Below are 143,867 nucleotides of genomic sequence, written 5' to 3' on the forward strand. Positions count from 1 at the left end.
AATGTTCCACTTTTTGAGGTGGAGTATGTGAAGTATTAGTAGTGTCTTACCTGCAGTAATAGCTGTCAGCATGCTCTCAGTTTGAAATATCACAGAGAAATTCTGACAGGGGAGCTAAGCTAACAGCTACTCAGTGTGGGCCCCGCAGGAGTGCCGTCTAAAACAACTAAAACCTCAAAAATTTCAAAGCAGTTTTGAGAAAATTCTGTACTGTGGATTTTTCTATACTTCATCACTTTGTATCAGACATTTATTTGCTTTGACGCTTCGTTTTCTCAATGCAGGACGCCATTTGCAACACAGCCGTGGTCTGTGTAATGGGCCGTGTGTTATGACCCAGTCCGTTAATGCCTGATGCAAATGTGTTCAGAGTTGTTGGGAATTGTTTGAATGTTTTCAATTCCAATTTTTCTCATTGATTTGGATTCTGAATTGCGTCCTGTTTTTTTTTTTTTTATTCCAAAATGGCAAAAAAAATGTTTCGAAAACAAAAAAAATCTTTATTCTAAACATCCATCCATCCATTTTCTATGCCAGCTTAATCCAACTGTCGGGTGTCAGGGGGGCTGGAGTCTATCCCAGCGGTCATCGGGCGAGAGGCGGGGTTCACCCTGGACAGGTCGCCAGTCCATCACAGGGCCACACAGAGACAAACGGAACAAACAACCACACATGCGCTCACACTCACTCCTGGGGACATTTTAAAGACACCAATTAACCTAACATGCATGTTTTTGGACGGTGGGAGGAAGCCGGAGTACCCGGAAATAACCCACGCATACACAGGGAGAACATGCAAACTCCACACAGAAAGGCCCCAGGTGGGGTTATTCTAAATATTCAAACAAATTATTAATTTTTGTATTAATCCTCTCTATTAATTAGATGTTTTTGTTTATGTTTAATACGATCACTTGCACAGGTCCTGACAGAGAGGTTTCAGCCTATCCAGTTGGGGATGCCAGGGCCAGGATCACACCGGGAGTGTTGTGTGTGAGTGGGTGTGCTCTGCTGAACGGCTGCATCTTGGCTGCACGTTTGCATACATACCAGCAACCTTTCTGCTTCGCTGCAGCAGAGATGAGGCAGTTTTTTGTTTTTTTTTAAACAGAGATGCCTCTGATAATGACCATAAATATGCAAAGTGTATACACAAGGTGTTGTGTAATCCATGGTTTATATGACTGGAAAAGTGAAGGTTGCCCAGCAGTGAGTCAAGATCAGAATTATGCAGCAGCTGAAATGAACTGAAAATCAGAGAGGATTTTCACTTCATAACAGTAATACATCTTACTTGTTATGATCATCATCATAACAAGTAGGTATGTATTTTTAATGTTTTTGACTTGTTGCCAACACAGTGAAATTCTAGTAAAATGATGTATCGTTGCTGATATGAAAACAACATGATGACCAAAAAATGTTTTTACAGTATATTTCTGCTTCCCTTAGGCCTACCTCGTGCCTGAAACCACGCAGGAACTCTGGATGCCTTATGAAGTGGGTGAGGATGCCCTAGTCTGTTAACTTGTCATGTCTGTGAATTATATAAATTAAATAAAACAGCATGTGCCATGCTGTAAGTTTGGCACACTCAAGGCTCCTAGTGTGGAAACCGGCATAGAGCCTACTCGGCTCACTTCCAGGACATCTCTGTGGGTTCAGTCAGGAATCGGGTGTGTTCGGATGCGCCTTCAGCTGCTGTCTGTGGCTAACTTAATGTGCTGAAGATAACTCCTGGCCACATAAGAGACGGAGTGTAAAACGGCTGCAGTGATGTTGTATGCATGCTGCTCACAACAGCAGCTGTAGCCTTAGATTCAATCTGAAGACTCCCCTACATCAACTGCAGCCTAAATCTAAATTAAAAAAGGCCCAGGCTGATTTTTATTTTTTTTTTCTACATTTGATTTCACTACTTTCTCAAAACAGCCCAACTCATTCAGGGAGATGAAAAAACACATTTCTGGCTTTTATGAAGCTGCCTCTGTGAATAAATTGTTTTGAAATAGTAATTAAGCCATGGGATTGTCACGATGTGTGGGTGAGTAGGATCCAAAAGCGACAGGAAACTCCTCGTTGTGGAAAAGGAATGTATTTTATTGATAATAATCCAAGGGAAAGGGAGCAAACACACACCGAACTGAAGCACAGACATACAATAATCCGACAGGGAACAAGGGACGGAACTGAACTTAAATACACACGAGGGTAATCAAGGGAACTCAAAACACCTGGGGCAAATTAACCAGGGAAAACCAAAAACACAGGAGAGAAGAAGGTGACCAAAACACAGATCATGACAGGGATGTTTCACATCAAAAGGTTTAAAAGCAACACACGGTAAGTTTTAAATCCTTTTCTGCTGAACTGATGATAAGCATGGATGTCAGACATCATCTTAAAATGAGTCTTTAGTTTCTGATTGAATAGATTCACCGAGCGTTCAAGTTCTAATTAAGTGAATAACTTTTTTTTAGGTAGTTTAAGAAGCAACTTGGAATAGATTTTTCCTGTTCAGTTGGTAAGGGGGAAAAAATTAGCTGTAAAGTCCAAGTCGTGCATGATTCATGCAGGTTAGTTACAAAGAAAATCCCGTTGCAAATCTATCCCAAAAGATTTTTTGGGAAATTTCAGACGGAAAATTAAACCAGAGGTGGTCATTATATTTATAATTGCCGCCACCTTTTAAATTTTATCACTTCATTCCTCGCTCTAGATACAAGACAACCACAGAAGATAACTGGCTAGAGGATCCAAGAATAAAAATGCGTCATAATGTGAGTGAATCCTTCAGCCAATCCAGGCGGGGTTGTGTTGATGCGAAGGTGGATTGCGGTCAACTGAGAGCAGCTGGTGGAGAGCCTTACCTGAGCCACCTGTAGCCGCAGGTGTCACATCAAGATGACGTTCTCCCACAGCAGCAAAAGTCAGAGAAGATTGTTTTCAGTTTAAGCACTGCTTAAACTGAAGTGCACTTATTGATAAGACAAATTTGAACTAGTTTTTCTCTTTGGGTACCTGGGTATCTTTTCTTATCGATTCCTATTTGGAATTGAATTTTGATTCCTAACTCTAAACGTGATGTGGTGTAAAAATCCACAGTAGAGCGTTCACACAAACCACCATGAAATATTTTCGAGGTTTTAGTTGTTAAATTTTTCTAAAGTGGGTCAGCCCAGCTAGATTATAAGTAGGAGACGCAGCCCCTCGTAAAAACAGAATATCCCTTTGAAAGATATGTTTCAGTAGGCTGAAAAGAAGGAAAACAGCCTGCCGGGATCTGTTCACCACAGATGGAAATCACTGAAAGGAACCCGAAGGTTCTGACACGTTCTTTTTAGTTTGCATGATGCAAACAAAAACAAAAAAACTTCAACTTATGGTGTGACTGGTGGTGCCGCATCTTACTGGGCTGGATGAAAAGACTCCAGGAAATGCCTGCATCCGGTCAAGAAACAAGAGTATAAATGAGCAAAACAGCATGTGTGGTGCTGTAAATGCCACTGAAAGTCACACACAGTGCATTTGTACAGCCAAAGAACTTTAAAAAGAAATTTCCCTCTTGTATGATGATATGTGAGACATTATGTGGGCGACGCAACACTCGTACAGGTTTTTAGCCTTTTTTGTTGTTCTCTTTTTAATAGGGCTCAGGTCCACAAAAAGTGCACCACTGTGCTGCAGGACTTTCAAGGGATTTCCCAGCATCCAGCATTCCACTGGTAAGCATATTTAAACCTCAATCAAAAGACACAAGCACATCACGTCTTTGCATGTTGACATACGTGCATGCCCACAAACTCACGCTGCCTCTGCTTCATCCCTGATAAAGGCTTAATTTGTGTAATACAGTCTCATATCATTAAGTAATGAACACATTCACACAGCTTAATCCTGCTGGTGAGCTTGCACCTGAAAGCCTATGACCTACATAGGGACATGTGTCAAACGCATCCCACTTTTCTGCTTGACGGTGCATCATTAACCCACTTCTGCCTCTTCAGAATTATGGTCCCAGCTCACCTGAGGTTGCGTTGCCGCTCATGCAGAGCTTAAAGAAAAAGGTGCTCACTGAGCCACACACAAAAACATAGAACTCTGGCTACTATTTGATAGTTTGTTTCTTCCTCTTCTGCTTTGACTTTCCATCGACCCATGATTACACGCATACACACCTGTGCACCCACTCTCAGAGCGCGTGATGTCTTCCTGGATCAGAATGGTTTCCAGGGGTACAGAAGTGCACAGTGTCTACCATTTTAGCCACAGTGTTACTTCAGCCTCTGACACACACACAGCCCCTCCTTCTGTCCCCCTCGGACACACACTGGCTGTTTTCTGCACTCAGTCTCCTCTCCATCTCTCTCATATTCCCTCTTCCCACTCTGTTTTTGCCTATCCTCTTCTTCCTCTCACACATGCAGATGCACGCACACACACAGCCTCTCCTTCTCCCTCCTCCTCGCCTCATATCCAGTGGCAACTGCGCTGAGCAGGCAGCCTCACCAAGCCTGTGGATCCCGTCACTTGACTAATTAGCCTTGAAGTGCTGTTGAGGATCATCATATTTAGCTTAGCGACCTAGCGGCAGAGAGCAGACAGAGATAGACTAGTCTGGCTGGAGGCTGGGTGCCTGTTAGTGGACGAGCTCTCTATCTCTCTTTATTCACACTCAGTGCCGAAGGCTTTTGAGTGGCAGAGCAGCGGAAGTGGAGGCGGTTTTGCTTTGAAAGAAAAGAGAAGAGAAGGGAAGAAGAGAAAGAAGCGGCGCTGAGATCACAACCAAGCCACAGAATGGGACTTTGCTGCAGGAACAAATCCTCCTAGACTTCCAACCAGCGGTCACTGTGCATCAGCACTGCGTCCAGCACACAGAGATTTGAGGTGAGAAATTTTCAAACCCTTACTGGCCTGTTTTTTATTTTCATTATTTTTTTATCTCTGGTAATTTTTTTAAAACAGTGTGTATGTGTGTGTATGTATGTGTGTGTGTGTGTGTGTTTGAAAGAGACAGGTGAGAAGGGGAAGGAGAAAGACATCCCACTAAAGAATTCCTACTGTGCCACTCCGCAGGTTCAACAATGTGGGTCACAGTGATGCACAGCTGCACTCCCACCCACACATACACACACACATGTACGCACACACACACGCACACTTACACACACATATCTGCTGTATTGCATCACTCATTGGACTGAGATTCATATGCAGTGAATACTGAAATAATAGTCACTTCTGCAGTATATATGTTTGTATGTGTGCATACATTTGTGTATACATAAATGTACATAAATGTGTGTGTGTGTGTGCGGGTGCACCTGTGGATGTTGTGTTGCCGTGGTGCCAGTGCAAGGCTTAAGGATGCATATCATAGTGAGCAACATGGATAGCAACACAAGAGAAAATCAGTCATGGCAGCCTTAGGCTTGATTGCTTCACACTGCTTTGGACCATGAACACATTGAAGAAAACCTAAATACCTAAAAACCTAAACAGCTTCCTGAGTGTGTGTGTGGGGGGGTATGCTTGTGTATCTATTTATGAATAGAAACAATCCTTCTATCTCCTGCCATAAATTGTACAATGTGCTCCGTTTGTATTGAGTGTCTTGCATTTCCTTTCCCTTTAAAAACGCCTAACGCTGGGAAGTAGAGGCTTAGACTCAAATTGGAATACTGCGGTCATAGTAGGATTGTGTTTCCCCTGAGGCAGACGTAAACCATGGCATGGATATGTGACATAATTTTGTGTGTGTGCACATGTCACTAAACAAAGCACCTACCTGTGACACAGACTGTAGTGAGATTTTTTTTTTAAGGAAATCTATTGAAATATTGACAATTGTGTCCATAAACCCCATTGAAGTGTCATTGAAGGCACGGTGATGAAATGATGAAGCAGACCCAAATCTGCCAAGATTTATAAATGAATGATACATTTTTGTGGATGCCGTGGCAAAAATATTTGTGTGGTTTTTTTTTTCCTTCTTTCCACTAAGGATCTCTAAATCCCGCATGTTTGAATTGAAGTTGAAGGGATTACTCGGAAGCTTTGTGTGACTTTACAAACAGCTTCGCATCCTTCTGGAAGAATTTGACACATTTTTTTTTGCAGGAAATCTAACTTGCCGGTTCAGAATTCTCCCCAAGTTTGATTAAATGTAGTCAGCTAGAAATTTTCTGTTACATTAAACTGCTCCAGATGAGCGGAGATCTAAGTGAATTGGAATTTCTGAGAGTGTTTCATCATTAATTCTTTCTTTATTAATGCATATACTGTAATGCTCTCTTAAACATATTCCAGCAATATTCAACAGATGCCCCCCCCCCCATCATGCATTTCCACTTGGTGTAGTTATAATACAGGTGTTTTCAGTGTCTGTGGAAACAGAAATGAAGCATTCACCTGCTTCTTACTCTAATTTTATTCTATTTTTCCACAACATGGCTGATAGGTACTCAATAAAGGCACACATTGGACAATCCAACCTTGTGAAGTGGAGTCCTCCATTTCACCCATAACAACCATTGATCGAGGAACGGGCTGACAAGGCACCATCGGCCTTAAAGTCTGGGACATAATTGTTGTCAAGGAGATGAGGAATAGGTGCGATATCTGAGAGGAAAACCCACTCGCCCCCACACATGAGTGAATAAGTTATATTGAAGAAAGCTGAGGGCTTTTGCTTCCTGAGCGATAACATCAAGCCTTAAAGAAAAATGTATTTCCTATTTTAAGCATAATGGAAAAGCACCATGGTCTTTTGAGGCTGTTTAAACCTAAAAGAGCAGAGGCAGACATCATTTAGCGTCATTGCAGTCATTTGCATGTCAGACACCCCTGAGTGTCTCATAAGCTGCCCTTCTTACTCTAACTTTCCTCTTGCTCTCTCCTCCTCTTTGGGTTCTGAGGCTGTTTTTCATCAACTTCTACCTATGACACCCCCCATCATAATTATTTTCCGTTGCTGAGTCTGCTAGCTTTCACCCCTCCCTCCTCACATCTGAACGGCCTCCGAACGTCTGCATCATGACTTTATCTCTCTCTTATCCCTCTCCGTCAGGCTTTTGTTTTTGATCATCACTCCTCTGTTTCCACTCTAGTTCTCCTCCTTTCAGCCTCATTTCCCCCTCCATTCTTTTGATTGCCTGCCCGTGCCGGTTCGTGCTGTGTTTCTGTGCGTATACCTGCGTGTGTTTCTTTTTATGTATCATGCAGAGGGTATCTTTGTAGGCATCTCTGCATATTTGTGAGTGTGTTTGGTGTATGTGTACAAGTGTAGGTGTGCATAAAATCCTTTTTTATTATCATTATTATTATTTTCTCATCACATAAAACAAAAGGAATCCCTCTTTAAGTTTGTGCTGGGTTTTGTGTAGAAATATGGATCACAGAGGCCATCAACAGTGTTGAAAGTCTTCAGTATATCAATCGGTGGGTGTATCGCATAATATGCGTCAGGCTCAAAGTGTCCTCATTATGCTTTAAGAACTTGATCAGTCTGACACATGGTGCTACTGACTTTGAAGCTTAGATCCTGTGTAAGTGGTGCAACATTTTTGAATTTCTCCGGTATAATTTTTGAGCCGACACAGTGGAAGCAGGCGAAGCTTTGTTTTCAACCAGTTGGTAAAACAGTTTGATTACAAGATGGAGGTGTGACAACTAGGTAAAACCGTTGTTCAACTGTGTTTTACAAATTTTCAACATAATTTTCGACATCAATTATTCAAAGAGGAAATGCTGAGGCAGCAAAGCGTTTCAGATAACCTAATGTCTGAAAAGGGAAAGTGCTTTCAGGCTTTCTGTGAAGGACTTTTGATTGGACTTGTGCTTAAAAAGTGCTAAATCAAAGAGGACGGGTTCAGTTGGGTTTACTTTTTTTTGCACTTTATATATTTGTGTAGATTAATACCAAAATGATGCACTGATCATCCCTAACATTGTGACCACTGCAACCTGGCATCGAGCATAATGTATGAGGCAAAGCAAAGTATGGCCTATGTGGTCCTATCTAATAGAAGAGCAACTATGAATTGGTAAAAATCTTAACGCTGGTTCCAATACAGAGATGTACGATAGGCACGTCAGCATCAGAACTGGGAAATGGAATGGCAGTGCATTAGATAAAGGCTGCCAGGTCTGAGGAATCATTTTTCCATGTGCTTTTTTTTTTTTTTTTTTAGCTGAGGAATATATGGAACTAGGATACACTACGAGCAAAAGGAAAACAAGCAGTGGCCAGGGAATGCTTTGGGTAGTGTTCTGCTCAGAAAGTGGTCCTATTGTTTATTTGAATGCCCCTTTGACAAACACCACCTTGCTAAACATTGTACCAAGTACACCCACTCCCTGTGCATGCATGAGTTCTCTCTGGATACTCCGGCTTCTTCCCACCATCCAAAAACCTGTCGGGTTAATTGGTGATTCTGTATTGACCCTGGGAGTGAGTGGGAGCGTGCATGGCAGTTTATCCCGTTTGTCTCTGTGTAGTCCTGTGATGGACTGGCGACCTGTCCAGGCTGTACCCTGCCTCTCGCCCAATGAAGGGCTCCAGCCTCCCCGCGACCCCTAACTGGATTAAGCAGGTATAGAAAATGGATGTATGGATGGAATAGTTTGAAGAACACAACAAAAAGAGCAGCATCACTATTAACACGTGTCTGGCTTGATGCCAGATGCCATAGCATACCTTCAGAGGTCCAGTAGAGTCCACAGGTCAGGGCTATTGTGGAGGAAAAGGACAACCTACATGGTATAAGCTGGGTTGTCATAATATTATGTCATAATTTATCACTTGATTGTACTCTGTCTTAGGAATCGGAATCTCTTAGTAGCCACAAAATCAGCAAGTCCCAAGTGAGCATTTGAAGAACTACCAGGTTCCTGCATATCTGTTCCAACTTCAGTTTTCAGCTCAGGGGTTGCTGCTTGGGCAAACAAGGCCTTGGAGAAGCTTTATATATGTTCCTCTTTAGCTAGTATCACTGCACTTTACGCCAACCATATCAGCTCTGCTCAAACACAAGAGATGTAGTGAATGGATGCTTAACATTGACTTTTGTCTCCCACAGATGATTGATGGTCGGCTGTCGGCACAGAGGAGGCCAATGAGGAGCCTCCCTGAAGACGGAGGCCAGCAGAAAACCAGCACCTACATCGTGCCCTGCTTCCTCTTTGTCGAAGTGAGTTTGACCATTCACAACTCATTCAGATGAACAAATGTTCATCCTCTTTTGTGCTCAACCCACCTCACAACATCTGAGCCTATTTTTGTCTCTTTTTGTCTCTATAACTACGGAGCAAAATTGTGTGCAATGTAGGAGCAGCTGTGCACTTGTTGGAGATTTCCGAAAGAATTTTTATCACGCAAACTGATGGACACATGGAAGCACACTTTACAGCTTGTGAATGATATTTTCTTTTTCCTGCATGCCTTTCTTTTATCCTTTCATATGTTTCTCACGGCAGATTAACAACAATGAATGTCAGTTGCGTAACTGCACAAATTGGCAGCCTCTGTTCTGAATTTAGTGGCTCCCAAAGGGAGTGACTGATTTGGCTGAACTGTCACAAATAGGTAATTATCCCCAGTCCATGAATCACTCAGTGATAACATTCAGCAGGAGATTGAAAAGTGACCTTTTTGCTGATAAGCTTCTACTCCTCTCTGTCTTCCTGCAACTCCTCTTCCAGCCATGTAATCATGAAATGACCTGGTGGAGCGCCGATGGCCTCAGCTGCATTTCCAAATTAATTGCCCTAATTAAGAACGGAAGCCCAGGTAGCCCATGCCACTGCTAACACACGCCAAGTGTGCAAGTCCTCTGAGTTACAGCAGCGACAGCAGAATGAGCTGAATTGGCTTTTTCTTTTTTAAAGGAGGGAGGTGGGTGTAAAAGTAGTCCTTGCTTTTGAATGCTTTTGAAATCTTGATGAGGCTCTCTACAGGCAATTGAAATATTAAAGTTTAATTGTAGAGAAAATGGTGCCACAGAATTGCAAAACATCTGAAATGTAGGTTTTGCGATGGAGCATAAAGCTGTGGGGCCAACAAAAGCGCTGACGATACATGTGGAATTTTTTTCCTTTGTTGATACAATTTTAGGTAAACACTGATCTTGTGAAATTTGGTCTCATTCTTTACATACTTTTTTGTGCAAACTGCATTCTTCTTTGGTGCAGCTGCAGTGGTAAAACTAACTTCTTTCAACCTTACTCTAAGTGTCTTTGTGTTCATTTACAACATCCTCTTGAGATCATACTGTTGCTTCTTCATGCTTCATCCAACATGTGAATCGGACACTCTTACCACATAAACATTCTCTTCCCCGCACATCTGTTGCCTCTGCATCACTTTAAAGCACAATATCCCACAATCCCTGTAGGTTTACTCACAGCTTTGAACATACTTTTATTTAATTTTTTACATAGTGCTTCTTAACATCCTCTTGAGGACTTATTATAATGACTTCCCTGCTTTCTAATTTTCCATAGAGTGTGTATAGCATCTTTAGGCTAGTATCTGTCAGAGGTGTTCCTCCCCTCCTATAGTATTCTCTTTGATGGTCTCATGAGTACTGCCCAGCCACTCTTTTCGCACACGTTCTCAGTCTATTTTTCTTTAGCACTTATTCACTTGGGCAATAACATAATTTGCACCTTGAATCTTCCCATTATTCCCCCTTATTTCACATAAGGGGAAATATTTTACATAACCTCATGTCCTCCTCCCATCCGAAAGCCTGTCTCATTTCTGCTCAGCTTTTATCCAGCCTCATGTTTCCCCATTTTAAGTTTCTTTCCTTGTTTATGTTAGTTCAACTCGTATCACAAGCTGGAGGGTGACATGAACCTGGGATGGGAATTTCTTTGTCATCTTAATGACATCATATCTTAAGGCTTTGGTTTATGTTTGTATTACCTCAAACATGACCAGAGGTGGGATGATGTGGATCTGCTTTGACTTTAATCACTGCATATCCACCTGAATGAATCTGCATGCATTGCAGTAGTTTAATAAAGAGCATTTTCAAATTAAATTCCCCCTTCACTGCCGCTTGCTGTAGCATAGCTCCCCCCGGAGGGCTCTCTATCCTTTGTTGTTACATTAGCATCTCATTATGCATTTCTTTTCTTTTTAAATGCCTCATCTTATTCCTCTTCCTGTCTTGTGATCTTGTTGCTGATTCCCTTTCTCATACCTTTGTTGTCCTTACAGTGAGGCTCTATATTACTGTGTGCAACTCACTCTCTTTGGTCATTTTATCTGCTCGACAAAGGCCCTTTTTCTATCCCTCTACCTTTTCGTCCCTCAGTTCTCCACTCCTTTGATGCTGGCTTGTTTGCAATATCTGTATTAACCCATTTCACACTCTATTCAGTCTTTCTATGCTTAATTATTGTTTTTATTCCTCTACTAGATCAAAATGCCATTTTTAAATGTTAGAAGTGTACAAGTTTGCTTTTTTAACTGTGTGGGATAAAAACAGCATAATGGAGAACATAGAAGTCGTCCTCCCTCTCCTTCTCAGTGACTTTAACTGCCCTGCCGCTGTCACTCACTACTACAAAGCCACATAAGTGGCTGAGGATGTGTCTGACAGAGGAGCTGCCTCAAAGAATCCTATTTATCAAAGGTGACATATTCTGCCTTTTTATGCCCTTTTCAACAATTTGACACAATTTTCTGAGGTCTTATTGAGATGTAAAAGACACATTGGCTCTTGTCTCAGTCCTGTTTTTCACAGCTGTCCGTCAAGAGTCTGTTTCCGAGGGGTGGAGACTTAGCAAGTGCTCAACTCCGCCCACACTCCACCCTTCTGGTGAGGTCTGCGGCTTCACATTTCCGTGAGAAGCTGGATGCGAGCGGGCGGGGCTCAGACGTAGAGGCTTAGAAGATAAGGTGGAGTGAACTTGGCGAGTGACATAATTTTGAAATGAAAAAATCAGACTGGATCGTTGAATGAAGAACTTTCCATTTAACAGGAACTTAGAAAGAAATGGTTGTGTTTTTGGAGAGTTTTACACTTGCGGATCACCGCAAAACTTCGGTCTCTTCGGACACCCAAATATGTTTCTCCCAAGAACAGAAAAACGTAATTTGTCTATAATAGGTCATCTATATAATGAGTCATTCTAATTTGAATAGTTTCTGACTTGCTTAGAAACTTGCTTATAGGATGGAACGGTGAACTGTGTTTGCTGACAGCGATCCCATACCCCATTCAGTGATTTCCGTAACAGAATCCTGCCTGATTTTAATGCAGTGCCACCTGAGGTCCCGAAGATCACGGGCATCCAATATGGATTTTCATTCATGCTCCTTGTGGAATCTTTTGATGACATTTTGTACTGTAGATAATATAATATTTAAGTCTCTTTCCATTACTTCTGAGAGACTCTGCCTCTCTAAGATGCTCTTTTTACCCAGACACGTTACTGACCTGTTGCCAATTGACCTAATTAGTTGCAACATATTCCAGCTGTTCTTTTTTAGTACCGCTTACGTCTCCATCCATGGTAAATGGACTGTACTTGTATAGCGCTTTTCTAGTCTACCTGACCACTCAAAGCGCTTCTAACACTACATGCTAAATTCACCCATTCATACACACTCATGCAGCACGTCTACATCTATACACACTACGTGCTTTTATAATCATTCACACAAACATTCATACACCGACGGATTTATCGGTAGGCAACGTGGGGTTCAGTGTCTTGCCCAAGGACACTACAACATGTTGCCCATGGAAGCCGGAGTCGAACCACCGACCTGCCGATTGTTGGGCGACCGCTATTCCTCACCCGTCCATGTGTTGCCTCGTTAAGCAGTCACAAGTGGATCTTTGAATTTGCGTGGATCTCTTTTAGCTAAGTGTTTGCAACCACTATGTTTTACTGTGGTATCAGATGTAGCAGCATTAAGATATTAGAATTCTTACTATAAACCCTTAATGATTACAATGCAGCCACTAGGTTATGGCACAGAGCCTTGGCAGCGTATATGTGGGCTTTCCAGCTTCACTGCTCAGTCTCTCCTCTGCCAGCTCAAACAAGCTGAGCCTCCTCCTCTTCGTTCCTTCCTCCTGCCTCTTTGGCTGCTTCCTCCCTCTTTGGCTGAGCAAGTTCTGTAAAGTAAACAGACGGCTGAGCAGCAGACCGAATGATACTTCAGGTCTGCAGCTTATGCCGTCTCTGATGATACTCTCTGGCAGCTCATGAATACTTGCATCTATCATTTTCCCAACCTTCCAGAAGATATTTAGTCAATGTTTTTCTCATTAGCACTTCAACAAGTGTACTTATATCTTTCAAGACTTTAAGACTATGCATGTGCTTTTTAATTTGTGAATACTTTTAATTCTGCCACAACCAGGTCAGGTTTGTCATTACACAAAGTGATATTATTAATTGTAGCTTGCACGTTGGAACACGTAGATTCTGAATACAACTTTAAAACATTCACAGACATTTGTCTTTTCTTTGAAGCTCAATATTTGCTTCTTGCTATTCATGTAGGACTGTAGAAGTTTTTAGGTTTCAGTTCTTGTTTGGTTAGACTGTTCTTACAGTCTTTCAGAGTTTGTTTACGGGTGTTGCAATATTTAAGAAGTTGGATAAACTGATTCTCAAATCGGTAAGCTCTTTACTAGAAATAAAAATGGCATATTCAATATAAGCCATCTGCCATATTTCAAAAATCAGAAAAAAATGCTGAACCTGACCAGCATTCTAACTATGCAACTGCTGTACTTGAGATATTTACAGGCAGAGGGATTTCCACCACTTCATTCGTATTTTCCACAACAAATTGACACACAATATCCCAAAATGGCAAAGCCAAATAATAGTTTTGGAGAGTTGACTCCAGGACTACTTGTGGAGTTTTCCTCAAGTCAGTCCTCTTTTTTTTTTCTTGACACTATGCATCTGTTTCTTGTCATTTTGTAATGTAAATGCCTGAGATCCTGAGGAATCTGGAGCTTTTTAATCAGCTTTGCCCAATATTTCCTTGAATTTTTCTTCCCCTCTATCCTAACGATTCTCGCAGTAGTTATGCCAAAAAATATCCCTACACAATAATGTTTTCATCTCTATAGCCCCTTTCACACTGAGGAAGAACCCGCGTTTAATTCGCAAATTTAGTGTGTCCGCTGTTCCTTTCACACTGACGATCCGGGCTGGGGTGTCAACTCGATTCGCCATTCGACCCACGTCGGACCCTAGTCTTTTTGCCGAGCCAAATTTGATGTGAAAGCAATTGACGCGAGATGGACGTGGGCGTGGCGTGACGTGAGGAGTTTAAAAGACAGAATGGACAGCTGATCAGAACAACAGCGACAGGTGAGGACAAGTTTCACTTCAAGTTCTACTCTACAAGTTCGAGACATTTTGCAAGATGGCCAACTGGGGAGACAAGGAGGTCCGCGAGCTCCTCAGCCTCCGAGCACAGGACGTTATTTACCGCCACATGTAACATCTCCATGAACTGCATATACACTTGCGTGACCGAACAAACAGCCAGCAACAAAAACAAGTCCTCAAGGTGTCCCGCCATCGTTGGTTTGAAAAATTTGATGCAGACAGGTGTATTCATGCCTACCTCCGACGCATGGGTTGTGCCTACGTCATTGTACACGCCCAGCATTTTATGTGTTTCGTGTGACGCTCTGCCACTAGGCAACGCCCCCGGAACTCTGCTTCAGGCGGCACGGATCACCTAATACGCCAAGCTGTCACATTGCTCGACGCGGGATGAAGTGGCAATTTGGACCTGCGATGGTAGCGGATCTCAGTGTGAAAACAGCTTATGTTTGACTAAGGAGGTGGCATTCATGACTTGATTTCCATTGCCAGGTTTACCCCATAGATGTCTGGAACTGTGGCACTATAGTTAATGTTTGTTTCATCAGACCACTGGACTATGATTCTGATGCCTTAAGAGTCATTCAGGGGCATTTTGGCACTCTCAGCATGTCATGTGCCTTGTATTGCGTATTTGGACTCAGCCTTACTATTCTACCGTAAACGCCTTGTATTTAAAGTGTTGTACTGATTGTGTTGTCTTTCTTCCATTGTTCCATTAACACAAAAGAAACCTGGATCTCATTTATGCTAATCACCGGTTGCTTGGTTACCTGTCTGACCAAGACCTTTTGTCCTCTGAGCTCAGTTTGATTATTGATGACAGTTTTCATTTCAGAGGAAGGTTGCTATTCTTTTGGGTACTTTCAAGACTGCAGAAGTTTTCTTGTATCCTTCTCCAGATCTGTGCCTCAAAGTAATCCTGTCTCACAGGTTTACAGACGAACCTCATGGCTTGATTATTACTTTGCTACACATCATGCAGTCTGAGACCTTTTCATAGGTGTGTACTCACATAGTTGAGATCACTGTAATTAACTAGGAACCGGTGGACTGAAACAATTCGAAGACTATTGAGAGAAGAGGGAACCACCAGAAATCAATTGCTAGCCTCTTAACAAAAGGTATACTTATTTATACTTATTTAAAATGTTTGTAGACTGAAAAGAAGGAAATTAGAATAATCAATCTATTTTAAAGCAACACCAGAGAAATTTGTGAACCTTAAAACTATGAACCTCTGACTCATTTTGAAGTACACTTACCTTTTTTATGCACATTCCCTGGCCTGAAACTGTCCTCGGGGCCGAGATACCACAATTCCCGACTTTGGTTTCCAGCCCTGCACCACGCTGTTTTGTTTTACGACTGCTTGACGTTTTTGTGGCCTCTTCAACATGACAACAAATTCATGTGTATGGCTGTACATGCGGGCTGCATGGTGGAGTGGTGGTTAGCACCGTCGCCTCACGAGAGGCAAGAGGGGTTCCTGGTTCAAATCCTGGCTGCGGCCTTTACTCTCCCCGTGTATGCGTGGGTTCTCTCCGAGTACTCCGGCTTCCTCCCACCGCCCAAAAACATGCATGTTAAGTTAATTGGTTACTCTAAATTGACCCTAGGAGTGTGTGTCAGTGGATGGTTGTTTTGTCTCTGTGTGGCCCTGTGATGGACTGGTGAATTGTCCAGGGTGAACCCTGCCTCTCACCCAATGACAGCTGGGATAGGCTCCACCCCCTCGCGACCCTGAGTTGGATTAAGTGGGTATAGAAAATGGATGGATGGCTGTACATGCGCAGGGCTCACTTGGAGATTTGTTTATATATATCACAGTGGTGTTGCATTACACAGCTGTTTGGGTAGCTGAAGAGTAAAACAAATTCTCTAGAGATGCTTTAAGGTGAGATAAGCAAGAAATATAACACAATTTGGAAAGGTGTGGGGAAATTCTCAACATAAGAAATAAATATCATTTTTAGAGGGGATGGTTGTTCTTACTCTCGCAGAGTTCTCTACAACAAAGGCCCTTCTTTTCTGCATGGACCCGTTTTATCCAGATTTCCCTACTGGATTTGACTCAGCCTCAGTACATCTTTTGCCCTCAGGCAACACATTTGTTGGATTTGTTCAATCTTTTTTTATTTTCTTTTTATCCAAACAACTTTATTTGCACCAAGATGCTCCACCCAAATGGTGCTCACAGTTTCTCTGGGTTAGAAGCAACAGGCATTTAGTCTTCATTCTCTTACATGCCTTGCTGCACCTCCATATATATTTAAAGTAACATGTACCCCTTGCTGTATCTTGATGGAGAAGCAGCTCTCATCAACACATAGGAAAGCCAGCAAAGGTGCATTTAAAATAATTCAGTTTCCACGTTTCTGATTACCGCTTAATAGAATATCGCACCGATACATTCTTTGGCATCAGCTTTTGTGTTCACTTCATAAAAAAATGCTTTCACTGATTCCTTTTGTTTCCGTTGCTCCTTAAGACACAACCCCAACAAGACAGTAACAATTCATTTTCTCATTATTGTCTTCCCTAGTTTCCTCCTCATTATCTCTCAGACTCCATGAAGAGCACCTGCCTGCTTCTCTGCTGCACTGGGATCTCTCAATATTATGGGAAGATGTTTGAAACCTTTGTTAGATGCACTGCTTCCAAACGTACATCTCGCTTAAGGGAAGGAGGACATGGATGGAAATACTACAGTTTCTTAAAATACTACAGTTTCATATCTTCTGAAAGTATTAAATAGAGCATCTGCATGTATCTGAGCAGTAGTGTCAAGGACAGATTATCTTAGCAGAATAAGAAACATATGTTCCTCTCTAAGATAAAATAGCTTATCTGCGATTTAATCTTCCCTCTCTGTTGCTTCTTTCTGAGCTACATGCAATTATATGGTTGAGAACTGCAATCTAATTATATGAGCTGGCCATGCTGAATCATAATTCAGAATAAGGCCAGCTAAATGCTTTAATTTTATGCTTCTCCTGCTTAAGGATGTCATTTGAAAAGAGGCAATCCCTTAGAAAATAGGAATATATATCAAACACTTGTTTATTTAAAAATAATTAATAGATTCTAGTATATGTTTATATTCATGAGCAGAGAGCTTTGGAATAAACACCATTAATTGCACGGTAGGGTTTTATTCTTAGTTCTTGCTTGTGTGTGTTAGCCCGCAACTGCTTTTATTCCTCCCTGTTTAAAAGATGTGGGGGCATGTGTGCTTGAGGACTGAGAATGTTGTAGAACTGGCTGATTGTTCTTTGGTGTGTAGCATTTAATTGTTCCATACGGACATGTAATTCTCTGACACAAGGAATTCTGCATGCATCTGTTTGCTTTAAAAGGAAGGGAGAGGTGAAAGGATAAAATAATGGGTGAGGGGAGTCGGGGGCTGACACAGATGCTAAAGATCCACAGAGACTAAATGTGGACGGGGGAGAAAAATTAGAGACACGTGACAAGTGGAGACGGTGAAGTGACAATGAGGAGAAGATGCAGAGCGTGGGTTTGAAAGTGACTGAGGAAAGATCATTTTCTCAGATAATTAATAAACAAAAAAAAAGAATAAACATGGCAGGGTGATCAAATAAACCCACGAGATGGGCAAACAAAGGAAGCTGAGAGAGAATCTTAGGAAACAAGGGAGTCCATGTTGGCTGACACGAGTATGGATTTGATCCCCTCCACCACTTAAACGCACACACACACACACACACACTCCCCACCCCCTTCCTTTGCCCCCCACAATTTGTGTGTTACTTTTCCCTCCACCTCACCCTCTTAACGTCTCATACATCCTCATTTGCTCTCCTGTACTTCCTATCAGCCAGTTCTTTCCTTCGCTCTTTGTTTTATTTCCCAGTTGCACTCTCAGCTTTGCCCTCCATGTTCTGTCATATAATCATGTCTCATTAGCTGTTTTATCCGCCTGTTTATCTTCTATCGCTTTCCCTCTGCTACCTCTCCCAGTACTCTCTTTAAGGCTCTACCCCTCTGGCTTGTTCACTGTTTTCTGTCGAATCAATCTCCTCTTGCTCAGTGCGTTGTAATGCAATGCAGTGACACCAGGCGGCAGCCAAGCCTATTCATTTGCCATTCATCCATGTTGATTCAATGGTGTTCAGTGAGAATTTCGCCTTTGCAGACTAAAGCAGTTATTTGTGATTCATTGGGATGAATATGTGGGGAGAGACTATAATGCCAATGATTTTGTTCCTCAACACCAAGCAGGTTTTGTTACTGTGATAGCAAAATATTAAGAAAAATAAATAAATCAGACCCCTATTAAACCATCTGCTGACAATCTGTGGGATACAATCTTGGCTGTGGTGAAATATTTAGATGCTATAATCACTTGAAATTATGAGCTCATCCAGAAACCCAATTAGACAAAAAGAAGAAGAGTTGCAGCCTCATCTCGGGTTATATCGGGATTTTTTTTTAAATTTTTTAGTGCTAAACATAGTGAGGGTAGTGTTTGTGAAAAACACGTGAAACCAGACACCAATAATGAAAGCTGATGCCAGTTTGTTTGACAGATTTGTGAAGATTCATAGTAGCATTCACTTTGAAGCTGTTGCTGATACATTAAAACCACATTAGCTTGATGAGTTTTTTAGTCTTGCATTCAGAAATGAAAGTGGGATTTTAAGAGTGATTTTTGGGATTTTTTTTTTTTGTTTGTTTTGTTTTGTTATTCTTCCCATTCATAAGCTTTGGGTTTGCAGACTAACAGAGGAAACCCTGACTTCAGTGCAGTCCTAATACAAGATTTAATTCTGTGTCAACAAATATTGAACACAGGCAGCATGGAGGAAGACATTATTGCATAATATCAATCAGTCAATCAATCAAACTTTATTTATATAGCCCTTTACAATAGCCAACTGGTACTCAAAGTGCTTTACAACAGGATAAAAACAACAATACCTAAAACAAAACATAAAACACGATTCAGAAATGGTAAAAGTGCTAAAAATGCTGCAGGGCATTAAACGCCTTCCACAAGTGCAATAAAATGAATTGAATAAAATTTGTATAAAATTAAGATAATTAAAAAAGAGCAGATAGAATGGATGCATAGTGGCCCTAATCAGAGTTCGAACGCCAGTCTAAAAAGGTGGGTCTTAAGCTTTGATTTAAAAAGGCCGAGATCAATGATGGTGCGGATATCAGGGGGCAGTTTGTTCCACAGTCTGGGAGCAGCAATGGCAAAGGAATGATCACCCCACTGCTTAGATCTCACAAATATTCCTTTATTTTCCATGCATGCTTCATTCTGTTCTGATTTGCAGAGGGGCTTTTATCAGACGAGGCAGATACACTTTGGATAGATCACCAGTGCATTAATGAGTCAATTTAGAATGATCAACTAACCTCAGATGAATGCTACGTGGGCGGAAGCTAGAGTACCTGAAGAAAATCCCTTTAGAGAGGCCCCAGTCAAGACTCAAACTGAGTAACTGATATGGGTAAAGCTTTAAATCAATCTCCCTATATCATTTATCTCTTCCCATTAAATGTATCGGACATTTTAGAAGCAAAATGAAGCAGCCTGAGCGGTGTGACATTCCTGGTCTGCCAGCAGGGTGCTGTCATCTCAACACCAGCCTCCATCCACGCATTCTCACCCTCTGTAAACATGTTTGACTTTATCAGTTGACTTTTCTGCCATCTGGCTGCTCCACACAGTCCAAGGGTGGACATGCACCACTTATGTACAAGCTCAGAGTTTTGCCTCAGGAGAGATTAGTGATGCCCACTTTATTTTCACCTCCCTGTATACCCATAAGTCTCTCTTATTGTCACATTTTATCGTCCTCAAAATCGTTTTTGTGTCGAAGATTTTACTCAGTTTCTGCCACACGAGTCCCATGTTGGTCTCTTTGATTTCTTGCTTTTGCTACCTTTGAACCTCAGAGGTATAAACTTTAAGTCTCCATTACATGGTTCGATGAGTGCTTTTAGTTGGAAGTGGGACATTTTCTTTAATCTTTGTTACGCTAGAGACTTTGGTTTAATCCTGTGGCTAAATCTATGCTGACAGTAAATTAGAGTTTGATCAAAATGGGTTTTATCCCGCATTTGTCACCCCTGCTGGTAAAATTACCCCACATCCTCAAGCGAAAAGATGCCAACACTAAATCTATGCTAAAGCCATGCTGTGATATTTGCTGCTTGATATATATGCAATTCTTGTCCCCCGAGACTATGTTTAGGCCCTGATTCCTGCAGTGGGCAGAATAAAGACCCTGGTTCCTGCGGTCAGAATGCAGCTTATTTTATAAAGCTCCCCCATTCCTAACAGTGCACCTATTTATCTGAGACCAAACTCTTTCCTAAGACTAGTTTTCGTTTCTTTAAAAATTACTTATGCTTTTTGTGGATGAAAAACTATGATGTTGTCCAGATGTGAGTGCCATCAAACACTGTTTCGTTCCAGAGAGCTCTCACATTCTGCACGTTTTCTCATTTAGTTCAATCAATTCCAACAAATGTGTTGATTTTTGATCAGAGTTTCTTTTGTTTTAAAGTCTGTCCCGCAAGCCAGATCTCCCAAATAGTCCTAAGATTTGGACTGAGCTGCAAGTTAACTTGGAGTCAATCTGGACCAGACGGAGCAGGTCAAATCTGGTCTAAATGTTGGCATTATAGAATAAATATGTTTTGATACTCACTTACCGGTACAGCAGAAAAGGTAATTGAATTAATATTGTGAAATAGGCTCCTCTTGAATTGAACAGAACATCTTCTCTTTTTCGTTTTGCATTAGCACCTGAATGTGGCCTTTTACTGGCCTCAGATGGTGCACATTTTGATGGAAAAGTAAAGCTGAAATCAATTTCCAGTGGCTGTGGGAACATGTGTTTGTGTGACAATCAAAAAGAAAGTATCTGGAGTATCTGAGAACACTGCAGACAAACAGAAGGGGCTTGTAATGTAAATGAGTTCTCATCTGTGTGAAAGATGCTTTCATTTTATGTAAATTAATATATTCCAAGGTGACTTGTGCTGCAGTGCCTTGATGATGATTAGAAAACGATGAACTTGAAGTTGCTTTGACCTCTGTGGATGTTTAGAAACGGGCTAAAGTTTGACATTTCAAGCCTGCAATGAGTAAGGAAGCAGATTTATTTCCTGTTTTTATCAATTAAAAAGGTAAATAACTCTAAACACTCAACTAAAAACGTTGTGTTTTTGTGGAACTGAAAGATATCATGGTGGTTATCTAACATACAGTGTTATATTAAATCTTCCTGGAATGTGTTTCTTTAAATGTTTGTTGAAACTTCAATGGGTGTTTGTAGCTGCACCATCGTTCTCTTCCTCCCACCTCTCTGCACCTCCCTCCCTCGAGCCTTCTGTAGCTCAGGCAGAAGAGAAAACTGGATGGTGGAGAGAAACGTTCACCACAGCATGCCTGTGTCAGAGTTCCTCATCGGATATGGGAACGCACCCACATGCCTACAAACATACTCAAACGCGCTGCACATGGAAACACACCTACGCGCTTAAAAACAGAAAAGCAAAGCTCGTGCAAAGGAGCGAAAACTGGATTTTGCTTGAAGGGCCTGATATGTTGTCACTGGCTTTACTGTCCCACCAGTGCGATGCTGACTTTTCTGTGGACCTTTAGTGTAACGATGAATCCCGTAAACAGACACCTGTAGATACATTTGGGCCATTTCCATTGAGAGGGAACAGTTTAATCACTCACTGAATTTCAGAAACTACGAAGCAAAGGCAGTGAGCCAGTCTTCTAATGAAAAAAGCCTAAAATATGTCACCCTTTTTTTACAGTGTTCACGATCTCTTTTCGCGGTGTAATGGAGCTGGAAAGTGTTACACGGAGCGTGTTCACCCCTTCTTCTCGTTATAGCATTTATTCATGTTGGTATGTTGCCACTTTATTGAAGGGGATTTTTTTTGTGTGATTTTGCAACCTTTCAGCCATCTGTTACTGTGAAACCTCTACTGTTTGGTGCTGTAAAACCCACTGATTAATCCTTTTCGCATCCATTTTATTCAAATAAATGAATTAAAATCAATAGGAACAGATGATAACCAGCCACGGACAGAACGCTAAACTGCATACACTGTTGGCTGCTATTTCGCAGGTTTTGGATTCAACTTAAACACCTTTGGATTTGGATGTAGTTTAAATGATATAAAACACAAAAAGAAAGTAATGAATAGCTTTGGGAAACATCCTTATTAGTGTAGTTGCTGACATTGTAGACCGCAGGAAGCCCCTGCATCTTGCAGCTGGGGCCTTATTGTTGAATGTCATGCAGAAGATCCAAGATCGACTACCTGACTCAGGATTCGTCGATCCCGGTTACACGAATACGTTTTGTTGTTTCTCTTTGAACCCACTCGAACATTTGATTTGTATAGCTGGTTTATGAATAGGATTTATACGTCATCGTTGAAAACCATCATCAGGATGTCTAAGACTGGAGGCATAAAGAAAAAGGAAGCTGGGGAACCATCGGAAATAAATGCTTTCATGGTGGATTTCCTGATATAATGCAGCCAAAATCTGTTATTGAACCCTGTTTACAGCGAATAAACCAGCTCATGGATAAATTTGCTTCCTGTATCAACCAGTCTAAATACAGTTTAGAACAAATCTAGGCTTGTGCCAAATCAATTATTTAATCCTGCTAAAAATAACTACCGCTCCACTTATAACACCAAGATTTTGTGAGAACACAAATCATTCAGCCTGAATTATCATATGTCAGTTGTTTCAATCAAAATATAAAAAGATATATTTTGTCTCTGATTTAGAAAACTGTCTTGAAGTAAACAGTCGCGTTGGTCTAATGAAGCTACGCTTACCATGGTGTACCCATATCTGTGTTTTGATATTAACAAAAAAAGGTACTTAAATCAGTATAGTTGACAGAGCAAAGCGTTTCCACACAACAGAAGTGATCCACTGACAAACCTCTGCAATGATCTGCTTGAGAAGTGACCTGAACTCAGCTTGCATGCATTTAATGATTCAATCGGGTATTTTAAACCAACCCACGGCATGATGTTTTTCTTAAACTTCAGCAGGTCTGGTCCCCAAAACGAACCAAAAAGTAACTGACGAAGAAAGATCAAACACAAAAGCTACACAAAAGTGTGACAGTACCAGTGGTGTAAAGCAGAAATTCCCAGCCTTTTTCACTAGCATTGTATCTGTGAAACAAAAAAGCTTGAACCCCTTCCAGCCACAAATCCTGCACATGCATGTGCTCAGGCATGGTGCACTCACGCTCCAGACTGCACACCTTTCCAGAACAGTCACATTTTTTTTTTCATGACAAAACTAATGGCCACCTTGAGCTTGTATAACTCTGGCCATAGATGAAATGTCAGGTGTTGTGTTTGGGAAAGCCTGTTATGGACTTTTTTTCCTTTCTTTTTAGTGACAAGGTGCTCCGACAGGTATTTACAGAGTGTGGGTATCTAGTGATGAATAGTTGAATAACCTGAAACAGTTTGTTTGGCCAGTGTAGGTACAAGTATCAAAAACCTCTGGCATATGTTCTTCTGGAAACATGTCTTTGATGTTTACCCAGCTTGAAGCTTAGTGCCACATCACAGTTGAAGTACTCAGTGTCCTCAAGGCTAGAAATGTAGAGGTCTAACACTCGTAATTCCTTTGATAAATCGCCAACGTCAACATCAGCGAAATAAGACTGCCAAGCAAATTGTTGACGAGTTGGTATGTGTAGATGCACGCACTGAGCCAGTGGAAGTCGTTGTAGCTCCCAGTGTGACGTCTTTTCAACTCTCCAATTAGTGCATGCAGAGCATCGTTTCACCGCATGTTGTTTGATTCGAGGCCCAGCATCAGCTCGTTGGTCTCATTGTAGCGGGTGAATATGCCTGCTTTATGCCATTTTAAAATCCATCAGTCAGCAAGGCTGCATAGTTGTAGATTGCACTATTTCAACAACTTTTTTTCCTGCAACTTCAAAAAATACACTAGTGCTCGTACATGCAATAACAACAGTGTTTGAAGTGGTTCATGCTCACGCAGGCGTTTGACGAAGCAGGAAAATACGCAAGTTTTATTTATTTTTTTCATGTGTAAATCTAATGTTGCAACCTAGTTAAAACTACGCGGACCCCCTGTGATCTTGTGCACCACCCTTAGGGGGGCACGGACCCCTGGTTGGGATGCTCTGTTACAAACGATACAAACGTATGTGTTTTATTCTATAAAAGCCCTTCCAGCTACCAGATTGGTTGTTTTTATATTAATGTATATGCTAATGTATATGACAACAATGCACGTTAAAAAGTATTAATACATAGTTTTCTTGGTTTAGTTGATATCTCTGCTATACAATATGTACATTTTTTTACCGTTACATTCAGTATTGGGTAATGTTACTGTTGAATTTAATTAGTTACGCTGCAGGATTACCACTATCAAAAATTAAAGTGCTATTAAGCTTCAAGATGACTTAAAGTACTTTTGCTTTTCCAAATATAAACATGAAAATGAATGCTTTGCCCCATCAGCCTGTCATCAAGTTCTGCTAAAGCCTTGTCAAATGAATTTATTTGAATAGGGTGTGTTGAGGAGGGGAAACATCTAAAACATGCTTGGCAGTGAGTCTGGAGGACCAGGTTGGTTGATCACTGGTCTATCTGAAGCTCTTTGGGCACATAACAGGAATGACAGCAACGATATCCCTTTTACAAAACTTAATTAAAGAATATGTTTACAAATAAACATCCTTACATGGACTTGTTGGTTATATAACTATGTCTACTCACTTGCTCATTCACCGTCACCGTGAATGTTTGTGTGAGTTGTATTAGAATGCTTGCGGAAACGATCAAAATGTCGGTCTTTACCCGCAGAGACCAGACACTGCTTCTGCATGTTTTGTATTTGACAGATGCTGCATGCTGTTAGGAATAATGTGCTCATCTCTCCCTTCCCGCTAAGACAATCTAGTAATTTCCATGTTTTGCTTACTGACTCATTTTAACTATTTTGGATGCTCACGGCTGAGCTTTTACAGGAGCTTTTGTTTCACATTTAGAGACCTTATTCACAGCAGATGAGCTACCAGAGCAGGAAAACACTGGAAGGGGGCATCACACCAATTTAAAAAAAGTTATCAGTTATAGTTTTCAATTCAACCCCTAACATGAGATCTGCTTTGGTCATAGGAGAAACGAGTGAATAGCCACTTTTTTCATTTGACAGAAGTCGTTGTAATGTTGTAACTGATATGTCTCAGATATAGGCAATGAAATAACATTTCACTGAGCTATAATAAAGCATGCATTTAATGCAACCTTTTTAGGTCAAATAGATGTTGAATATCAGTCGCCAAACTGCAATTTCATCCCCGTCTCGCTGTCCCTGCAACTGTCGACCTGCCATCAGAGGCTCCTCATGTTTTGCCACTGATAAATGTGTCCTTCACATACAATGGAAGTTCATGTGGTAAACATTCAGGCTGCAGATTATGATTAAACTAATCAGCCGCTTGCTATATTTAAACTGGCTTTCCTTTTCTTTTTTTTTTTATTCGTAATTTTAGTCCACTCTCAGGGGACAAATGGAGGTTGCTCAAACCTCCAGTTTTTGGCTACAGATTAAGAGAAGCTTACATTATGGTTGTTTGCTTTTCTCTACAGAACCAGGCAAAGACATCAGTGGGCTGTTTAATAGAGTAGAAATGAATAATTAGTACTCATGCATCTGTTTCGTCTGTGCAGAATAGCGTGATTTTTTTAAAATACTTTTGATTCTTACCATCCCCTCCTCCCCTCTCTCACACATACAAACTCATGAATTGCTAATGCTATTATTTATTTTTGAACCGTTATGAGGATCATATTTTATGCTTCATGGCTTGTGCTTTTCATACAGCAGAAATTTTATAAATGTCAGAACAGCCCTGACGTAAGTTATGCATAGATCCACACAGACAAATATAATTCCTCTTGTCTTATTCCATCTGCTCTTCGATGGTCTTTTTTTCCTCTTTCTCTCATCTTACCCATCTGTGCCCCCCCCCATCCTTTTTCAGTTCCCGTTCTGTTCCTCCTCAAAGAATTAATTCTTTTTTTTTGGCTCCATTTGTTTCTCTCTCCTCCTACTGAATACTTGACACTGCTGAAGGGAACCTATCAGTCTGCTTTCGTATCTCCTCTGTAGCTTTCTCCTTGTTTGTTTCCCTCCGTCTATCCTCTCCTCCCTCCCTCCCCAATTCCCTGCCTCTCACTCTCAGACTCTTCCCTCACCATCTCTCCATGCACAAATGGCTCACTTTACACATTATGGGAGCATCCATCCTTTTTCTCTGTGACTATTTCCAATTTTTTTTTCTTTTAAACTGTGTTCATCTCTCTCTTGGTTTTCTTTTCCCCGCTGCCTTTTCTTTCCAACTCCTGTGGATCCGATCCTAAAGCTGCAACCAATATGTTTTATTTCCAGCTGGTCATCATGGCAGGGACCGTTCTGTTGGCATATTACTTTGAGTACACGGACACGTTCCCCGTGCACATCCAGGGCTTCTTCTGTTTTGACAAAGCCTACTCCAAGCCGTACCCAGGACCAGAGGACAACAGCAAAGCGGCGCCTGTTCTTGTCTACTCCCTCGTCACCGCCATCCCCACTGTGACGGTGAGTCTGTGTGCAACTTCCACAGGTGCTCATCACACACTCACACACAGACGCACATCTGTGTTCATGCTTGCACACGTGAGACATGCACTCACGGGTAGATTATTCTCATCTGTGGATTGAATGAGAGGAGATGTGTGTAGGTGTGCGTCCTCGTGGTCTCGCGGCTCTGTTTGTGTGGATGCCTTCTCTGTAATAACCATGGCAACGGGCACTATATTTGTCCTCCATAAAGCAGTCGGTGATAGCTACAGCACTCAGAGAGTCTGTCCTTATTTCAAAATGCACGCTGTAAGCACAGAATAAAACATCACTTCTGAATGGCTTGCATGTTCTTGCAGACGAGGCACAGTTTCATTATTTTCCCCACACTTGAGACTTAAAAATGCACAGGAAGTGTCTTTAAAAATTAAACATCTATGCAGAATTGTGAAATGTAGGTCACAATGCAGGGGATTTTACATTAATATTTAACCGTTTTAATTTATGCATTTTTTTTAACGTCACTAAATCACTTTCCGATGAGAATGACTGTTGTTATTACGCTGAAAACACTGAATTCCATCAGAGAAGCGGCCCCGACTCATCAGTACAGCAGGATGTTGCTAATAATGAAACATAGCTTCATGTCATCATCAAAGCTCTGCTTCCATGACTTCTCCCTTGACCCCCGGGGCTTGTTTCTTTGATGTCATACAGTTAAGTAGCATTACAACATGTCTGCCCTTGAGACACACATTTGGGCAGCACCATGTATCACAAGCACACTCACATAACCTCACATACAGGCAGTCCTGGGTTACTTGCTGCTGTGGCAGTTTCTAATTGCTGCAAAAACGCCTGTTTTACTCACGTATGTGCAAAGATTTTCAATAGCTGTAGAAAAACTATATTAACGTGTGTGCATTTTGTCCATTCTTTAAGTTGCACATAGTTTTGAACACACACATGACAGATGCACATGTGTATGTCATACTGGTTTATGTGTGTGTGTGTGTGGGGGGGGTATTTTTGGAGTGCAGCATGCGCTCAAATGGTTGGAGTTGGTGGGAGCTGCGCAAAGTAGGATCCGACTAGTGCGATTTTGCCTGTAGGGTTAACCCAATTTCTTTTTTAAGTCGGAGCATCTGTGTTCTCTCTTGCTCCAAAATGCTGCTTCGTCCCATGAGTCTTTGTTCAGACAGAACAAAAAGGCAGATATTTCGTGAACATTTCTTCCAGTTTTGACTCAAGACTTGAAACCGCAGTCAGAAAATCGGTGAGCTCTTGAACTGATGGCACATCTCCCGTTGTGGCAGCTTGAGCTGATTTTTAAACTTATCAGAAACTCAGGAGGTTTTTTATCTTTTTCCATTTCTTTTATCTTAGTAATAAACCCTCTCTGTTTTGCTGTCATTTGTATGATGATGGAAGGCATAGATATTTAGCAATAAACTAATATACAAGCTGTAGACTACTTTTTCTCAATTGTATATGGGTTTTTATTTTTTTTTCATTTGGTTGGTCAGTTTACGTCAAGCTGATGCAACTTACCCTCCAACTTTTGCCCAACACTGGGCAAATTTAGCCAGAGGAACAGAAAAAACCTTCTGAAGTGCTTTTGTGTAAATGCTTTAATTTCTGCCTTATTTTCCTTTGAGTCAAAGAATTAAAAGGGCCACATTTTTGCCCACTCCTACGATGCAACTCCTCACCTTAGGGGATTTGAATGAATCTAGTTGTATAACTGTTTACGCATGAAGAACCATGCGCAAGGTGCACTGTTAAACAAGCTTTATCATTTGCTTTTAATTCTGTATTCATCTTCCTGTCTTATTTTATTGCAGTTTTTATCTTTATGCAGCTGTTTGAATTTATTTCAAGCTTGGCGATTGAATTATGCTTTGGATACACTTGTTACCGTATATTAAACACGAACCCATACTAGTGTCACATGACGGTACCTGGAGAATGTTATAGAGTTTGAATCGAGCCCTTTTTTACAGTGGTCTGAAACGTGCAAACACTTGCTAACATTTGGCTCTCCAGTGCAGTGAGAAAGTGTTTTAATCGGAGTTCAGTCGGGCGTCTGTCGTGTTCATTCGTCTGAAAGAGGAAATACAAACTCCAAGTCTGACTCAGAATTTATTAAAGGGTTTGAGGTTAAAGTTACACAGCGCTGTGAACCTCTCTCTGCTTATGCAGTGTATCAACACTGCATAAGCACAATGCATAAATATGTACAATAAAAGGTAATATTAAACCCCTCAACACATCAGACAACTCTGCCGTAGACTTGGCTTTTGATCGGGAACACAAGGGTGTACGTTATAATATTCACCGAAGATGCTGTGGCAGAAAAAATAGGCACTGCTTACATTGTCGTTACAGAAACACGTCACATGCGACACGTTAGCATGTAACTGAAACTGATGCAACAACTCGTGGACAAAAAAGGCGATGAGATTTGGCCTGCACAGCACTGATGGTAAACCCACGACTGCATGTAGTATTAAAGACTTTAATCAACTTGTTGTAATGGGTGCTACTGTTTAAAAAAAACATTTCAAACATGCTACTTTTGGTGTGAAAACAGTTGTAAACTGAGTCTAAGGCTACGGCTACACGGAAACGAAACAAGGTTTTTTTTAAAAACGGGTACGAAAATTCTTGCAACCACACGGCAACGCTGCTGTATGAGGTATCAGGTCCAGACGAAAACGATGAAACGATGCAGTACACACGCCACTGTGTCACGCCACGCTGTGAGACAATAGAGAAGTCTCACAGCGTCAACGTTTGACTGACGCAAAAACGTTTTCGCTGTAATAATGGAAACGAAACGACCTCGTTTTCAAACTTTCCCACTCTGGAACCCGTTCTCAAAAACTATCGTTTTGGGGTAGTGGGAACGCCGGCTCCGTGTGGCCGCGACAGCGAAACAATAAGAAAAAGTATCGTTTACAGTGAAAAACGTTTTCGTGTAGCCGCAGCCTAAGTCTGAACTCTAAGACGAAGGACCCTGAGGTGGGAAACTGAGTCTTCAGTTTAAGAACAACAGAGCAGAGTTAGTTTAATCAACTGTAAGTATGTTCACTCAAAGTTAGATATGTGACGATGAAAAAAAACCTGGCAATGGGAAAACAAAGAGTGGTTTTTAATTTAGTGGGGCTAGAAACGGGGAGTCATCAAGTTGGTGAGATGATCCAATTTCTTAAGCATAGTCCACTCAGTCATTTACTGGACTTAAATTTTCCTTTGGGGACAATAAAGCTGGAATAACTTGAGGTCTTAATGAAATTTCGGGGACATGTTGTTGGTTAAACTAATGCAGAGACAGAACAGCAGCTGCTTTTTTTTAACCATGAATTTACAAGGGGAGTGAAGATGTGTGGAGTGACCCACTAAACTCGATTCCATTCCTCCACAGGGTCTTCCTCTTTTGGAGTTGGTAGTACTCAAAGAGCCTTGAAGCGCATTTTTACTGTATGATGGAGCATACATTGGATAACTTGAGAGCTCACACAAGCACACACAGCAAACCGAGCTCAGACTAACAGAAACCATACTGATGAAACAATGTTTGCCGGGCTATTAGATTTTCAAACACTTATATTTCCCTCACTTGCTAGTCCAGTTCAAGGCACAATCTTGTTGCGAGTCATGGCCGAGATTGTTAAAAAACGGTTGGTTAATTGGCCACTTAATTCCTTGTTTGCATACAGGCTCCATAAACGCTGAGCTTTACTGTCGGTGTGTCTGATGAGAATTTTCTGGTATTTGCAGCCGTTAATTCTTTAAGTACATTCTGAAGTTGAAGTTGGATAGACTTAATGATGAGGAGGCTGCATATTTGTAGGGAGTGTGATCCTATGTTAAAGTGTTAAGATGTTAAAGTGTTAAAGTAACAACATCACCCTGACATCGTTAACAGCATCGTTATCTGTAATACTGAAGATAAGATGAGATAAGATGCAGAGGGTAGGTAGGTTATAAGAGTTGTAAGGCAGTTATTAAAGTGATAAAACTGAAGTTACTGATCACAGTATATGGGATGTATACATAGATAAATCTGATATATGTTAATTTGTTTGAAAATATATTCCATGATATAAACATAGATATGACACATGGTATCAAACATGTTACATGATGTAAAAAAGCTAAGATACATAACTCAGATTATACACGTCTATATGACTTTAAGTATATGATGTATATCGTATGGATGGTTTTAAAAGAATAAAACAAAAATCTAACCTGGTTTTTATATAAACTTCTGCACTTCGAAATTGTATGAAAGAGGAAAGGGAAACAGCTACCCCAAGCTCTGCAGGAGGAGAGGAGTCACAGAGAAACTTGTTGAAGAAAACTTGCTGGCAAAGTCGGTTGGGTTCTGAGTCAGTTGCCACGGTAACCAACTATGTTACCGACTGAACTGACTTTGTTACAGTGGTTACCGTGAGTTTAGGTTTCCTCTCCTTCTGGAACACATGACACAGAGGTTTTTCTCAGGGCTTTAAGAATGGCTTTCTGTTTGTGTGTGTGTGTGTGTGTGTGTGTGTGTTTTTACATATCAAGTCCTCCTCATAGGACTGCATAAGATTTCAGTTTCATGCGTCATAGTGCGTATGCATGTGTGCTGCTCGACAGTGCTGGATGCTAAAGAGCACTGAGCAGAGCGGAAGCGAGAGGGTTGGGTGAAGTTGAGGCACTTGTGTGCTACTTGGCAAAAAATGCTGTAGGTTTCAGAGTATCGGTGAAGGTAAGCGTGTGGGTGGATGATAGCGCACATCCTCTCCTCCAATGCTACTGAAAATTGTTCCTGTGTGTGTGCAGATGGCAGCTGATGTTTGTGTGTATGTGTGCTAGATCTAGGATTTGAGGACTAGTCAGAGTAGCTGCAGGCAATCTCTATGATTCTCCACAACTGTATCAAATTCCATTTGCTGTCACACACAAACACAGAGAATGCAGTGCGTCTATGAACAATACATGCACCAGCTGTGTGTATATATATATATATATATATATATATATATATATATATATATATATATATATACCAGCTGTGCAGCGCAGGTGACATTTCAGCACTCCAATTATCATCAAGCTGACCACGAGAGCGGAATAAAGTGCTATTTGAACCATGTGATGATTATTTGTGCATGTTAATTTTAAGGCATGCATTATGTATTGTAGATTATATCTGATTGCACACTACAATCCACCTTTCAGGCAGCACACTTTAGCTGTGACCAATCAGAGGATCAAATGGTAATTGTAGGGTTAGGATGCTTGTGGCACAGTGTGAGCCTTCACAGCTCATGGAGACTAACAAACACACACGTAAATTCAAGCAACAGGATATGGTGCAGCGAGTGAGTAAAGTTTTGAATGTATGGGTTCATTTCTCCTCCTTTCCTTTTTTTTAAAGAGAGTCGGAAGCATAATGCTAAATACTGTTGCCAATGAGAGCTCCATTCTAATTCTTCTAAACATAAGCCTCTCAAACAGTGTGAGAGGCAAAGCGAGGGCGCTCTTTGAGAGGAGAGACTGTCAGAGCTTAGAATGCAGCAAATACAACAAAATATGAGAGAAAGAGGAGAACTGGAAACGGAGGTAGAACACAGAAGAAAACAAACATCGGAGTGAAGAGGCAGCCAAAGGATGGGGTTAGTGAGGAAGATGAAATGAGAAGCTGTGTTTGATGCCCTCCAGTGCAGTGACTGCTCGCTATTCCAAGTTTGTTTGCAGTCATCTGTTAAACCTTCATGCATAAAGCAGCTCCATGTGACTAAAAGATGGGGACTGGGGAAAACCATGAAGGATGGACCACATTACCCAGTCACGCCAGAGTATACAAAGCGAGAGCTCCTGATCTGAGAAAATCTCCATTGTGCTGTAGTCATATTTTTCAAAAACCGTATGAAGAGATGAAGATGAACGGTAGTTAGAGTTGAAGAAAATGGCTGGCTTAAGTAAATCGCATTTAAGGAACTGCCGGATGCTAAGAGAGACAGCACTCTTGCCTTTTTTAGACAAGAAGTATTTTGATTGTCGTGCAACAACTGACAATGGAACTTCAAAACTGGTCCTAAAGAATTACTGTACAACACAGCCACTTCAAATGAAACTAAACGGCTGCAAAAGAAATGAAGTCAAAGAAATAAACAAAACTAAAGGGCTGTCAACACCAAAATAAATTAATAAAACAAAAAACTATAGCTATAAATAAATAGTTGCCAATAAAAATTGTTCAAATTCCACCCCAGAAGTATAACCACCACAAAACTGCCAAACGATATCACTGGGATCACTTTCCAAGTGAGGTGATGAATGATAAAAACATTGTCAGTCAAACAAAACTCGTAGTTTTTGATAGTGATGGAATCTGTGACACTTTGGTGGTGCCCTCTGTGATGACTGCCAGGAAATCATCCAACTGCTGTGTATCGGAGAGTGTGAATCAATTTAGGATTCAAAAGATGGCCTCTATCTTGACGTAGGGGCAGAATCTTCTAACTTCTTTTGTCTTTGTAGAATATTGTGAAAACCTTTTGGATTTCTTTCTCTTCTTTTGTGCAACACATGCCAAAATCCATTTTGGGGCCTCGAAAGAGTTTAAGTGCACAGTGTACATTTGGTGTCGCAGTTTACAGAATGTTATGGCTCGACCGTGTGGAGGCTCACGTCATTTTTGCTCTTATTTGTTCTTGGTGTGGATGGTTCAATTAAAGGAGACATATTATGCCCAACTCAAGGTTTTTTTGGGGTAAAAGTACAGTACTGTGCTCAAGTCGCTCCTAATTTCATTATATGTTGTCACGAAAAGGAGAAACGGGTGTAGCGAATTTATAGAAAAATTTGCAGACACTGTACACTGTATAAGGCAGAAAAATTTTGTATAATTCTAACAAGTTTTAAAGTCAATATTTGGCATGAACATCTTTAGACTTCAGCACAGCCTGAACCCTCTTAGACATGTTTTCTTGTAGTTTCTCTATGTAGTCTACAAGAATAGTTCTTCAGGCTCCTTAAATTACATCCCAAAGCTCTTCTTTGGATGTTTTGGATGTTGAGGCTTTCTTTTGCTGCACTCTCTGTCTACATGATCCCATGCTGCTTCAATTATGTTGGGATCTGAACTCTTTATCATGCCAGAAAACCTGTTGCCACAGATTTGTAGTCCAATTCTTGTGTCATTTGGTATACCTCAGACTTTTCTTCCCTGTTTTCCCTTATTCTAGAATGGTGCCGCACTCGTGGCAACCTGCTGCAGTAGCTCTGGACATATTGTGTCTTTGTTGCGTCTTCTGTGGAAACACAGATTTTTGAATAGCTTTCCTTTGGATGCTGTGGTGCTGGAGAGATTGCATCTAATTCTGGCACTCTTTCTTTTCTTTTTTTTTACACCTGTAATGATGCATAACCATGGCAATGGGAAAGTTGTTTACATGTGGGAGTAGCTGATTGAGCTTTCCAAACCACAATGAATGCCTGGAACAAGACCCTAAATCCAAATTAGTTGAGGAGGAGATGTCTAGGATGCAGAGCAGGAACAAAATGGAGTAAAAGGAGGAGAAAGTTTAAACAACTTCTTCTGTTGATCATCATGGGAAATGTGAGATCACTAATGGATAAAATGGATAAGCCTGGAGCCCTGGTAATGATGTTGCAGGGATATTGTAAAGGCAGTATTTTTTTTTTCCTCTGAGACTTGGCTGCAGGAACAACTCTTAACACCTCTCGACCCAACTTTCTCCTCCACTTTCTGAGGAGAACAGTAAATGGATCAACTGAAGGTCCAGATAAATCTCTCAGGTCCTGTATCAGATCTTTTCTGGATGTTTTCCTTATTTCTTAAAGAAATCACTTGCAGATATTGTTCATCTATAATGTATTTTTTAAGCCCTGACAGCTTCTTTCTTTTTTCCTTCACTTTTTAAGGGCACACTGCCCACCATGCAAACTTGTGTCAAGTTCTCAGCTAATTCCTCTTTTGGAATCACCTTGTTGGTGCAAAAATACCATTATATGTCTGTCAAACTGTTATCTTTGGCATTTTTAATAGAAACTCATTAAGTGTAAGTGCAACATGCTGAAAGTATCTACAAAATACCTAAAGATACAATTCAAAATGGGTTCTTTGGTTCTTTTCTCTGTTATATGTAGACACAAAACTGGTCAATGCATTGAGTTAGGTTCCTTTTATGCTTTGATTTCTACATAGGTCAGTATTCAGTGGCTTAACCAACAAGACAACGCATTCCTCTGAAAATGATATGATATAAGGACTGGACTGAAAATAAGGGAAAAAGCAGCCAATGTCCAAAGAAAAACTTGTTGTTCAACACCACTTTTGCCCCTTGGGAACAAAATATAAAGAAATCAATAGTAGTTGAATCTTTTGCACATCACTGCAAGTACAATTAATCATGAATTGCTCATTTATGTTCAAAAGTCTACAGATATGCTGTCACCCTGCTCTAACCGTGACCAAAAAGTATTCCAGAGACACATAAGTAACCACCAAACTGACCTGCCCGCTGCGGTTATGTGCAGCAGAAACAGCCGATCCACTCGTCTCGATCAGACCTCAGAAACAGGATGGAAATGTCAGCCCAGCCTGTAGCCGGAAACACCCTTCTTTCTGTGTTATAAACAGTTGTGGATGTTGAAATTGGTTTCCCACTCTACTATGAAGACAGTAGCACAAAGATGCAGATTTAAATAGTGGGTGGCTGTACAGTAGGTGAGCGCTCATGTACTGAACTGGCTCTCATCGTGCTCCCTGACAGCACCATTGTTATGGTAATGTTAACAAATTATGTTGTTCAGAAAAATCCAGGCTTTTTCCTGTTCTCATTTAATGCCTTTCTCTACTCTAAATTTACCTTCTTTTGTTATTGTAATCAGAATTGTCATCCATGACAACCAGCACAAAAGACATCTTTCATGCACACACGCGCACGAACATTTCTAATCACACACTGTAAAGTAATGCTACAGTAGCGTCCTCATATATAGTGACAAGCTGGAACTCGGATGCATCTTCCTACACTGACATTTTGAGTTGACTGCAATTATTATCTGTATTCTATCAAACACCCTTGAAAAGTGCATACACGTGCTTAAAGCGATACAATGTAACTTCTCAAAAAGCCCACTCTGGAGCTCCCCCTACAGGCTTGGAGGTAATGTACGGTTACACTGTCGTAAATACAACACCCTTTCACTTTCACTTTTCACGTTTGTTGACGAACCGGCGAGGAGTCAGAAGGTGCAAGCTATGTCGACCGAGAAGGTAAGAATAATCAAATGTACCTGGGAGCGTGAGAGGGGTCTATTTGTTTTTGCGGTGGGTGTGCCAGAAAGCAAGTCAAAGTACTTCCGCTCAGCTCCCGGGCCGCTACCGGGCCGCTCCAGCAAAGTTACAAAGCGCAGTTTTTCCAACTCAGACCCCCGAAGGGCATAGGAGACAGGCCAATCGTAATATTAAAACTCATTCTAGCCGCACAATTTTTTTCAAGCTGTTATTTTAAGGTAGAAATGTTACATAGTATTGCTTTAAATAGAAACTCAGACCCCTACACAGACATCTGCGTATGCCTATATGCAAATGAATCAGAAGTTTGCATGTAGCTGAGCCTCAGAACAATCCATCGTAAATATTGGAGGCACACACAGCAGAGAGCATTGAGAGGAGCAGGGGGAAAAGATCTAAGAGTCGCATTAAAACTCCTCCATCATTTTCTTTCCCAAACAAAGGATTGCAAGAGGATCAGAGTCTTTGGGAATTGCTCTTGAGGAAGAATGTTGAGGAGAGGAAGAAGCCAAAAGTGATTTAGATGTGAACTGAATGGTGATGTGTAAACTCCCTTATTGTAGATGACATTCTCTCTCCCCCAATTTTCAGCAAGTTCCTGGCACTCATAGACAGGTTCTAAATGGCACCCCGTCCATCTAAGAGGACTTAGCTTCTCAAATGAAAGGGGCATAAACAAGCACGAACAAGGCAAACGCAATCAGTGTTCGCTTTGTGTCTCTCATAGTTTTTACATCACTTTTTTTATTTATTTGTTGCCACTGTTTGTCTCTTCATAGTCAGTTTGTGTCCCAGGTTTGATTTATTTACTTTCGTTATATTTCGTAAATGACTGTTTTATATTTTCTGTCAGTTTTTTTTTTGTCTCACTGTCTCAATTTCGCGTGTCTTTGTAGTCATTTTGCTTCTCTTCGTGATTTGTTTCTCTCATATTTTGGTCGTTCTGCTTTTTACACATTTGCTTTGTATGTTCTTTGCCTTTTGTTACTTTGTGGTCATATAAAATGTGACTAAACAACCAGTTCTGAGCCCAACTCCATCGATGACAACGATGGGAAAAAATGCTAAAAAAGTGGGCAAGGGACTGAGAAGGGTGGGAGGAGGGGGGTGGGTTGGGCTGACGATGGCGTGTGGGCTTGGATATGTGAGGCTCTATTTGCTCACTGACATGATCCCCACGCAGCAGAAAGATGGAACGGGAAAACAGTCAAGATATCTATGCCACAAATGTCTATTTTGAGGTGGAATACTTTTCCCCTCCAGAATGGCTTCTGGTTTAAAGCCTCAGTGTCCTGACAAACAAAATTCACATTCACAGTAACAAAAGCACCATGCACATGGTTCTGTTGCATCTCAGCGGGAAAACTTTCTATCACTGTCACAAGGATCTCTGATCTGCGTGCACACTGACAGCAGAGGGACAAGAATTGTGAGTTTTGAATCCTCGAGCATGATGTGATTCTGTCGGTTAACATAGATTTGATGCGTTTGGACAAGTTTTTTTATTTTTAACCCGGTACTGCTTCAGTAAATAGTATAGTGGTGGAGGACCATGGTAGTCCTCAGCCCTGTTGTTTTTTTGCTTTTTTTGAAGTTCATGACATTTGGAAATTCAAAAAATATCTTCTCTGTGTCAGCGCTGAGCCTTTAGGGTGATTAGACGACTAAACAATACACGGTATCTTGAGTGATTTCCAACCAATGAATAGTGAATTAAAAATTTTACAGCCTCAAAAATATGTTGAAGTTGGAATCTCTAACATTTCTTCATATGCATCTCTTTTGCATCTCAGTTTGCTTGTTTTTTATACGCAGACTACAGTATGTTGTATTTGTTGGACTATAGGAGGCCCCCTTTACTCCTTGGGCCCTGTGCATGTTCTCAGGATGCCAGTTTAGTAGTCTTCCTGTAAAACATTATAGTAATGACAAAAAGAACAAAACATTTATTTCAAACAGGTGATGTCAAGATGTAAATGTAATCATGATTTGTTACAAATGTAGACTCTGCTAAATTTTGTGTTTTAAAGGGGTGAAGTTGGTGGAAAAAATTCAGTTTAACGAAAAATGTGAGAGAAAATCTGTATTTTTTCAATACAAAGTTCCTTAAAGAAAGATTGGAAGGAATTTGTATAATTCTCCCTATATGATGATAGATTCATGATAGATTATTCAAGGAATTTAGAAATGACTCATTAAAGTCTTTGTTGCACTTTCAAAAACTTTAAAAATGGACAGTTACATTGAGCTGAAACTCAGGTCAGAGTCAGGTTGGATTACAATGAAACTTACTGAGTCCAGGCAAGTACACTATAGATATAAGCAATAATGAGGTCAGTAGCTGTGGGAAATGGGTTGCACACTTTGGGAGCTCAGCAGAAGCATGAGGGCCAGGTGCACTGTTGGCAGGTAGAGACTGAAAAGACAGAAGGAAGAGGTGGGAGCGTTGCTCAAGGGTTAGGAGGTGCCAGGGTCTGGCTTTGCAGGGATGACAAGAAAATAAGTTAATGACATTAACTTTTGCCTGTTTTGAAGTCAATATGAAAAAAAATTCATTTCCAACAAAGCCAACTATATTTAAACTAATTTTGTTGACCCGCTCTCACGAAAATCCTCCACAAAAATGTATGGGCTACAGGTATAATTTGTCCAGTTAGAAGCCATCACATTATCAGGCCCCCACTCTCTGTTTGTATATTTCTGTCTCTGTTTCTTCTTTAATGTCATGTTTCAAAATAAAGACTGAGATAATCAGATATCCAGAAGGAGGCAGACGGGCGGATCAGTACTTCAGCAAACGTGATGCTTATGAGACGAAGCTGTAAAAAGAGGGACAGGGATAATAAGGGATAATCACAGCTTTACCCTGTCGCTGCCAGTCACGCTGCGTAGAGGACAGAGATGAAGACAGCAGGGCTCGCAGCCCCATGTTGATACCACTGACCAGCTATCTTTTCCCACTGTGATAGTCTGTAAAGATATGCTCTAACCCATAGATGAGAACCCTAATCCTGCTATACACTCACACTGTGGAAGATTAGCTGACTGATCTCCTCCCACACTGATCCAGGATCCCTCAGATGGAAAGAAACACAGCTTATAATGAGAAATAATACATAAGGAGGCGGTGATGGTGACAAATGGAGTATAAGTAGGATAAGGACAGAGAGGGTACTGCTTGAGTATGGGGAGGAAAATGCGAAGAGACAAGAAAAGAAATGAGGAAAGAAGAATATTGGGGTCACACCTCAAACTGTAGATAAAACCATACTGAGTGTAACAGGATTTGAACTGTGAAAAATTATTCCAGATAGCAGGGAAGAGAGGCAAGAGAGGACGGTTTATATTTGTATGAGAGAAGGAGAATGTAAAAAAGGAAGGAGATGTTATTCTAGCCCAGTTTCTGCTCTACAAAGAGCAGGGAAAGCTGCCCTACAAAACGGAGCAAAAGCAGGGTGAGAGTGTGGAGGAGATGGATGGAAAGAGTGTGGGTGATGTTGAAGCTGAAGCAGTTACATTGTCATGGTTACCACCACGAGAGTATATGGAGGCTGCCTGTGTATGTTTGTGTGTGTGTTCAAAGTAGAACACTGGGCTTCCAGAGTCAACAGATGTCATGTGATATTTGCAGAAGCTTTATGCAGATTCAGTGAAATCCGCCGGAAGCTTTCCTCCATTTCTTTTCACAATAGCTACTTAGGGCTGCCTTCAGCATTACATCATTTCTAGTAGGTGGTTAAGTGAAAATAATTTCCACTAAAACACATATTATATCTGTGCAGACCAAAAACCTATTAGGAATTTAACACTTTACCAGATTCGATTTACCATAAATGCATAGCTAAATGAACTCTTCTCTCACAATATCCCCAGAAGCAAACGATGAAAAATCTGCAACAGAAAATAAGGAAAAGAACAGCTACGCTAACCTGCATTTCCACACCCATAAGATTAACTTGCTTTTTATAATCTGTGATGTCAAACCGGCTTTTAATGCCACACCGTTTGATCATGATTGCTCGTATTACTCATAGTTCATTGATGTGTATTTTTGTGCTTTACAAAGACAGAGTGAAAGAGGGGATCTCTTTGTTTTATATGAATGCCTGTTTGTCACTGTACATTTCTGCATGTGTGTGATCTATCTTTGTGTCAGAGCTGCAAATTGAAAGCAACAGCTCACTGAACATCCAGGTACGTTGATTGTTAAAAGAAAATCTGTTTTCAGTTCCTCTCTGAATGTTTGAAGCTCATCATTAGTTCCCTGTTGACTGCTCTGTTCTCACTATAGTACACAGGCATACTGACAGTAACTCTTACTTTTTATTTTCACTTTTTCTTCTGTTTTCTTTTCTTTTTGATCCCAGCCCTCCACACAACCTCCTTACTAACTGTTTGGAGTAAAGCTCAAAGGCAAAAGCACATCCTACAATGAACTGTCATTGTGTCACGAAAGGTAGAAAATCAAAGAGAGCCAATTAAGACCCACGGAACCTCCTGTGCAACCTGTTTCCCCCGAATGTCCTTTCAACTTATCTATATACTTGTCAGAGATGAGCGGTTGCGCTTAAAAGATTCCAGGGCTGCTCCTATACTGACAAAAACTCTTACTATCAGCTTCTACTGTTCAGCACACACACACTCACGTTTGTAATTTGAATGATAATGACAATAATTGTAACAACAGAGCAAATAGTCAATTTAGATGTGGTTAGATGTGAGGAAAGAAGCAATTGAGGGATAAAAATAATCTCCCACACTGCCACACAAGCTGCTTGTTGTGATATCAAGCTGACAGCGAAACGTTGTGCTGATAACAGGATGCACCAGTGCAATTTACTCATTAACAGTGGATGTTAAAGTATTTTACATTTACATACATTTACGCACCAAATGCCTATTATTGTGTAGATCTGACCAGTCAAGGACCTCTCAGGGTATCCCGGAGTATCTGGGGTGAAGACGTTGTACCCTGTGGTGTTGTGTGATGGGGTCTTTGTGGACTGAGCTCACCTCCCACAGATGTCATCAGATCCCATCAGACTGGTACATGGGAGTTTTGAGGCCAGGTGGAATCCGTTCTTTGATCCCTTCTGGGGGATTCTGCCACCGTGAGGGACTTTTGTTGCCATATGAGAAGGGGGTGACTGGTCTGTAGAAAGTTCAGGTGTGGGACGAGAGTGGAAGTAAATCTGTGAATGCCAGGATGCAGGTTTTCCCAGCAGAACATTGTGTTGTAAGAATTCGAGCCATGTCACTCACTTTACCTGTCAGCAGTATTCATTTTATGGTTGATCAGTGTAGGATTTGTTGATGAGAAACAATCTTTCTGAACATTTTGAACCAAAACAAACAACAAAACAAGACCGTGTCGCCTTTTACAGTGTAAGTGTGAACCATTCACTCTCAAATTAGTCCACTGTCCTCGTCTCCATTATAGCCTTTCTGAATGCTGTTCTGTCCCATGCTCATATACAAACCTGAGACTTGTTTTCCAATCTCAGTGTCCTGCTGTCAAATCTGTACGTGTGCCTTAGCTTTTTTTCGCACTTACAGCCAAACTCACCCACATGCTGCTTATTTATTTCTGTTTAGCCTTCTTTTCATTTTAAGAAGATTATACCGTACGACCTTTAAGGCAGGCCTCTCTTTGCGTTGTGTTGGCGTATCGTTTGGCGGCTGTGAATTTGAGTATCCTCTCTTTTCTTTGTTCTTTAGTTTTACTTGCTTGTCTTTGTTTCTTTTTAGTCATGTATTTATTGTTTGAAACAATGACTTAAAAAAAAAAAAGATAATGCAATCTGTTGCTGTTAAAGAGTTCATGTTGGAATGAAAGCAGGTGCACAGAGGGCTCCAATGCTCACTGGTGAGCGTCAGGTTTCATTTTAAAGCATATTTTTTTCTCTGCATAATCAATAATTTGATCTCATTCCAGGTCAGAATTCAAAGTAAATTTTTATTACCACACTTACACATCACTTCTGAACAGTTGCATGTTACCATAAACTCTCAGACCTAGAGTTGAGTTAACATGTTTGGTCTAAAGGCTGTAAGTAATAAGAAACATGTACGTTTAGTGATAAACTTCTTATTTCCTTTTTAAGTAGACTATTTAGCTGCTAGATAAAAAGGATCATTGGCATTTGTTTGAAGAAATTACTGTAAATCCACAATTCCCTCTTGCTTAGCTGTGGTTTAGTCTCCACTAATTACTGAGGAAAAAGTTTGGCTCTTTAGCTGCTAAATGCTCAGTTTTATTTAACAGTATTGTTTTTGATTTCATATTCAAAAACCTTCAAAGCGGTTACATCAAAAGACTTTCACCGAGAAGGATTCTGTCCCATGTGGTACACTAAATTTTTAGACTTAAGCTGCTTTCACACATAGACTGCTGTAAAAATGCAAATGTTCGCATCATTTGCTCTGGACTTCTGGTGCAGATTTTCCACAATTGTTCCCAATAAAATCTCAGGAAGAACCAGTCAACCAGCAGTTAAAGTTCTGGAGAAATCCTGTTAGTGTGGGTGGTGGTAAGAGCTGCTACTTCCTTCTCTTATCTGCTGACTTGTATCCAGCAAAAGTCGTCAACGAGTCTCATGTACCACTTATGGCATCAATGTTACTTTTGGAGTTAATGTGAGTGGCCATTGTACAATTTTCTGTTGCTTGTGAGGTACCACAGTCTGAGCAGAGCTCTCCAGACTTCCTTCCACCCAGCCACCTCCCCATCTCTACTGGGGTGTTCCCAGAGAGGTAATCTCTCTCCTGCCTGTCCTGATTCACCCCTAAGCCTCCTCCCTTTATGACATGACCGAAACACCTCAGCCGACTCCTTATGATGCGGACTCTGTTCTGAGCACTCACTGGATGACAGAGTTCCTTATCTTATCTCTAAGGGTGTCGCCAGCCATTAATTCAGAAGCAGCTCATTTCTGTCACGAGCATTCGTAATCTCGTTCCTTCTGTCACCACCTACAGCTCATGACCATAGGGGGGACTAAAATGTAGATCATCTGGTGAATTGACAGTTTCCCCTTTCAGGGCAGCTCTCTTCACCATGACACACCGGTACAGCGTCCGCATCCCTGCAGACACTGCCCCTGTCTGCCTGTTCTCCCCCTTGTGAACAAGACCCAGAGATGCCTTACCTCCCTGGCTTGAGGCAACAACTCACTTGCACAAACATTGAGGCAATTAGTTTAGAGCAAATGGTTGGTACCAGTTGCAGAAAATATATGCTGGCATATTACAGATTTGCGATGAAAGCTTTCACTCAATATCTGCTTGCCTTGTAAACACGGAGAGTAAGATCATTTTGTGTATTCATTGGATGAATAACCAACTACTGTACAGAAACTTCAGGGAGAATTAACTGTAACTTCATTTCATTTCTTTTCCAAACCTTTTATTGGGATTAAAGTGGCTGCTCTGGGAATCATCAGGAAATGTATGACAATTCTGCTGGATAACCACTGAATGTTGACGTGAACTGTTAGCTCGAGGGTAGCTTGGCTGAGGAATGTAGCGATAAAGGAGTGGACATGACAGCCTGTTCAGTAATGATGGTGAGAAACAGGGAGAGATCAAGGCAGGAAAAAAAAACAAAAAAAACCGTTTAGTTACCGGGAGCCACTCCATTATATGATTCAACACACTTTCTGAAGCAATGAACTGCGCTGAAGTGGCTGTCACACCATAAAATTAATAATGTAAACCTCAAATCCATGTTTTAACAAGCCTTTGACACCAGCAGCTTCTATTTTATTCACAGACGCGTGCAGACATGCACATCACAAATGCCCGTCCCACTGTCTTCCTTCATGCCGTTTAGGCCCTCTGAATTAGAGTCTTTTGTAAATGTTGCATTCAAGGAATCGTGAAGAATTACTGGCTCCATGGTGTTTAATCATAGTATGATGTGACAGATTGCTCTTTCCTCAGAGATTCTTTTCATCGGGTCTGTGGCCGCAGCAGTCATGCTGGTTACACGCCCATTCCTCTTAGAAGTTATGCTTTAGAGCAGGGGTCTTCTACTATTTATATGGCATACAATTGTGTTTTATATTTAACGGGGCGTAGTGCCGTGTATAAACATAGCTACTCTGTTATTGTACATTCAATACTAAGCTATTCAAATAATACACTGGTTAATATATAAATTTTTTTATATTAAACGTGTGCAAGGTACAGGGTGGCCGTGCCACTGCCATTTATAAACAAACATCTTGCATACAACACTGAGCTATTCAAATAATCCACAGATTTTAACTTTAAACATGCATGTAGATGGGACAATGAATCCTCAAACCATCTGTGGATGGCACACATTTGTACACAATTTGTGAGAAGAAACTGTTTGAAAAAAAAAAATAATAATAAAAATCTTCTAATCAAACAAAGATTTCGCGACCCCCCTGCAGTACCTCCGTGGACTCCCTGTTGAAGACCTCTGCTTTAGAGGTCTTGCATTGTATGAATTTTTCTTGATTTTTATTTTTATTTTTTATTTAAAACACTAATGTAGGAAGAATTCCATGAGTTGCTCTCATAAAAAAAAATCTATTTCATTGTTTTGTGCGTGTGTGTGAGTGTGTTCTCACTTAATAGACAAGTTCTGGGGCTGTCTTGGCAAGTTTAACATGAGGCACTGTTAGTTTAATCATTTTGTGACACATCTTTTTTTTTTTTTCTTTAATCTGTAATTTCAGTGTCACAGTAAATGTCATCAACACTGTCCAAGTCTTTGTGTCTTTTTGGCTGCCAGCTACTGTCCTCATCATCAGTGCTGCTGTCTGCTGCATTTCGTTTTCCTCCCTATTCTCTCCGTCCTCATTTCACACAAGTAACTCCTGAGACATTCAAGAGGGTTATAACATGCACGTGACCGGCGTCTCTTCATCAGGCTTTCCTTCATATTGTTGTATGTCTGTTTACTTTCCTCCTCCAGCTTGACCCCTGATGTTGCCTCATGCACTCTCACTGGCTGAAGTTCCTCTCTGATGGCTCACCACCGTCTGCTCCGCAATATCAAGCTAGATGTTCAGTGGGCGGTCGGGACGTGTCTTTTGAGCTTTCACACATAGCGATCAATGGCCGCCATTTAAACCGCCGATTTAACCGTAGAATTTTGTCTACCACCTCCAACATTTGTCTGGGACATTAAAATCGGGCTTGAACTCTTGTGGTGTGAACAAGGTTTAAGAGTGTACTTTGTTTTTTGTCACACTTCTTCTACATTTTAGTTTAGTTTTTATTATCTAGATAATGATAGTGTCATACGTCATATGTTGTTGTTCATCTGTGAAAGAACATTTCAAAAGTTTACTGCAAATTCCATCAGATGTTGAGCTACCACTGAAAGAAAATTTCCACGTAAGTGGCGGCTTCTTCATCATTGCATCTGGACGGCAGCCAATGTTATATCATCTTCTGGGGGGGTGTTATTGCTGTCAGGCTATCGGCAGTTGTTCTAAACATTAGGACTGCTGGGAAAAATGAATGAGAAGTGAAATCAGCGAAGAGAACACATTATCTATGAGGATTTGTTTCATGAAGGTCTGAGGACTGTAACCTTGTGAATCATGTTATCATGAGTCATGATTAAGGTTTCTCAATTGCAAGAATTCAATAGTGTGATCCTGAAATAAATACAGTTCTGCAGATACATCAGATCTGTGAGTGGCATTATTAGAAATCCCCAAACCACTCTGCCTGATACAAAAAAAACCCTCAGCGTCGTATATCACTGAGGTCACATCAGAAACACCAAAGACATAAGTTTAGCTGACACCCGTGCACCAAGACTCCAAATGAACCCTCCACTGATGGCTCTTAGTTCATGGTATCAGTGCCTGTGTTGCCTTCATCTGACACACTGAGGACGAGGAGCTGTGCGGCATTAGCATCATCCCACTCATTACTCTGAGCCATGCATATTTGATGAACATGTAACCTACATTTATCCATGCTTCTGTCAGCCTGGGACCCCCGATGAGACAAATTCCACAAGCCAACAGTCATGCTGTCCAGGTACACGTAGTATGGTCCTCAGTCAATTTATTCCCCTGTCAAAAGAAATCAGGGTCGAATTCCTCAGACTGAGCATAGGCTTTGATTGTATAAATATTGAGGTATTATGAGTGTGATAACAGTGAGCTAAAACTTTAAACATTTCAAATATTTAATCAAAATAGTAGAAGATGTGTTTGATGTTAACTTGGGGAACCAAATGCTTATTGTTGAGGTCATTAACTTGCTTCACATGACTGAGCATAACTGAGGTTTTATGGAGCTGCAGTACAATTCTTACAAAAAAGAAGGTAAAGTGGAAAGATCAGAGGTCTCTGAGACATCCAGGTAAAAAAAAAGTCCCACTGGTTTCATAAAGCAGCATAAAATCAAGCGAGTGGTGGGGGAAATTGCAATCACTGCCCGGCTGAGGGAGGAACACATGAATAATTTTGCTGTGCGCCATATTTAACTGGCAGAATATTCATTGAAGCTGATCAGCCCTTATCCATGCAGTTTCAGCTCTCTGTTTGACAAAAATGTTTGTGTCTCTCTTTCGTCTCTTTGTGTATCGCCAGATACTGATCGGGGAAGTGACCAGTTTCTTTGTGAAGACAGAAGGAGCTCAGGAGAAGACCATAGTGACCGCTGACTGCTGTTATTTCAACCCTCTCCTCCGTAGGATCGTACGTTTTCTGGGTCAGTCATAGTGCTGAAGATCAGAAGTTCTTCAGCTTTGACTTATGAGAGCCTCTGTACTCTGGGTCCAAGGCTCATTAAGACTTACAGCACCACTCCTCTGTCACAGAGTATGTGGGCTACACAAAAGGAGCCCTTATCCTCAGAGTGGGTCTCCTGTGGACCAATTTTCATTGCTCTTCTTTTAATGTTGACACAGTGTAATCTTTTTTAGCATCTCAGTGTAGTAGAGTGAATTCACAATGCCTAAAAGCAGAGCTGTGCCCGTCTGGCCTTTAAATACCACACAGATAACACTCATGAATAACAAATGAATTCCACTATAAATAAATAAGTGTATCTTGAGTTTACTCTTTACTCATGCCCTCTTTTTTTTTTTTCACTCAGGTGTCTACTCCTTTGGTCTCTTCACTACCACTATTTTTGCCAATGCCGGACAAGTGGTGACAGGAAACCAGACGCCTCACTTCCTGTCCACATGCAAGCCAAATTACACAGCTTTGGGCTGCCATTCTCCTCTGCAGTACATCACAGAGCACCGAGCCTGCACGGGACACCCGTACCTGGTGGTGTCCGCCCGCAAATCCTTCCCCTCCAAAGATGCGGCACTCAGTTTTTATTCAGCTGTCTACACAGTGGTAGGAAGATCTTTTGACGTGGGAATGGGCGAAGGGAGACCCGTGTGCACATTGTGTATGTTGACGCTCGACCGTTTCATTGGTCAAGCCAAACTGGAACGTGTGAAACTACTTTTTCGTAAGAATATTTGATATAAACATAAAATAATTAGTTGGGAAAGTCGGGATTATTTACAAGCGTTTTATGGACCAGTTTTATTTACAAAGAATAAAACTTGAGTTGCCAATTTTGTGAGAAACGTGGTTGGTGGGAATACTATACATAACCCAACCTATAAAAGATGAATCGGGCAGTTACATTTTATCAAGCCATATTGGATCATCAAAGGACAAGAGGACAGAAAATAAAAACAAAAATCAAAGTAGATTCTCACATCAAGGAGGGAACTTCTCTATCTTTCAACTTGTTTTTACACCTGGCTGATTTCTGAGTGTCTGAATAGTAGATTTATTTTCAATTTATTTTGTTTAAGGGGGACCTACAATATTATTACTTGTTTCTGTCATATATATATTACACATTACAAGGTTGAATGTTTATATTAATGAGTCCAAAGTCCCAAATGATGAGATCCACATGTTTAAAGTAATAGATTGTCTTTATTGTCAGTGGAAAAGTTGAATATACTCAAGCAATAAATGCAGTAATCATCAGTGCTTGGACATGCTATCCAATATATATATATATAATATATATGATGATATTATACCAACTATGTCCTCTTTAGTATTTTCTGACAGCAGATTAGCTGCTTACTGTAAACTCAATTCAAAACGCAGATAATGAGTGTGATATTTACCTGACATGTCCGGCAGATGTTTGTTACGTCATCCCTCCCATTCTGAATCACGTTTAAGATCAAAAATAAGAAATCTTCTTAATCAGTGTTGTACAGTTTGCTTTTAGAGCCTCCTCACTGTTTTACAAGCATTGTGTGCTGCCCCCCAGCTTCAACAATGCCAGCCAATCATAAAAGAATGACCAGCTTTTTGAGATGTTTCAGTAAAAAGAGACAAGAGCCAGAGCCGTGGGGCTGCACAAGGAGCCAGTACGGTGGGCTATACACTCTCTGAGGTCTAAGTTTAAATAGTGATTAGTTCATTTTTTCAATTCCTTTAAAATGCTAAATCTATTCGAGGAGTTTTTAAAGAAATGGAAATAATTTGTTTAATCACATAGTGTAATAGATGCTCAGTAGTAGTAATCAGTTTTTCCCACAATACATAGATTAACCATAATCTGGGGGCTGTCAGTACAGTAAAGCAGTCTTTTAAGAATTGTGCTCACTCTAAAATACATATTCAAACACACAAACACTCGATTGCATTTCAGATAATTCCCCTCAGAATTATTTCACATTTGATGATGCATATACACACACCTGCAGTAATAATAATTATCACCTGATCTTAACACAAACCCTCTGCGGAGTTTTAGGCCTTCACCTGTTTTTGGCTTTACCTCCAGTTGGCAAAACTTTTCATTCCCAGAGGGACGACATATGTTCAGGCGCGTGCAAAGTAATTGGGTTTCACATTAATGTAAAAGGAAAAAAAACTGACAACACAAACATTTCATTGTGATTGAAGTGCAGCTGAAGCCTGTGTTCTAGTAAAGTACGGCGCTTCACCACCTTTTTGCTTAAGCGTTCGGCTGCTGTGAAATCGCTGCAGAGTGCGGCCTCTTGTGGCTGGATAAAGATGTTCAAACTATGATGCCTGTCAGGCCGTAGCACACTTTGTACTGTCCAAGGTGGCTGAATGGACCCATTCGGGTCCGCCTCATTGTTTTTGGGTTTTTTTTGTTTGTTAATTATTTTTCTTGAATACATTTATTTCACATATGTTTGTGTCTTTCAGATGTATGTGACCTTGGTGTTCCGGACCAAAGGAACCCGTCTGATGAAGCCCACCATATGCCTGGTGCTGCTGTCTCTGGCTGTGCTGGTGGGAATAGTGAGGGTGACTGAACACAGGAACCACTGGAACGACATCGTGGCTGGCTTTATCACGGGAGGGGCCATCGCTGCGTTCCTGGTAATAGGAAGCAAAGAGAGGGTGACGAGGGGAAGGAGAGTGCATAGGATAATGCATGAAATGCATGACACATGAAACTACAGAGCCCTTCAGTTAACCCCCCCCCCCCCCGTCTCTGAAATTCACCTCACTTTAATCTGTTTGGCAGGCCAGAGGAAGACGTTATCAGAACATTGATTTTCAAGGCAAATTATTCTTAATTTACAGGAGAAAGTCTAAGACAACCTGGTATTGCCAACTAAGATGATAGGAATATTTTTTTTTTTAACTTTATTCAGCTTTTTTTAAACACTGCTATGTGTTTAAGACGATGCAAGACTGATGATATGAGAACGAGGGCCTCCCAACACCTGCAGTTTTAACTGGAATTTCATCATCTGCCTTTTTTACCTGCATTGTCTCTGAAACTTTGGCATCATCCACAGCTGCACTCAGACACGGATTTGAATTCACATGCCTTCATTTTCTGGAATAGCAGCTTTTTAAAGAACATTTTGGAGCAGGGAGTTGTGATAGCTGGCTCAGAAGTCAATTAGTTCTTGAAATCTGTATACTGGTCTGATCACTCACAATACACACACAAAAGGTTTTACAGGTTATTTGAATAAGCCACACTTTTTTAAAAGTCGGCGCCCCTGAATGAACTGCATTTTTTGCATTTGTAGGACATGGGCCTCAAGCAGCATACCACATCTAAAAAAAAAATGTATAAAAGCTTCCTTTGACATTAAAAGGATCTTATCTGTCACCAAATCTGGTTATGAAGTCAGTGATATTGTGCCAGTATGTAAGAATGTTGTAACTCAGAACTTTTATGCATATGTGCATGAACTTTATGAACTGTGTGTGGAATAAATCACCAGACCGAAGGGGTGATATTTTGAAATTTTTTCTTTTTACCCCTCATCATTTAACCACAGTCATAGTTGGACCATTTCTTTTTAAATTTGAATGAAATTTTCTAGTCTAAGAATATTTTCATTTGATAGATACTGTGTGAGGGAAGAATGCAAAAAAGAGAGCTCGGTTGATGTCATTTGGGTAAAGGAGTCTTTATTAAGACTAGAAGGAAGGATGTAATGGAGGACACACTTTGGTCTCAAAGCCCTTCACGCAAATCTCTCCTTTCTTTTTTCTTCGCCCCTTCTTGTCTGCTCTCCATCAGGTGTCATGTGTGATCAACAACTTCAACCCAACCCAGATAGCAGTCCCTCATCCTCCTCCTCCTCATCCTCAGCGTTCAGAGCCCTCCGTTGGGCTGCCTCTCCTCAGCCTGCCCCGTGTAGAGAGTCCACTTGAAAAGTTAAGTGGCCTCCAGGTAAGGGTTTGGGGTTAGGAATGTATTTGCATTTGGGTTTAGGTGAGACAAATGCTTACATTTTGTGATTTAAGTGTTGTCTTTTGCTTTTTACTTGTTCTCACTGATAACGTTGGTTGTCTGTCTGCATCTACTTTTAATGGAAATGTCTGATTTCTCAGTCCTGTCTGGATCATCAGCACGTTGAATCTTTTATACCTGAACTTCCAAACTGTTTTGAGAGGTTTTATACCGCTATGTTCCTCTCCCCATCTCCCCTCTCTTTATTTCCTCCTACTTTTAGGCTCCAGGGCTACCGTATTCTGAGATCACATGACCATCAGCCAACCTTGTCCCCCGTCCCTCCAGATGTGCTCCTCCCACCAAGACATTGCCTCACCAGCGCAGTCTAGACCTGCCCACTGAATGCCCCCCGCCCTGCCTTGCCCACCCTGAAGGACGACAACCTCTGCGACGAGTCAAATCCACCCAGGTGTGAAGGTTCACCCGTCGCAGAGGAAAACAGCTTGGCTGAGTTTTGTCATCTGCTAAGGACCAGCAGGAAACAGAGACCTCCATCCCTTCCCTTCGCTGTCCTGTTTGTTCTTCAAGATGGCCTCCCTTTCCCTTTGGGTGTAGAAGACCCCACGTAAAGCCTCGTTAAAAGCCAGAGCTGTTAAAGCAATACTGTGTCCTGTTACCTTGTGCGCTTTTCCACAGGGACTCAACAGTGACTAAAGACTGTTGGCTGGTGATGACTTGATATTTCCAATCAAAAAAGAAAAAAAACAAACACTCAGCTGAGCTGAGGGTCACAAGTGGATTTTCCTAAAGACCATTTCGTAATACTCAGGACAATAAATGGAAACGAGCACAGGACACAATTAACAAATAAAGACCTTTGTGTCATTAGAATGCAGGGAAAGTTGAGTATTGTGGTACAGATTTGCCGTCTCAGAGGGGAGCACTTCTGTAAATTATAGCACAGGTGAACTGATTCAGTGTTCAGTAAACTGTGTTGTATCCTTCTGTTTTGCTTTTGATTGTGTGACGTGATAGAGGAGAGATTTTATACCCACTAGAGCTGTGCTTGTGATACCACATTTATTTTGGGTCATCGGTTTCTTATCCCAAAAATGTACTACTTACTGTTCAGTGTTCTTATTGGTTAGTTGTCTCATATTTATTTATTTTTTTCTTATAAGATATATGTATTAATATATATATATATATCAAGATGCAGGACACAAATATGATGTTTCTTTCACTCATTTCAGGTGGTGTTTCCAAAACAAATGTGTCAAAAGAGCTGATCTGTCTGATCAGTTGTTCCCGGTGTCTCCCTGATTCTGTCCATCATTACCTCCTCGTGCCGACTGTATAAAAGCAATGTCAAAGAGCGGTGGGTAACACAGATGGATGAATTCAGAGTTTTGTACAGCTTTGTACAGTGCTTAGGTTTCTTTATAGAGTATATACAACACTATCATTCTGTTTAAAGTGTGTGAACAGTGTGAAGCCACCTGAGGCTGTGGTGTAGGAACATGAGTAGTAGCGGGATCTAAAGTAAAGCAGGAATGTAGCGCTGTGCAGATGTGTGGGAAGCCATGTTCTTGCATACATCCTGCGTGCACACAACCTGCTCGTTTTCTGCTCGGTTCCAAAGGACACTGCAGGTCATACTAGTTCTTGGAGTGGGTTATATAAAGAAGACGCTATAATGTTTTTTATTCAGCGTGTGTGTTTGTGTGCGTGAGTGTGTGTGTGTGTGTGTGTGTGTGTACGTGTGCTTATTGGGATTTGTGTGTATATTTATAATGAGCACATTGTATGGCAGCACAACTGTTAATTTGGCGATCTGTTTTCTTGAGATAAACTGTCAAAAATTAGATGCTATACTTTCACACTTGTGCGTGTGTGTGAGTGCAGGCCTCTAAAGGACCCCTGCCAAGGTGTCCTAACAATGCCTGTTATAGCACAAGGTGCTGGTTTTAGTTCTGAGATGACAAACATTTTTTTCAGTCTGATTTTTTTTTTCTGTAAACAACTGAAGAGATTGAGCACATCTTATCTGTTAATTTCATGTTCTAAGTCTGTGTTTTGTATTTTATTTACCTAAATAAATTACAGTTATCACACTCTCGTGAATCCGTTAATAGGATGTATCATTGATGTTACATTGGAAGCCCCAAAGTCTCTGAGAAAGTGTATGGTGACTACTTGCTTTGAATTAGCCTTCAGTATCTGTCAGACATTTTGATTGAAGGTGTAATTCCCATTTCTTCCAAACAGGTCCCCTGCAGCATGCTTGCACCACTGAAACGGAGGAGACTGAATGGAATTGAGGCTCACCCGTCATTTTTTATTTCTGTGTCTGATGCTATCAGTCCCATTTCAGACTTTCATCCACTCTTCTGTACGATGTTGCTTCAGTTCATTGAGGATTTCAGGCGTTTGTTTATGCACAGCTCTCTTTAGGTCCCACCACAGCATTTCAGTCAGGTTGAGCTCTGGACTTTGACTGCACCATTGCACCACCTGGATTCTATTCTTTTTCAGTCACTCTGTTGCACATTTGCTGCTGTGTTTGGGATCAATGGGCCTCATGCAAGAACCGTTCGTACGCACAGATTTGTTCTTAAGTCGTGCGTACGAGTGATTTAAGAGAATTTGCGCATTCACCAATCTTTTTGTATTTTACGTTTTCTTTCAGGTACGAACAGGAGCGAGGAAGCACAGCCTTATATGGTATAATTTTGGGCGTGGAGTATGCAAATTGACTATCCTCGTGCACGTGCCCTTACATACGCACAGGTGGGATTCATCATTTACGCAGGTCGTTTACACACTTTTTCCGAAGTTAAGAGCGTGGCGTGTTCGTATGAGACCTTCGTACGAAAAAAGTGAGAGAAATTTAGAATAAAAATACGAAGATGTTCTTGCATGAGGCCCATTGTCCTGTTGCATGACCCAGTTTCAGCCAAGTCGTAGCTGTTAGACGGATGGCCTCACATTTGACTCTAGAATATTATATAATAATCTTTATATACACTACAGATGAGTTCATGATTAACTCATTGACTGCTAGGTGTCCCGTACCTGTTGCTGCAAAACGAGCCTAAATCGTCATCACTCCGTCCCTGTGCTTGACAGTTGGTATGAGATGTTTTCATGTTGACATGGCGCTGTTTATTATGACCAAACATCTCCACTTTGGTGGAACCTGTCAAAAAACATTGGACCTCATGCAAGAACATTTTCGTAATTTTATTCTAAATTTCTCTCACTTTTTTCGTACGAAGGTCTCGTAAGAACACGCCACGTCAGATTCAACAAACGCTCTTAACTTCGGAAAAAGTGTGTAAACGACCTGCGTAAATGATGAATCCCACCCGTGCCTATGTAAGGGGCACGTGCACGAGGATAGTAGATTTGCATACTTCACGCCCAAAATTATACCATAAGGCTGTGCTTCCTCTCTCCTGTGCCAGGAAGTGTTGAGTGTTTAGTCATGAAAACGGCATCAAGGCGCAAAAATAACAACTTTAGGGGCTCTGAGACTGAAGTTCTGCTTTCAGAGATCCAAAAAGGAAAATCTGTAATTTTTTAGCAGTGTCAGCAGTGGAATTACGGGACCTGCTAAAGCAAAGAAATGGGAAGCAATTAGAAGTGCTGTTAATTCAATGTCACCTGTGGTTCGTAATGTCACCGAAATAAAAAAGAAATGGTTTGATATGAAAATGGCTTAAAAAAAAATAAAAAACCTCTCGCTATGGCCAGGCGCTCGATGACTGCAACTAAAGCCGTGCAATCAGTTGTTGCCTCATCATGATGGCTCTTTGATGGGACGGTCCATGAGGGGGGTCTTCTGGCACCACAGCTTCTTGTCTGCCTGGGCTGGTTCAGGTGGAGACCCTCGTTCATGGCAATATTGTGCAAATCTGGCATGCCTTCTCTGGGCTATAGAGCAGTTTGCCCCCCGCTGTATTGAGACACCCCCACCTGGCCTTCAGCTCAGTGCGCTCCACGACAGCACGGGTGCTTTGATGCGTATATGTGTCTCGTGCTCCAATTATGATTGGCAGTCCAGCCACGGCATGACAGTCCCTCTTAATTTGTACTTGTTGGACAGCGGTGTATGGGAATTTGATGTACCATGGGTGATAAACTGATGAGAGCTTTGATGACCAAGGGGAGCGCACGACCCACAGAGGACTGGGACACCCCCGATCTGTCTCCAATCTCCCTCTGAAAGGTTCCAGTGGCCAAAAATCCAAGAGTGGTGAGGACCTGGGCGTGTGTGGAATTGGGTTTGATCGGCGTGTTTCTCTCTGGAGTTGTGGCTCTAGCAAGCTGCATATTTGTAGCAGCACAGTCCTTGGCAATCTAAATCGCGATGTCTGCCATTCGTCTGTCTCCACACGGTCTCTTCCAAGAGCCTGACACGCTAAGGCATCCAAAAGCAGAACTTCAGCCGCTACACTTCCCATTGACCTTGTTCTATACAGATTCAAATTAACCTTCAATCAGTGCATAATTTAAGTCGAACAGAATAATGTCAGCATCATTATGGGGTATAATGTATATATTTATCTATGTTTGCTTCAAAGTAATTAAATATAAAATCCATTATTCAAGCAAATGGAATAACAGCGGACTATTTTACGAAACTCCTATGACGGGTTAGCCTGGGACTTCCCATGCTGCTTTGTGTGCGATTTCATTCACACTGCAAAGGCAGCCTGGAAACCACCGCCCTTATTTTTGCCTGAGTTAGGGAACCAATCACAGAACAGGGGGGGGGGGGCAGCAAGACGATGACGACGTCTATGCGCGACACCGAAGCTTGTAGAGTGTTAATCCAACATGGCAGCGGACACAACGTTACCGTTCGATACAGCCTTAGAAAGTGTTTTAAGTAGCTTAGAACGCAAGTTTACTTTTAAAAAAGAGTAACGTTTGGCGTTGAAAGATTTCATTGCCTTCTTCCTCGTCGAATTTCTGTCGCTCTACATACGTAATCTGGTATAAGTGATACAATTGGCTATGAATCGTGCGCAAAGCAGCATGGGAAGAACCAGACGCCATTTGATAGACATTCGTAGCGCCCAATAAACGGCTCTAGGCATTCGTAAACCACGCCTCAAATACGAGAAAATGCACACCTAGTTCCCAGACCACCATCTCATCGAGATGTGGACGCGTCAGCCAGGCTAACGACACGTCTGGATCACTCGTAAATTCTGTTCGTACCTGAAAGAAAACGTAAAATACGAAAAGATTGGTGAATGCGCAAATTCTCTTAAATCACTCGTACGCACGACTTAAGAACAAATCTGTGCGTACGAACGGTTCTTGCATGAGGCCCATTGTTCTAGAAGTGTTGTGGTTTGTTCACTGTTTTCTCTCTCCTGGCAACCCTTCCAAACAAGCCAAACTTGTTCAGTCTTTCTCTACTTGTACTGTTATGAACTTTATCATTTAACCATCTAACTGAGGCCTGTAGAGTCTGAGATGTCGCTCTTGGGGTTTTTTGTAGTTTTTGTAATTTGTTTAATTTACTTGTTTTTTCACACATTGCTTTTGGATTTTGTAGCATCCTCCCATTTTTCATACCCATTTTATCCGATTTGGGGACGCAGAGAACTGGAGCATATTCGAGCTGCCACCACGCAAGAGGGAGTGTGACGTAAAGGTCACAAGTGTTTATCTCGGGGCCAAAACAGAGACATATGAGGCAAAGAACTGTGCATGCTCACACTCGCTCCTACTGTCAACTTAGAATCGCCAATTAACACATAAGGTTTGCTTTTCGACTGTGGGAGAAAGCCGGACTGCCAGGAGAGGAGCTGCACATGCAAAAGGAGAAACAATCAAGCTTCACACAGAGAGATCCCTGCCGAGATTCAAACCAGGGAACCTAATCTATTTATCTGTTGTGTTTCCTTCATTTTCTGACAGGTCCAAATGCATGTTTATAAGGGAAAACTATAATTTAATGTCCTACAAGTAAAACAACTCTAGTATTTTGACAGAGGATGTGCGCCATTCAAAATCAATGAGATTGTCAATGCTTCAAAAAGAAGGTAACACTTTTTACATTTTCTGGTCATTATTATCTTGAACTTTATCTGAAGCTACCATCAGTTAAGTGTAACATCCTTGTAGCTGAAAGTTGCTCATCTATGATGCATTCTGACAGGGATACTTCATCTGAACAGTTCCCCGGTGAGCACCTCGGTGTGAAGTTAGTGTGTTAATGGGACAACACTGCCCCTCTGTGGCCTTTAGATGGTTCTCTCCTCAAGATTAAAACTGAAGGTGAAATGTACGTCATTAGAATTATAATGTGTAATTTGTTCAGAGTTTTTCCAGTTTATTATCAAGGAAAACAAATGGCGTTGAAAAGATGCATGAAATTATTATTACAATAAAATCCTGAATCCAGATCAAACTTGCTAAGTTAATCACTCCTCAGCTGCATGTGCTACCTCTGGTAAAAAGTTTAATGTCTGTTTAAATTTGTCTGTGTTTTGAGCAATCATGGTGACAAACAGACGAACAGACTGTACAGACCACCAAGTTTCATTGGTGGATGAATAGATTGCTGTGTGACCCAATTAGTCCAAGGTGTTGTAGTTGCCAGCTGTGGACAGAAGATGGCCCTGTGTACCGTGCTTACTGGAAGAGGGAACCGTTCAGAGGAATTCACGAGATCTGTGACATCAAATGGCAAATAAGGAAGGTAAGAATGTGCAAAAACAAATAAAAAAATTTCAATCTTTTCGTTTCAGACCTCTGATGGCCCACGGCGGGCGTCACTCATCAAGCCAATAAATGTAATGTAGTGTCACAATTACTCTGAAATATAGACACATACAATTTCTCTCTTTGTCCGTTTCTCTAAATTGCACCAATCTCTTCCCGCCTCCTCTTCGTGCTCCTTTGAATTTGTGGTTGTCAGCCTTGTTAACGTCAAGACGCACACACATACACACAACTCTCTGGACTCTCAACAACATTATCTTTTCCGGAAATTGCCCAAGCACAGCCAGAGACCCATTAGAAAAGAAGAGCTCTATGCTGTAACCTTTTTAAAAAGCCATTAGTGATGCACCTGCCTGCCTCTTTCTCTCTCTCTCCATTCCTATTTGTGTGTCCCATTTGTCTCTCTTGTTAACACTGACGCACACACATACACACACAGCTTTTCCATCCTGATTGCCAGCATCCCCATTTCCAATCCTACAAACCAACTGCTGAGCATAATAAACACACTTCCACTCCAATTAGAGGATGAACCTCTTGCATCTTTAAGTTCTGCCTCAGTGTGCAGAAGCACTGAATTGAATTATTTACGTATGTTATTCGAATGGCTCATGAGCATGTTTGGGACATGAAAAATTTTTTTTTCTGAGCTTAAGAAAACAACAGAGTTAGAGACATTCATCTTTATTGGAGGGGATTAAGATCCAAAATAAGAAATATTCAGAAGTTCTTCATGATATATGGATGTTTTTTAAGGGGCTCAGATTTAATTGGATTGTTGTCTGAAAAAGCTGCTTCATGGACAGGTATAGGCTATTTCTTTATCAATTCCTCATGACTTCAGCAGGTAAAGGATCTCAAGTTTATTCCAAGAATAATGTTTTCATTGAGAAGCTGTTAAGCTCTCAATGAAAATTAAACTGGGGATTGTACGGCTGCAAAACTAAAACAAATCCATCAGAGAGATGGAGAGAATGTAAGAAGTGGCCAAATAAACAATTTGGTACATTCAGAGGAAGAAGAAAAGCACTAATGAGCTCTGCAACATAAAAGAGTCGCCCACAGAGGACAACAGAGCTGGATGAGCGCGTGTTTTACTCCATGGTAAAGAAAAACCTTCACAACATCAATCCAGATGAAAAACACTCTCCAGGAGGCAGAGATGTCATTATCGAGGCTGTCATGGAGAGAGGACTTCACGCGAGCAAATACAGAAGGTTCACCACAAGGTGCAAACCATTCATAAACCTCAAGAGCAGACAGGCCAGATTAGACTTTGGCAGAGAAAAAAAAAAACATTGTATAAAGCCAGAAGAGCTCTAAAATTGACTTCTTAGGACAGGTGAAGCTAAGATCAACCTACATCAGAAAGATAGGAAGGAAAAAGGATAGATACGTGTCAGAATGGCTCATTCTTTTAAGGTAAAGCAGTGGAATATTCTGCACCGACCGACTCAATCGCCTGATCTCAACCGGACTGAGCTGCATTGCACCCGCTCAAGATGAAATTAAAGCAAAAAAAGAACCGTTGAACAAAACGCAGCAGAGGACAGCTCCAGGAAAGCATCAAAATGTGGATAATGCTTTTTTTTTGGTGGGGTCCATTGGTTCAAGACCTGTAAAAAGATTTTTCACAAAGTTTTGAAAAGCAGAACCATTTATTTATGGTTATGCTAATTTGTCCTATTACATTTAAGCCTCTGAATCACAGTTTCCTCCAGTTTAGATGTGAATATCCTCAAATTAAAGTTGAGAGTCTGCATTTTTTGGCCCATTTTTCATTCTATAACTCTCACTTTGGCAGGTTTTGTTTGGCAGCATAAATAATAAGAATAATTAAAAAAAAACTGTGTGAGGACTCACTTGAATACCAAAGCCACCTGGCAGTGGTCAGGCTGCACTGTGGCAAAGGCAAGTTTGACAAGGAAGATGCATTTAGGAAAAAAGAGGATACTTGGATTTGCTACATTGATTTGATTCCAGCCATTATGGAGTAAAATATAATCTATTTAATGAGAAAAACTATTTTACAAAATGGCACTAAAGATCAATTCTGAATCTAACCCCAAACCAAACCGTGCCAAGACGTTTTAATCATATGTTACTGGGTCTGTATGAGTAATTGTGTGTGTGTGTGTGTGTGTGTGTGTTTGCTTGAGAGCACGCATGCATGCGTCCCTTTGTGTTTGTGTGTGAACTGCAGCCGTGATTTCCTGTGATGAGATGAACTTTGCTCCCTGACTCAGCATCTGTCTGTTTGGCGTAATGCTTCTGACCCCCAGGTCACACAGAGTCTGGGGCTGAACTGCCTTGTGTTTGTGTGTGTGTGTGTGTGTGTGTGTGTGAGAGAGAGAGAGAGAGAGAGAGAGAGAGAGAGAGAGAGAGAGAGAGAGAGAGAGAGAGAGAGAGAGAGAGAGAGAGAGAGAGAGAGAGAGAGAGAGAGAGAGAGAGAGAGAGAGAGAGAGAGAGAGAGAGAGAGAGAGAGGGAAAGAAAGAGAGTGCAAGTGAAATAAGAGATTAAAAAGAATGTGGAAGAGTGCAGTTTATCACATCCCAAAACAAATCAGAGGCTTTTGGGTAATAAAAAAGTACTATCTGTCACAGTAAATTACAAATGGAGGTCTTTGCCTTGCTGCAGTCTCCTGATTATGCTCAGTGGTCTGCCTCTGACAATTATGAAGCCATTAACACAGTGTGTGAATGTGTGCACTTCTGTGTGTGCGTGTGTGTGTGCGTGTGTGTGTGCGTGTGCGTTTGTGTCAGACACAGAACGTAAAAGACGGCGAGGCTCCAGAGCTGCCGATTTGAGGAAATGTTGTCATTTATTTTATGGCCCCAAGGCTCCAGTGCATGTTTTACTCCAGTGAGCTCTACAACATAAAACTAACCTGCCCACCACCTGTCTGCTCCTCTGTCATTTGTAAGAGCAGAGAGAGAATGAAATGAACAAAAGTATCTGGAGCTAGTTTAGCGCATGCATGGGTTGTTACTGAGCTTTCAGAACTCTCTCTCTCTCTCTCTCTCACACACACACACACACACACACACACACACACACACACACACACACACACACACACACACACACGTTTCAAGTTTTGAGGGGCAGATCCATTACAGACCACCAGATGAGGAGAGAATTATAAAAGGCTTAACCACCGATCCCATACAGCATGTCTGCTAAAGAGGACCATCAACTGAATGCAAAAGTCCCATTAGAAGCAAGAATATGTGTAGGAACACACACACTTGTTTTTCTATCTTTGTGGTAATTCATAAATTGCACAATGCATTTCCCAGTCCCTTACTCCTAACCCTTGCCCTAAACTTTACCATAACACAATTGTAACCCGGACCATAAAACCCATAAAATACCTTTCAAACATGTGGGACCCACCATTTGGTCCCAACAAAACATATCGGACCTCACAAGTATAGTTGTCCCTTTTGTTTTTAGGACCTTATGAAATTAGAACAACAAATACACACTTACACAGATGTACACAACAAGTAATAGGGAAAGCTTTGCTGAGATCCTGCAGAAACATACTTAAAGAAATGGCTATTAAGATTTAAGCATTACTATTTCTAACAGCAGCAGAAGAAGAAGGGGATGGAGAGGAAGAAAACATAAGCAACGACAGATAATAGAAATAAGAGCGTTAATCAAACTTAGCACAATATAGAAATGCTAATTAATCATTAAAACTCCAAAAATTATTTTTGACATTTATCTTATTGCCGAGCTCATTACTATTGTTACCATTACCTCTCATTGCCATTGGTTAATTCACTAATATACATCCATTCAGGTAAATCAGGCCAGCTGCACACATGGGCGGGTGGCGGTTAAGGAGATTTCTTTAAAAAAACGCAACTAAGAACGTTATTTCAAATACTTGATGTCAACAGGTGGTTGTATTGATGATTTGGTACAAACGCAGCAAAGATGAGCAGAGGATGTCCAGTTTGTCAATAAAGGCATCAGAAAATGATTCACTTTGACTTTTAAAAACAATGTTCCTAAAAGAAAGATTAGAATGGATTTGCATATTTCCCCCTCTCCAGTGCACATTATTGTTCAACTATTCATGGGATCGGGAGGAACTTCAGGCATAAGAAGTAAGGGCCTCTGATCTCTCACAGCATCAAGACCATCAACATCAACAGCTGACAAATCCACATTAGGAGAATGCTGAAGGACCCCTTTTCTAGCACAACAATATGGAAATACTTTCACAAATGCCCCTTTAACTGTTACCGTGTGAAAATGATGCCTCTTGTTAACCTTGTTCTTGGGCTCTGGGACATCTGGGATGGACTGTCACACATGTGCTTTTTCAGTATTCCAGATCTCTTTTTTTCTTTCTTTCAGCAAATAGAATCTGGGTTCTCTGGACCAAAGACAGAAAGATTCCAGACTGTTATCAGGAACAAGTCCAAACGCCAGGCTCTGTGATGGTATGGGCCTGTATCAGTCAGCACAAACGTTCAGTGAGATTTCAGAGTAACATATGCTCACAAACTCACACTTTTCCAGGAATGTCCATCTATTTTTCAAAAAGACAATCCAAAACAAAATATTGCATGAATTACTAAGATGTAGCTGGGGAAGAAGCAGGTTCAGGCAATGAACTGGCCTGTTTTCAATAGAGAATGAGTAGAGACAACAACCGTGTACTGTTGCACACCTTAAGACTGGAAGAATTGGGCAAAATAACAACTGAAACTCGCTCCGTTCCCTCGGTGACAGAAAGTCTTGTAAGTGATGTAAGAAGGAATGGCACCATAACAAAACACTGTGTCAGCTTTTTTTTTTTCAGAGAGGGTTGCAGGCAGGCCTAAAGCGCAGGGGTGCATGTTAACAAATGAAATGCAGCTCACAAGACAAGACACACAACGTCTTGGGTTCTTAGTGTCGGCAATGGAATAAAAGTCCATGTAAGTATAAGAACCACTGTGTTACTTTCTGTTTTTTTTAATGAAGAAAAACATGAGAAACAGCACGTTTTGCCAAATGGAAAGCACTGTAAAAAAAAAAACAATGTACATTCAGAATTTATGACAGACAGCTGAAATGCATACTCCATAACTGACATCCCTATATGGCCCTACAAACTACCATCTAATTCTTCTATTGATTTGTCCACCTCAGATTAACTGGGACTGCCAGATAATCTGTTTTGCATGACACTGCAAACTTATTCTGAGAACAATTAAAGTCAACGGCGAAACAAACTGTTGTTATATCTTTCTTCTCTACATTAAATTGGCTGAATGTAGTTGTTGAGCAGGGTTGCGTTGCATTGTATTGCACAGGTCTGTTCAGCCAATCACTCTAAGACTGCAGGCGTCAGAAAGCACCACAAAGTAAAACGACATAAATGAGACGAGAACGTCAAAAAAAAAGACCCCCCCCCCCCCCCCCCCCAAAAAAAAAAAGAATAAATAAAAAAATCTGACACTGTGTGCGGCCAGTGAGACAAATGAATCCCCCATTCTTAGTCGTGCGTTCATTGTGTTAACCCTAAACTCTGTTTCCATTGGGCCTACCGGTGGTCCATCATGACTTCCAAGTCCCCGGACACCAGAGTAGGAGCTGCTGCACTTATAGAGCATGCTCTCCGGCGGAGAAAGAGAGAGGAGGAGAAAATGATAAGAGGAGGAGAGGAGAGGTGAGAGGTGGCAGATGAGTTACATGGTAAGGGATGCTGCTGCTGCTGCCGCTGCTGCTGCTGCTGCACAGGCTCCGCCGCTCCAGCCCTCCCTCGGAGAAAATGGAAAAAACAAGGAGTGGTTATGTGATTCCCCACGAGCGGGAGGAGAAGCGCACGGCGGAGAAAGGAATAACGGGGAGGGGGTCGGAGGGGGCGTTTCCCTGCACAGCATAACCTATTCTCACACTTCAGTGTGGATACAATGTATGGCATATGGAACGGTTTCTGCGTGGCAGCCGCATAAAGCGTGCACAGAGCGGTAAGTGAAATGTTCCTTTTCTTCTTCAGTAATTTCACATTAAAAACGCTTTGATCACTGTGCGCGGCGTTGATCGGGGTCCTGTCACTTTGGGCTGATCAGATCATTACAGATAGCCTCTTTGTTTATAATCCCTAAAGTGACGAAAACAAGACTTTGTGGGTTTCAGCTGAGACGGTTTGTAACAGCCGTGACATGAGATGAACGCCCGATCAGTTTCCCGTTGGCACGCTTTATGATTTGATAACTAAACAGGTTGGTCCCAGCAGCATCCCTGCCAAGTGCCTGTCAGATGACTTGATGAGAAATGCACCTGCACGCAGCTCAGTATTTCACCGCCGCAGCATGCCAACGTGTCTTCCGCCTGTGCAGCCTGTTGGATGAAAGAAAAGATGGTTCAAATCTCTTTCACACTCCCTTAAAAAAAGGCTCAAAATTCAAACCACGCTTGCCATTCTGAACTGGGTTCTCCTTGTCAGTGGGAGCGGATGTATTTACAGACAAAGAAAGCTTGATATCCAAGCCTGTCACGTAGAGAACAGGTGCTGGCTACACTTTTACAGTGTGTGGCTGTGTGGTTATCTGGGCCAGTAGGCCAACTGGAGCCCTGTGCATCAGGGCCCTGCAAAGATTAAGGAAACCAAAGTGTCTATGTTAAGTTTGTCACAGAAAGTTTGCCAAATGCAGGGAGTTCTGTTTTCTTTTACACTCTGGGCTGGATTGGATGCAAAATAGCCATCACTGGTTCATTTTTTTATTTTTTTGTGTGGCTATTAGAAATGACTGGAAAGGTTTGCTGTTGCAGACATAAGCATAAACATCCTCATAACAGGGCCTTTAGTTCCAAACAATTAAGCAATAATGTGCAAGCAGCAGCCCAGCATCCGCTCGGTTTCTGTCTCCATCACAAGCCTGTCTTGTCTTTGCCTCTGGCACAGCCACTTGTAATTCTGCATCCTATTCGAAATACCAGGTACATGAAAGGATTGATAAGTCTGTTTGTCTCAGGCGTAGATATGAAACACAGACCGATTTTCTTTCATTAGGCCCTCCAGCTGGAGCCAGTTCACTTTCAATCAAGTCAATTCAGGAAATTTGATTTTCTTATAAATGCAAACCAGATGTCTTTTGGCATCAAATAAAGTTCTTACCAGTCTATGTAGCCGTTATTTGGAACAAAATTTCTAATCATAAATAAATGGATCCGGCATCAGTTTGCATGGATGTGACATAATAAAAAAAAGAGGCCCGCTTGTCCATATGCTCAGAATTGCTGCTGCAGGCACACCCATATGAGTGTCATGATATCACAGCTTAACCTCGACGTCTACAGTGAACACACCGAAGCGTGTCTCCAGATCAGACGGCGGCGCTCTGGTGACACCGAGCAGACACGGGCTGGTCCTGTGTGGCGAGTGGGGCAACAGCAGGGTGTATTTTTACACCGGATCTCTGACACCTTCGTACATCTCTTCACAGCTCACAGTGAGAACAGAAGACACGTCCAATTGGGTTGTCATCATCAGCAGGCCAGACGGGGACAGTTGGGATGGAGGAAGAGGCAAGAGGCGAGTGGGAGGGAGAGGGAGAGGAGGAGAGGGGACGAGAGGAGTTTGGTTAATGAGGGAGACGTCAAGATCTTCTCAACTTGCCTGGCGGTGACAGCAGGTTAAGACTCTCACCGAAGTGCGAGAGGGGAGAGGACTGCCTGTGGCAAATGGGAATTTTCTAGGAGTGTCAGGTTTCATGGTGTGCAGCTTTGATAGCTGAAGGGATACAGGCGATGGTGTATGATTCATGTGCTGCAACGACTAAACAAACGGATCTGGGCATGAGAGAAATGGGCAGACGGGGATAAAAGGGCAAACAGGGAGCAGGAGTGGAAAAAGGCGGCAGAGGGATCACAGTGATTAGAGGGGAAAGGTTAAGAGGAAGAGTGAGAAGAGGGGGAGAAAAACAGAGAGAGGGGGGGAGACAGTCAAGTCTTGTTTGTAAACCGGCTTGAGTTTTCCAGGAGGAGCTGTCTGTGGTGCTGATGCAACACCAAACTCCACCGCCCCTCTTTTCTTTTCTTTTTTTCCCCCCAATGACTCTACCCTTCTTTCCTTCTCTCCTCATCAGCTGACAGCTACTGTGTCTCTAATTGGCAAGTTGGGATTGGGAAGAGTCTGTTTTTTTTTTCCTCCTGGGGACACAGCGAGCAGAACTGAGCGTGTGTTTTCACGGGAAGGAGGTGGGAAACAACAGTTGGGATGGTCAAAAAGGAGTGAGAAAGTGGGAGGAGGGAAGACGATAGGTGAGGAGGAGGGGATGGAGGTGAGGGCTAAACATCTGTCTGGTAATCGCTCTCCTCCCCTCAGTGTAGAGTAACACATACTGACACCTATTTGATAATTGCTGAGCATGCCCTCTCCCTGAGCGCTTGGCTCGCTTGATACCAGGGAAGAGCTGCTGGCAGTGTAATCTGTTTATTTTCAGCAGATCAGGCAAAGATGCAAAGCTACCTGAGTTTCTGTGTGTGTGTTGCTATTATAAAGCATTCAATCAAGTTATTAGTCTGGCTGTTAATCCAAGATGTGACTGCGTGCGGAGGATGTGTCAAGGCAAAGCCGCTGCATTGCCATTCAAGGATAAATACAATCTCTTTTGTCTGCTTTATCATAGGTGCTGTCCTTAAAGAATCGCCTCCACACACAGACCTCCTCCTTCTACGCTGCAATCTTATTCAGGGTGCAGATCTCGGAAAAAGGAGGGTTGTTCTGCGGAGTCCAGAGGAGAGATGAAGCGGTGGGCGGCACCTTTGCTCCGGTCTCGACCACGGGTATTCTTGGGTTGATAATACAGATGTGGATGTTATTGCTTGAGAATACGCGTAGTCGACTGGAAGCTACATCATCAACAATGGATCAAAAGCAGGGTGCTGTTTGATATGCAACAGTGGCAGAGCCTGGACAGACACATGTAAATGTATGGTCAGTCTGAGGGGTTTTTAATGAAGCACCCAGAAGCGATTTTTTGATTCTTTCAGTCTCTTTTTTGTTCAGTTGAAAAGGTTTTTTTTTTTTAATAGAATGCAATCAGGGGAAGCCAGGAACCCTAATGAAATCCAGGCACTGACAAGGTTTAGAAATCGTAGGTCTGTCAGCCATGTCCCTCTGTACACCTGTGGAGCAGATGAGTTTCATTCCTCAGCCAGACTTTGCCTCTCCTGCAGAGGCGCTGGCGGGGAAGTCTTGCACCATGCCACTAAGCTAAGCCTCGGGGCGTTAGTTCAGCAGGCTTAACCAAAAAGTCTTCAGACTCAGACGCTAATTCCAAGTTCTTGATTGCATACCCTTTTCTTTCACAAGTGATCCTATAATCTTAACGGTTAATGGGTGTCTTCCGCAGCTCTTCACACGCTACATTCACTATCTTACCCAGACTGAACAGCAACCGCACAATACGGTTCTCAGGCTGTTTGTGGGTTTCTGAACACAAGTGCCGAGGTTTCTGTGCTTAACCGTCACCCCTCTCTTGCATTCCCATTTGTGACTCTCCAGCTCATAGCTAACAATTTGTAAGTTTGATACCCGTAGCTGCAACAAGAGACGGTAACACACGAGGACACGTAAAAGGCTTGCACCTATGGCTGACATTTAAGCATTTGCCTCAGCTGACTGGCTCTCACATTGGACACTCAGACCCACACATACAAACACAAAACTGCACGAGGGTTCACATAATCCACATGCCAGCAGGGAGACGAGTTTGACAGATCTCATGAAAACAGGCACATCATGAACATTTGAATGCACACACACAATGCAGCGCAAAGGTTCACTGGGTCCATGTGCCAGTGGGGAAATAAGGGATTGACTGCTTTTATGGCTAACTATTTTTGGTCAGAATGATGGATGTTTATGTCTTTTATTGATCAAGTTGAAGAATGGGTTTGAAGAATTCGTGGACGTTCGAGCATGCTGATTAATCAGGTAGCAAAGGTGGTGGAATAAAACATCCTAAATTACATTTTTGGTACATTAGCATTATTGCCAGGTATTATAAATTAGAAAATCAACCTCTTTTTGCAAAGTCAGCGATGTATTAGCATTTAGTCACCCCCCACCCCCAAGATAAATTACACTCTTATCATTTACACTTCTGTGATTTCCTACCACTGCGTAAGCAAATCTGTGACAGTATGTAATTCTAATTAATCCGAATTTCACTCTGACGTCGTGTGAACTTGTTGATTGGGCAAAAGCCATTTCTGTGGTTATGTGTGTATTTATATGAGCGTGTGCGCGTGTGTGTGTGTGTGCATGCGTGTGTGCTTCTAAGCAACAAAATGACTATTGTGAGCACAGCTCCAGGTGCCTAGCAACCAAAATCGCTCTGTTTCCCTGGCAACAGTTGCCTCGCACTCTCTGTGTGGGTGATTGGCAGCCTTGACAACGGAGACGGAGTGACACTTGACCTCGCGTGCTGAATGGGAGAGGAGAAAGAGGAAGAGAGAAATAGAAGGCAGGGGGAGGGAGTGGACAGGCAGAGACAGAGGAGAGACTAAGTGATAATCATTCTCCATTGTAATCATCCTCCAGCATGTTTCATAAGGCGTCGTCAATACCTCTCCAGCTGGGGTCCATCATCAAATACAATACAAAGTGCAGCGCGCACATGCAGGGACACACTCCTCCTGGGTGGAGAGCCCAGGCAGGCACTCCACATCCCATCTATTATCACTCATCCCTGTCTGGTGCACAGCCTCGCTACACTGTCTTCTTTCATTTGTGCTCTGCTAAATTCTGTGCTCTGAGGGGATGAATGGATACTGGACTTCTAAAAATGTGCCATGCTCACAGATGCCACAGGACAGTAGTTTGACAGCCGCACACACAGAAACTGCGCTCAGCCCCGTTAAATATAATTGCCGTAATTATTAAAATGTGCTTTATGGGCTTTCAGTCTGTCCCATTTGCGAGATGAGGGGGTTCCATTGTACATGCTTTTCCTGTTCATTAAAAAGAAAAAAAAAAGAGCATGTTTTTTCGTGGCTGACAACCCTGTTTATGAAAAGAAATCAAAACCGGAACATAAAATCAATAAAAAAAAAAGAGCCCATTTTAAGTGAAACCCTGAGATGTTATTATATGTGAACTGTATAATCCAAATCAAACACAATGTTGTCTGCTGTTGTGTTGCAGCCATCAAATTAAAAAATAAATAATACTAGTAAAATGCCCCCCCCCCCACAATACATTTTAAATGTTCAGTTGGGAATAAAATGATAGTTAACATGATTTGTAAATCATTGAATTCTGATTTTTATTTACATTTTACACAGTATTCCAACTTTTTAAATTGGGGTTGTAGGTATGAAAAGGGTTCCTGGTTCGAATCCCAGCTGGGCTTTTCTGTGTGGAGTTTGCATGTTCTCTCCATGTATATCTGGGTACTTATCTCCGGCCTCCCATCATCCAAAAACATGCATGTCAGGTTAATTGGTGACTCTAAATTGTCCCTAGGAGTGAATATGAGCATGGGTGGCTGTTTGTCTACGTGTGGCCCTGTGATGGACTGGCAATCTGTCCAGGGTGTACCCCACCTCTCCCCCAAGTGACAGCTGGAACTTTTGAGGCCAGTCAAAATATATCTGCTCTTCTCAAAAAAAATTAAAAATAAATTTGCTGACCACATTTGAACGCGACAATTACGGAAAATGCATTGTTTCCATTTCACTACGCAAAGTATACACATGAAACGAGACCAAATGATTAAGTCAAATTTATTCATGATTTTCTGGACCACACATTAAATGTAAAAAAAACAAAAAAACAAAAACAGAGCTATTCTTGGCCTAAAGTATTGCTGTGTAGCATCAGAAAATGATCGCTCAGCTTTACAGATTGATTTCAAGGAGAAAGAAAACAAAATTTCTGCTCCAATGCACACAGACGATTTATTCCTCTTGAAAAAAGTTATTTCATTTAGTGAGCCGAAAACATTCAGTTAACTGCAACCTGAGTTGATTATGAACAATTAAAGAACCAATGAAACGAGCAGCTAAGTAGAAATGCGATGCATTTTGTTGCCTTCTATAATAGGATGACCCAACGCTGTGACACAAGAGTCTATGAGTGGCTTTAGCTATAATTACTATGAGGGGAGGAGAAAAAAAAAAAAAAAACAGCAACACCATGCCTAACAGAGCGAATAATATGGATTATTTCACACATACATAAGAGACTTGGATGAAATAAAGTACTCAAATGAGGCGCAATACTAATTGCAAAATGTGACATCATCCAGCTTAGGTGTTGACATGAAATACATTAACATCCAGCTCCAGCCCAGACTTTGTAAGGTCTGACTGCGAAGGCTTTGAGAGAAATGTTCTCTCAAAGCAGACGTTGCACTCGGTGTCCTTGTTGGATCCAGACTCGATGTGCAGGAAACTGGATGTTTTCAACTTTTAAATACACAAATACTGTATTAATTTGCCTTTCTCATTCTGCTAACCTGTTTGTACTTTCTCTGGATTCACAATAAAAAGCCGACTCTTTCTTTGACTTTGCCGCTCTCTTGTGTAAATTTTACATTTGTTCAGCTAACTATATCTGGCGGGTAGAAGCAAACTATCTACAACTAAATATCATGTTAATAACTTGCATTTGAATGATCCGAGAGCCATCTTAAAACAGATATTCCTGCTGAATGTGTGAGGAGAAATCATGGTGCCCTGCACAGAACGACTGATGCAACACCCGACAAGTGTCACTACTAGGTTTGTGGGCTGAAACATTACACAGGAAGGAAAAAAACTCAGGATGAAAGAAATGCTTCTGAGCAGGTTTTCGCCGACACCTCATTAGCTGGACTGCCGTTCACAGGGACCAAACGAAACTTGTCGATAATACTACTGAAAGTTTCTACCGTGCCCTTTGACCCTCTTGATCCAAATGGGCATATTCCACCAGCCACATGCTCATCATATCCAAATTCCTGAGATACTTCGGTGTCCACGAGGACTACTGATTGGCTGCTTCACAGGCATCTATCCAGTCACTGTACACATCAACTGGCTCTGAGAGATCTGATAAGTAGTGGATTAAGGAAAAAAAAAAAAAAAAAAAGAGACATTTATAGCACAGAATAAGAGCTTACATTATAATTAGATGAAACCAATACATGAGGGGGGGGCAGCAATCCAGCTGTCATATTGTGAATGTAGTTATGTAAAAAAAAGTAGGTAGACCCCTCTTTCAATTCTAAGTTTAAAGAACGTTTAATTTTTAAATTCTGATGTTTAACAGATCTTCATATGGAGTCAATGCAACCTGAGAAACTCAGCAACACGTGACATAACACACTGTGCTATCATTTATCAAACATATAACACAGTCAAAGCGCTTCAGAGGCAGTGTGTGGAAAAGCTAAATGCAGCATAGATCAATACGGCAGCTTGTAGAAGCTCGTATAGCTGCAATAATTTTAACGTAATCCTTTTTCTGTATGAGGGTATGTCAATGCAGAGGGATTTTAGACCACTCTTCTTCACAAAGCTGCTTCAGTTCACTGAGGTTTAGAGGCATTCGTTTACGCGCAGCTCTTAAGTTACCACAACAGCAGTTCAGTCAAATTTGTGCCAATATGCTGTGGTACTGTACTGCGATGTGGTCGGGTTTCACCAAATATACGGCGCGTTATGACATCATGACCAAAATATCGCCACTTTGGTCTCATCTGTCCAAAGGACATTTTTCCAGAAGTCTTGTGGTTTGTTGAGACGTAACTTAAACTGAGCTGTCATGTCATGGCTTTTTAGATGAGACTTTCCCCTGAAGCCCTCCCAAACGAGCCACACCAGTTCAGCGTTTTTTTCCAAATTGTGCTGTCATGAACTTTAACATTTAACACGCCAACTGAAGCCTGTAGAGTCTGAGATGTAGCTCATGGAACTTTTGCGGTTGCTCTGAGCATTGCACAGTCTGATCTTGGGCTGAACTTGCTGGGCAGCATTACGTTAACTCACACCTGGATGTTCCAGACCAGCGAAGTGCCTAAACCTCTGCTGTTACACAAACGCTCACACCTGCTGATTTGATTGCAGTTGATTGGCTGCACCTGGCTGCTGTTAACACTCTTAATTCCTATGCAAGCGGCGGGGGGGGGGGGACTTTTCACGATGAGTTAACATGAAATGTTTGCTATGTTTGAACTCATTTGCCAAACTTGTTTCCATCTTCTCTTGTGGGCATAAACTTATTTAACAAAGGCAAAACCTTTCTAAGCAAACAAAAGAGATTTGTGACAGACTGTTTTTTTCTTCTAATTTCCACTTTAACTGACAACCATGAGACAAAAGCAGCAGCGCTTGCTGGTAGTTATGAGAGCTGACGGAAAACAGGGAAAGACTGCAATGTTGTCCTCATCGCTGACATTGTTTTTGATCGTCCTGAATTGTTGAGACACATTAATTTGATTCAACACACAAAAAAGTAGCAGTTGCATTTTTACTGTCGCTCTACAATCGGAGCTGCGGAACACAAGAAGAGAGGAAGCAGCTCTGACTTGCTGATCTGACTTTGTCCGATTTTCCATTGTGTTTTTAAAAAACGTCATGGAGGTCAATCGAGCTCAATGCGAGGTCCTCCTGCCAGTTAAGACACGAGGACGTATGCAAACATCAGAGGACAAGTTCAATCAGTTTTCTTCGCACCATGTGAGCCTAAATCTGAATGATTCAAATGCAGGTACCGACGCCATTACACACAGCTCTCTGAACTCCAAAAACATGCACGCGCATCTGTCTTTCTAGAGCAGCCCACAGCTGACAAGAACCGTGACTGAGCAAACACGGCCGTCACGGTGTGAACATTTCTGCAGGCTGAGCACAGAGGAGATGCGGCAGTGTAGTTGTGCTGTTAGACCAACTGGATTAGATTACCACGGCGTGATATTGATTCATTTTACAATTGAAACAAAAATGTTTCTGCCTGCGACAGCTTGATGTCGGTAACAGTTTGACGTGGCGGCTTCTCGTGGGTCAGGTTGGTTTGGCAACTGTACGGAAGCAGGCGTGAAAGAAATTCACGGTAAAGGCCTCGGTGTGCTTTTCCGTCGCTATCCGTCAAAGGCCGTTAAACCTTTCGAAGTTCTCAGTCGCGACGACTATGGTGAGAGTCGTTGATTGATTGTTTACCTTCCGGCTCCGTTCCACTCCTCACAGTGAACGATGGCGACCGAGAGAGAAAGACTGTTGTTGGAGTTGGAGCTTGTTGATATTGAAATGCAAATAATTTTGACCAAATGTTGACCGGCACACAGTAAACTCTTTCAAAAATGGCGGTTGTTGTTGTTCTGAGAGGAAGGAGCTAAACCGGAAAAGTGATTCCGGAAATTATGTTGTTAGCCGACCAATCACAAGCCTTGCGGTCTCCGCGAGTCTCCGTCTCCTCGACGGATAGATAGATAGGAAATTTGGCCGACGCATGCAAGCAACGAAGAGCGTCTCCGTCGACGGAGACGCTCTTCGTGGATCTCCGTAGACGACCATAAATCAGGCTTAAAGGAGAAGTTCACTATTTAAGACCTTGAGTCCCAGTTCCAGCTTGTTTATCAAGAATAAGAAATGAGGAGACCATTTTCACAACAATAGCTCATTTCTATCCATTTTGGCTGTTTTCGCTGGTCCATCCTGCTGCTACAGACAGGGTTCCATTGGGCACTCTGTTCAATGTCCTTAAAACAATACTAATGTTAATTTTAAAGAAAAGGTCAACTCACCGGGTGGTTCGTGGATGTTCCTGTGTGTCCCAAAAAAAATTGCGTTGCGAAATAAAAGTTATTTCTTGCTTTATTTAGCATTTTGTAATCCAATTGTATTCCGTTTGGAAGACCTTTCACTTTCACTGTCAGATCACTGCGCCAGGGTGAAACTCCCATCTGGTGGCCGGGAGTGGGCTAGAGCCTCAGACTCAAATATAGAGCGGATGTTTACGTGCGTCGTGATTTAGCATGAAAAATAGTTCCTGAACAGCAAAGAACACGGATTACACGGATGGAAAACCATAAAATGCGCCGACATTTTTTTTTTTAATACCACTAACCACCCGGTGAGTTGACCTTTTCTTTAAAATTAACATTAGTATTGTTTTAAGGACATTGAACAGAGTGCCCAATGGAACCCTGTCTGTAGCAGCAGGATGGACCAGCGAAAACAGCCAAAATGGATAGAAATGAGCTATTGTTGTGAAAATGGTCTCCTCATTTCTTATTCTTGATAAACAAGCTGGAACTGGGACTCAAGGTCTTAAATAGTGAACTTCTCCTTTAAGAGCTACTTCCCCCAGTTCTGCTGTCAGCAGCTCCCGCCGACACGCAACATTGAAAATGTGATACGAAGATCTCTCGTATGCAACACAATCAGTAGATCAAAACACCTCAGAAGAATTAAAAGTGTGACCAAGTAACGAGACACAACGATCATGGCAGTGATGAGGACAACACCACGGCCTCCAGCAGTTGGTGTGACCCTCTGACACGTTCAGCCAACGGTCACAAGCTAAATAAGAAACGAGTAGATCCGTAGCACAGGGCTTAAAAAGTTGAATTACCTACAGTGCTTTCACAGTTTCAGTTTAACTTCATTTGATAAAATCTTAACAGCTACTATGACAACTGAGAGACCGGAAGAAAGTGTTTGGAATTCCCTGAAGAACCATGAGTTGACACCGTTTTGTCATAATTCTGCCTCATCAAAAGTGAACTTTCATGTTCAAAACTGATGTTAAAAAAAATTGCCTGAAATAATGTTCTAGCTCATCACTTCCTTTCTGTATGGGAAGAAAATATCACTTGTGGTGTGAACAGGTGTGAAAAAGGATACAGGTAATGGGAGTCTGGAACTCCTCCAAACAGACTGTACATGATATTATTCCAGTATTTCTGCTTCGCTCCCTGTGGTGACAAAAGATAGACAAAGATGAGTTGTCAAGCCATTCAACGTAAACGACAAACTTGTGAATTATGTTTAGAGGGACATCATTAGTGACTTACATTTTGACGTCACATGACTTCTCGTGGTTGCAAAAGGGGCAGGTGAACTGGCTGTCCAGATCCCCGGTCATCTTCTTCTTGGGGGGAGGCTTTCTTTTCGACTTGCGGCGGCCCATTTTACGTGAACTCTGAAAAGTCTGAGTGAACGAGACAAAACAAAACAAAACAAAACAACAACAGACAGCTTAAACAAAGCCAGCAAGTGCGTTCGGTGAATATCACGAAGTATGTGAGAATATCTGACCCGATTCAAGTTTGCAGTTGTTACACCATACTATTGGTAAGTTAGCAGGCTAACGTTAGCATTTTTTGCTGTTTATCTTCTGAACAACTTGAATCGCCTCACGACAAAAATACAAATCGAAATGGCCTCTGCTAAGAACTCGTCTTTGTCTTATGACTCGACGAGCCTCAACCATTAAACAGAACGAAACTGTTAAACGTTAAGTAGGAAAAGTTTAAGCTTGTTTACCTTTCCGTTTTTTTTAAATACACGTTGCAGTACTTAGCAAACGGATTCCTCCCTAAGTCCTGGCCCCCCGGCAACCGTTCGATCAAAATGATTGGAGAGAGTGTGCGCTCCGTGGCCAGCCATTGGCTGTCTGACACGTCACTCAACTTGACCGGCAGTGACGAAACGGTCTGACTGACATAGCGTATTCCCGCGTGGTGGCGACAGAAGCACAGTAAGGTGTGTTGTTCTGGAAATACTAGTGATGGCAAAACGAGGCTTTTTGAAGCATTGAATCATTTTGAACCATTGTGTCATAAAGTGGTTCACTACTCGAAGCTTCATTCAATTCCCTTGGGTGACATCTACTGGCGTAGCGATTGTTGCACCATAAGAAGTCCTGCGAATGTGATGCATAGGCTATAATAACACGATAATAACACGTATGTATGTGTGTTGTACATATGGGTTTGTAGTACCTCATTAAAGATTGATTAATTTACCCATGGAATAATAATTTGCCCTCTCCGGGTCAGGAATGAGATCCTTCCCCAAGTGGAGGAGTTCAAGTATCTCGGGGTCTTGTGAGGGACAAATGGAGCGGGAGGTTGACAGGTGGATCGGTGCGCCATCAGCTGAGCCAGAAGGAGAAGCTCTCGATTTACCAATCAATCTGTGTTCCTACCCTCACGTATGGTCACGAGCTGTGGGTAGTGACCGAAAGAATGAGATCGCCAATACAAGCGGCCGAAATGAATTTCCTCCGCAGGGTGTCTGGGCTCTCCCTTAGAGATAGGGTGAGAAGCTCGGTCATCCGGGAGGGGCCCGGAGTAGAACCGCTGCTCCTCCGCATCGAGAGGAGTCAGATGAGGTGGCTCGGGCATCTGGTTAGGATGCCTCCTGGACGCCTGGTGAGACGCGTCCCACTGGGAGGAGACCCCGGAGAAGACCCCGGACACGTTGGATCTCTGGCAGGGGAACGCCTCGGGGTCCCCCCAGAAGAGCTGGAGGAAGTGGCCGGGGACAGGGACGTCTGGGTTTCTCTGCTTAAGCTGCTGCCCCCGCGACCCGATCCCCGGACCAGCGGAAGATAATGGATGGATGGATGGAATAATAATTTAAAAACAATGTGAAAAGTTTTGGTTTGTCATTCATATTTTCTTTGGGAGTGTGCTTGGTGTAATAAAGAGAGTGCTTGTGTTAGGTGTTTTTATTCAAGAAAAGTAGTTTTTGCATAGTAGAAGGGCTCAAACGGTTTCTTTTTTTTTTCTCCAGCTTTGGAAAATATTCTTTCACAGGGAACAGAGGAGGCTGGTGTGACCAAGAACTGTTTGGGTCGAAATATTCCCACACTTTAGAACGCTTCCTCGATGGTTGCTCCATGAGAGAATAATCCAAAACTCCGAATATCAAAAAACGTGAGCTGTTCGTAACGTATAATACGTGTAGAACGGGGACATGAACCGGGGCTTCAGCCATCTTGAATACACTGAATCGCGGAAAATGTTCAAAGCTCCGCACATCAACTCGAAGCAGTCAGCTGACTCGGTCTGAATGAAGCAGTGAAGTGGTTCAAACGTCATCAGTGACGTCACATGAAGCGAGCTCCGGCCCACTGCTTCACTAAGCGTGCTTCGGAGCTTCGGTGTTGGAGGTAACATCACTACATGACACAAATAATATGCAGCGCTAAAGCTTTCTACATATATGAAATACAGTGGAATACAATGTGTTATATGAATTTAATTTGCAACGCCCTCTTCCTGCTACTACCTTAAGCTGCTGCTGAAACTCAAACCACCGGGGAAGTAGAAAATTTAGGCCGTCTTTGTTATCGCGCCATATTTACTACGAGCTGCATCCGAAACTTCTCGCTATACGCCTCAGCTCATGTGACCGTTAACGTGCTGCGGATAATGTGCAACACCACACAGACAACTTCATTTAAGTTTGTGATTTGAGTTAAACACTACCAACGTGTGTTTCACGTTGTGTGGCGCGACAAGTGCTAATACACTGGACTGGCGGCTGTGCACCGCTTTGCTGCATCAACGATGCGTTCACTGCGCGGCATCGTGCACAAGGCTTTACAGACCCAGAAGAGTTTCAGCAGTCTTTTGCTGCTACCTGTTGCAAGGTGGATTTAAACCATACAACTCCGCCCACATACAAGTCATTTCTCATGTTACTTTAGAAACCACACCCACAAATCGTAATACCTCGACACTAAAGGCTGATTCTTAAGGCTCTAGCATGGTTGCCGCATCTGCTCGCGCGAGCGGTGTTGATGACGTCACGAGTTCGTGCCCGCCATAGGACCCTATATAGTGGCGCAAGTCGTTGCGCGCCAGTAGTTGCAATTTTCTCCGTCACAGAGGTGGCGCTGCTACGTGAAGGTTACCGCTACTCTACAACCACGAAAGTGGAGAAGAAAACAATGCCGCTGTCAAGAGCAAGAATACTGTAATTAATGATACTGCTGCAGTTTTCGGATCATTTTAATTTTTTAATTCAGTTAAAAGAGGTGAAGGTTTGAAGCCCCCGGCATCAACAGAGTCTCTGCCCTCTTCTTTCCTTCACGTATCTGTCCCGTAGCTTCTTTCACACATTCTTACAGAACTCTCCCTCTTTCCCCAAAGTTCTGCCAATCTCTGTGCACCAGTTTTGGGAGTTTACGTCCTCCCTGTGCTGTTTCACTGCAGTTTCGTACAGCTGCCTGTACAAACGCACCTCCTCACTGAGCCGGTCTCACATCGGTCCATCCGGTTCGTTGTGGTCGGCGCCGCCAAGTTACAAAAATCGACTGGTGCACGACAACGCGCTGCGCCGTCTTTTCAAGGCAAGCGCCAGGCCTGAAACGTCATTTTGACGTCACGGTCCACCACCGCCGTGACAGACGCGGCAACCATGCTACCGCCTTTACTCGGCGCAACCTCGCTCATACTAGCTGGTCGCAAATGGCGCAAACGGTCACGTGACCCAAAATTCCGCCACGCCCCCCTTCGCAAGCTAGAAAATCCTCGCGCGCACACAACTTTTTTTCTGACTTCGCACGCCCTCCACCGGAAACAGCTGACCAAGAAAAAGAAAAAATGAACACTGCAGAGACCGCGGTGACCGAGAGGGTGTGCCTCTACAAACATCTGTACGACACGTCTATGAAGTTACACTGGGACAACGTTTGACAAAGTTCGTCTTGTTGCAAAGGACGAACAATCCACCATCTCTTCTGTTTTTGCCGCAGCCGCTTAGCTCTGAGATGCATATACAGTTCTACACCCAGAGTAAATTCATTCCGCATCAGATGTGCCAGCCTCTGCTGACGTGACACCACAGGTGGCATTGTGTATGCCTTCTTCGTATGCTTTTCAGCTTGTTTCCTCAACAGTGACGCCCGCTGGTCTGGAGAGAACTGCAAATGTAACGCATTCTCGGCGCAAACTGCGCTTATGAGCTGAAGGAACTGTGAAGGGGCTGGCGCTTTCGATGACGTCATTAATGGTTCTCGAGCCAGAACAGTTGCGCGTTTGCGCCGAGTATGAATCAGCCTTTACTAGCTGGTCGCAAATGGCGCAAACGGTCACGTGACCCAAAATTCCGCCACGCCCCCCGTCGCAAGCTAAAAAATCCTAGCGCGTCGCAAGGGCGTGCACACAACGTTTTTTCTGACTTGCGTGAGCTCAACCGGAAACAGCTGACCAAGAGAAAGGAAAAATGAACACTGACGAGACCGCGGTGACCGAGAGGGTGCGCCTCTACAAACATCTGTACGACACGTCTATGAAGTTACACTGGGACAACGTTTGACAAAGTTCGTCTTGTTGCAAAGGACGAACATTCCACCTTCTCTTGTGTTTTTGCCGCAGCCGCTTAGCTCTGAGATACATATACAGTTCTACACCCAGAGTAAATTCATTCCGCATCCGCATCAGATGTGCCAGCCTCTGCTGACGTGACACCACAGGTGGCATTGTGTATGCTTTTCTTCGTCCGGTTCTTCAGCTTGTTTCCTCAACAGTGACGCCCGCTGGTCTGGAGAGAACTGCAAATGTGAAGGAACTGTGAAGGGGCTGGCGCTTTCGATGACGTCATTAATGGTTCTCGAGCCAGAACAGTTGCGCGGTTGCGCCGAGTAAGAATCAGGCTAAAAAGTTGTGTGCGCGACGATTTTTTAGCTTGCGACGGGGGGCGTGGCGGAATTTTGGGTCACGTGACCGTTTGCGCCATTTGCGACCAGCTAGTAAGAATGGGTCAAAGCGAGGTTGCGCCGAGTAAGAATCAGGCTTAACGCCTACATGTTGTAGCTTTTTGCTGCCACTTGGGGGCAGTGCCATAAATCTGTGAGACGGTCTGAGCTGTGAGCTCATTCCTGCTGTCCTCGTTCCTTTTGCTTTGCTTTGCCGTGGAAAAGAGAGAAGTCAAAGTGGACAAAGATCTGATTTGTGATGAAGTCAAACTAAGCGTTCAAATAAAGACGATTGTCCAGAGAAGTTTTTGTCTGAGCTGTTCACCCGTTCTTCTTTGCTTTGTATGGTTTTTGGCGCTCCGTAATCTTTGTTGTGAAATCAATTGCTGTCCGCCCCTTCCAGCTCTAGGTGGTGTGAGCTAACTTTCAACTTAGGCTGGGAATAGACTTACTTTTAATTGTGGATATGCATGTTTATCATGGTTGCCCAGCGTATCCCAGGTTTGTTTGGAGTGTAGTGTGTGCTAGGGCTGAACGATATGGACAAAATTTCATATCTCGATATTCATGCCAGATATCTCGATATCGATACGATACGATATGACTACAGGTTTGATGAAAACCAAGCATTTTTCAGAAAAATAAAAACATCATAAAACAAAAGAGTGCACTTTTATTGATTAATTTTCGCCAAGCACGACCTGCACAACACCTCGCTCTGGTCGACATCATTCTTTCTAAATCCAAAATACCTCCAAATAATGGAGGATGATTTATGTTTTGGCACAAAATTAGATTCTGCACTGCCACCGGCCGAATTATCTTCCGCGCTCATGTCACTTTTCTTTCGTTTCTTTCGTTTTGATTTCGCCGTGAATTCCCCGTGAATGTGTGTGGCTGTGTGCGTCTCAGTCTACTTCTCCCTCACTCCCACCCTCCTATGTTTGTCATTGGTTGGCTTCAGCTGTCGATCCACAGCAAGCGTGAAATAAGCTTTGTGGTTGGCTGGCGGTGGGGTGCGTTCAAGCGCAATCTTAAAAGTAATGTTTATGGTGACTGCCGGAGCTGTATAAGCAAGGCGAGCGCGGGGGAAATATATCGTTTATATCGTTGCTTTTTCGAAATTACTTTCTTGAATGTTCATATCTCGATATAGATACGATAACGATATATCGTTCAGCCCTAGTGTGTGCATATCCTGAAAAATGAATGCTGCGCTTTCGTAAGCTCCAAATATGTAGGCGACTGGTCGGATGTAGGGTCATAGGGTCAGCAGAGGTAAAAATGGCGGGAAGTTTTGAAGGTAAACTTGTAGAGAAAGTCCACAGTTATCTGTATATTTACGATGTTTGTCAAAATTGCTGATTAGAGATCAGTGCCAATTTTGGAAACATGCATGCATTGAGAAAAATGTTGGAGAAATGGGGAGGGAGCAGTGCCTATGGCGTATTTTTTTTCCAGCATGAGTCATCTGGTGTGGCCCCTGATGGAATCATTGTACACAAATAGGTATGTAAAGAATTACGCCCACAATGGATGAAGTGTGATTAAAAAGAATGTATATTCGGGCCTTAAAAGTGTTTGCTCAGCACAGCATCATCTCTGGAGCCTGTACATTGATAGCTTTGTGGAGCAATGAAAGTATGTCCGTCTGTATTAGAAAAAACGGACGCAGATGGATATTTCCATGTAGGTATGAAATCAGCCTTTAGCATAACCAGTCAAATTCATGTGGGCAAAGTTTGATGATCCAAATGGATTCACAGCTTGACATACTTTTAGAGGTAACTTCAGCTTGCATTTTGAATGAAATTTCATTGTTGAATATATTGCATTGGTAAAGAAAAATTTGTGTCCCGATAACTATTATTTCAAATGATCCCACTCTGTCTACTAGTCCTGTACGAGTATTTACTGGGTGACAGCTGATCAATAGTGGGGCCCCAGTGAAAAGGGACTGGCAACGCTTACTACTGTAATACAAATTGGAAACTTTAACTATGTATCCCCAAATTTTGTGATTGATCTCTTTCTGATCAGCTGACAGATTAAAGGCTTCTTCATGTGTTTAGAACGTTGTCCGACTGCTTGAAATAATATAAACAATTTAAAGAGAAACTATGATCTTTTAGAAAATGACACACCGCTGTTGATGAAACTTCCCCCGGGTTGCTGAAATTAGTTTGACCTTCAACAGGTAGAGATGTGAAATTCAGCGTGGACACTGTGCAGTAGTGGTTATAGTCCCTGGAACATCACCAGCGAGAGTTAAGTTTCCTGCAGAATAAATAGTTTTCATGATGTTATAGATGTCAGTATTGTGGTGAAGGGCTTTTACAGTCTCCCACAGTGGCAATAGACTGCAGCAAAGACGTGTTCAATTTAATCGACTGTAAGATCTTTTTGAAAATGTCAATAATCAAGTAAGAGAAGAGTCATGTCCTCATAACCCTTGGTTGGTTACCCTAAGTACTTGAATACAAGGCAACTGGACTTAATTAAATCTTTGAATGTTGTGTGGTAGATGTCAATAATGGTGACCATGAAGGTGGTTGGTCTGGGGATGGTGGCCCTCACTCTCAGTCTGGAGCTGCTCGGCTGGTTCTTCAATCGCCTCAGGCCGAGAAGAACCCTCAATGAGGTCCTGTTCTTCCCCTCAAAGGTGGCCTGTGTGGAGCACATTTTTACTCCCACTTCACCTCGGTAAGTGAAATGTAAAATGACTTCATGGAATACAGCTATTTGTGGTTTTCGTCATGTCATCGTTGGGACTTTTTTGATAATGTATTTAAATTTTTCAATGTGAATCAGAAACTATTTAGCAGTTTACTGTGAAGACACAGCTTGACTTTTGCTTAGTGGCACTCCACGACTTTCTACTGTATTTCAGTGGGAGTTGTCTTTCGTGCCCGAAGCATATTTTGTGTGTTTTCCAGAGACCGAAAGACCAAAGAAGAATAGAAGAGAATAGAATAGAAGAAACTTAGGCAAACTTAGGGGTCTTGCTTTAAGTGACCATTAGGCGTAAGAATTGGCACACAGCTAACCAACTTTTTTTCCTGGTTTCTGCCCCTCCAGTATCTGTTTCTGCTCGTTACCTCATGGCACAGACACCTCTTTTTCCCGTCTTCTCCGCCGCCTCCTGTCTGCTTCCAGCACTCTGGACTTGTGTGTTTTTTCCTTTTCCAACATGGATCTGAGCAGGGCTGTACTGCTGCTACACAGCAAGGGCGTGACCATCCGAGTCCTTACTGACAAGGACTACTCGGCCATCACTGGCTCTCAGATAGGGGTCCTCCGCAAGGCTGGTAAGGGACACATATTTGTCTGTTTTATTTTAATCATAATAAAATACATATTCCTTCAAGTTGTATGATAATGTAGCAGTGTGGCCTAACCCAACGAGACATATATAGCACTTTTAGAGATACTATTAGTTTGAAAAGAAAAAAGTCTCTTTGACACCTTTATTATAGACACATTTCCTTGAGATACGGGAAGTATGATGGTGGTCTTTGTCAACAACTGGAGCTCACTCCATGTTCTCGAAATTCAAGCATCATTGTCAGGAAGCCCCAGGTGATTTCTCAGTGGTGAACACTGAGAAGATGGAGTGTCAGGGTGAGTGGAGGGTTGTTGCCTCCACAAGCCCTGGAGTGAGTCAGAGAAATGGGGCTCTGAAAGTGTCTGACTCATGCTGTCTCACTTTGTCTCGCAGCCCGCTCTGCAATTTAGTAAATCACCGCTACTGCGTGTGGTTAGGTAAGAATTAAGTAAGTACCAAACTGGCAACCAGACAGCAAACGTTATTAGGCAAAGTGTTTCTGTATGTGTGTGTGTTTTAGTGAATGGTGACTGCAAACCTCATGACAAAACTCTTTGGCTCAAGGAACAATAAACTCTTCCTCTCATACTATATTTTCTGATTATCTTGCAGAAACATTTTTATTCTTGCTGAGCGTAAATGCCTCCAGCATGCCGTAGCTGAGCTTGCTGCCACTGGTCGAGGTACAGGGATTATTCCCCTTTTGTGCACAGGCTCTTAAAAGGATCTTAAAGGAACATCTTCCACACTGCCGGTGTCCTGGGGGGAAAATTGGAAAGGTGGGGATCTTTTATTGCTGGTTCCATTTGCCCTTGCCCATCATTTTTGTCTGTCTTCACCTGGCGAAAAAGAAAAGAAGCAAAAAAGCCATTAACACAGAGGGATCAGAGGACCTGGGAGGTGTTTTCTTGGAAGAGGAATGCTCAGAAAATGACTTCAAAACCCAGTTCTGGTAATTACAACAGCAGGCCCAAATTATGGAATCCCCACGCTTTGCTTTTTTTTATTTTGTACTAAACAGATGTGAAACAAAACAGTTGCATTTAACAGCTGGACCTTCTGGCTTAAAAAAAAAAGCAAAGAACACCTTTTGTCAACTTCATCAGACGAAGTAGAGAAAATAACTATGGAATCACGCAACTGTGAGGAAAGAATAGTGAAATCGTGAACCCAAAACTAAATAAAATAAAATAGCAGTCAGTGTTTTGTTTTTAATAACAGCTTAAATTCTCTGAGGCATCGACTTCCCTCACCAGTGAAAAGCAATGGTCTCCATCCACCATGTTCCAAAGTTTGGATACTCCATACAGGTTGTATTTATCATGCTGAAAGAAGACCGCAGCATCACCGAACCTCCTTTTGATTGATGATGTGAGAAAAGTGGCCTAAATGTCAACATCCACTTGGGAATGTGCTTGTTTTTCTTCAAACATCACGTTTTATTGGACCTGCCCAATGCAGATTAGTGATTCAGCACTGAATACCTCTTTCATGCATACATCCACAGTCCACGCCTGCTTTTCTTTAGCTCGCTGTAACCTTATTTTCTTCTCTTTAGGTGTTAGTGATAATTTACCTTAAGCTTTTCAGAGTGTGACTCCCATTTCCTTCAGCCTGTTTCCTTACCAATGCTGACTCTTGTTTCTACACATTTGCCTTTAATTTCTTTTGTTATACAGTTTCTATTTTCAGGCACATCGCTTTGAGTTTTCTGTCATGACTCTTTGATGTTTTCCTTGGTCCGTACCTGTATGTTTCTCTTTTACAACCTTACCATTTTGCTTATACTTGCTCCACATTTAGACGCAGCTAATTGGGAACACCAACCTCTTGCTACACCTTTCTGAATGAGTTTTTATAATCCCTTCCTTTGTTTCAACTGACAGCTCTCGTGCTGGGGCCATTTTTCCTGCCAATCAGCTTGTTAAGCCCTACAGCTGCTCTCTGTTAACTGCAGACTCATTAGCATATTTGTTTTAGAAATGTAAATTACAAGGTGACTGGCAACCTGTCCAGGATGTACCCCGCCTCTCGAACATTGACGACTGAGATAGGCTCCAGCCCCACCACGACCCTGAGTTGGATTAGGCGGGTATAGAAAATGGATTTTTAAGTATATTTAACAAAGCTAGAATATTAAGCTTTTAAATAAGACTATATCCACAGGTTTTACAAGTTGCACTTCGAAGCCAAAGCTTTGAGAGCACATCTAGCTCTAAGAGGAAGTGACCATAAAAGTATACGCCAGAGTTGTTCAAATGAGGTTAGAGAGCTATGACTGTGTTTACCGCAGACATCATTTTGTGCTGTATTTCACAGCTCCAGCTTTGGTTATTGGTGCTGGCACTACTTATTTAGAAATCCTTTTTAGTCTCGTTGTTTTTCAGTCTTAAAAGAGCAGCTTGATTAATCACTCATGATTGTAAAAGTAAAAGACAATACTGTAGAAAAGTCCTCAGCCAACCCCCGTCTCTTTATTTCCAAAGCGCCAAACTGTCTTGTGATCTTTAAAGTGGTCTTGAGCAATAGTTCCACAAGCTATCTGAAGGTCCTTCGGGCATTGGCTGCTTTTTCCTCTCATTTTCAATCCAGTCCTTGTACCAAACCATTTTCAGAGGAATGTTATTTTATTTTTTTCTAAGCAACTTAACACTGACCTATGAATCATTCAAGCATAAAATGAGATCACATTCAAAGAATGAACCGGTCTTATATATTCACATAATAGAGAACTTAGCATAGAACCCACTCCAAATCGTTCCTTTAGGCACTTTATACGTGCAGTGCAGTCTGTTGCAGAGATGCATTGTTTATCCTCATTTCTTTAGTTTTATCTATGAGAAATGCCTAAGAGAACACGGTACACAGACATAAAATCAAGAAGCTGTTTTTAAAGGAATAGTTTGCCTCTTTTGACATGACACTGTATGACATCCCATACTAGCAATATCATTTATGAACATTTTCTTACCCCCTGCTGCGAACTGTGAGCCGAGTTCCAGCCTCGTTTTAAAAAATAAAGCGTTCAAAAGAGTAATACATTTGCGTCACAAAATCGTTCATCCAGAAAAAGTCAGACCTCACAATTGCTTGGCGCTATTTTCTCTCTCCCTTATCACTGCCTGCTGTGTAAACTGTGCAGACCGAAGTGCAGACCGACCAGTCCCCTGCTTCTGAGCAGCAAACACTGTAACAGGTGCGGCTGTCGGCAGGCGGCAGCAGGCAGTGATATGAAGGGAGAGAAAATAGCGCCAAGCGATTGTGAGGACTGACTTTTTCTGTTGAACGATTTTGTGATGCAAATGTATTACTCTGTTGAACGCATATTATTCTGAGAAGCAAAACGCTTTATTTTTTAAACCCCAGCCAACTAGCCGGACTACCTTCGTCAACGCCAAAACGAGGCTGGAACTCGGCTCACAGGACGCAGTGGGGGGTAAGTCAAATTTAATAAATTTTATTGCTAATATGGAATGTCATACAGCTTCATGTCAAAAGAGGCGAACTATCCCTTTAAGGAAGGGAAATGGGGAGAAAAGGCTGAGCTGTGCCAAATGTGACAAGAAGTGGGCTGAAAATCAGTGGCAGCAGGTCTGATGGAGGGATGAATCCTCCCCAGAGTCCGGACCTCAACATTACTGAAGCAGTGTGGGATCATGTTGGCAGAGAACGGAACAAAAGGCAGCCCACATCCAAAGAAGAGCTTTGGGATGTCCTTCAAGAAGCCTGGAGAACTATTCCTGAAGACTCCTTAAAGAAAGGACAGAAAGCTCGTCTAAGAGTGTCCAGCTGTGTTAAAGAATAAAGGTGCTCAGACCAAATATTGACTTCAGAGCTTGGTAGAATTGTACGAGCTTTATTTTTGAGTAATATACTGTATTCCGTTCATGTTGGTATGTGTTTCAATAGATCACTGCACCTTCTTTCCATTTTCCTAACGGCACATAAAAATTGAGGGATCGCTCGAGATGTTTGCACAGCAGCATAGCTGAACGTTAGCATCAGCAGAAAATGGTTTACTCATAAACAGCTCACCTGCTTGCCAGCAGCCAGTTGTTTGGATAAATACAAAAACTGTACACTGCAAAGGGATGTAATGGTTTCACCCCACTCTCTCCCTCCTCTCCACAGGGATCTGTGTGCGCTGCGATGCGGCCTCTGTACACATGCATCACAAGTTTGCGGTGTTGGACGGCCGGCTGCTCATCACCGGCTCCCTTAACTGGACGCTGACAGCAGTGCAGAGCAACAAGGAGAACGTCCTCATCACCGAGGAGCCGGACCTGGTGAAACCCTTCATCAAGGAGTTCCACCGGATATGGGCGCTCAATGATCCAGCCCGAAACCACCAGAACCAAAAGCCAAGCAGCGATGACACACTGAGTCAGAGCGCAGGGAGCTTTGGCATTAGCGCTGACGTTAAATGTCTTCAGGCAGCTCGGCCACAAACGCCTCCAGGATCGATCTGCCCTTGACACGAAGAGACTGGGTTGACTTTAAGTTTAGGAGGACTTGGTCATGTCCACGTGACTGTTACTCTAAAAGATGATGGGAGTTTTATGACGTTATTTGTTGTTGTGAATAATCGGGCCAAGTCTGCAGTTAAGAGTTCTTGGTTTTTACACGTTTTGTTTTGGTCACGCTTACATTTTTTCCCCCGTTCAAAAGCTGTGCCTTTTACGTCGACCTGTGGCAGAGCTCCTGCACTTCAGAGTCAGATGGTGTTCATGTTCTGCTGGATGAGAAAAATCGTTCATTTACTTTCTTTTAAATTTACATTATGTCACGTCACAGGTTGCTTTTCTTTTTAAAACATTGTAAATTGGTCCAAAAATAAATGTAACATGGTTAAAGATTGATTTGATGTTTTTTTTAATTAAAATCAGTTGTAAAAAACTAAATTTGTGTTGTGTTTATCGTGGCACTCGCTTTAGAAGTCCAGCTTATCAGGGTTTTTTTTTGTTGTTGTTTTGGTTTCTGGCTGCAGTCTCAGTGACCATGTTAGAAAAGCTCAAATAAATCCCCTCCAATAGCAGGTCTATTGCACCATTTCCCCTCAGGTGTTGTTTTTTTTCTGCTCTGACATGATTCACTTTGTTCCAAATAGTTTCAAAGTATCATGACTTGTTGTTTCCCAACAAGCGGAGCTGATCGGGTTGGAACATGATGCTGAATGTGCCCATTCACTATTCCTGTTCACTCTCAGGCTGATGCTAAAAGACACAAGTTGTCGGTCCTGCATGTAACATTTAAACAGTTTCTGACACTGGTACAGTGAATGGATAGGGAATGTTAGACCTCACACACCAGCTGCTAATTTTTTCTTATCCAAGGTCTAAGTAACCAACTCAGCAGAGAGTCCATGAGTTTTGGATGCTCAGCCGTTTAAGGTCTGCGCCAACAAACACATCAATGGACTGAAGTTTATTAGGGAAAGTGCATCAAGTAAGAAGAGACTCAACTTCAAAACTCTGGAAATAGAGCTACTCAGCCTTCAAAATAAATGTCAAATTAGTTGAGGGGGGGTTCCTAATAAGTTTGATGAAATCTGATTTTTTTCCTTTCTTTCTTCTAAGGTAATTGTGGATTGGGTATATCTGGATTGTGTACAGATGGTCAGTCAAAAGAAGTAGTGTGATATTGCTGTCTATAGGCTGTCTCCTGTAAGGTGCCATGAGCAGCATCTACCTGCGAGTTATCAGGCTGCTGCACTAAAGGGCACCTTAAACACTCAAAATTACTTAGAAATGCACACGTACACATGCTCTTGCACCACAAACTGCTTTTCGAAAATACTCCTTTCGATCATTCGACTTCTACATCATGTTATTTCTTTCTTTTCTTCTGTTTCGTTTGTTGTTTTTTTTGTTGTTTTTTCTCTCCCCACAATGAATTAAGAGCAGTATTCATTTTCTACTATTTGTTTGTAGTGTGTCAAGGGGGCTCTGAAATCAAGACTTGAATTACTTTTAATGATGCTCCATTTTTTTACATTTGACACTGTTCACCATCTTCCACCATCTGTCCTTTTATAAATGGGCATAAAAGAAGGAATCACACCAGCTACTCTTAAACTGATAACATTGTACCAAATGCGATGTTAAAACAAACAAGTCCAAATGCCATGTGTTTATTTTTGTTTGGGGGGGAGGGGGGATTCCACTTTTGAGCGTTTGTTTTATTTCTAAAGTTCCTACCGGAAGCGCTCCTTTGACTTCCTGGCTGACTTGACGGGTTCCGCGGCAGATGTCCCAGCGTTGGGCGCCGTGAGGAGATCCGGGAGCGGAGCACCTGAACAGGAGCGGCCGACACCAGCACACGCCCTTCGACTTTTTGGCTGAGGTGGACGGCTGCGGGAAGGACGGCTAAGAGAGACTCGCAGTAAACGACTTCTGAGGTAATTTGCGTGCAAGGGAGCCTGTTGAAGTGTGTCCAACCAGTTTTTAGCAGTTACCGTATGGTGGATCTGCGTTGCCAGATTGGGTGAACTGTTAGTGCGACGTCAGCTTCGACACCAGAATATTAACTTTTATGTTCGTGGATTATCAGGCTTATTTTTTCTTTTCTTTTCCACATATGCAATAGGATTAAATTCAACAAGTGGGATGGGATATCCTCATTAAGATAATGTTCTGATCTGGTCTGGAATCATTCACATATACTAACTGAGTCTAATGTGGCGCGGTTGCTTATATTCAGAAAGACATGTTTCCTTTCCCAAAAGTGACTGCAAAAAAAAAAACACCTCAACAGTTTGGGGCTAGTTTCTTGCTGATGAGAAGGCGCATGCGCGGTATTTTGCTGAGTGTGTGCAACAGCACGCCGACCATGTCCCCTCCTTTATGATCTTGGAACTGGGTAATGCTGAGCTGGTCTCCGGAGGCATCTCATCAGCAGCAGCCAAGGAGGAGTATTACTCTGCTATTCCTCAGGGGGGAGGGGGCGTTGAGGGAGTGGATGTGCGCATGCATGAATGGATGGTTCAGGGAAGGGAGGAGAGAGTGTGGAGAGGGGAGGGGGTGAGATATGGATGGCTTATGACAGGGAGGATGCATAGATGGATGGATACAGGCAAGTTAAGGGAGATAGATGAGCGTGGGTGTGTGTGTTTAAGTGGGAGTGCCAGTGGGTGGATTAATGGTCAGGAAGGTGATGGATGAAATGCGCTGGGAGGTTAAGAGAAGCTACTGCCCTCAGCACACCACTCAGTTTTTTTTTTTCTTGATGCTATAAGTTTCTGTCATGACTTCATTTGACAAACAGCCGTAGGGAGCGGTAGGTGACAGTTAATGGGAGAAACAGTGGAAGGAGCACGTTGTGGCAGTGATTTACCGCACAGTGATGAGCTCTAAGAGGGGTAAGGCAGGGAGACAGAGAGGCGTTTATCCCCACCAGTTGGATCAGGCCAGCTTGAGTCAGGAAGGTGATGCAGCCAACTCATTCACATTACTCACTTCCTAAAAAGATTTTCAGGCAGAGCAATTCTTAAACGTGCAGTTTTTACTAGTTGAGGGATACAGAAAGCTCTTTTAAATGTTTTTTTTTTTTTATCAAGGCCTCCATTTATTATATTCACTTTGATAAACGAGACCGTGTTCTGTGTCTGCATTACCTGCTCATGTAACAACGACGTCCTCGGGACTTTCCGTTATTTCAGAAATGAATGGCAGCACTCAGTAGAATTTATAAATCTTGTGTCTGACTTCCCCCACATCTCTTTTCTCTTTGTGTAACGTCATCAGTGACGAGGCAGGCCTGTCCTTTAAGTTGCTTACAGTTGTTTCCTGCCTGCTTAAGCCCACGTGCAGTGTTGCATTTAGCAAAACCCAAACTTGTACGTACACTTGTTCTTCACTTTGCATTCATTTACCTGTGGTTTTGTTGTTGTTTTTGTTTTTAGCACGGTGCTACATACTGAATTAGCATTTTCATTTTGATACATGATTATTTGTCAAACAAAACATTAGCTTTTTTAATAAATACTTTTATGCTGGTCTTATGCTAAAAGCCTGCTAATGATAACTTATAGCAACATAGTGATCAAACAACACAGTGTCTTCAGACAGAGGGTTCTTCAGACAGAGGGTTCTTCAGCTCCACTGTTATAGGGACTATTTCATTTTCCTACATACTGCACAATGATGGAAGTGCACGTAAAACATTTGCTAATGCCACAAAGTAAAAGGTGAAGTTTAACCAATGACGTCATCTTTTCCTAAACCTAGCAGCCGAAAACAGAGGTTGTATAGGGAATATAAAAACAACACGCGTCCCACTTAGGAAGACAGTAGTCCCACGCAGGACTGGACCTCTCATCTCCTCTTGTCCCACTTCATTTGACAGATGGCATTGGCCAGAGATCCAGGGGAGGTCCAGGAGCAGAGAGATGCAGCCGACCAGAACTTTGACTACATGTTCAAGCTGCTGATCATCGGCAACAGCAGCGTGGGAAAGACCTCCTTCCTGTTCCGCTTTGCAGATGACTCATTCACCTCAGCGTTCGTCAGCACCGTGGGCATCGATTTTAAAGTCAAGACCATCTACAGGAATGACAAGAGGGTCAAGCTACAGATCTGGGTGAGATGATGAAAAACACTGAGGGAACATCACTTATCTCTGAATGAACTCATACACGAGCCCCTGAAAACTGCTTTCACATTTGGGCCGCTTGTGATGAGCGTGCCGTTCACGTTTTAAGTTAATGAGGTTTTCTTGTGTGAGATAAAACCTCCCTGCCACTTTACCTCAAACCGGCCACACTCAGTTTTTAAGAAGGTATCGCAAAAGAACCTTCTCAACTTATAGACTGTGTTTCTTGTCAAATATTCTTCTGCATTCACCATTTCTTTCATTTTATCTCCGCTTTATCAGCTTTCTGAAATGTGTAAACCGGGCAGGAGCAGCCATAGCTAAGATGCTCTGGAGCACAAACAGCAGCTCTGGGTGCCAAGCCTTTGTTATTAGCAGACCTTTATTTAAGATTCTCAAAGTTTTTAATATGATTTTGATTTGTGGTATTTTCCTTCGCTGCCTTACCTGTGTGTTGATATGCTAGGCAACTGGAAACCCAATTCTTTCTTTATGGAGCTCTATAATCCGGGAAAGTGTGCATTACTTCGCTTTCATCTTCCTCGATCCTCACCCGCCGGGCTGTGACCAGTATTCCGGGCCCACTTTTATTTGTCTGTGCCAATGTAAGAGGCCCGGCTTTTTAACTGAGTCCCACCTCTTATTTGAGAAAATTACGACAGTCGACCCCATAAAACATGCAATCTGTGGCTCTCTTTTTTTTTTTTTTAATGTGGAATATGAAGAATATATTCAGTTTCTTTTTGTTAGCTGAAGAAAAAGTTCAGTTTTCAAAACCTGCATTTTGACTAAAAGTACATGAAACTTTTAGAACTTTTAATACTCGGGGATTTTCTTGAAGGAGCTGAAATAATAATTCAGGACCAGAACTTACATTTGCACTGAGTTCTAAGACACAGGTTAGAATAGGCAAATGGAAGTTCATTGAGGTGTGAAACGTCTCTCTTCGCTGGAGTGGCCAGCAGCATTGCCTCCACAGAGCAGTCAAACCAGGAAGTGCACCTCAGAATCTGTTAATTTGACACATTTCTAGAATACTGTGGGTGTTTATGTTTTGCCTTGGAACATAACCACTGTGAAACATTTGGCCATTAGCATTTATTGCTGTGATTCACAGCTTTGTTCTCACAGTCGCTGATTTCGCTCTTCCACGGTAGACAAGTATTATGAGCTGCCGCTGAGCTCCAATCACTCAAAATATGCTCACACGGTGCTCTCACATTTCTACAGAGATGTGTTTTTTCTGTTGTTTTGTGGCTTGGAATGTAGCTGCTTTGAAAAAAAATCAATGACTAAGGTTTTATTCGCTGCTTCCTTGTCACTCTTTAAATGAAGCTGGTATGAATGACTGAGCGAGGATGTTGTTTTTTTTAAAAAAAAAAACATTTTCCTGGGATACACCTTAAAGTTACCTTAAAGTGAACAGATTATAAGTTATGCTTTAGAAGAAATGTGAGATCCCTGGGACAGAAAGTCAGAAACAAAACACTGGGAACAATTGTTTAATTTGTTTAATGTTCAGCACCGCAGGCCCCAGCCTGATTTTATTTTCCCAGTGTTTTGGCCCTGACTCCTGCTGTGGAAACAGAGGTGGGGTTAGGACAGGACCTGCCAAATAAACCTATTTTCTGGAACAAGTTCCAGTGGTAGAAGTGCAGCTAAGCTGTCAATCATCACACACACACATTCTGGATTCTTCTGATTCTGATAAAGGCCAGAACACACTTGACTGTTTCATCATTGAGAAGCGTGTTCATCTTTTTAGAGTCGTGTTTTTTGGCCTCTGTTAGCATGTTAATACCAGAAGGACTGAACAGGCATGGCTTGTTTGGTAGGGTTGCCGGGAGAAAGGCTTAAAACGAACATGAGAGTAGGTTTGTTAAGTTGCATGTGAACAAACCAAGAGACCAGGGGCCTCATGTACAAAGGGTGTGTACGCACAAAACCGGGCGTACGCACCTTTTCACGTCAACGATCAGATGTATCAAGAGCGAAAAGACCGTGGAAATGTGCGGTGCCTCACGGCAGCTTCAGGGCTGGCGTACGCACGTTTCTGCAGCTGTTGATTCTTTGGCGACACCTAAGGTGATGTTGGGAAACTGTTATAATAAATAAATGTGAAAACAATTAGTCCTCAGACAGTGATGTGCACATTTCAGATAGATGAACAATTAATACTGATAAACAATTAATACACCCATGTGTCTGCAATTACACGAGTGGATATAAAAGCATGCGCATAGTGGTGCAACGCATGCCATTAAAAACAATGGCTGCTTTAGCAGTATTAGAAGACTTTGCAAATGGTGCAATTCGAAGAGAGCATGTGTTCAGAGACAGAGAGGATTTACTGGCACATGATGGCGACTGACTCATTAGCCGTTTTGAGGGAAATCCTTCTGGAACTTTGCGCAGAGCAGCGGCCGGCGTTGGAGCGCAACACAGCGAGGAGCCATGCGCTGCCGGTGCTCACAGGTGATGTGCACACTGGGGTTCCAACCGGGGCATTCCAGAGGGAGCTGGCCAACCGATTGGGACTGTGCCAGCCTACCCTGAGCCGAGCCATGCCGAACACATTTTTGCGGGCCTCCACTTCAGAAAGTAGCTCCGACATCTCGCTTTCCGTAAAGTTCTCATTTTTTCCCATCTTATTCATTCTTTTTTCTGTATTTTCTGATCGTGCAGCGAGGGGAATCGCAGGTGCAGGGCTCATTTAAATATGATTTGCATATTTAAGTAGGGGCGTGGACAGGGAGGAGTCGGGTGTTCCGACATGTGCGCTCAATTCCACGTTGATTGGGATGTACAAACGAAATGTGCTTGGATTGATGCGTGCGCACAGATTCATACATCTGACGTTGGAGGGCATTTGGGTTTGAGCGTACGCCATGTTTCAGTAGGAAATCCACGCAAGTCTTTGTACATGAGGCCCCTGGAGATGTTTGGCCATAATGCAAAGCACCTTGTTTGATGAAAACTAAACACAGCATATCAACTGTCAAGCACAGTGGTGGAGGGCTGATGATTTGGGCTTGTTTGGCTGCCACGGGACCTGGGCACCTTTCGCATTCTGTTTTGTGTCATTGTTCACCCGTACCGCGAGGCGCCATTTTCAGTTTTGCTTCATTCATCCATGCGCAGGCAATATATCTCTTATATGTAAATGTATTTTATTTATACAGCCCTTTACAGACAATCCTTACAATGTACCAAAGTGCTTTACAGCAGGTAATAAATTAAGAGAAGAATAAGTAAAAACAAATAAAAACAATAAAAGAACAGTGAAAGCAATAAAATACAACAAAATCAAATAAGATAAAATAAGATAAAAGTGTCATCATACTACTGGGTATTAAAAGCCATCCTAAATAAGTTTTTTTTAGTTCAGAGAACTAAAGGCTAAGGTTTTTAGCCTAGATTTGAAGAGGCCCAGGTCAGAAATAAGACGCAGCTCAACGGGGAGCTCATTCCAGAGCCTGGGGGCAGCGACAGAAAAATGCGACAGATTGTTATTATTATTATTATATGCAAGAGTTCATCAAACTGCTTCTGTCATATCATCTATTAACACAAGCCATTACACTGCCACCGTGTATTTAGCAGTCGATGGCGTATGCTACAGCTCATGAGTTGATTCTAAAACTTTTCCACACTTATTTCTTCCTAATTCCTTAACTTCCTTGAGTTTAGATTTGAGTTTTTTCAAATGAAGCTGAGAGTCTGCCCTTTCACCCTGTAGTCATTTTCATTATAACCCAAAACAATTTTAGATCTAAAACAACCAAAATTGTGTGAGTGTGAAGGTAATTATGGACCCAGCTTCGTCTGTAAACAGAAACTTTGAGTAATTGCCTGGTTCATTTAAGTTGAATAACTAGAGTAATGTATTCACATCAGCCGTGGGAATAATTGCATGTTTTTACATGGAATAAACTCTGGTCAGGCTCCCGAAAGCACAAAGTGTGTTAAGAGCCTGGTTAACCGACAAATCGAGCTGTGACGATCGCATCACGGTGGTCTGAAAAAGCTAATCATTTCTGTCAGAATGCTCTGGAAGCTTTTTCATTTCCTTTACAAGATAAAAGAAGAAATTACTATACAGAGAGAACAGGTCTGACAGACACTGTATCAACAGAAAGAAGTATAAAAACGCCCCAGTGTCAGTAATGTCAGAGCTCTAATTTTCTGTAATTTACTTGAGGTGATTAATGGCACTTACCTGTGGTTGAGTGGATTCAAAATTCATCTTCAACCCAAAGCAGTGTGAGTGCAGCTTTTCATTCATTACACAACAGTTTGTCCTCACCCCGTGATTTCCCTCTCACAAGCTGCTGCCTGTCATGAATTTCAACTAATTTCTCACACTCCGGAGTTAATGACAGTTGATGTTTAACATTGTCCCCCGACGGCAGGCTTCATGAAAGATGCATGGGCTGGAGCTGCTGGAGCCGAACATGCTGACTGTGCACACTGACACCGGGGACGGATCTATTACTGAATGTTAGTGGAAGGCGAGGACTCACCCTCGGTTCTCCTGGCAGATTAAAGCACACCATAGTTGTTTTCTTTTTGTTTTTCTAAGAGTAGCATGCTTTCTCTGACACGATGAAGATGCAGGGGGAGTAAAAACCCCGCAGATACCCCTGTAACATGTGCTGCAGTTGTTGGGGTTTGAACCGTGAAAATGTGGAACCTCAGAAACCGTCTGTTTGCAGGACACGGCGGGGCAGGAGCGGTACCGGACCATCACCACAGCTTACTACAGGGGAGCCATGGGATTCCTGCTCATGTATGACATCACGAGCCAGGAGTCATTCTGTGCTGTTCAGGACTGGTACGTAGAGCTGTAGAAATACAACCTCAAACAGGCTGGGATGATGTAAGTAAAAGACAAAGTTTTTGTAATTATTTGAAGGCTATATCTGATTAAAAGTACTACAAACGACAATAGAAGCAAAGAATTCAACAGATGTCTGGGATTCTGGGTGGTAGGCAGGACAGTTTAGCAGCCAGACTCTTCTACTGCACAGCCATCCCGTTAATATGCAAAATGTTGTTGATATTTTAATGCTGACCTTCCCAGAATGCAGCCCCGTGCCAGTACTGATGGCTTGTGATAACAAGTCCCTCTCCTCTTTAGCTCAGGGGACTTAAACTTTGAAATTTAGGTTTTGTCAGTCCACAGAATGGTTTTCAACTCTTCCTTAGTCCGTCTAGAATGAGCTCAGACTCACAGAGAGCAGCTGTCTCTCTGTAACTTGTTCATATGCATTTCATTCTTTGAACCGGCCGTGTTCACAGACCCGTTAATTGTAAATTCTCAGATTTGCTTCTTCATCTTTCAATGCGGTTGTAAAAACGATGGAAAAGTTTTTGGATAAGTATGGAAACACATTTGTATTTCCTGGATATTTCTCCTGTGTTTTTTTTTTTTTGGGGGGGGGGGGTTTATACGAAAAGATGAAAAAAATCAGCCTTTCTAAACCCACACCCAGCTACTATGATATCACCTTTTGGGTGTATTACCATCTTAAAGCCTTGAGTAAAGGCTTCTTGAGCATTTGAGGCTTTTTACTCATTGCCCCTTTGTCCTTATGGGCTGTAAGGGTGGCTGTGCCTCGGGTGGCTGTGCCTCGGGTGGCTGTGCCTCGGGTGGCTGTGCCTCGGGTGGCTGTGCCTCGGGTGGCTGTGCCTCGGGTGGCTGTGCCTCGGGTGGAGGAACGGCTTGCCGCCTCATCAGAGGGTTTGCTGCTAAGTCCACAGCCTCCACACTAAGCCCTGCTTTACCCACAACTGCAACTGCAACGTGCACGTCAGCTGTGTGTGAATGAGATGCCTTAAAAAACCTTTTTAAACTCACATAAAGTGCCATGTATTAGCCAAGCCTTAAAACATACCCTGCTTCCTTGTCCATAGTTTTACTGAATGAACAACATGTTGTAGCGAAGTCGACGTGAAGGAGACAATGAACGTACAAGGAAAGACGGCCATCAAATCGATTTAAAAAGGAATTTAAGTCATTTTTGCACTGGCTTCACTTTTCCAGGAAGCTCTATCCATCTTTTATCTACAGTTCGTGTTTTTCATCGTGTTTTAAAGCAGACAGCCAGTGAAGCCTCACCCCTCTGTGAGACAGGGTGAGTGAGGGCGAGTTTGATGTCATCCACCTCACAGTCAAATACTACATAACAACAGATACAGTGAAACACATAACGAAGCTGAGCAAAGCTCTAATACTTCCTTTTTTATCATTGAAAAAATAACTCCATGAAGCAGAAATGAAATTCTGGGTAATTATTATGTCGAGGGGAGGCAACAGAATAGATGGTACATAGCTGCCTCCCTCTGTTGCTCAATAACTGTTTATGTTTGAGGGTCTGTCTTTAAAAAGACAGAACTTAGAGGAATTGAGCCATCGCAGCTGTAATAGAACATGCATACCTCTAACTGTGACTTATTATTTCTTAGGTGGTATTTTATTTGATTTTTTTACAAATGTATTTCTCTTTATTGCCTTTTAGATAAATATGTTGTGGAATACTACAATGTTTTCCTCTAGAATTTTGAGTAAGTCAAATGTTTTTTAGCTTTAATGGTTAGTTGGAAGTATTTGATGGTTATCTTCCACGTCTGTCTTTAAAACAAGGCCAACTTGCTGTGGGCATGTACAGAGAGCAGCTTCTCTTCAGCGCTCAGGAGAGACAGATTGTCTGTTGGATCAGCGGCTGTGAAAACGTTGTGTTGCTGTTTCCCAGGGCAACCCAAATCAAGACTTACTCCTGGGACAATGCTCAGGTGGTGCTGGTGGGCAACAAGTTGGACTTGGAAGAGGACAGACAAGTCCCAACAGAGGACGCCCAAAGAGTGGCCACAGAGCTCGGTGAGTACCCAAACTTGCTTTATAGTGCCCGCGGGGACTTTTCATCGACTCGCTGCATTCCCCAGTTCCTCACCTGAAAAAGGAATATTACAACTGAAGGCCTAACCCCAGCTCTAACCCTAAACTTAACCATAACCGTAGCTAATTCAAATGAAATGCAAATAATGATAAGAAAAATTAAATCAAATAAATGAGGAGAGGTACAAAGAAAAAAAAGTGAAAATACCAAGATAATAGTTAAGGAACTTTATTTTGTGTTTTTTGTCACTTTTTTTTATGTAGATCTTTTTTTTCATCTTTTTATTTCAAAATGAATATCTTTATTTTTGTATGCAAATTACTCTATTCTAAATTTTTGCACCTCTTTTAATGTCATTGATCTTTTGTTATTGCTTTATTTTAGAATAAAAGCAATATTTAGAATAATATCAAATAAAAAAGGATTTTTTTATTTTTTTTATTTTTTTGACCTAAACGATTGGAATGTATTCTGAATATAATTCAAATGCCTGATTTAGTTGTTTTGTCTTATTTACTTTTTGTTTGTTTATGTATTATTAGTATGCCTTTCCTCATTCTTTTTCTTCACGTTTTTCACATTTATTCTCCCGTGGCACCCCGATCGTTCCACGCATCACTTGGTAGTTATTTCTGACCTTGTTTTGTTCTCCAACCTCCCTCCACAGGCTTCCAGTTCTTCGAGGCCAGCGCCAAAGACAACATCAACGTGAAGCAAGTCTTTGACAAGCTGGTGGACGTCATCTGCGAGAAGATGAACGAGACCGTCAACGGTGACGGCAGTCCGTCAGCCACTCAGAGGGAGGACGGCCTGAAGGATCGACCCCTCACGGGTCAGGGTGGCTGTGCATGCTGAAAGCCGCGCCTCTTAAATTGGATCTGTGTCTCACACCAAAACAGATTACCTAAATTGCCAAAAATCTGTCATGCTACTGGAATACTGGATGCTTAGCTCCCTCTCCATTTTCCTCCCGTGACCTTTTCCTCAACTCAGTGTTGAGTCGAGCACTCCCTCATAATTGCAATGTGACATTTAAACCTGAGATGCCAAAGAGCTGCGGTTGTGCCTTTTTCCTGTTTACACAGTGTAGTGGGTGAGCAGCACCTGTGGCAGGTGAGGATACTGAGTAGAAGAAATAAAAAATAAAAAAATAAAAAAGCATGAACCAGATCAGCACAGGGATTCACGTGCGATGTACTTGTGTCATACTGCTCCCTTGTGGCCGTTGTGTGAAAACGCACCATTAACGCCTTTGCCAATCGATAAAGTCGAACACACCAGAACGATGAGGCCACAAGCATGTGAGGGCTGTGTCACTCCAGATGTGTGTGTATTACACACATTTAATTTGATGTTTTGGAAGGACATTCTTGATTGATTTATTTATCTCGTCTTTTTGTATATTTAATGGTTGATTGTAGTTCAATATTTAATTTGCTGGGTTTATAGTAGGCCTCTTTAAAATTCAGTGTATCAAAGACATCTATCAGTACACGGCGCTCCTGCCCTGGGTTTATAAAAGGCCTCTTTAAAATTCAGTGTATCAAAGACATCTACCAGTACATCATGTTTCTCTGACATTATTTACACAGGGTCAATGGTGAGCAAAGAGGATAATAAAACTTCTCAAGTTTTCCACGCTGTGTCGTCATCCCTAATTCGTCACAATAAATCAGTCAAGTCGTGCTTTAACCTTTTATCTGTGCTGTTTTCAGTTCAACAGAAGATGAAATATTCACTGGCTCTGTGTTTTATGATCAGCGTTGAACTGTTTCATACCTCTGAACAAGTCCTCCCTTTGTCTGCAGTCTTCTGTGAAACGGAATAAATCATTGATGAATGCGAGTCACATCAGTTTCATCAGAAATTGGCTGCAATTTCTTTTTTAGATATCAGACTTTGCTCACCAGGAAATGTTTCTCCTTTTATTAAAATGAGAAGCGTTTCCCGGCTACCTTTCTGACGTATGAGGCATAAACTCTGATGTGTGCGTGTGTAAAAACCTGTGAGGAGATAAAGGGCCCTTTGAAAGCCTCGTTGAGCATACACTCCGGAATTATCGGACCTCAGCGGACACGCAGTCGCCACCGAAGTACAGGTATGTGCCTTCTGCTTGTGAAGCTTTTTAGCAAAACGTCCCACTGAAGGGCTTAACTGAACGTGTGCCCGTCCTTATTTAAACGCACATTAAAACATACACTGTCACTCTGTGACTTTGGGATTTACTTCTTAAGAAGTCAGAAACTGAGTCGTGATGAATAACCTTTGAGGAACGATGCTCACGAGTTTTATTTCCGAGTTTGATAAATATTTGCATGGTGCTCATTCTTCAGAAATAGTGTCAACATTTCACTTTGTTAGTATTTAGTAAAAATAAGCCTGGGGTCAAATGTGCTACCTTTATCAGTGAGTCTACACTGTATTATAGCCGGCAACAGACTAAACATGCCGGTCGTGGTTCAACTTGTGTATAAAAAAACAACGGGGGAAAAAAACGAGTACATTTCTGAAAGTACAACTAATGTAGACGGGGTGAAACTATCGACAACACATCTGCTCTGCTCTCTGTTCAAAGCATTCAGCCCAAAGCATAATTTCGCTGGCGTCAGAGGAGCATTTTTAGTGTCTCTCGGAAAAACAAAGTAACATTCGCCCTTCTGAAAGAAAACAGCCTCATCAAACCATAAAACTGATACATTGCTGAAATAAAGAACAGATAGATACACAGTTGTGGGACAAGGATTTGTGTGTTTCTGTTTTTATGGCACGACTTGCTCCATCACAGCCAGTAAAATGACGCAGGCTGGGTTTAACAAGGTGTCACCTGATTACCAGGAGCCAAAATATGTATATGGTGCAGCAAATCTACACCATCAATTATTTTACCAAAAAAAACCCCACTCCTGTTCTTCACTGTTGGCTATGATCGCAAGAGATGTAAGAACTTAAGAAATTCATATATACTGTACCAAAATGTCTCTCCTGTGGAGCAAACGCATCTTGTAGGAAAAGCCATTTAAAAAAAAAAAAACGACAAAGAATCGATTGGTTAAGTCATGTGATTCTTCAACCGAAACTCTAGTACGTGAGCTTGAAAAACTTGCCATATTTAAAGAAGATTAGAACTGCTATCGTTTCCTGCAGTTCCTGCAGTTAATGTGTAACCAAAGCAAAGGCCATTTGACCGATGCTGGTGGCTGCTTGTGTTTTTTTCAGTCGACCTTTCTCTGAGACGTGAAAAATGCATAAAACATGTACATAAAACATAAATGGCATAAACAAGGAAGACTGACCAGTGCAATAATCATTTTTCTCTGAACTAATCAACTTGTTTGTTCTCTTCCACAGTTTTTGGAGGAATTAAAACTCAGCCAAGATGTGTTGTTCAGGCTTTCTCAAAATCATGATGTTTATCTTCAATGGTGCCATCTTTGTAAGTCATGGGGGGGGGCAAAAAAAACAATGTTTCTTTGCATCTGGTGTCCAGCTGTGTTTCGTGTATAAATGATTCCTTGAGAAAACAGACAAGAGTCCAGGCTTTAGTAGCAGTAATATACCACAGAGGGCAAACCGTTTCCTTTCTAAATTCGTCTGGTACACATGTAAACCTAAATGAGCCACTGTGTGCTCCCTGTGAAGCTCAAGAGAGGGGTTTAAGGGAATTGTGGTAGCCGTGGAGTAGATAGTGCTTCACATCTACTTTATGGTGATTACATATAAAGCAGGAGCTAAGAGATGGTCAGCTTATCATGTAAATGTGGGGAAGCAGTTAGCAGATGCATGCAGATGCTCTAACTGGCCAGCGCCACATGCCTGACCAGGCACTGCCAAGCAATTCACTTTAACTGAAAAACACGGGGAAAAAAACCCATCAATAAATAAATAAATTTGATTTCATTGGGGACCTTTTCCACATAGAGGAATAGATTTCAAGACATCTATTTCATCTATTTCAAGAAAGCAAATGTATTTGACGTTTCCTTCAAAGAAGACAAGAAGAGCTAGAAAATCAGCAAAGATTTCTCCCAATTTTTCTTGCATCTGCGACATTTGAGAAACGCTGAAAGAATATGTGATCAGTAATGACCTGCTTTCATCTGATCACGCTGCTTCCAGGGAACTTGTCTCTCAATTTGGTGTGTTGCTAAAAGGCACTTTTGTGCAAGAACAGAGCCAGTGGATCTTTGTAGCAATATACAGTATATACATATACATATACTGTATATATATATATACAGTATGTGCACATGATATGTATATAGTCACATGTTTAGATTCCATTGTATCATCTCTCTGCTTTCTTCTTCCTGTCTTTCCTCACTCATCATGCAGGTGGCGGGTGCAGCCATTCTGGGTGTGGGAGTGTGGGTGAAGGTGGACAGCGGTTCTCTCCTGGGTGTGCTGGAAGAAATAGAAGATGTTCCAGATGCGTTTGCCCAACTTGTCAATGTCGGCTACCTGCTCATAGGGGTGGGCGCCGTGCTCCTGGTCATTGGTTTTCTGGGCTGTTGCGGGGCCATTAGAGAGAGCAGGTGTATGCTAATGACGGTGAGTAATATCTGCCGGGGTCAAAGGTGGAGAGAATGAGGAACTGAAAGGATTATTTTCACATAGGTTCAGTCATGATCGTGGTTAATAAAGCATTCTATAACTGGTCTGAATCGTCATCATCCAAATTAAAAAACAAAACAGCCATGAATCAATTCATCGTCGCTTACAAATGGTGGTTTAAAACCTGTTAAAATGGGCACATCACTCCTTCTTTTGAAATGACAATAAGTCTTTATTCACAGCTACAAAGAGGAGGGGAAGTTATAGCTTTCGTGAGAGGTTATTTTACAGATGTTATGCTGCTACCAATTGAATGTTTTACAGTGACAACATTACAGTGTAATGCATCATCTTCTCCCTCCCTTCAGTTCTTCTGTATTGTGCTGATTATCTTCCTCGCCGAGGTTGCAGGAGCCGTGGTGCTGTTCGTCTTCCAGGGTTTGGTAAGTGGCTCTGAACAGTAAACCAGGAATATCTTGAGGATAATTTCCAAAGGGAAGACTTAAAAACCTTTCAAAAGCTAAGCGACTTTCTTTTATTATCTAAGTGCAAAAATCTTGTTGTCGATCTGTACTTTTCAGGTTAAGGAGCTCGTTGTGGATCTGGAAACTCAAGTACGGAAGAGCATTGAAAAGGACTATGGAAATGAGAACAGTCTGACCAACATCTGGAATCACACCATGGATGAGGTACTCTTTTTTTACTGAACTCAGTCGAACTCTATGTGCGTGTATACCAATCGACATGAAGACAGAAAGTAACTGAAAAAGGAGAGTCACTCTTAGTATAAGAATATATAAGAATCCATTGTACAAGTTTTTTGAATTCCTTTCGCATGTAATATCTTAAGATTGTGGTCACTGTTTTGTTGCTATGGAACAGTGGCAGTGCTGACAGGAAGAAGATCTGCAATTAACATGTATTTTCCTTTTTAGTTTAAATGCTGTGGATTCATGAACTACACAGATTTCGATAACTCGCCTTATCACAATATGCACGGAAAGTTGTTTTATCCACCCACATGCTGCAATGCAACCCGTGATGGTGATGTTGTTGTTGTTTGTCCTGCACTGACAGCAAGAGATTCGGTATGGGACAAACTTGTTTTTTTGTGTCTTGACTTCATGCATGAATACAGATTACAGCCGTTTTTCTGCTCCGTCCTCATATAAAAACCCACTGTGTGTCTTGCAGAGGGTTCCGGGCTGCTTTCTCAAACTGGTGGAGCTGTTAGAGGACAACGCTGTGATCGTAGCAGCTGTGGCCCTAGGAATTGCTTTTGTTGAGGTACGATTTCCAAACAACTTAAATAATTTCCCTTTGGGATAAGTAAAGTATTTTTTCCATTTCAAATTGGTTCTGTTTAATTTGGCTGAACAGTTCTAAACAATCTTAACTTAATGGTTAACTTGTTTGTCTGTGCGTTTTATTGTTTTCAAGTGTGCATCATGTGATTATATGTGCCTTGCTGTTATAACCCAGAGTAGAAAGATATCTTCTTCTTAATTTCAAACACACAATTGCATAAAACTCCTCAGATAAATATGAAAATTTGTTCCTTTTCCCATATTCTGATCTTTAAGTTATAGCTTGTAAGCTATTCACGCTGCAACTTGTTTTTTAATTCCTCGCCTCAAAGTTTTTTTTTTTTTCTTTACTCCTGGTGGTAAGTGAACCTACACGTATCAGATGTTAGAGCCGTGGGGAAATTATTCATCAAGTTACTGCCACTTCTTTACAAAGGGTGGGTCAGCTTTTTACAATGTTCATATCAGGACATTATCGGGTTTTCATGGGATGGGAAAAGGCAACTTAGAAATGTTGAAGATCCGTCATTTTGTTTATGGGGACAGATATGTATTTGTTCTACAAATTACTTTTGTTTCTGTTTGGCACAGATACAGCCACCCTAAATGATTAAAAGTATACTGTAGGAAACTGTCATTTTTCTGTTTATTCATTTATCTATTGTAAATCTAAAAAAATCTATTGCTCAGAAAGTAATAAGATTTAGCAGCTTACGTCTCCTCTTAATTGTAAACATGGTAAGGTATCTGATTTAATCTGGATGGAAATGTCCTGTAAATATTGCATTTTGTCAAAAAGAGTAAGGAAAATCTCATATGGAATAAATACCTTTTTAGAAGAAAAAGAAAGGGAAAATACATACAACTAATTGATAATGTCTTCAATTGTTGAATTTGGCTAAACTAACTTCCTTATTAGAGGCTAAACTCTGCATCAACACATTGTCACATCTCATCTTACAATAAATGTTTTACTCTTTGAATCTAGGATAAAGTCATGGATTTAAAAGAAAAAAGAAAAATAAATACACTTTATTTCAGTTGAAATCCTCTTTTTTTTAAAGGAACAATGCGCACACCATTATTTGATACTGTAACTTGTAAAATCAACTTAATAGCAAAATCTTGAAGTAATTATTATCTGTATGATGTTATCAGTGTCTTGTATCATTGTAGAGGCATACTGGACATTTCTTTTCTTCATATAAAGTTCCTTCAGTTCATTGAAATTTGTGGGTATTTCTTTATGCACAGCTCTCTTAATGTCGCAGTCGGGTCGATTCTTTCCATTTTCAGCCATTTGCCGTAGATTCGCTGCTGTGCTTGGGATCATTGTCCTGTTGTATGATCCAGTTTCATCCAAACTTTAGCTGTTGCACAGATGGTCTCACGTTTGACTCCAGAATACTTTGATAAACAGAGGAGTTCATCAGCTCCGCATGGGTTCATCAACCCGACGACCATGTTTGATTTTTGGTATGAGGTGTTTGTGCTGATATGCTGTGTTTGGTTTTCACCAAGTGTGCATTGTGACCAAACATCTCCACTGTGGTTTCGTCTGTCCAAAGAACATTAGTCCAGAAGTCGTGGGGTTTGTTGAGATGCAACTTTGAAAGCTTAAGCTGTTCTTTTTAGAGAGAGGAGGCAGCCTTTCCAGAAAAGGAAACCTTTTTTAAAAAGGTTTCTGCATTTTGGCTTAGTTTTACCTAATTTTAACACCTGGTATGTGCCAGATCATTTTCATTATTACTAATAGTGTTATGTCTTTATATATCAAACCTGTGTTTCTTTCTTTTTTTTTTACTGTATGTTATATATTATTCTGACACCAAACCAGCAGTTTTACCTGTTGTCTCAAGCATATGTTGACTCTGAAAGTAGGAGGAGAGGGATTTTAATGTCCGTTTGTTTTTCGTCACAAAGAGATGCTTCAGTCTTTGTAGTTGTAAAAACCGCAGTGTTGTTGTAGTGTGTGTAGTATCGGGAATTAAACTGAATACAGGTTGCTAAAGACTTTGGTTGAAAATGAATGACAGCGACGGGTGATGAAGATGCATGCCTTTTTCAGAAATGAGAAATTCCACAGAATATATCTTACAAAATGTGCCTTGCCTCGTCTCTGAGCTCTCTTCACATTGCATCTTCACAGATTGCTGCCATGGTGGTCTCGTTGGTTCTCTACTGCAAGATTGGCGACAACAAAGCGTGATGTTTCCTGTTTTGGACCAAATAAATCCATTGCAACTGGTGAAGAAATTTTTGTCGGCACACCGTTATGTATAAAGTTTGATTCGTTTGATTCGCACAGGCCCATCAATGGATATGCATGGGATGCTCTACATCCCATCTCTTTAAGTTGAGAGAGGTAAACAGAGTACTGAATGTGCCATCACCTTTAAAGCTGCATTTGCTCACACTTGTATTGTAGTTTATTTATGTTTGAAAAAGGGTGACACCGTATGTGCTGATACATTTAATCGTAATATGTCATGACGCACAGTGCGGACAAATGTAGAGACTTGTATGTGTACTCTATGTAAGTCACATTCGTTGCAATAATTTGATACTTTTATTTTTGTATGTTTGATCATATTTGAATAAGAAATATCCCAATCGTGGCATTACAGAGTGCTTGTGATTGTCTTTGGTATATGTTTGTACAGGTTATTGTAATAAATATAAAACTGACACTGAATATACGAATAAATTGAACTGAATGGAATAATTCTTTATTAATCCCCAAAGTTAAATGATATTGTTACAGTATAACTCAGATGAAAGCTTTTTACCCAAGTCCCCTTTAATTTATGGACCACTGAACGGCTTCTTAAATGCTCCCTCTTAGAGGAAAGCTTATCCATGTTTCTGATCCTATTAATGCTTCACTAGGAGGCAAACTTAGTCATATTCATATATTGAAGATCTGTTATAATTCATTATATCAACCGTTCTGTTATTAGCTATATTTTTAAATGCTTCCTCTTGGAGGAAAGTTTATCCATGTTTGTTAGCTTTTGTTAGTTTACTCAAATTACCTGTTATAGTTATACCAATCTTACTATTAGCTAAAATTACTTTTGCTCTGTTATAGTTATACCAATCTTACTGTTAGCTAAAATTAACGTTTTTATTTACCTGTATTTCTGTGTTATATTTTTTCTGTATGTCTTTATGTAAAGCACATTGAGTTGCCTGTGGTATGAAATGCGCTATATAAATAAAGATTGATTGATTGATATAAGTCACTTGTGAAAAGTAACTAATTAAATGAAATAGCAAAATAAAATAGAAATGAAAATCATCTGTCAAGCTATTGGAAAATTGGCAGTGTAGCAGGCATAGAAGAGGGTACGGTTGAAATGAAATCTCCAGAGATCACCGTGAATACATTGAGGTGTAGTGTTTGTAGCTTGGCAACAGCTGCGCTGATGACATCACACGGAGTGTCAGCAGGTAACACAGGCAAAACTCTATCTATAAACAACATGAATTGGAACTCATAGCTAACAGCTCAATGCCCAGGGTACAGAGACACTCCTTTTCAATAACTATCCTGAGTTACACCATTCAACACACCATCCATCAGCGACAAGGATCATGGTCCCTCTTTCCTTATTGTTGCCACTGCTGACAGTATCTGTCTGCCTGTACTGTATAGTCTGAAAGCTACATAGAAAGGCATTGGATTTGGGGATACGTTCCTGTAGTCATGTCTTAGTGTAAAACATAATACTGCATCCCCAATATGCCTGCTGTGTCCTCATCAGTGCTCAAGCTTGTCTATCTTATTAGCAGTTGATCTCACATTCCCAAAACCATCAAGACAAGCAGCGGTTTAGACTTCCTTCTCTTTGCTCTCCATTTTGCTCCTGACCTACATCCGCGATGGCTCCTCTTCAGTTTGTCTGGATTTAGGGTCTCCTTCCACAGATAGCTTTGGGTTTAGAAAGCTTTAGAAATAATTTGCCCATTGAAATCATTATTTAACATAACGGACGTTAAGTGCCAAATTTACCAGCAGAAACCCCTCAAGGAGCACAGTATCCAAATCAGTATAGAAAAAGTATTTTTGAAAAATCTGTATTTTTGCAGAAAAAAGTAGAAATGCTTAGGACGCTACAAAGGAGGACACAGTTTGACCGGAGCTACTGCAGCCGGCTTCCACAGGTGTGACAACATTCTGATGCTCTAATTCCTCTATATCAAGATTGAAAGAGAAGGCATGTCAGGTGACAGTTGTAAAATTATGAGATTATCGTAATGGAATTTTCCTCCCGCTGTTCGTATCTGACCCTGAACAGAGAAAAAAAAAAAAAAAACACTTTGCTAGTCATTGACATTGATAACTAAAGGCCAAATTTCCAAATGGAAACTCTCTTGAAGTGTACAGCTGAAGTCCTGTCACTCCTAAACGTAACGCACATCACTGTTGTATTGTAGCAACTCATATACATTACAACATACGCTACATATTAACTCTAAACTTCATGTCTTTGACGGTTACCCAGAGGATCTTCTGTATCCAGTATAACAGTCTGTGTGATGTATGCTTTTGAAAGTTCCCAGCACTTAAAAAAAAACCATAAAGAAGTTTATTGTACATTTTATTGGACTGTAGCTTCCCTCCTGTAGGAAATAAAAGACAGGTACAAATTATTTCAGCTTTACCAAATAGCATATAATTCTGGCACACCATTAACACGGAACAACGGTAACATGTTATAGACAAGTCAAACATGTCTACGGTACTTTTGAATGAAAGTTGTGGCTTTTAGGTGTCAAACACAGGTAAGGTCTGTTGTTCTGGGTTTTCAGAGCTGAAAAAAAGAAACAAGGTTTGGGATGGTGGCCTCTAATTCTACTATTCTCGTATGGCCAGCTAATAAATATGTCAGAAAGAATAAAGTACGCAGTAGAACTGAATCTATCTTGCTGCTAGTTGAGAGCTTAGGCTTTGTTTTTTTTTATAAAACGTGTGCACTATTTGAAAACAGCCTCCTGGAAAAACTTTAACTGTCCACAAAAAGGTTTATTTTTCGGGCTCTGAAGAAGTTATACTTATAGAATAAAAAAGGTTTAATATATCAAACCTTTGGCATTCATTTTAAATTCTTATGCTAGCCCCTTTGTTTATTAATATATTAAAAAAGCAATATTTGTGTGTCTGGAAAATGATGGTGTGGAACATCTCATCAGGCTTGAAAGGTCATTTTTGCTAGGCTGATCATTTGTTTTCTAACTTCTGTGCCAATGATGACGCTTGTATTACTCTTCTGTTTCTATTCTGAGGGCTATATTTTCTGTAGAGTCTCTCAAAACTTTGTGTTTTTGATTGTTCATAACTGTTCAACTGTGTGAGGAGTTAACGGCTATGCTTGACCAGAACTGCTAAAATTCACTTTATGTCATGTGTTGTTACTTTATAGCTGGCGAAGTTTAAGGTGTGCAGGCTACTTAAACAGCAGATTCAAACATTACATGCTGTCCCGTAGTTACCTGACCTTTTCATTGGTGTCATAAAACATTCCACTTCTTTCTGTCACCATAAACCAGGAACTGCACTTTAAAGCAGAATGTGACCATTTAGTATTGTTTTTCTTCTGCTCAGGTTTCGTTATCTTAGAAGTGAACTGAAGCCTCTGCGTGCATTAACTCTACTCTGGATAAGCTGTATCAAGCTGTAGGCCAGCCTTTTTATTGTAACTTATAAAATACACATGAACACTTGTTAAATTAAGTCATCCATTAACTGTATTTGTTCACCTGTTTGCTAACATCCACCTGACAGTGACATAGTCTCCTCAAATTAGCAACTTTATTGTGTTGTGTCATGTTATCACACGCCCTTTGATTCCATATTCATTAATGATAGAAAACACTATACTCCAGGATGTAAGGATATTATGGATACTACATGCAGAGCATAACAAGAAACCCAAAGTTTATTTCCTCTTTTCCTTATTAAAACAAAGACAGATTCTATCAAATCTGGTATTTTGTGGACTGGCACAGGTTCAAGTTGGTATTTAGGTCCCGTGTTTATGGGTCACTTACTTCACAGGATCAAGCCTATCACCTCCCTGAGTTGCTTTGTGCTCATAGTTAACACTGTGGTTCCTTTTATTGACCGCATTTTCCCAGCAGGAAGTTGTGAAAAAAAGGTCAATAAACCTGAAAGAAAGAGAGCTTGTGACAAATTTTCCATAGTCTATCATTGCAGCAGTTGGGCAGGAAGAAGAGAGATAGTTTGCAAACGGTGCCCTCTTGTGGAAAAAAATAAATACTCAGCAGCTATGTGCAGGAAGTGATTAAGCCATGATACTACTGAAAGCATCCACATACATCTTAAATTCATGCCAATCCTACGGTTGTAGACAGAGGAGGGGAAAGTGTTTCTCAATGCCCAGGTAGCACACATGTGAAAGTCAAACACTCTTTCAATTGGAACACTGTCGGCTAGTCAGTCAGTGTGTGATCAGGTCATGGGTGATGGAGCACAATGCCATCTAATGGCATAATGATGGGATGTCAAGGGAGAGGCTTAAAAGCTGCTTTCAGGAATAAATGCACAGGAAACAGCTTGTTTACACAGGGAACTTAAACTCATTATTGTTTTACAATCAAAGGCATGAAGCGAGAGTATTTTTCAAGTGTTCAGTTGAAAGTGAGATGGTAAAATAGGTTGTTTTAGGCAGCAAGTATGCTCTCTTTTTTTCCAATTTCCTCTTAGTAAGTCTTTGATTTGAAAAAATATCTGATCTACAGATTCAGTTCAAGATATAACATATAGAGTATGATAAAAGTTAATACGTTTTATTATCACAAAATCTATATTATTATTATTCTATATTCAGTCTTTCTTGTTTGTTAGATTTTTGGTGGAACAAAAACGTTTTTTTTTTATTTATTCAAAGAAATTACAGGACAGAGAAAGAGGTATCAGTCAAATGTTTTTGCTTGCTGTTGTGACAGTTTGTGTATCTCATAAATCCTTTGCCGTGACCATGTCTCACTGCACTTGAGCACTTCAGGGCACAGGCTATGGGAGATTTGAAACTACCACAAAAGGTTGCAAAATCACAAAAGTGCTTACTCTTTGCCGAACTTCAGAAGGACAAAAATGTTGATTTTTACCTGAGTGTTTATTAAACCTCTTTATCTATTGCTTTTTTAAACTCTAAGCAAAAGCTAAAACGCCGTTTACATTAGTAAAATCAACCTAGATTTCATCATTTTGAAACCTAGAGATCAAATTTGCCCTTTCAGATGTTTTTATGAGCATGTTTTTAATACTTACCATAAATCTGAGGACCCTCTCTGTCTGGCAACCATCCACGACCTGGACTTTGAAGCTTGGTGTGATGTCTGATCTGGTGTGGGAACTGCGACGCCTTCTTTGCGTTAAAGCGCAGGTGAGAACTGGCAGCTGCCTATAAGAAGGCTCCTTCCACAACACAGACGAAGCACTGACAGCAAGGTTGCCATTCGGAACCTTGGACCATGATCCACCAGACAAAGTTATTCTTTATTTAGTTTTTGTCGTTGAAAATTTTCCTTAATTCTAGTTTTGAAAATTATTGTAGAATTCCAGTTTCTTACCTATTTTGAGTATTATCCTTTTTTTTCCGTCAGACTATGGCTTTCTTGATTAGTTTAATCTTTTTGCTGAGTTGGACAGCTGTAGCAGTTACATTTCCCTACAATACTCCTGTGAAAGAATCAAGGTTTGAATTTGAGTCATCTGGCAGCAGACCAGATGAACCTGTCCAGGGTACAGTCAAGGTTGTGCAGCTGGACCCTCGCACGTTGACCCAGTCAGGGTTCTTCAGAAGAGGACTCACCCCCAGAAGAGCCATTTCTCACAGCTCCAGACTGCCCTTCCCTGCTTTCCTGTCTCGTGGGCGTCCAGGTCAGGCTTCGACCCACAAAGCCGCTGTAAATCCACTACACACCCTGCGCCCTAAAGGTCCCACAGAGATGGAGCTGAAGAAGAAGCAAGGGCTGCAGATGTGGCAGAGAGCCATGGGTAAAGGTGGCAAAACGCCACTGCCTGTCAGCCTGAAGGATGCCAAACAAACATGCACTGCAGTGCCTTTCACTCAGGTAAGAAGAAGAAAAAAAAAGTCTTCTGAATGAACTTATTTGGAAAAAAAACCTTGAAAAAAAACATTAAGAGAAATGCATTCTTTACACAGCTAAATAACACTGCAAACCTTCCATTGTAAAGAGGTGCTAATTTTTCACTGACAGTTTGAGAGATGTCTGTTTACTCTTGAAGCTGCCACTGTGTTTATCCCAAACTCGACCCTTTCTTATCATCTTCCCAGCATGTGACGGCAGATGGATGCCAAACAGTAACAGTGCACAACAAGCTGTGTTTCGGCCAGTGCAGCTCCCTCTTTGTCCCATCAGAGGGGGAGTTTTCCGAACTGAGTCCCGGGACAGGAGCCTTCCACCACAGGGCCCCCTGCTCCCGCTGTGCCCCATCAAAAGCTCAAACCGTCACTGTGCCTCTGCGGTGTGAAGCTGAGGTTCGGGAGAGGCGAGTGATGGTGGTGGAGGAGTGCAAGTGTGAGACAAGGCGGGAGGAGCAGGGTGCTGAGGCTGCAGCCTCCACATATCTGTAACTGTATTACAGCTGTGACAACAAGACTACTAAATGCACTCGGTATGTATGTGTGTCCGAATTTGACTCATCTGAATATGTTATTCAGTGTAAAAACGTCTGGTGGCTTATCCCACCATAGATTGTCGACAAATGACCTTAATTTCTGTCATGCAGTTTTCTGTTCCATAAGATGGAGCTGTCCACATTGGACTTCAACACTTTTTTTAAAGTAATTTAAACGGAAACATTTTGATCTGTGATTGTCATTAAAATGTCCTCTTTTTCCACTTACCTTTTGCCTGGTCTTGCTAATTAGTTTCCTACCAGCACTGTCAAATTCACAAGTGCAATTTAGTTTGCATGCAAAGCTCAAGTAAAAACACAAAGAACATTTGTCGTTGTTGTTTTCTTTTTCTTTTTTTTTTGGCCCTCTCTCGTATTCAAGCATTCAAGTGTTAGTTCCTATATTTTATTAAAAAGCCATGTTCCACCGACTTTTAGCACATACCACTTACATCTGAAAGCACCAAACTGGAGAGCAAACGAGCTATTGAGCATAGGTACTTAGCCGTAAGCAAACATAATTGTTTCAGCATGGTCTCCTGAATTATGTATAGGAGCCATTCTCATGCCCAATGTCTTTTCAGAGTGGTTGTGGGAATTTGAACATCCTTCACCACAGATGCACTTGAGCAAGCGGGCATGTGTGATTATGTGCGTATGAGCTTTTCTCTTTCAGTTAAGGCCCATAAAACCTATTATTCATTTATATCCTGGCACCTGGGGCTGGTAAAGTGAACTCATCCCTCACATCCCAACATACATTCCCAGAGGGGCATAAAGAAGGGGGCTCTTTACGTCGCCTTGGCATGCTGTCAAAATGACTGCTTAGATGTCCATTTGCATTCACGTGGGTCGTCCGAAAAAAGTGAAAGCGTTCATTGCGCTACGGGGGGTTTCCATTGAGTGCCTTGGATTCTATTAGCATGTGATTAACATCTTGGGTTGATGGCTATATTTTCCAAGATTGATGAGACAAATATTTGCCCAGGTCTTAACTGTGAAGAACTAGGGGCCACTTTTAATCAAGCACTTGTATTTTTCCAAATACGAGGGATGAGAGGTTGGGAAGCTCGTAGAGCTGTGATCAAATTCAGCTTTTTTCAGTTCTCAACAGTAAGGAGGGCTTTTTGTAAACTGCCAACCTCTCGTTGTACAGAGCTAAATCTGTGTGGTATTAGTCATAACTCTCTGTCACGTTTCATGTCGCGTTTCACTTACGAACTATAATAATCATATCATGAAGATGTTGCTGAAAGAAGAGGCACGATCCAACTGACTTTTCTCCAAATACTGCAGTCTTTTTCCAATTCTATCTGGAAAATAGATAGATTAAAAAAAAAGGGAAAATGGGCATTGTGGAGGGATGGAAAGAGGGATGAAGGGGAGGAAGAAAGGGAGGAGAAAAGGGAAGAGGAGGGTGGTTGTTGATTGAACAAACAAGGAGCACAAGAGAGTGCACCACTTAGCAAGACAGATGTTAGCCCCCTTTCTCATTGTGGGATCCGATGGAGCACTCCTGTGTCATTAAGGATGGCCTGGTTCCCATGGCGAGGGGAAAGGAAAGGAGAAAAAGAAGGAGGGCCCACTGCCAAGTTCAGCGCCTCAGGGATCAGATCAGCGTCACGGGGTGCTAAGCGGCCTAGTTAGCGCTTTAGAACGCACAATAAGCTGCCTGCTCTTTCACTGTGTGTGTAGGCCTTTTAACTGTCAGACATGGAAATGGTTGAGAGATGTGTGGGACAGGGGAACTCAAACAAAATCAGTTCAGTCAAGGAGTATCATGGGGTATTATAGATTTTTGCTCATTATTCAGGAGTTTTACTTTTACGAAAAAGATCTTCATGCGGCTATAGGTGCAACCATTTCATTTAAGGACTGTGTTTGAAACACTTTTGAGCTAACCAACCAGCAGAGCACTACTGGAAAGGGAAAGTCTTCCAGACTTTCGTCAGCCACTTGAGACTTGGTTGGAGCGAAACCATCATGATACTTTGGACCAGACTGGACGGCGGATCTGGCGTCAGCTAGAGTGTGAACAGGGGGTCCCTTATGCACTCTCTGAAAACAAATCTGGATGGTGGTTGGCTACGCCAGGATGAATATTCGCAAGTTTCATGATGATGAGTTAAGTCACAGGCGAGACAGAGTGTTCTCACCTAAGTCCCATCAGGACAGGTGCACTGCTGTAGGTGTCAGGCTCCAGGTGAGAGGGTGTCTGTTCCACAGCTAACATCTACCACCCCTCAGATACGGTGGTACATACTCGCTGTGTGGTGTTAGTCTGGACCAGCTGGTCAGAGTTGGCTCTGCTGGAGATGGTGCCCCGGGCTAAGCCTGCCAGCCTACTGCCATTCTGCCTGGCTGCCAGCCCACCTGCCAGGCTGTTTGCTGGGTTCTGGGAGAACAAAGATAGGTGTAGCCCTATCAACATCAAAGTTTGTCACTGGATGAAATCCTCTGGTAGTTTTACTATCTGAAACTACCACCCTGCAGACAGTACCACAACTAATGTTTAGAGTAAATTATGGGTAAATGTTTGTTAATCTGACACTAGATGTGAAATTACGGCAAAAATTACAGAGAAATGTTAAAATTTTGGTCATCCCGATCACAACACATCAGGTGAGGAGGGTTTAATATATCTTTTCATCATTTACATATAGTTTTATCAGAAGTTGGACCACAGTTTATCTTTAGTTCAAGCTTGACTGATAGTAAGCCTGATAGTAGCAGCCCTTGAAACAAAGATACCATGGGATACATCAAATTCAGATTAAAGAAAAGAAAAAAATGAATACCTTGTTTCAGTGAAAGCTAGTCAGTAAAAATAAACTCCCTTGATCTGACTAAGTGATCATGGTATAAATAAAAGATGCTGTCAGATGATCTGATAGCACCAGAAGTGAAACAGAGATTTCAAAAGCGTGGAAATGTACGAAGATCATATTGCTTGGCTTGAGTGATAAAACATACTTTCATGCAATCAAACCACTGAACTAGTAGTGACAACTGTAACTGAGCAAAGGTTGCTAAAAGGGAAAATCCAAAGTGAGAAAAATGTGAGAGAAAGGACTGAACCCAGGAGAAGTTGAGAACAAAAAGTTGTTTTTGACAATCAGAAACTTCGTGTTTTGTACAGTGGAGAAAATCTCAGGAGACTACAAGGTATAAGGTGCAACCTAAGAAAGCCCGGGTTTAAAATATCTAAATGTTTAAAATATCGCATTGTTCAACTTCTAACTGGTTGATTTCACTTCAATTTCTTATACCGCTTAAAGTGGTGGCATCGCTGTAAATCAATCAAATGCATGAGACTGAAAAAGTTTCTCCCATTCATCGTGGCAGAATGGGTTGTGTCAATGCTCAGAAACTTTTCTGGGCAACAAAATTGTTATGTATATTGTTATATTAATTTTAACAGGCTCAAGGTTTTTCATTTCGTGAAACTGTCACAAATGTGATATTGCTAAGCTTTTAAATTTTCAAAAATGCAGGAGGTAGCAGAGAGTGGATGGAGGCATCGATGGTGTTGGGACAATGGAACCAGGTTCAAGTGCAATCATTCACCAATAACCTTTTATTTTTCAACTTTTCTGCAGTTGGTTTAAAAGACATTGTTCCATTTAGACATTAAAAACAAATCAAATCAAATCAAATCAAATCAAATTTATTTATATAGCACATTTCATGTACAAACAGTTCAAATTGCTTTACATAAAATAAAAGCATTGCAGCAGGGAGTGCAAGAAGCATTAAAAATACATAAAAGAATATAAAGAGAAACAAATAAAATCATTTAAATGAATTTAAAAACAGGCAACAGTCTAGATAAGTTAAAAGATATTTCATGCATAGACACATGAGAAAAGAAATGTCTTTAACCTGGATTTAAAAATGTCTACATTTGGTGAAAGTTTAATCTCCACTGGCAGTTTGTTCCACTTGTTTGCAGCATAACAGCTAAATGCTGCTTCTCCATGTTTAGTCTGGACTCTGGACTGGACCAGCTGACCTGAGTCCTTGGATCTAAGAGCTCTGCTGGGTTTATATTCTCTGAACATATCACAGATGTATTTTGGGCCTAAACCATTCTGGGATTTGTAAACCATCAGCAGGCTTTTAAAATCTATTCTGTGACTGACTGGAAGCCAGAGTAAAGATTTTAAAGCTGCTGTGATGTGTTCAGATCTCTTAGTCCGGGTTAAAACTCTAGCAGCAGCGTTCTGGATGAGCTGCAGATGTTTAATGCTCTTTTTGGGAAGTCCAGTCAAAAGAGCATTACAGTGATGGAGTCTGCTGGAGATGAATGCATGGATGAGTTTCTCCTGGTCTTTTTGGGAGAGGAAACCTTTAATTCTGTTGATGTTTCTGAGATGGTAAAAAGCTGCCTTGGTGACAGCTTTGATGTGGCTGCTGAAAGTCAGATATGAGTCTATCAACACTCCGAGGTTACGAACTTGGTCAGTGATTGTAAGGTCCCAAGTCTCAAGATATTTACCAACGCTGACCCTCTTCTCTTTGCTCCCAAACAGAATGATCTCTGTTTTGCCTTCATTTAATTGTAGAAAATTCTCTCTCATCCAGGTGTTTACTTCCTCCAGACTGACTCAGTACTTCTGCTGGGCTGCAGTCGTCCGGTGACAGAGACACATAAAGTTGTGTATCGTCTGCATAACTGTGATAATTGATGTTAAAATTCTGCAATATCTGACCCAAAGGGAGCATATACAAGTGAAACAGAAGAGGTCCAAGAATTGACCCCTGGGGGACTTCTCAAGTCATGGCCACTCGCTCAGATTCATAGAAACATGGACAGAAACATTCACAAACATAAAAATGGTTTGGGTTATGGATAATAAACATGTGGTTAGGCCTAAATAATATCGAACAATCTGCAGGTTTGCATCAGGTTGCCGAACACTTCCCCGTACCTCTTACATGTTTTGAGATTGGGCCGTATATTCATTTTTCTGCAGAGACACTTTTACAGAGTTCATGTCCAGACTGTTGATGAGTCATTCCAGAACTTTCAGAGTTTTCCTGACTGTATTTTTGGATGTTATGCTTTAGGTTGTCTTTGGTAAAGGTTTCTTAATCCATTGCTTTCTGTCCTAACCAGTCTCTCAGTATCCTTCAAGACCCATGGTGCAATAACTCAGTTCAACAGTCAGATTTTAAAAGTCTGTTAGTGACTACCAACTGTTTTAGGCACTTGAAATGCTTTAGAAGTTTTCTTCCTCTCATCTGTGCCCTGCCACAAACCTGTCTCACACATTCATCATCAACTGAGACCTAAGAAAGATAGATGTCAGACGGTGTCATCTCAAGGACCGATCACTAGGGTACGATGCACCAAAGTTAATTTTCAAGTACCATTACAGAGGATATGATTGCTTTTAATTTCAGATAAATTCACAAAATCTATTTTGCTTTATAGTTGTTGAAAGCTTTGTGTAGACTTTTCGGAAAAGATAACTCAAATCCATGTTGAGATGAGTCTGAAACAGTACAGCGTGGAAAACCTAAACGATCTGAAGATTTTTGGACGGTGGGAGGAAGCTAGAGTACCTGGACAGAACCTTCACATACACAGCGAGAACATGCAAGGCACCAGCTGGGATTTGAACCACAAATCTTCTTGCTGTGAGGTGATGGTGCTAACCACCACACCACTGTGCAGCAATGTTTCTCTTTTCTCTTAAATAAAATTCCAATTTTTTTTTTTTTAAACGTTGTGTTGATGTGTAAAATGCAGATATAAGCAGAATCAACGACGTGCGTATCTCATAAACCAAAATTTAATTCACAATAGAACATAGACAACAGCACACCAAATGTTTAAAGGGAGACATTTTACCATTAGCTCCTCTTGAATTTGATGGCAGCAACACATATAAAAAAGCTTATGACACGGCCATGTTCACCACTGTGTAGCATCCCCTCTTCTTTTAAAATCAATCTGTGAACCGGGAACTGAAAAGAACCGTCTTTGGACCTTTGGGAACGGAATGTTGTCCAGCAGCTCAACAGTCCTGGATTTTCATGGACCAAATGTTTTTAATCAGTCAAGGGTCTGGACTGAAGGCAGGTCAGTCCAGCAGACTTTTCTTCTACAAAGCTGTGCTATTGCAATAGATGCAGTATGCAGTTTAGTATTGTCTTGCTGATATGCAATGCCTTTCCTGAGAAATAGCATATGTTGCTCAAACAACTGTGTTTCAGCATCTTTCAGTATTGATGGTGCCTTTTCAGATGTGCAAGCTGACAGTTCCTTAAGCACTAATTCATCCCCATACCATCAGAGAGATTCAGGTATCTGAACTGAGTGCTGATAACAAGCCAGATGGTCCCTCTCCTTTTTTAGTTCGAAAGATGCAATGCAATTTCCAAAAAGAATTTCAGATTTCATCTGACCACAAAACAGCTTTCCACTCAACCCCTGCCTATTTTAAACGAGCTTTGGCTCAGACAATACAGCAGTGTTTCTGTTCACATATGGCTTTTTATTTGCATGATAGAGCTTTAACCTCTGGACGGCATGCTCAACTGTGAACAGACAATGGTTTCTGAAAGTGTTCCTAAACCCATGCAATGATTTCCCTGACAGAATCATGTTTGTTCTTAATGAAGGGCCTGAAAATCTAATTTCTACTTCCAATAGTGTTCCTTGTGCATAATGTCTCCATGTTCATGGAATCTTTTGATGGCAGTGATGGAATATTCAAAGTTTTGGCAGCTGTATGTTGAGGAACATAATGAAACTGATCCACAATTTATAGTATTTTTTGGCGATAGCTGAACCTCTGATTTAAGAGAGACTCTGCCTCTCTTAGGTGCTCTTTTTATACCCAATCATGTTATTGACCTGTTTCCAGTTAACCTAATTAGCTGCAACATGTCCCTCCAGCTGTTTCTTTTTAGTACCACTTACCTTTCCAACCTTTTGTCGCCTCTGTCTCAACGTTTTTGAGACGTGTTGCTGCCATCAAATGAAAGATTACCCATAATATTTTTCATGAAATCCTAAAATGTCTCACTTTTGAAATTTTCAGCATTCTATTATGAATAGAACATGTGTTTCTAAGATTTAAATGATTGTATTCGGTTTTTATTTACATTTTACACTGCGTCCCAACCTTTTTTAAATTGAGTTTGTATTTTTTGTACAGAAAACTGAACCACTGACTGCTTACCTGCATAACAGATGTGCATTTGATATCTGTGCGTTTATAGCTTTTTTGTATGTTTGGTTGAGTGTTGAGCTGTCACCAAACCTTCTGCTGGGCTATGATGATAATAGCGATGTCACTGTGGCAGGTGCGGTCCTGTGTGCCATGCAGGTGATGTCTCTCATGCTCACTTAGCTAATGATTCCAATTAAAGTAATTAAGAGCTGGCATGGTGGATTGTGCTCTCCCACCCACTGCCAACCCATCCATTCCCTGTCCTCTTCAGCAGCCCACAACAGCGCCCATTTCATACCACTACATGCAATCATTCGTTCCACTACTTCTGCTCTCCTGCCACCCCTTCATTCTTTTCTCTTTGTTTTTTTGAAGCTCATCTTTATGCCACCACCTTCTTGTGTCACTGTTCCTGCTGAGGCCTTTAAAAGAAACATGAAGGCTAAAAATCAGCTAAACATTCATCTCCAGAAGCACTTAAGAGACCCTCAGCTCAACTTATTGTCACACAGATAGATACGAAAGGGGGAGAGCGAAGGCTTGGTCCGGCAGGAGGAAGAGGGGAGTTTGAGAGGGAGAGGGACGCAAGCCAGGTCCTAATGAGGGGAGAGATAATTGTTTTGTTTTGTTAGGGGCCCTTCTTCTGCGTGGAGGGAGTTGAAATGACGTGCCACACATGGTTTTTGGATGAAGTGGGCAAATGGAGGGGGGATGCAGACTTGATGCGAGAGGGTTGAGACTGATGAGGAGGGGGTTACTGCACAGATAAAGCAGTCATACATAGCACAGAAAAAAGGCTCCCAAAAGATGCAGCCACGCTGCAGAACTGGATCTTCAAAGTGGATTTTACACTGACAGTTCACAAGCTCCCATGAAACTTTGATTATGTCCATGCACATTGCTTTCTTGTTGTCACAGGAGTTCCATAAGATTTCAATGTCAAAATGCATGGTCTACAAATTCCAACAGTGGGAAACACTGCTCTGGGCCAAGTTGGAGACAAAACTTTGGCTACTGGACCTGCTTAGATTTATCAAAATTTATGAAACGGCAAACATATGAATCTCTAGTGTCTTGGTGTTCTTTCAGCACTTGGAATCCGAGACTGACAGACGATGTGCCTGGATTTGTTGCTGGCGTTGGGGTAGAGACACTTTTCCAGGATCTCATCACGTTTTCTGGGAGAAAAAGACTTTGATGTTAGCCGTGGGTTTACCTCCCCCTGTGCTCTTGATGTCTTCACCCGCTCCAGTTCAGTGCCTTTCAATTCATCTGTAACATTTAATCGGAAGATATGTGAGAAACGATGAGTAAAACGGTACATATGAGTAAAACTAACCATAAAACCTTTCAAGAAATAAGCTATATTCTTTTTCTGCTCCCTCGAGAAACATCACTGGTGACATTTAAGACAGTCCTACACCGAGAGCTGAAAGCGGACTCCTTTTAAAAATCGTCATCATCATCAAATTTACAGCTGAGAACACTTTGGTAATCTGGCTACCAACTACAGAAAGCAAATTATCCTGGTGGACTGTGTCTTCGAGCCAGACCAGTGAATCACCTCCAGGAGTCTGTCACCACTTCCATGAAGATAAATGGTATCATTACACAGGCTCCATCATACATTAGCTAATCTGGAATCCACTTTTAAGCATAAAATGGCTGTGAATTGCATTCAGCAATCAGATAGGACGGTTAGAGAATGTGTGGCAGTCAACATTGCTCACTCGTTTTGTCACAGCGCTCATTAGGTTGCCGCTGTGAACAAAACAGTTCTTCATATCGAATGATGTGAAGCACCAAATTGCACTCCTGCTGCTGTAGATCATTCCAGCGACAGACTAAATTTATCCAACGCATTTTGCCAATGTGACAGATATGTCCATACTCATCCTCACAGTGGGCAAAGGAGGAAGAGTATCACCCCAGTGTGTGAGAAAGTGAAAGAGGAAGAGCGATGGCGAGAGGCATACACATGCAAGTAGGAGGTGGGGGTACAAAAGGGGGAAGCCGTGTGCCAGTGTTCAAGAGAGATAGGCCAAGCGAGGAAGCAGGGAGTGTGTGCGTGTTTGTGTGGAGGGGTACAGAGGAGGGGTGCAGGTGGCATGGAGCTGGCGCAGGCCTGGCCCACTGTCCCCTGGCAGTGCCAGACTCCATCTGTCATCAGCAGGAACATCTGCAGCCCAAGGTGCCCTTGTCACCCAGCGTTAGAGTAACGAGTTTGGCGTTTCCATTAGTCCAGGGCCCTCGCCCGCCTGGCCGGCGCTAGCCAAAAGCATGGCATTTTGGGTGTGAGTGTGTGTGTGTTTGCCTGTGACTGGGTGCGTGTCTAGATATGAGACACGGAGAGGGGAGGATGAGGAGTAAGTGTGGGGGGTAAGGGGTTGGGGGGCACTGGATTTGTTTGTTGGTTTCCGAGCCCGTGCATGCATGTTTGTGTGAGTGTGGAGAGTGCCAAGCCAAAACATCATGGCAGCGCAGAGTCTTGACCCAGCTGGGCCGAGCCGGCATGTCGAGTCATGTCCCCTCCTGATGTGTGCGTGCCCAGCGCTCTCACTCAGCTGCCAGACCCAGTCTCTGCTCCTCTTTGCTTCCTGCTCCTTCTCCCTCTCTCATCTCTCTGTCTTCCATCTGTCCACCTCTCCCTTACCTTTCTGTGCCCCTTGCAGTTTCCTCCCCCCTGTACGTAGACTCCTCTCACACCCCAACTCTATGCTAACATTCTGCCTCTGAGCACTTCTATAATTTTTGTCATCCTCGTCCCTAAAAAAAAACAGATGGCACTTCTTTCCCGGCTCCCTCTTTTCATCTCTCTCTCTGTGCTCTCCTCCTCCCTCCCTCCCTCTTGCCCCATGCTTCTTTCCATCCAGCCGGCATATCACTGATATCACAGTCTAATTCAACAATCTGAGTCATTTTTGTTTCTCTCATAGGCAATATTGTGGCTTTGTTTTTACTTATTGTTCCCTATTGCTTTGACATATTTGTGCAACCTTTCAGATTTACGTTAGTTATACTATAATTTTAGTTTACACAGGTATCAACTCCACCTTCAGCAAGATGGCTGTTGTTAGTGTCAGCACCACATGGTGGCTTTATGGAACAGCAGTCTTCCTAATATTATTGGATCTAGTTTTGGCTGTAACAGTATCAATTACCCACATAATACTAATCAGAGAAAGTGAGATAGATTTGTTTCTCATATTCTGTAAATGTAGCTTGAATCATAATCATCTGTCAGAATGGCATCTATCACCAACCTCAACTTGTTGTCTGACCTAGTTGGGCTTTTCAAATGAACAACTACAGGCCTGTCTCAAATCTCCCATTTTTAAGTAAGATCATTGAAAAAGCGTTTTTTCAACTGCTCAATTACTTTTTAACACAAAATAACTGCTATGATACCTTCCAGACAGGTTTTAGACAGCACCACAGCACTGAGACTGCTCTGACCAAAGTGTTTAATGACATATGTCTGAATACAGGCGGTGGAAAAATGTCAGTCTTAGTTTTACTGGATCTCAGTGCTGCATTTCATACAGTTGACCACAATACTCAAACGACTGGAGAACTGGGCAGGTCTTTCCGGAACTGTACTAAACTGGTTCAAAATATACTTACCCCAAGGTTCCATCCTGGGACCTCTTCTGTTTAACATGTACATGCTCCCACTGGCACAGATTATAAAATAAATAAATAAATAAACTACCATAGCTATGCAGATGACACGCAGATATATATTACAATGTCACCAGGAGACCGAAGCCCTGTACAGGCTCTTGGTAAATGCATTGAGGAGATTAATGACTGGATGTGCCACAACTTTCTCCAGCTAAACAAAAACAAAACTGAGGTAATTGTCTTTGGAGCCAAAGAGAAACGATTACAGGTCACCACAGAACTTCAATCTATACACCTAGAAACTACCAACCAGGCCAGAAATCTGGGTGTAGTGATGGACTCAGACCTAAATTTGGAAAAACACATTAAGGCAGTAACAAAGTCAGCCTACTATCACCTTAAGAATATATCAAGGTTAAAAGATTTGATGTGTCAGCAGGACCTGGAAAAACTAGTCCATGCATTCATCTTTAGTAGGCTTGATTACTGTAACAGCGTCTTTACCTAAAAAGTCAATTAGACAACTGCAGCTTATTCAGAACTCTGCTGCTCGAGTCCTCACTGAGACCAAAAAAGTGGACCACATCGGTCCAGCTCTGAGGTCTTTACACTGGCTGCCTGTCCATCAGAGGATAGACTTTAAAGTTCTGATACTGGTCTATAAAGCTCTGAATGGTCTAGGACCAGAATACATGAGTGACCTCCTGACCCAGTATGAACCTTCCAGACCCCTCAGCTCATCTGGATCTGGTCTTCTATCAGTTCCAAGAGTCAGAACCAGACATGGAGAAGCTGCATTCAGTTTCTATGCTCCACATGTCTGGAACTACCTCCCAGAAAGTCTCAGATCAGCTGAAACACTCAGTGTATTTAAGTCCAGGTTGTAGACACACCTATTTTCAGCTGCGTTTGAATAAAGCTCCAAATCTGAAGCTTGAGTTTCAAAACTTAATTACATTTTAACTACTGATTTTATCTGATTTTATCTATTGTTCTTATTTCTTTCTTTTTTGTTTTAAAATTTAAATCGTGCTTTTTATTTCTACTGTTTTTATGTATCTGTAAAGCACTTTTAATCACCTTGTTGTTGAATTGTGCTGTACAAATAAACTTGCCTTGCCTTGCCTGTTCTGAGAGTGTCACATGTGAACTTTTCCACAAACACACAATTAAACTTCCAATTTTCAGACATATTGCTGCAGCTTTGTTCTGTGACAGTAGAGTTTTATGCTATCGTTAACATTTCTTTTGCTCTTATTTTCCCACCTTGGCCTGACCTAAAAGCCCCCCCCCATCACCACTTAAAAAGTGCGTGGAGATGGAGTGAGTGAGGCTGAAAAAGAGAGCCACAATCAGATAAAGAAAAGGGAAGCGACAAATGCTAATCAATAAGATTCCTCCAACCCTGTTTTTTTTTTTTTCCCCTTCTCTCCCCAGAGGCCTGTGGCATTCAAGACGAGCCAAGACGAGCTTGGCATTGTCGAGCACGCCTTAAAAAGAAACACCTGCGAGGTGGAAGACTTAAAAAAAACCCAGAAGAAGAAAAAAAAAACTGCTTTTCGCAGCTCTTAAAAATGCTGGCAAATGTTCCATGGGTTTTCTGGGAACAAAACAGTAAAAAGAAAGAGCTTCCATGCAAGTGAAGACAAAAGGAGATGGTTTTCCACAGAGATGGAGGTGTCATTACACTTGAGACGGCTGCCAGATTTGAACTTAGTCACAACCCCCACCGCCACACCCCCATTCAGATCCGCTATCTATACCATAGTTTATCATCAGCAGTCGGACCAGTGCTCAGAAAACAAATAATGCATAGTAATATTTAGCTGCTGACAAAAAAAAGGAAGAGAGATGGGAAGAGGGGAATATGCACAAAGACAAAGATGGCGAAAACCGTGGAAACTGGGGGGGGGGGGGGGGGGGTCCGGGTACGACTAAAACAGATGGCACTCTTGGCATACACCTCTCTCTTAAATCTGTTTCTGCTGTTTTTCTCATGTGCGCGAGGCTTTAACCCTGTGGTAACCTGTGTCCCAGTCTGACCCCGGACCTGAAACTGCTGCATGTAACAAGCCTGTGGTGTCTGTCAGCCAGTGTTCACGCAGGTTCATCTCCTCTACGTCTCCGTCTGCACACCAACTTTAAGTGTGAGCAGCAGTTTTACTGCGCAGCAGCTACAGAACTGCCAAAGCTGTTCTCATATTTGTGCTGAGTGTGGCTTCTGCTCGCCTGACGCTTATTAAAAAGTGCTAAATTAAGTTGTCACTACAGGACCTCGGGCTCACTCATAGTGTTTCCCTCACATTCTCTGATTATTTTTCTTTTCCCAATTTTTGATGAATGCACATCACATGACTGATCAGTTAAAGGCACTGGTAACAGAGGTGAATTAATTAGTGGTGGAATTGCACAAATTTCTATAATGAATTACAGTTTTGAGATTTATTTCTTTTTTGTTCTATTTTATCCTACTTTAGACTTTTACCTCAAAACGTTTTAGAGCCAAATATTGTCAGTTGTTAAGTCACCCACATTTATATGACAGCTATGGTTACTGTTCGTGTCAAACACTTAAAACACATAATCACCTCGTGAATTAGACATAATACAAATTCAATAGTTTATTCTTGGTAAACTGGATTTTACAAATATTCTTGGATGGTTCCATTACTTTGGATGTTGACTGCATATTTAGGCCACGTCCATCTCACAGTGAGACTCCCATACGTGCTCCTGTAGACCAGACTATAGATTTCACTGAATGCACATCACTTACATATGGGGTGCTGCGGTGGTGTGAACTCATTTGCATAATCTCCCATTTAAAGAGGGATGTGCTGGAAGGCGGTGGGGCTGGTGTGTACAAAGTGCCCATTGTGCAGTCCCAGGATAGGGAAAATGCCCTGTAGGGACTGGTTGTGTGTGTGTGAATGTTTATCTATGTGAGTCTGTGTGTGGGAGCCACACCTGTCAGGAGAGCCTGAGGGAAGCAATGAGCCCACTGTAATGAGAATGTACACATCTTTATATGTGCTGCTGTTTGCGAAGCTGATGCAGTCAAGGGAATTTCATTAAGCCAGACAAGAACATCAGAATCTATGGGCCATATCAATCCATTGTGTCCTAATAGTTTCCCTTTATGAACTTGGATTGTTACCCCGCCATTTTCTCTTTCTCTTTTGCCATAACCCCCCCCCCCCCCCCCCCCCTCACACACACACACACCCACTTACTCCCACTCATTTTCTCCCACACTCAGCAATAACCACTTTTAGAAGCCGTCTGATTGGATCAGACTGGAGAAATAATGGTGAAAGCTAAAGCTGGAGTCATTTCTAATATTGAGACTATGTTATGGGTTCAAATGGTTAACGGGACAGGAGGGACGAAACAGAGGGCTTACAACAAGCACTCATCTACTGCTCACAAATGGAACCCAAATAAAGATGAAAATATGTGCGAATCATTTCTGAAACATCTCAACATCACAAAGAAACTTGTAAAGCATTTTCTTTCTTCAGCTGCATGGGAAACAGTAGCAGCCTGAAGTTGTCCCCCCTATTAATGAGTAATTCCTGGGCTGGTCTGGCTCAGGCCAAGACAGAGAGCAGTGTGTGACCACCACCAGTTACATTAGGGCTGTGCTGGGATTCAGGAACGTTATCGGAGCTCAAAGTCCTAATTCCACACTGGGAGTTCTGCCATCAGTAACATAATAAGTCCACTTTGGATGTGAGGGAGAGAAAGGGAAAGGTTTTTCTTACTCTGGAGTCTTGGCTCCCTCGGCGGTAAAGTTCCTCAGGCGAGCGTAAACAGATCAACAGAAAAACAGCATTTTATGTTGTTGGCTCCTAGCAGTTGTACGGGTTAATAAGAATTACTATTAAACTTATGCTCCGGTTCCCATGGAGGGATGTTTTTTTTTTCTTTCTTTTGTAAAAGGGGGCAAATTATATGACCAGGGCTCCATAGGATGTTTTTTTTCTTTTCTTTTCTTTTTTTTTATTTACTGCCGCGGTGAAGACAAGCGGAACAGAAATTAGTATGCACATGTCCACTTCAGTTGCTGAATGAGGTTCATTTAGCAAAGTCTTTACAATAATCATGCTCACATCTTACCTCTAACACACTAGATGGAACCAGCTTTCGTATATTGTAAATTTATCTGATAAATGCAAAGCAGAGTTTCTCATGGACTAAAGTGAATTAAAGATGATAAACTTCCCATTTATGTGTTTTTAAAAAAATCAATAAAGTTTCATTGCTAACTGCATGGCAATTTAGGGACACTTTAAAATTCTATTAATTTTAACAAGCTTTTGTCTTTGGAAAATTCTTAAAACTTCATAGATGTTTTTTAAAAGTAGACTTTAGCAGAATATATAAACATTTCTAAAATCATATTGTGATATTGATTAAACCTTGAGACTGTGTTACAAAAATTTTGTTCAGATGAGATTAAACAATGAATTACATATTAAATTGTATGGATCAGTGTGAAGAGCCATAATAGCTTAATGATACACAGTGATATTTAAATAAGACTGAAATCTTGTTGAACACAGCTGATTTCCAACGGGGCTGTGGGTACATCCTGTTCTGCCACAGTGCAATGCAAATAGGAAATGAAGTAACTGCTCATCACTGAAAAAAAGTGGGTGAGTGGTGAAACATCTCCAAATAAATCCTGGAAAAGAAAACTATCCAGTTTGAACCACGAGTTGTATCATTTTCTGTTAGTTTTGAAAAATCATTCATCATAAAATATAGAGGAATGTGATTTTCTTTCTTCTTTTGTTCTTCTGATGTAGTTGTTTGATTATAGTAATAACTGTGTGGCGCACTGTGGATGAAATTAATACGTATTGGGGATCCCAGATCCGGAGAATGGCTTGATGAATTGAATAGGTGTATAGTAACATCATGTGCAAACCACTAGAGGCCACTAGCGGGATAAGATTCCATAGGATTGCACACATGAACGGTATAAACAATTTAAGAGGGCAAGTGCTGGGCAACGATTCGAAAGAATTCGTCAGAATAAACAGAAACGAAGATTTTACAAAAGTTTAATTTTTATTTCCACATCAACTACCAGGTGAAAATTATTTTCTAGGTGTTAGGAGAGGAGAGGACTACCTTTAATCAGCCCAAATAACCACAATGGAGACATGCTGGAGTTGCTCAAGCCTTCCAAATATTTTTGACAAATGTTGAGTGCAGGGAAGTGTGACGGCCTGCAAATGTCAGACCACAAAATAATGTTCTCCTTTTGAGCAAATCCAACCATTGGAGCCATTTGCCTATAGCAAAAAGAAGAAAAGAAAAATCACCGTGCTTCACATTACTCATAAAGTGCACAAAGCACACAATCAGACAGATATTTTTCCATTACATGGCTTTGACCTTTGCATTCATAACTATCTGCTGTGTACACTGTGTATATGAGAAAATACAAGTTACTTTTACCACTTACTGTTAATCAAAGTACACAAAAATAAATGCACCAACACAAATTCAAAGTCACCCTCACAAGCATTAGCAGAAACAAAGAAAGATGCCAGCGTGAAAACATTAACCATCCGTGGAAACCCCTGAGCCAATTTTAAAGTTTGCACTTGGATCGGAGACTCTCACGGGTAAGTTTAAGCAAAACAAACACAGAATGTACTCGCAGAAAATGCATGTATGCTGTTACGCTGAGCCAGATCTTCTGTTGCCGAGTTTTATTAATAATATGCCAAAGCCAAACACATGTTATCTTTTTAGTTTATGTGCAGCATTGAGACAGTGAGATTAAATGCAAACTTCCTAGACTGACAATTTTTTCATGCACTGTCCAATTAATATTTCTATTACTATTTCCCAGAGGAGAAGATTAAAGTCCTTTCAATTCTGCGTGTGTATGCAGTGTATGTTGGGGAAAATAAAGGTCTGTAACAGTAAGTTGGCAAAAAAAAAAGTTAACTATGTTCGTAGCGTTGCTGCTCAGTTTTCCATCAGTGTCTAAGCATTTAGCCGAGGTTGGCACATGATGTCCATCAAGTGCACACGTGCACGTGCGTGCTCACATACACACACACATGCACAATTGTATGCTTTACAATGTGCCAACTGATGTCATGGCAACCCCATATCCTCAGCAAGAGGGAAGATGCTGTGAGCCAAAAAAATGCCATGGTAACTTTTTTTTCTTTCTTTCTTTTTTTTTTTTTTTTTTTAAACCAAGTTGCTCAGAAACCTTTGAAGCTTATTAAGTGAAACCAGTGGGTAGACAAATGGACAGAGAACGAGAGCAAGCAGCGAGAGAGGAACCAGGGGAACAGAGAGGGAGAGGGTTGGGAGTGCATCCTGTTCCAGAGCCAAAGCGGGTCTTTGTTTTAGGGAAAGGAACATTGTGAACCTGCAGTGAGGACGGTCAGCAGACTCGCTAATGGCGCCTTCATTGAATTGAGCAGTAGAGATGCTCAGTCCACCTTATCTTGTTGTGATGGTGCATCATTTTGTGAATATCAGAAAAATGTTACCATCAATGAGGAGTTCTAGGCCCGTACTGGCCCACTAGCTTGAATCCTATACTGCTGGCTGATGGGTTGTATTTGATGACGTGTGAGCGTATTTGTGGAATTGTATTTTTACTCACGATTATGTACCTGCATACAAAGCACTTTTGTGGGCAAGCTTCACGTGTGTCTTTTTTCCCCTCTGCACATGTATATGTATGTGTATTTATGTGAGTGTGTGCATATGCCCACACTGTGTAATTGAATCAATCCATTTCTCCTTGAGTTGGCTCGCGGCGCCAGCGGTGCTGCCCAGTGAGACAGTGTCAGGGTCTTTCAGTTTCATTAGCCTTGATGGATGACCTAATGACAAGCATTACACTCACCTACACTTCAAAGACAACTCACTAAGTTTGAATGTGTGGAAAAGTGAATGTGTTCATGTCATATGTGTGCCAATGGGGACAACAGCGGCAGTATTTCATTTCAAGCCCCCATGGCCTTCTCAGACAAGCAAAAGTGTGTCTCCACGTGTGTAACAGTGCTGCAGTTTTGTGCACGCATGCAGCCTGCAGGTACTTTTTCACATTTTTAATCATACGTGCAAGTATTTGTAAGTGAGTACACTGTGAAAAGCACCACTATGAGCTGCCCATTTTGCAACATGTGTGCGAGCGTGTGTGAGCCATGGCCTCACTTTGCGCATGTCTCTGTGTGCTGTGTATACTGTGCATTGGGGCAGGGTTCAGCGCTTAGTTAGGGTTTTCGGTGGCGATTTCCATATTGCCTGAGGTCATGTGGGCACGGTGCCAACTCCTGGTGCTGTGGGTGCCCGCTGAGGCGTGGGGAGATTAAAGCGGGCGCACGGTGCCACAAAGGGGCCTGCCTAGTGCTTTTTAATTCCCCCTAAATTAGGGCACAGCGCCAAGGTAGCTCCCTGCTATCGCAAACACTCCATAACTGGCACCATTACTACTGCTCAGCAAGACGCATCGAGAGAAACACTGAAAACTGGAGGAGAACATTCATTCATTCATTGGGTCTTTTTTCTTTTTACACATTTTGACACACAGTAGTTTGTAGCTTTTGCTGGTTTGCTGGGAGACTGTCTGAATTCCCTATCATTTACATCACTTCAGTTCTGCTAACTGCGCTCAGTTGTTGTCCAAACCACCAGTGGAATGTGCATCCTGGTGTGCTTGAACGAATACATTTGTGTCTGTGCAAATCTGCATACCCTAAGGGCAGTGGCACGCCACAAAAGCAAGAGTAGGTGGACACTTGGTTGGTATTCGTCTCTGCATATTTGCGTATGCGTGTGCATTTATGCCCTCGGGGTAGTGGCATGCTGCTAAAGGCCCAGTGTACGGACACCGGGGTGTGTGTATGTCAGGTCTCCAAGGTCCTGTTCTGTGTTTGCCTAATCCAAATCCATTCTCTGAGGTGCTGCGCTGGCATCAGTTTCATCGTTTCCAAATACTGCCAGGATCTGTTGGTTTGCTATAGGATTTCCGCTACCTTTTCGTCCTGTCTCCCATAGCTCTGTGTATGATCCAGCACGTTATTAATGTGTACAGTTTACAGTTTTAGACACAAGAGCTGTAAAGGTGAGTTGCTTGAAAAATAATAAAGCAGTACTTTCATTTTTTCTACATCACACAAGCTTCGTCAAAACACGAGAGACAAAGCTTGTGAGGAATGATGCAATCTCTGGGCCTGGAGACTATTGTGTGTGCATCTGCGTCTATGTGTCTGCATACAAACGCCTGTGTTAATCCCAGTCTCTCCCAGCATCTGGAGCCTTGACACAGTTTAAAGGGCTGGCTGTGTCCGCAAAGAGCTGGGCCAGTGCTCACAAACACACACACACACACACACACAAACTCACACAGCTATCTGGGGCACCAGAAGGCCCAAGCAACGCCAAGGCAGAGGCTGCCCACTTTGGCACTGGGAGGTGGGGCTGCGCTGGCGCTTTGGGAGGAGAGAGAAATGGCAAGGGTGTGTGGTAGGTGCTGGGAGAAATGAGGGAGAGGAGTGGATGGGAGTGAGGTATTCATGTGTGTTTGTGTGCATATTTGGGAAGGGGAAGGGAGGGCACCTGGCATGTGTTAATAACCCTGGGAAACCGCCCATTCCCTCTGAAGAGGAAGGTGCAGAGGGAAGAGGGTGTAGTCTATGTGTTGGTGTGTGAGAGAAAGACAGAATGAAATTTGCACAGGGAGATAGACAAGTGTGTGTGTGTGTGCGTGTGTGTGTGTGTGTGTGTGTGTGTGTGTGTGTGTGTAATTGGGTTTTGAAGATGCTAAGTACAATCTTGGAGCAGTCCATCCTTGTGTTCTTATGCTAATGTCGTTTCTGTCATGGATTGGAACTCAGGTGCTGATTTCATCCACAACTTGGCCTTGATTTGCCTTCTCTGTCTCTTTCTGTCTTCTTTCTCTGGCTATTGTACTTCTCCATCTTTCCCCAAAGATCAAATAATCATTTTCAGAGTTAAGAATAGAAACACAGAGACAAGGTTCTATCTCTCTGTCTTTATGTCATCTGCACCACCCACAAACCCCCCCCCCATACCATCTCCTCTACGTAGCGCCACAGATGCCCATCTTGCCCTGCAACAGCTGTCTCACCATGTGCCCTACCAAGTGTTGCCACCCAACGGAGGGGAGAGGAAGTGAGGAGGAGGGAGCATTTGAGTGGGATGGGAAGGAGGGAGGGTGATGAATTTGGATGGGAGGGATGAGGTCATGAATAATAATTATTTTTCAACCCCCAAAAAAGGAGCTATCGCTTTTTTCCTTTAACGCAGTCACAGCAATTTTTGCATTCACTTCCTCTGCAGTGTGTGTTTTTAATTACATCCTGGCTCACTAGGTGTTTCTGTTTCTTTCTCCTTCGATCTGGCTGTTTCTGTGAGTCTCTCTCCTCATTTGATTCTGGATTTGGTTGAGGTGATGGCCAGTGCCCAAGTTTCTCCCCCTCTGGTCACAGGAAGCCCTTGGAACCAGAGTAGAGAAGGAGGGTGCAACGGTCACGAGGCTCCTTCTGATTGGTGCAGCAGGTAAACGGCGCTTGTGGGGCCCAATGACCAGACCGGGGCTGCATAGTAACAGCGGGGCATGGAGAGAGGGTATTTTCAAATGCCAACACTGGTCCAACAAGTCAGGTGCAGGATCCAGACTCGATCTAGTGACAGAACAAAATGGAGGGCCAGGATGTTGTGCCGCCATTTTGGGGCAAAATATTTTCAGCATGAATGCCATAATTCCTAATTATGCACAAGAAGCTCAGGGTTGCAGTGCAAAGCAATGGCAACAAAATGACCTTGGTTGTTTGTGTTTGTTTTCCAAAAAAAATAAAAAATCTCTCTAACACTCTTTTAATGAAAGAAAAATAAACAGTTGATTTTTTTTCTTCCCTTTTTGGAACACAGCTTGATGTAAAGGTGCCACAGTCACCACAAAGCCGCTCTAAATATTCTCCAAATTATTGAAAAATCATTCAAAGACAGACATCTGTGCTCTGAGAGGAAGCCGTACCTGTGACTTTCTTTTTATATTAAAATTTGAATAGTAAGGCAGCATAAATGATGCCAGGACAGATGGATCCGAGAGTAGAGTAGTATCCGAGAAACTGATGCCACACATTCTTCCCCTGTGGTCTCTACTGCAAGGTAAATAAACGCTGCTGAGACACCGAGACATCCGATAAAAGAAAAGTAATTTTAAAAAAGTGCACAATGAAGTACAAGAAGAGTTGTGAGTGAGTGTGGCATCCCTCTCCGTGTGTATTTGTTCATTTAATTTTGAAGGGATGAAAGCAAACAGGCATAAAGAGGGGCAGACGTAGAGAGATCACCGCGTCGTGTATCGTATTGGTGGGGAGTGTGCCACACAGTCTGCCTCCTAAAGCAATAAATCTGAAACAGCATAATAGATAAACGCAATACAGAACACAAAATACCCTGCGAGGGAAAACTAATAAAAAACTGAGTGATTAAGTGGAATCAGAGTTCTTAGGCACTATCTGGAGATGAGGGCTGTTGCCATACAAAGACCAGAGCGGGCCAACACGACAGATGAGGGAGCATAGGGACGGGGGGCCGAGGAAACGGGGGCTAAAAGCAGAGGGAACGAGAGACAGATGATGGAGGCGAGGAACGGAGGGATGGAGGACAGAGAGAAAGTGAGGGATGGATGGGGCAGCAGATCAGAGGGAGCCTCTAGTGTGTCTTGCTCTCCCTTTAAAGAAGAGCCAGGAAAACAGATTAGGAGTCCTCTTTTCTCCTGGGGGAGGACACACACACACACACGCACACACACGTACAAACAACCTCCATTCAACCGCCATCCTCCCCTCCCGTCACTCAAACATAAAAAGTAAGTTTCACACTGACCAGCCCAGCCCAGAACAATCCTCTCGGTGCTGAGGCCGTCCTCGTGCTCCCACTGGGAGGAGACGCAGTGATGGCCTGAGTGCTGCAGTTCAGCTGACCTCACATCAGCTCACGTTTGCTCACTGTTTAGGACATAAAGAGAAGTAACTGCCGCCTGCTTTGGAGGGATAGGAGCACACACGCTCAAACAGATGACGTGTCTCATGTTCTGTAAAAAGCCTGGGCTCTCCCCTTTATTTATTTGTTTTAATCTATTTCATTTCCCGAAACTATTTTAGAAAATGTTTGGAATCTTATATAACGTTACCACGCTGCTTTTTTTTAAATATAACATGGAACAAATAATTTTTTACACTGAAGAAGCTGCATCCAACAGATAACCTCAATTATGTGCTTTAAAAATATCCACTTGTTATTTCAGCCCAGAGTAATCATAATACCACTCTTCTATATTTTCTATTGAACCAATTTGAGATTCATAACTGTGCTCACACTTTATCTGTTCAACTCCTTGGGTGTGCGTGGTGTGATATCAAAGCTTAGCCCGGTGTCAGTGAATGATAAACCACCGCACTCACTAAAACACAGGGAAACACACACAAACACTCACACACACATGCAGCGCTCATCCCAGCAAAATTCTTGGAAAGGTGGGGTCTCTTTTCAGAAAGTCAAACGACTCTCAAGTCTGTTAAGTCACGTCCTCCTGATGTTCCACATTTTACTCCAGCCTCTTAGCTCTCTCCCTGTCGGGTGTGCAGTTGGACAGGGCCCTTGGAGGGTATCCTGCTAAAAGGTATTGTAATAACCAACAGTGGTAGCACAAGTATTGATATCTTTAAATGAAGTAAAAATTGCAACAAAAAAAAAACAGGAATTAAAGCCTTCTTTTGTCGCAGCATTGAAGCATTATTACAATCTATTGTATTACTCTATTTTCATAACTTGTGAATTAATGTAGACAATGAATTTCAACCTCTTGTTCCCTGGAGCTCTTATAAAGAATCTGTCTTTTTTATTTTTTCCTTTTTTCCTTTTTCCCTGGCACATTCACCAAAGAGGCCGCCAAAGTTGGACTATAACTAAAGTGAACGTATTTGTTGGGCCACTTTTGCCGAGCAGGTTCACTGACATCACTGTCACTAACTCTGTGTTGTGAGCCTTTCACTCAGTCTCTCATTTACATATAAAGTAATAAAAATGTCCCTTTTTAAAATCCCACTCTGGCCCAGATATGAGGAGGATGATTTACCGTATTTTCGAGGTCTCCCAAGTGTCTCTTATCCGTGGTTGCTCATTTGGCCTCACAGTTGTGCAGCTGTTGACTGAAACCGAGGAGGTTTTTCACAGAGAAGTTTCAGGTCTGAAGGGGGTTAATGTTGCGTTTGATGGAGATGCAGCTGCTTTTAACTCCTTTACGATCTGCAAAAACATTTTTTCTTCCTTGCAACGTGCGACACATTAAAAGATGACCACGCGTATCGAATGGCTGGAGTTTCAAGTTTAAAACTCCATGAAAAGGAGCTTCAGAATTCTGCTCAAGTGGATACATTTATGGCAAAATTAAAATCAGAAAACCATTTACAGTTACATTATGAGTGATTTCACAAATGTCCTCCGCAACAACAACTTTAGAGAAAAGCAGGGGTATGTTATTTTGCATTGCTGGCATGCAGAAAAAAAACAGAGGGCAGTTTTATTCCGGAAGATTTCCAAGCCGTGCGCAGCTCAGCTTCAACAGCAGGCCTCTTTCTTTGTATAGAGATTGACAAACGCATTTGTTGGCATAATGCGCCTTTAGTGGCGTTGGGTATTTTTGGCGGAGCAGGTATGCATTTGTCACTGACGTTTTCTCATTTTCAAATATTTTCTTTCAGGTTTTGGACTGATGATCAAGCGATAGATAACACTTTGAGAACATGCTTGCCTCAAATATACCCCACAAAAAAAAAGTATTGAATTAATGAAATTAGAATTTGCTCATAATTTGAATAATGAAGCATTTTAGTAAAAGATCATTTTGTCACAACAATTTTCTGGTTCTTTCCAAAAGGTGGATGGGGAATGTCTTCAAGGCACATACAAAACTGACAAAGTTCCAGATCCAAGACCCACATGCGCAACAACTCTATTTTTGCTGTCAGCTATAGAATGAAAAGAGAGGACCCTTTGTCCCTGTGTACATTTTTGTCTCAACTGATCATTTCGGCGTTGCTTCAAGTAGTATTCCTCAGCATTTATTCGAAGAAATTGCTTGTATTGCCATATAACTGTAGTCCAGGGGACGACCTGCTACTGAGGGAAACTAATGGCTGCTTTAAAAATCTGTAGGTTAAAAAGTCTCCATGACTCTGTAGAGGGAATGTGCTCAGCTGGCAGCAGCACTGTGAACATACTCCACCCTCCACCCTACTCTCTTTTGCCAGGGCCGGGCATTCCTCACCCCTCCAACGGCCGGTTAGTACCCACACTTTTTCTCTGTCCTTCTCCCTGCGTTCCACTCAAGCACACACAGGCCAATTCTCTTTTTGTCCCCATGCAACTACTTGAAACTATTTCCTTCCTTCCTTCCTCATTCTCGCCACACACATTTCTTAATTTCTTCCATCCAGTTTCATTCTTCCTTAATTTCCTTCTTCTGTTTTTTTATTTTTTATTTATTTTTATTTTTTTACCCCCCACCCCCTCCAACATCGCTGCATTGCCACCACTTTGGGTTTTGGGGCTTATTTTCATGGCAGAGTGTAGATGCAAACATTTAGAGCAGGGCCAGCAGAGCCCTCCTGTGTCCATCCAGACTGGGGCTGAGATTTGTAATGCTAAACAACACTCTGCAACGCCTGGATAAAACCTCGGCCACCGCAGACAAACAGAGCCTTGTGTTTTTTTGTTTCTTTTTTCTTCGTCTCCTTTCCAGCGCTCATTGCACTTTTTTCACATGGAGATGCAGAATTGTCTCGGTCCTTACTTTCAGCAGTGAGAGGAATGAAGATTGCAGAGAGGAAAAATAATAGCTCCACCGAGTTTGAAATATGGTCTTGGTGCAGTGTGCATTCTGTGTGACAGAGAGTGTGATTTTTCTCTGTGCAGCAGAGGCAGTGGGAGCAGGCTGGGAGCTGTGCTGCAGTCAAGAGTCAGAGGGAAAAGATTTAGAGGGAAGAATGACAGCATGACCGAGGCCTTTGGTTTGAATTCGTCACGTCTGTTTTACTTTAGAGTTGTGCAGACTTAGAATAAAACTACTGGTATTCTAAAACAAATCTAAAAAGTGTCCTTTTTTTTCTTTTCTTTACTAGATTGCATATTTAACTGAGGTGTGTGAGTTTACTTACCGCCACTGTATGATCTTGGCAGGATTGTTCTGCTATTTTCATTTGTGCTGTTTTCTGTGTTCTTATTTGTTTCTCCAATTTTGCAGCAGTAGATGAATGACTTTTAGTTTCCCCCACATTATGAGAGAGTAAAGGATTTGGTTTGTTATTTTTTGTCTTTTGATCGCCCAGAGTTTATACTAATTTGGTGATTTATTTGAAATAAATCGATCAACTCTTCAGGCAGACACTAGTGTTTTGAGGTTTTAGTCCAGGCGCCATTAAGAAAACAGTTAGGTAACACAAAGCGTCTGTATCCTCATCCACACTTCTGACAGACTGAGGTCTGAATTGCTCTGAATTCTTATACAAAAGGCTTAGAACATGTCCCTTTATTATTTGGTCTGTATTACACACATCAGTGGCTCATAATTTAGGTATAATTACAATTACAATTTAACATGCACCTGTTGATTTAAGTTATATTATAAAGGGCTTCTGATTTGTGCATTAAGCCTTTGAACTTAGACCAAGTTCAACACTAATAAAAGCCAACTACTGACCAGCTCTGTATGTAATTCACAGCAGTTTCTCTCCTTTGAGAGGAATGCCAGCCAAGCCTTGCAGTTATATTCTTGCGTGGGGTCTAAACTTGTAATTAGGATGTTTTCTTTTTTTAAAAAAAAAAAAGAACAAAAAAGGCTCTGATTGGTTTCTTAGTTTACAGACAGAAATTGGACTTCTTCCCCCCCCTCACAGTGAAGTTTGGGGAACTTATTGACCACATAATGCATGGGTCGTAAAACCAGCGTGCTATCAGAGCCGTTGTGGTCTGCAGTAAATGCTGCTTTTAGGGGGCTGTGGCGAGGCACACCGCTCAGGGCTTTCATTAACCCCAAGCTCAGCCTAATTGACGCTTACAAGTTGCCTTGCGCGACGAGGAGGATCGCTGCGCGCCAACAAACGCCCCGCAGTTTGTTTGGTAACTTTCGGATCAACCAAAATCGTGTTTTTTAATTTCATGTTTTCTTCAAAGGAAATGTAAATCATGCACGAGCTTTTCTGCGGGGGGGGGGGGGGGGGGGTCTCTCTCTCTGAAGGGCTCAAAACATTTCTTTTTTTTTATCATTTTTTTTCTCCCCAGTTTGCACTGAAGCCAGCCGATTATTAAAGTTTTAAAGGGTCATTTTTCCGACTAATAACCCCGATTTTGATTGGCTGCATCGTGCAGCAAAACATGGGAATAGTTGAAACGAGGTCAACTGCTATACACATATGGTGCTTGAGCATCAGGAGGAGGGAGCATCAATTATTATTTAAGCCACATTAATAGACAAATACAAGTTTCCTTTATGTTGCATTAATGATTCCGTGTGCTCATTTTGGATGAGAAATTGATTGAAAACGCTGATTCGCGATAGCCATTGAAGTCAGGCTTGTTTTTATCGAACCAGATTGCACTTTTTCTGTAAGTGCTTTATCGTGCATTGGACAGCTTTATTTATAGCTTTATTTCAGCTTTGTGTATTTCTGCTTTCATTCTAGGCCTGATCGTTGAAAATCCACGCAAAGAAAACGTTTGGCAAATAAAAAGAAAATAGAAAATTTGAAGTTTCAAAATGTCTGCAGTGTTTTTGTCGCAAATGTTGCCTTGAACATTAGAGTTTATGTTATGGGGGGAGAGGGTGGGTGGTAGGGGATTATGAGATTATGTGAAATATATATCTGTTTGCTGGGCAAGTTTAAAACGAAGTCCTTTTTTTTTTCCTCGCTTTTTCTTCCCCTCGATTTCAGAGACGTGTTGTCTTTCCGGCGGCGGGGCAGTTTCCCAACACTTTGCAGAACATGCAGTTGTCAGGCCTCCTGCGACTCTCGGAGCTACAGTTGGTCGTGCTGAGTCCACAGTGTGGGTCAAACTGTGCGGAATGCTATTTGGTACATTCATTTATGGTTGAGGGGAGGAAAAAAGGGGAAAAAAATCGTGTTTGTGGGATTATTTCGGTGGTTTGGAGGCACTTTTTGGGGTTTTTCCAATCAACTGGTCATTTTCCAAACAGGCCGACGGGCATGTGTGAGCTTTCGAATCATCAACATCTGGGGGAGGAGGGGGGAAGGAAAAAAAGAGAAATTATGTGCAAACAAAATAATAAAAGAAGAAGGACACGAATTTTGGAAGGTCATGGTAAAAAACTGGGAAATTTATACAGCTGCTTGAAGCAGACAGCCTATAAATAGTCAGTGCAACGATGACTTATTATTATTATTATTATATGAATATCTTTGCAGAATATATTGTTTAAATGTTATATATGTGATATTTTGTATGTGAACTATTGCAATACATATTCTGCTCTTCATCAACTCCAGCTGCTCCTCTTCTCATTAATATGAATAAGTGTTCAACACCACCAAATGTTCACTGCAGCTAGTTATAGTTTTAATGTCTCAACAAATGTGTTAACAGACAGAGAACGACAGCAACAGCTAAAATGATGCGGATATAGAATAGAATAGAATAGAATAGAATAGAATAGAATAGAAAATACTTTATTTTGGATGTGGACGACAAGGTAATCACAGGACTGTGTGTTGGTGTCTCAGGCTTTTCATGTATTTAAATGTTGGTGGGAAAAAATACAGTAAAAATATTCATTGAAAAAAAATTAAATGTATTGAACAAAACTATTGATTTAGTTAGGACGACTTTAGATGGCTTTCAATGATATTCTGAAGAATGGTGGTATGACTGTATTAACTGTAGATAATTAGTTATACATAAGTAGGTATAAATATTTAATGTAATCAGCAGCTGTAGGTCTCTACAAATGTAAGAGTACATTAAAGAGCTAAATAAGATTTAGTAGAAACAGACAAAATAACAAAATGCTTTGGAAATGCAATGCATTAATGAATTTCTTTAGTTCTACAGAACTGTTCTTCATATTGGGTGATGGTACAGTTACTCTAAGCTGAGCTGCCAGTGATGGACTGTAAGAAAAAACAGGTAAAATTGTTAAAAGTGTGTCACATAAAACACTCGCATTTAATAACATTTAGGTGTGTGTACCCATTTTCCTAAAACTTATTATTCTGAAAATAAATAGCCTTTTTTAATGGGGACTTTTTTTTGTAATCTTATTTGGCCGACATATATATTTATAAATATAAAATATAGAATGAAGTACAGAAAATGTGGTCTATATGCAGGTGGCATTGTGTCAACTCAAGTTGACCTTTTTCATTTAGTCGATTAACGCACTCATGATTGACTAAGTCACTAAAAAATCAGTTACCGACAGCTGAATTGAATAAATGGACGTTATACAAACATTAAAGCGAAACGCACACACACGCACACACACACACACACACACACACACACGGACGCACATGTCCTCCCAGGACAGACGCCTTTTTCACGTTAATCTGAATAATGAAAATTGGGTTGAAACAATAAGACACATTCAGTTACAGATGACTAATTAATGTGGCCAAATGTGTGGAGAGGTCACCCTTTAATTATTGATAAACCGTCATGTTGCAGGAATGTCATCAGACGTCTGCTATAAGGAGGGCGGACAACGACGCGCTGAAAAGGGGCAGATTTTACCAGCAGGAAAAAAAAGATGGAAATAGAAGAGCCTCGAGGCCGTCAGGTGAAACTTTCATCTGCGGTTACAACGAGAGAAAAAAAGAGTGTGTCCACTTTATCATTTGAAGCAGCCGTTTGTGATTGTTGTCCGAAGACTTGAACAGAGAAATGAGCAGATTTTGAACTGTTATCGGCCTGATTCAGAGCCTTCAGCTGCACAAATACTTTGGATCATTTTATTCCTTTCTTTCTAACTGCAATATTTTCTTAAGTTGTCTTAAATTGAATTAAATCTCTTTGATCTGCCGTTCATGTTTGAGAAACAGTTGTCTTTGTGCAGCGGCCTTTTGGCGCACGGTGGCATCCCTTCGCCTCCTGCTGCTTCAGAATGGTTCATTCTCCACGCCAGGACATGCACACTTTCATAAATGAGCGGTTTTCCCATTACAGAACTCTACCTAAGTTTTGGTTGTCTCTTTGGCCTCTTTCCTTAACAAACAGAAAACATGTCCACGTGTTCTTTCTTTATCTGTTGGCCCTGCTCTGCTCCTGCAGTGGCCTTTGCATCCCCAACTGTGTCTGTGTGCGAGAGTGAGTATCATCGACTTGCGTTAAATCTCTGATGTCTGCTCTCTGTAACATCTCAGATTCATGTAATCCGGTTGCTTCTCACAGTCATTCGGTAACAATAGATCTGTGAGGCAAACGTCCTTAAAGTTAAAGCTGAAACCTACACTCTCCATCAACCTTTCAGAATAGATTTGATCTGACATTTATCCAGTGCTCTGTCAGAGCTCAAAAAAGTATTTTTTAAAAGATTCAGTTTTACATTATTTAAAAGAAAAAATACAAACTGCACAGAGAGGCAGATTCCACTTGTTCTGTGGGCCATGTTTTCCCTAAAACAACACATTGACCTTTCTCTTGTTCGATCTTTGCTCCGGGTTGGGACATTACAAAGCGATCACGGAGCAGTTCGGCTCGGCTGTGGTGCCACTCAGAACCCTTCAGAGCAGCCCTACACGAGCCAGTGCAGCCCTCTAATCCCCGCAGTCCGTGATTTAGCCTCCTGGTCCTTCTAATGCTCCTAAAGCCCCAGCTGCTCCCCTGGCCGCTCAGCGCTCTCCGCGACAGACTGCACACGGCTCGCTTTATTAATAATTCCCCCAATAATTCACCGGTTCGACGCTCACTGTAAGACACTGCCCCAATTCCCAATTCTATTATAGTGTGTGTCCACATGTTGGTGAGGTGACTTATTCAGTGGCTAATTTGTATTTTTTTGCAGGGAAGGGGACGGCTTGGTCTGCTGCTGTCAGAGCGCACGGAGAGCTTCCATTTTACGCACCGAGCCGTCGTGTGGCTGTGCAGGCATTCGGCTGCAGACTCGGCTGCAGCGATTTTGCAAAAGCGCGACGCAAGCTGCGCTTTCATCTCGTCAGCTTTGAGGAGGAGGCGGCGAGGGACCGTGGGGTGTCCCCCCGTTGATGTGTAACACTGCGTGCGTGCGTGCGAGCAAGCGTTCCTGTGTGTTTGGTCCTGGAGAGAGGAGAGAGAGAGAGAAAGAGAGAGAGGACGAGAGAGAGAGATACGAGGGTAAAACAGATCGGGCGCGCGGCGTGGGAGACTGCTGCTTTTGGACACGTTTTGGACACAGAAGCTGCTCGGCTGTTGGACTGCACGCGAAAAAATAAGCAAAAGAACCCCAAAACTTACTTTTTGTCACCTCTCCCGTCCATTTGTTTTCTCTTCTCCCTACCGCGTTATTGATATAATTTCGAGGACTTTCTAGCGTCTTCCAGACTGCGGGACAAGTTTGGCCGCCGAAGGACGCACCTCCGGACTTTGACGCAGACGTGTCCCTGACTTCTGCTAGACATGGGCGCATCTGACGCCAAACAGCGGTAGACGGAGGTGCTCGGAGCTGCTGTCCTCTTTTCCTCCCATCTCTTGCCGAGTGGACCCACTTTTGAAAGAGCCTGTTTTTTTTGTTTTTTTTTTGTTTTTTTTTTCTGTCTGGGCCGAAGGCCGACTGTTTAAAGGTCCTTTTTTTTTTTTTTTTTGCTTCCGGCAACAGCGAAGAGACAAAGTCTTCCTCCCTTAGCTCTCTCTCCCTCACTTACTTTTTTGGAAGCTGAACTTTGAAAGGAAAATGGGGCATTGAGAGAGTTGGCAGATCTCCCCACGCTATAATGGTACGTGCTGTGTAACTCAATAGTTCCTTTCTGTTGGGTCTATAGGGTAAAGTCTATAGGACTGAAAATAAACAAAGCAGGGGGGTTTATTTCATTTGTGAATCCCTGTTTTTTTTTTCCTTTTCACTCTTGAATTTCATTGTGAAAGATCAGAAATTTGCCAGAGATTGGGAGTGGAGCCAAATGACAGCAACTACAACACACCTGTGTGTGGCTGCCCGTCAGTTTGCCAATTTGATCTTCACAAAGCATCAAAACTCAAATCCA

The 143,867-nt window shown here is 41.8% G+C and overlaps 7 protein-coding genes and 1 long non-coding RNA gene across 21 annotated transcripts in view; 7 read left to right on the forward strand and 1 right to left on the reverse strand.

Annotated features, from left to right (window-relative positions):
• The first annotated feature begins 4,380 nt into the window (after positions 1-4,380).
• On the forward strand, positions 4,381-53,122 carry LOC142378314 (phospholipid phosphatase-related protein type 5-like). Of its 6 annotated transcripts, none has more exons than XM_075462655.1 (9): positions 4,382-4,887; positions 5,014-5,086; positions 9,081-9,191; positions 26,855-27,043; positions 46,937-47,057; positions 47,445-47,695; positions 49,556-49,732; positions 50,898-51,034; positions 51,334-53,122. In XM_075462655.1, the coding sequence occupies exons 3-9, from the start codon at positions 9,081-9,083 to the stop codon at positions 51,440-51,442; spliced, it is 1,095 nt and encodes a 364-aa protein (XP_075318770.1). In that variant the 5' UTR covers positions 4,382-4,887; positions 5,014-5,086; the 3' UTR covers positions 51,443-53,122. The 6 variants fall into 6 exon arrangements, with proteins under 6 accessions (XP_075318772.1, XP_075318770.1, XP_075318771.1 ...); XM_075462656.1 differs by having other exon boundaries at positions 5,018-5,086; XM_075462657.1 differs by lacking the exon at positions 5,014-5,086 and having other exon boundaries at positions 4,381-4,887; positions 50,898-51,050; positions 51,334-51,455.
• Positions 53,123-63,640: 10,518 nt separating this feature from the next.
• On the forward strand, positions 63,641-87,560 carry pld6 (phospholipase D family, member 6). Its single transcript, XM_075462660.1, has 4 exons — positions 63,641-63,773; positions 81,975-82,153; positions 82,529-82,758; positions 86,907-87,560. The coding sequence occupies exons 2-4, from the start codon at positions 81,975-81,977 to the stop codon at positions 87,248-87,250; spliced, it is 753 nt and encodes a 250-aa protein (XP_075318775.1). The 5' UTR covers positions 63,641-63,773; the 3' UTR covers positions 87,251-87,560.
• Positions 69,527-75,391, reverse strand: LOC142378316 (transcription elongation factor 1 homolog). The gene is made up of 4 exons (XM_075462661.1): positions 75,286-75,391; positions 74,814-74,950; positions 74,644-74,714; positions 69,527-70,848 (listed from the first exon to the last, which is right to left on the reverse strand). The coding sequence occupies exons 2-4, from the start codon at positions 74,927-74,929 to the stop codon at positions 70,784-70,786; spliced, it is 252 nt and encodes an 83-aa protein (XP_075318776.1). The 5' UTR covers positions 74,930-74,950; positions 75,286-75,391; the 3' UTR covers positions 69,527-70,783.
• Positions 87,561-89,002: 1,442 nt separating the features above from the next.
• Positions 89,003-100,103, forward strand: rab3da (RAB3D, member RAS oncogene family, a). The gene is made up of 5 exons (XM_075462662.1): positions 89,003-89,172; positions 91,119-91,352; positions 96,080-96,198; positions 98,120-98,244; positions 98,931-100,103. Exons 2-5 carry the CDS (start codon positions 91,119-91,121, stop codon positions 99,116-99,118), a joined length of 666 nt encoding a protein of 221 aa, XP_075318777.1. The 5' UTR covers positions 89,003-89,172; the 3' UTR covers positions 99,119-100,103.
• Positions 100,104-100,277: 174 nt separating this feature from the next.
• Positions 100,278-107,393, forward strand: tspan34a (tetraspanin 34a). Its single transcript, XM_075464357.1, has 8 exons — positions 100,278-100,361; positions 101,612-101,696; positions 102,596-102,811; positions 103,183-103,257; positions 103,396-103,503; positions 103,750-103,902; positions 104,009-104,101; positions 106,271-107,393. The coding sequence occupies exons 2-8, from the start codon at positions 101,640-101,642 to the stop codon at positions 106,328-106,330; spliced, it is 762 nt and encodes a 253-aa protein (XP_075320472.1). The 5' UTR covers positions 100,278-100,361; positions 101,612-101,639; the 3' UTR covers positions 106,331-107,393.
• Positions 107,394-111,756: 4,363 nt separating this feature from the next.
• On the forward strand, positions 111,757-112,748 carry dand5 (DAN domain family, member 5). The gene is made up of 2 exons (XM_075462340.1): positions 111,757-112,224; positions 112,449-112,748. The coding sequence occupies exons 1-2, from the start codon at positions 111,757-111,759 to the stop codon at positions 112,746-112,748; spliced, it is 768 nt and encodes a 255-aa protein (XP_075318455.1).
• Positions 112,749-135,234: 22,486 nt separating this feature from the next.
• On the forward strand, positions 135,235-137,829 carry LOC142379216 (uncharacterized). The gene is made up of 3 exons (XR_012769655.1): positions 135,235-135,298; positions 136,834-136,959; positions 137,593-137,829. It is a non-coding gene; the product is annotated as an uncharacterized LOC142379216 (long non-coding RNA).
• Positions 137,830-142,853: 5,024 nt separating this feature from the next.
• nfixa (nuclear factor I/Xa) overlaps positions 142,854-143,867 on the forward strand; it is a 113,144-nt gene continuing 112,130 nt past the window's right edge. For 3 of the 9 annotated variants that reach the window (XM_075462673.1, XM_075462664.1, XM_075462674.1), the window contains exon 1: positions 142,857-143,600. In XM_075462673.1, coding sequence (XP_075318788.1) covers positions 143,598-143,600 — 3 coding nt within the window. In that variant the 5' untranslated portion in view covers positions 142,857-143,597. Of the gene's footprint in view, positions 143,601-143,867 lie in introns of all 9 variants that reach the window. The other 6 variants (XM_075462670.1, XM_075462669.1, XM_075462671.1 and 3 more) reach the window with 4 other exon arrangements.

The sequence above is a fragment of the Odontesthes bonariensis genome, chromosome 4 (genome assembly GCF_027942865.1).
Source record: "Odontesthes bonariensis isolate fOdoBon6 chromosome 4, fOdoBon6.hap1, whole genome shotgun sequence".
Classification (NCBI taxonomy): Eukaryota; Metazoa; Chordata; class Actinopteri; order Atheriniformes; family Atherinopsidae; genus Odontesthes; species Odontesthes bonariensis.

Coding starts and splice junctions, on each gene's coding strand:
- tspan34a (XM_075464357.1), top strand. CDS start 101,640: ATGTGTTGTTCAGGCTTTCTCAAAATCATGATGTTTATCTTCAATGGT. Junction 102,812..103,182: donor GCAGGTGTATGCTAATGACG/GTGAGTAATATC, acceptor CCCTCCCTTCAG/TTCTTCTGTATTGTGCTGAT. Junction 103,504..103,749: donor GGAATCACACCATGGATGAG/GTACTCTTTTTT, acceptor TTTCCTTTTTAG/TTTAAATGCTGTGGATTCAT.
- dand5 (XM_075462340.1), top strand. CDS start 111,757: ATGGCTTTCTTGATTAGTTTAATCTTTTTGCTGAGTTGGACAGCTGTA. Junction 112,225..112,448: donor CTGCAGTGCCTTTCACTCAG/GTAAGAAGAAGA, acceptor TCATCTTCCCAG/CATGTGACGGCAGATGGATG.
- LOC142378316 (XM_075462661.1), bottom strand. CDS start 74,929: ATGGGCCGCCGCAAGTCGAAAAGAAAGCCTCCCCCCAAGAAGAAGATG. Junction 74,715..74,813: donor AAGTCATGTGACGTCAAAAT/GTAAGTCACTAA, acceptor TTGTCACCACAG/GGAGCGAAGCAGAAATACTG. Junction 70,849..74,643: donor GTTCCAGACTCCCATTACCT/GTATCCTTTTTC, acceptor ACTACTTATCAG/ATCTCTCAGAGCCAGTTGAT.
- pld6 (XM_075462660.1), top strand. CDS start 81,975: ATGTCAATAATGGTGACCATGAAGGTGGTTGGTCTGGGGATGGTGGCC. Junction 82,154..82,528: donor TTTACTCCCACTTCACCTCG/GTAAGTGAAATG, acceptor CTGCCCCTCCAG/TATCTGTTTCTGCTCGTTAC. Junction 82,759..86,906: donor AGGGGTCCTCCGCAAGGCTG/GTAAGGGACACA, acceptor TCCTCTCCACAG/GGATCTGTGTGCGCTGCGAT.
- rab3da (XM_075462662.1), top strand. CDS start 91,119: ATGGCATTGGCCAGAGATCCAGGGGAGGTCCAGGAGCAGAGAGATGCA. Junction 91,353..96,079: donor GGGTCAAGCTACAGATCTGG/GTGAGATGATGA, acceptor GTCTGTTTGCAG/GACACGGCGGGGCAGGAGCG. Junction 96,199..98,119: donor TTCTGTGCTGTTCAGGACTG/GTACGTAGAGCT, acceptor GCTGTTTCCCAG/GGCAACCCAAATCAAGACTT.
- LOC142378314 (XM_075462655.1), top strand. CDS start 9,081: ATGATTGATGGTCGGCTGTCGGCACAGAGGAGGCCAATGAGGAGCCTC. Junction 49,733..50,897: donor GGGCCATCGCTGCGTTCCTG/GTAATAGGAAGC, acceptor GCTCTCCATCAG/GTGTCATGTGTGATCAACAA. Junction 51,035..51,333: donor GTAGAGAGTCCACTTGAAAA/GTTAAGTGGCCT, acceptor TCCTACTTTTAG/GCTCCAGGGCTACCGTATTC.